The sequence below is a fragment of the Cavia porcellus genome, unplaced genomic scaffold (assembly GCF_034190915.1).
Source record: "Cavia porcellus strain 051 isolate PalLab524CR breed Dunkin Hartley unplaced genomic scaffold, mCavPor4.1 scaffold_42, whole genome shotgun sequence".
Taxonomy (NCBI): domain Eukaryota; kingdom Metazoa; phylum Chordata; class Mammalia; order Rodentia; family Caviidae; genus Cavia; species Cavia porcellus.
Window position 1 is genome coordinate 873859 of NW_026947525.1, and position 144179 is coordinate 1018037.

The window sequence follows — 144179 nt, forward strand, 5'->3', positions numbered from 1 at the left end:
AGATGTAAGTTAAGGACACAGAGTGGAAGAAATCATTACAATTTGATGTTAAGAAATAGAACTTAGCAATTAGACTGGCTACACAAGATTAAACTTAGAGAAGCATCACTGATGATTTGATACCTTTTGTGCTAGTTTTAAAGTGAAAAAAAATTGAAACTTGCATATAACTCAATGCTATGCCTTTCTTTAGTTTAGAAAAGAACTATGTTTATGTTCAAGACAGAAGAATTGTTTGGGAAGAAACTGTATGGTTCAAAGAGTTTTACATAAATTTTATATAAATCTATTCAAAACACACTTGCTAAACAACAGTGCTATGTTCTTTTATGGTATATTCTTTAAAACAAAAGATGTAATTCACAGGTAATTTTTAAGAATCTTATTATAAAGTATTTTTATTTTTAAAATAATCTTTTAAGTGTTATATAAACACATAAACAAAGGCTAATGTGGGGTATATTCACAGATTAATCCACATGTTCTCAAGTTAGCCCTACTTGAGGCTGCCTGTCACTACAGTGATGGTACTAACCAGTGTTTCTTGCTCCTCGCTCCAGTACAAACCATAACATACTTAACAGCAAAATGTCCTTTCCTGAAAAGTAACATCGAATAGCATTACTGCTATTGCTATTATATACCACCACCTCACTGACAGAATACTATCACAAAATTGAAAATATCATAAACCTGACTTCCTTAAATCAACTTCTATAAACATTCCAAATTTATAATTTGTGTTTTTTAAATGAACATGTGTCATCCAGTATATATTTTGTGTCCCCCTATACTCTCTAAAGTATCAAGATCCAAAATAATTCCATCAACATTCATTTCTAGTTGAAGATCAAGCTTTGAGTCCCTTTCCCTTGCAAGGTACAAAAAAAAAAAAAAAAACCTATCCTTTAAATAACTAAAATAACAAATCCAACTTGAGAAAGATGATGCCATCCAATTCCACTTTTCCATATAATATTTTTCTTAGCAAACTTAGAAGAGTAGTAATAAGCCCATGTAAAAACAGCTTACTCTGAAAAGCTGATGGATGACATGTATTAATGTGAACAAAGGAAATCTTCTGCACCAGCAGATATTCACTAGAAGCCACATATGAGTTCTACCATGACTAAACTAGTCTCAAGTTTTGAATTGGGGTTTTAATTGAGTCCCATTTTAAATTTTTTGTTTGCATCATATTTTAAAGACACTAAGTTTAAAGACACTTCAGTGTAGAGAAAAGCTGATTTAGATATTTAAAAATATATCAGGAGTAAACATCCACTACCCTGAAAACAGAACAGCTTCCACCTAAAATGTTAACTAATCAGGAAAATCTAACCAGTTATGGATCAGAAAATCTTAGTACCTACCCCCATATGTAATTGGACTATTTATATGGAGAATGTTAGTATAAATTTTAAGTTTAGGGTGCACTCTAATCTAAATTTAATCTGATTCTGCTTACAAAATTCGAGTTAAAATGTAGTGCTAAAGAAACAGTGACAGGTTACAGAGGGAAATGAAGCTTGGCAAAAACCTAAACTCTCAGATATAATCATCTGGAGAACAGCATCATTTTCAAAATTTCTGTCATAAAAAAACAGGTCTCAACCTTGTCCTCCCACACGGTTACAAAATATAAATAGCAAGGAAAGACAGCTAGCATCTGTTCTTGATTTAGTGGACATGCTTCTGCTTCTTACATACATCAACTTCATTAATTCATCCTGATTTCTGGGATGAAGTTCGCTACTTTTTGTGTGGGACACTTAATAGCACTTCTGGTTCTGTAGGGCTTTAAGATTTGTCAACAGTCCCACTATGGGTTCTATACAAAAAAGGAAGTAAAATCTGTGAAAGAGATGTCTGTACTACCATGTTCCACCACAGTACTACTCACAAGTAGCCAATATGCAGAACAATCTAAGAGCCTGCTGTTGCTGAAACTGTATCTATCTGAGAAGCTTAGAAGTTTAAATTATTCAACAAACAGCCAGAGGCCTTATTTTTTAAATAGACTCATCCTATGCAAGAGGAGGGCAAAGAGATTTTGTGAACAAAACCTACCCTGGGAATGGCAGGAGAGACCTGTGTATAATATAAGGCAGGAAAAGAAGCTTTTTCATCCCTTTTGCTCTTGCTGCATTGCTGTCTTCTGTCATCTTGAACTTTGCCTTACTGAATTGTTACCACCTTGCCTGGGAGCCAGCTGATTTTGGACTGAAACTTCCACAAACCGTGAGCTAAATAAACCTTTCCTTCCTTAATTTGGGGTGTTGGGTATTTTGTCTCAGCAACAAGAGAAAAGTAACCAAGGCAGTGTCCATCCACAGATGAATGTATTTCTAAATTTAGTGCAAGTGAACAATGAAATACTATGCTGGAAATCAGTCATAGGCAACAATGTGGATGAAATTAGACTATGTTCAGTTATATTAAATAAGTTAGGCAAAGAGTAACAAATACTGCACCATCTCATTTATATGTGTAACGAAAACCAATTCTGAGACATACAAGTGTAGAAAGGCAGTAGGTGGGAGTTAGATGTGAGGTAGATGAAGAATGTGGAGATATTAGGTAGTAGGTACAGTTACAGTAGAAAGAGTAAGCTCTCGTATTACATTTCACAGCATGGCAAATACAGTTAATGTTCTGAATATTTCAAAATAGCTGAAATAATGGATTTTAAATGTTCACACAGTAAAGAAATAATAGACATTTAAAATGCTACATATACTAATTAGTACATCAAATTTGAAGCCACTACTCTACAATGTACACTTGCATTGAAACACCACATTTTACCCTGTAAGTTTTAACAGTTTATATGAGCTAAGTTATTTAAAATTAAAACAAAATATATTTATTTTCATTTTTATGCCTTTAAGCCTAGACTAATAGAATTGTGCTAAAGTGAAATCTCAGGATAGATGAAAGTCTACCTGTCATTAGAGAATCTGAAAAAGGGCAGCTATTTTCTCTCCTGGCTTTTAGCAGCTCTAAAATAGGTACATGTTATAAAAGTACTATCCACTAAAAGGCCCCAGCCTTTTATTCTGGAGTGACTGATGGTAAGAATCACAGACAGAATTAATTCCAGCAGTGGTGGTAGGAGAAAAGGCTTCTTGGAGTGTTATCAGAATCTGGTGCTAAACTACTGTCCTTATGAGAAAAGCCCACTAGTGTACAATGATAATAGGCTTTACCTAACATATTAAAAAGATCAAAGAGTTTGTAAGTATGGAGTCAAATTATTTAGTAGGACATGTATGTTGCATAAAAAAAGACAAAGGTCAATGGACTTAAACTATAGATGTTAATTCTTTCCAGAAATGACATCTCCACTGAGGCAGACATGTTACTCAGAAACAACAGATGAATAAGGAGCTACCAGCTTGATAGCTGCTGGTCACCAAGGAAGATAGAACCTGAGCCTCTAGAGAGTGTCACACTGATAATGAGAGCATACACATTACTTCTGACTGAAACTCCCTGGCCAGACTAAGAATGCAACCTCATCCAACTACAGAGGCAGCCAGAAAATTCAATTCAATCTTGTATTTTGAAATAAGAAAGCAAGAAACATTGTACAAATAGAACTAATAACTGCCAATTTCTTTGACATTTTCTCTCTTTCTCTTTTCCAGCTCTGATAAGATTTCCTTGAAATTTTGAAACACAAATTGTTTTCCAGCATTTTCAGCTCAGTGAGGCCAAGAGCATGGTGACTCCATTTCCCTCCTCAACCACAAAGACTGGCCCACGTCTGATTAAGGGAGAAATTCTTAGTGCCACGCCACACACAGCCAGGAGACAGCCCACGGGCTATCTCTGCTCGTTAGCATCTTTCCAGCACTGCTTTTACTCTCATACTTTGCCCAGAATGCTAAGTCTGTTGCCATAACTTATGCTTCCAAGGAGTCCAAGATCCAGAGCAACAAAGCACATTTTAAAAATACTGAGAGAGTGGTTTGGACCACTGACATACTGAGCTAACAGAGATGAAAACAGCATTTTTATGGCATTTCTCTTGAAAAAAAAATCAAGAGAGGAAGAATATTCTGAACAGATCAAAGGTAGAGGATAAAACAGATACCCCTTCTCACCACCAAGAGATAAGAATGTATAGGCAAAGAGTATTTGTTACTCTTTGCCTAACTTATTTAATGTAACTGAACATAGTCTAATTTCATCCACATTGTTGCCTATGACTGATTTTCAGCATAGTATTTCATTGTTCACTTGCACTAAATTTAGAAATCCATTCATCTGTCGAGATAAGAATGTATAAGAGGCCATTACATTAGCTCTCTGGTTACTACTAGAATACTCTGAGGAAATTACTCTTGTTCCTCACAAAATAAACAGAGAACTGCATGTTCCAGGAAGGGACACGTGGTACAACTGCACTTAGTCTGCCTGGGTGGTCAGATTCGATGTGAGATGAGCTCCAGCAAAATCAGCTAGGAGCTCAGTAGGAAGACACTTCTGGAAGGGTCATACTCAGCATATGATCCTGTAATGTCCATTGACCTTATTCTAAATCACTGCAATTATTTGGCAGAGTGTCACTCATTGATAATGACAGTAATGTCCTAACTCATCCTTGTTTGTCAACTGCTGCCCTTTCCAACCACTGTTTGTCATCTTGCTGCAACAATAAACTTTTTTTTTTTTTTGGTACTGGAATCAAACTCATGACCTCACACTTGCCAAGCAGGCACTTTGCCACTAAGCTATACTCCTATCCCCTAGAATAATCACTTTAATAAATAAATTTGAGTTAATTCTTCTTTTCCCAAAAACATGACAATAGGCTTTTGCTTCGATCACAAATTCCTAAGGGTCTGGAATAAAAACAACCTACCCAACAATTACTATACCAAGTTACCAGATCTTAATCAAGCTTAAGATTTTCTCAGAAATCTTTGTTTTCTTATTCTAGTCTACCACAACTATTTTTAACTGGCATTTCTGACCCTAGTCTCCACAGCCTCTGGAAAAGGCATTATAAAATATGAATTACATTACATTCTTATTTTCTAAAATCTATTATTTTTTCTAATTAATTTTAACAATGGTTCTCCAAGACCCTTGTGTATCTAGAGAACACTGAAAATTAAATTTATAACCTTAAAAAATCCTTCTCATTTTGAATTTTAATTTATAGCTTTTAAATACATTCATAGAAAGAATCTAAAGTTTCCCTTTAACATGGAGGCCACAGCCTGCAAATCAGATAAAGTGAATTCTCAGACAGCCTGTCTCGGTCAGGAATCATGGGGCTGGGTGAAAATGATCTCAGTCACACAGTACTACAAATTCACCCACAAATGGCCACTAATTAAAGTATGAATCATGAAAACTAGCAAATATAAAGTCACATTGAAAAGATAAATTACAGAAAAGGGAGTATTAACCACTTATTTGGTGGGAAGGGATTTCAATACCAAATTATGTTATTCTCAGATAAACACCTGAAACTTCATTAATTTCATCACTTAGAAATAGATATGAACACCATAAACACAGGCCATTGAGTTTAGTCCAAATTTGAAATATTAAAACATTAATATTGATATAAAATGCAATATTAATATAAAGTATTAACATTTTAACTGGCAAAATGTACATAGGAATTATAGAAAATTCTATGTATTACTTAGTTCATTTAAAACGATTAATTCTGAAATAAATGAAACATTATATTTTGATTTCCTCTTTACAGTAATCATGTCTTTATCTAAAACTATCATGCACCAACATTAGATAAGCTGTTATTTAAAATTAATGAAGACATCTTATTAGAATATAAGGAATCCAAAAGCACAATATTATTGAAGCATGCTGACCAAAAAGGCTTCTCAGGATTCCCTCATTTTTCAATTGCTGTCCTATCTCCAATCCTTCTTGCCCCTCCATAAGAAAACTATACCAAATTAGTTGTACTTTCAAAGAATCACCAACCTCTTTCACTGTTAGTATTTCTTTGAATCATTCGCAAAAGTCCTTTTCTGCTGGCTCTCTGAACAATGAACTGGCTCTCATGAACAATGTCATCCAAGACTGCACACACATTATCTCCTGTAGAAAACTTCTGTGGACTCCTCCACACAGAAAGTAAGTCACCCTATACTTCTTCATCCTGTGCATATTCTTACAAGCAAATAATTAACATACTGCATTACAATAACTAGGCTATATATTTCTTCACTGTGTTCATGAAATTTGAACTTTTTAATTTAAAAGGCTATTTTCATGTATGAAGGTTTGAGTGTGCCGGACATAACTATATTTACTATATGATGCCATAGCAAGTCATCTCCAACTCCAGACCTTTACAACCTTTATTTCCTCCCTTTTTGGCCAGTTTAGATGCCCCAGTATGTAAAAGCTAATCATGACTTTCAACTTGACTGGTTTGAGAGATGTTTAGAACAGTACACTAGAACAAGAAGCCAAGCTCTCCCTGCAAGTCAGCACCATGTGCAGACCACTGCGGGAAAACCAGATGCCAGCCCTTTCCTGTGAGTCGGCACCATTTACAGAGCATGGGGGAAGGGAACAAGAAGCCAATAAGGAACCAAGCACTTCTTATGAGTCAGTGCCATATGTGGTCACTGCAGGGCGAACTAGATGCCAGCCCCTTCTGGTATGTGGGCAGGGAGACAAGAAGAGTCAATGTTTTCCCCTGCCCCTCCTTCATAAGCAACGTGCTGATCCAAAGAAATACAGGATGTGATGATAGCTACTGAGGTAAAATATAACTTAATGCTTGTAGTGTTCAGTATTTCACTGACTTGCAGGCCTAAAGCCAGTAATCTGATCATCTTTTCAGAAGATAACAATACACAATGTAGCATCTATGGGGCATCTCCTTCTGAAGGCAGTAGCCATGGCCAATTCCCTATTATCACTGTCAAAGTCCTGTATCATTTTCATTATTTTGTTTGGTTTTATCTTGTTTGATTTTATTGTATCTGATGGCATGGGCAGCTATCTCAACGATAACAAGACATATTATGGTAGCTATTTTGGATGTACTATTAGCTTGAAATACTTTATTGTGTTCATTGGTTTGTTTTCATTGGTTCTATTTTGTTTTTTTTTTTTGTTTGAGTATATCTGAAATTATAGGTAATTGTTTTGAAAACTCTAAGAGGCATTATGGTAACTGCTGTTGATTTCTTACTATCTTATTTTGAAATTGTATCCCTTACACTGTTTTGTTTTGATTGGCTTTATTCTGGTATATTTTCCTTGGTTTTGTTCCCTTTAAAATATAAATTATGAGAAAAAAAGAACAGTACACTTTCCAGTGATTGGGACCTGCATCTGGTACACGGCCTCCTGTCTATGGCTCTTCCCTCATTCTGTTTCCTGGCTGCCACAGAGGAAGCAGCCCTCTCCTGCCACACCCTTTCATCATGATGGTTCTGCTCTGCAAACAGTGGTCAACCATGGACTGAAACCTCTGAAACTGTAAACCAAAACTGTTGAGGTTTTTTTTTCCTTTAAACTGTGTCAAGCATTTCTTCCACTAACAGAAGAATGACAAATACATAGTATGCTCTTCTTTCTATGCTCTTATTTTATCTGCATTTCCTTCCAAATGATTTAAGCCCCGTCTGACTCAGTTTCCTCAGTTATAAAAGGGGACACAATAATGACATTTACCTCCTATCATGGAAAGGAGGAATTAGTGAGTGTATTCAATTTGGAAGAGCAGACTTCCTTTTCCCTTTCTGCCCTATTTAAATTTGGTAACACAAGGTCAGATTATTTCTCCTGGAAGCACAAACCAAGGCTCACTGTCTGGCTAATGTGTTCACAGTGCAATCCAGCTTGCCTGCCCTTCTAGCTTACATCTCATTCTTTTTTTTTTTTCTTTTTTTTATCGGTACTGGGGATCAAACTCACGACTGCCTCCTTGCAAGGTAGGCGTTTATGCCGCTGAGCTAAATCCCCAGCCCCCTAGCTCACATCTCTTTTCTTTCTTTTCCTTTTTTTTTTTTTTTTTTTTTTTTTTTTTTTTTTGACTCAAGAAGGAGGCAGAATGGCTTGATGTTTAATGCTAACATGAATCACAGCTTCTGGAATTCAATTAATGTTTGTTCAGTAAATGTGGAATGAATGATTAAATGATTTGATCAACAATGTGTGAAGATGTTCCGGCACTGCTGGGAAACCAAATGAAATAATGCAATTGTGAGGTACTTCACAATTTTCAAAACAGTTTGACAAAAAATATTCCAACGTGATTAAAATCCTGTAAAACAGAATAATTAAGGATTACCAGCATTTTACCAAGGTGGAAATGGTGGCTCCAAGAGACTAAAATATTTGCTCCAGGCCACAAAAAAATCAGAGTCAGTCTAATTAGTCTGTTTGTTTCCTGCCTGAGAAAAAGGTTATTTTTTTTCCTCTAAGCTTCTTCTTATGTTTTCCTATTATTTTAATGAATTAGTAGAATTTGGTTTATTACTGGCCTAAAAGATTTTGCTCAATACTATCCATTCATTAGTAAAAATACTGAGCAAAGCAACTTTGAAAATTGAGAGAATTACAGAGGTACTATTTGACTATTCTGTTTGGGGGGAAATTTGAGGCAGATGAAAGCTACTTGAAAGTACCGCATAGCTCACACAGTGATAAAGTTTAACAAAACAGTCCATCTGTACACTGTATTTCAATGTTCATTTCATAAAATTTACCTTTATCACAGACAGCATGACAGAGTTTATATAAGTACTGTGAGAAATAATTATTGACACTTATTTTTTAATATAATGAAATTTTGATATTTGTGCATAATTTCCCTGTAAAAATCATGCACTTTCACTTACAAATGACAGGACAAGATTTAGCCTATCACACTTGTTAGAGAAGTGAGATAATTAAATGACTTGTCATAAGCCAATAAACTGTTATTGGTAAAATGAACTGATTTCATTGATTTCAATGAAAATTCATTCTCTGTCACATATAAAGTGTAATATACATGTAAGTAAATTCATATAATTCAGTGTTCTTGTAGAGATTGTAAAATGCCAACAATGGCTAAGTGACTACTGTGAAGACATGTAATATTCCTTGGTCTCATTTTACTCAATTATAAATCACACTTATGCTAATCTCTGGCTTTCTATCTGTCTTTAAACTGTTAATATTATACACCAATTGTCCAAGTCACTCATTCAATAGCAAATACAAAGAAAGCACTATCTTACTGGAAAAGAGTTGAAACATCAATCATTAGCATCTTACCATGACAAAAGATCCAAAATAGTCAAAACTGTATCACATAAAGGTAAACGCAATTTATGTTCTAATAGTAAGTTTTTAAAATTAACACAGCATTGCTCAGAAAACTTTTCTAATAAAAATGTAAACTTTTTTACCGTTAAGACCTTTATTTACTATAGAATTTGGTACACACAACTAAGAATTTGAAGAATTAACAATTTGGTGTATATAATAATACACATATTAGAAACCATACATGAATATATTTTGGTGATATCAAAGCAAAGAAAGTTATAATAATTGAATAAAACAGTTTACAATTAGGTCAATATGATGTCAACACATAATTTGTATTAAAGATCAGTGTAACGGACTTTCAGTTTGTGGGTGAGTGGGTTCATTCTTTCTTTCTAGTATCTGAATTTTTCTCTTCCTCTTTATCATTATCATCTTTTTTGTTTTTTTAATTAACCTTGGAATCATGTACTTTAAATTTCATATTCTAGATAACACTTTTTAAAGAATAATTTTATTATCTTTGAGGCACTAATGAAACACATCTGTATGAAGCATCATCAAGAAAACCAGGTAATATGCTAATTTTATATTGGAAGTGGAAATAAATAACTAAGCTGTCAAATTCAAGGTCATGAGAAAAAAATCAATATGACTTTCATTAGGGCAACATGGAAGATGGGAAAGCAATACACACATTTTGCTCAACAAATGACTGATCTTCTGGATATTTATCAGTGAATCATCAATACATATCACTATAATTCTTTAATATTTTGGGGATTATAGTATAGTCCCCACAGAGTGGTGTCTCAGTAACAAAAATAAATTTCCCCTTCACGTCACTGAAATAATTAAAAATTTTTGAGATGACTAACAACCAACAAAGGATTACTTTTAAGGTAAATCAATATTTATTAAGTGCCTACTGTATACTTAATAACATTTTAAAAATTAGTAAATTTTCGAAATACAGTGGTACATCTGCGCTGTACCTAACAATGGTTATTTTTTCAAAGATACCCAAAGTGACTGAGAACTTCTGGCTATCAGGGTAGAGGACTTAGCATACCATTCAATACTATCAAGTCTTGACTCAAGCCAGGTCTTTTCCTGAATTTTCTGTCTCACTCCTTAGTCTCCACCTGTCCCAGCCATTTACCACTCTCTCCTCAACATTCTATCACAGGTTCTCCTGATGCCCTTGTGCTTCATTCTCCTCTGTCTGAAATGATTGTAACTACTTGTAGCCTAATGACAGACAGAGAGAGAGAGAGAGAGAGAGAGAGAGAGAGAGAGAGAGAGAGAGAGAGAGATCCCAAATACAGAACCAAGTATAGTATCTTTAATAAATGCTAGCTGTGTTAATAAATTGCAAGGTAAGAATCTAGCACTGATTCCCAAATCTATAGGTAACTTACTAATGTGTGACTTCACCAAATTACTCAAAGCATGTATGCCTTACACTTTTCAGTTGCTGAACTGGAATAATATGAACTAGTTCTTAATTTGGATATGAAATGTATACCAAGTGCTTCAAACATAGCAATAATCCCATTAAGGTGAGATACTGTATTATAGTGACTGTTGTGCATCCAGGCACTTCTATATATTTCCAACCTATGAATCTTCAAAAGTGAATAGTGTCCTTTTTGCAATTTTATACATTTTTAAAACAGGACAAAAATATTAGGTCATTATACAAGGAACTCCTAATAAGGCACAGAATTGGGACTCAATCCCAGGCCTACTTCACTATGCAGCTCTCAGATGACTTTAAAAATTAAAGAAATATTAGAAGATACAAATCAAAGGCTCACTGACCAAAATTTAACAATAAGATTTCTCTGCTTTATAAATCAGTACTTCCTCTGTGGAATCTAAGAAGAAATTTCTCCTTAATTCATCTTTAATCAATTAATACAGCTAGAAGGAAAAAAAATCAGGACTTTTAGGCTTTGAGTTATCTTTGGAAATTCAGAACAACCCTGACATCCCCAGTGTTTCATTAGAGTTTCTAATACGCAGAGTTGCATACCTTCCAAGTAATTCCTACTTCTAACTCTCCTTTTTCATTTTGTCTTTCATTCTATTTATTTTAAACAAAAAACACCAGCTTTTCCTTTATTCTGCAGCCATCTGTTTTAACTAGAAAAGGCCATGGGCAAAAGGCCTGGCACATTCTGTATCAGAGTCTCTATGTAATGAAAAGAATGCTTTTCTTTTACATTTTTCCTGCTTAATGCACTAGTATTCAAAGCCTGGTTCTATTCAAAATATATGTCTTTGGAAAATGACAGATTTTTAAATAGTCCTTATCCAAACAGGAACAGAGAATATCTACACAATTGTCCAGAGATTATTAAGGGAGATACATGTTTTCTAACATTTAAATAAGTATAGGTTAACATATAGTTTATAAATGATAGGTACATTCCAAGATCATTATGTTCTCCAACTGTTTCTATTCATGTTGTATTTCTGTTATTTTTGTTCTAGGAACATGAATCCCAAAAGAAAGTACAGTGGATTGAGCATGTATAATCTGAAAATCCAAAATCTGATCATTTTGAGGACAGACACAATATCACAAGTGGTAATCCCACATGCAATCTCATGTGATGTGACTCAGAATGCAAGAACTTAGAATACACTGCACAAAATTACCTTCAGGTTATGTATACAACATGGAGATAAAATATAAATGCATTTCATGTGCAAACTTAGATTCCAGTCTCGAAATATTCCATTATATATGAACACACATTCCAAAACCAATAAAAATCCAAAATCAAGAACGCTGTGGTGCAAAGCATTTCAGATAAAGATGCTTAACTTGTATTTAAGATTCCTTTCTCACACAACTTTGTAAAGAGGCACTTCAACTACTAGGAAAAACAATGCCATTAATTCTTAGATTGAATTAATTCCCTTAAGTTAGATTTCATTCATGACCTAAGTGATATTGAATGTACTCTTATTTTCCTAAATCCAGATAAACAATATAATATGTTCATTAAAAAAGACAAGCTAGATATCTATAATGCCTAAGATCTAAATTCTTCCTGAATTTTCTTGCCTTAATAAATTATCACAAACTGGTTGGTTTAGAATAACAGAAACTGATTTTTTCACAATTATAGATTCAAGAATTCTGAGCCAGAGCTGTTGCAGGACTTGGTTCTTGTGGAGGCTCTGATGGAGAGCCTCTCTTCTATCCTCAGATGGCCTACTGGCAATGTGGCATTTCTTGGTATGTAGTCACATTATTCCAATAAATGTCTTCATTTTCACCTAGCATTCTCCTTGTGTACATATGAGTGCCAAAAGTTCTTTTCATAAGGACATCAGACATACTGGATGAGGGAACCAACATTATTCCAGTATGACTAATATTTTCTAATTACATCTGCAATGACCTATAAATAAAGTCAGATTCTGAAGTACTGGGGATCAGTATATAATTTCAAAATTACACAACTCAACTGCTCGACAAATAAATGTTAAAATTGGGCCAAGTTATCTATTTTGCTGTGTCCCGATTTCCTAACCTATGAAATGAACATGAGTACTCACTTTAAAGACTTAGATTGAATAACTGAAATACTAACAATGGTGCCAACAAAAAGAAGCACTCAAAAGAAATCTTGGTTTATACTACTTCATGTGGGAAGTTATTTCTGTGAAAATGGCCCATAGGAAAAAAATCTCTTTATAATTTTTATTAGCAAAATATTGAAATTCTTAGAATTCAGGTTTCTTAAAATGCCAGTTACTATTTTAAAAATATAAATATTATAAGTATATTTGTTTTGTTCTACAGTTTAGTAATCTGCTTTGACAGCACAATAATTGTGTGTCAAAGTTAGGTCAATACCAAGCACAATATTTGGCAGTACAAGTTTTCTTTAATTAAGTAAGCACACAGAAATAACAGATTAATATTTAGAATGCACTGAAAGTTTTGAAACCACATAAACCAGTTCACTAAAAGTTACTTTTTCAAGAAAAATTAGGTGGTGTCTTTTCTATATTCTCTCTTCTTCTATGCTACAGAATAATAGCCTTATTATGACAAAAGACGTTTCAAACTGTACTTGCAGACAATCAAATGTATTTTATCCTTTTGAAAAGTTGGCTTCAAGATTTTATTGTATGTACTTCTACATTGCTAACATTCTATTGACATAGGAGCCAAAAATGATACCTCTCTCCTGAGCTCAACCAAGAATTCCTACACAGTCTTAAGCAGGCAAAATTATATTGCCTACTTCTTGTGTTTACTTATTTTTAAGATAATAAAATTCTGAAATAAGTTATCTGGTGATAAGTGATTAGATATATGCTGAGTTTGAGGCCACTGATTATCCATCCCACTAGAGATGGTATTTTTAAAGAATTACTTGACCCATACCAAGTCCAATCTTTGTAAAGTTGTTTGTCACAGGGCACTATCCTTCTTATACTTCTGAAGCCTATGACTTAATCAAGATCCATCATATTTCCTCTTGCAGAACAGATTTTCTGTTGATAAATATAAGGACAGTAAATGATTGAAATTAGTTCTGCCCAGTGAGATTAAGAATTAATTCCAGGGGCTATCCTGGTTCTCATACTTGCCAAAGGCAGTTCTCTGGAATTCTAGTTTTTGTGCTATCCAATTGTCTTATAAATGAATTTCTTTGTTGTTTAGGTTACATAGTTTCAATTTCTATTGTCCATAAAGAATTCAAATGGTTTGGGGTGGGACCTCCAACTAGGATTTCTTTTTCTTTTCTTTTTTTAGGAAAGAAGGAAGCTTACTGTTTGTGGAAGTTTCAGTCCATAATCAGTTGGCTCCAAGGCAGGTTGACTAGAACGTCTTAAACACTTACACCTAAACCATGTAGAGTGCTTATGAAAAATTAACAGAACTAAACATTATCTCAAATACACTAAATCCAAACAATTGGCCTACACCTCAAGGATCTGTCATTTAAACAATTTTAAAGCCATTTTTGTCCAAACTAAGACTTGTTAATTGCTATGCTAGTTTTATACTGGGCGAGGGGACCCAATGTAGAAGAGGATCAGGTTTGGTTCAAATGGTGAGGTTTCTCATTAGGTACCTAAATTAAAACAATGTTCATTAATCAAGGTGCCCTATGTAGTGCGTAGCTTTGAAATATCAAGATAAATGTGTAAAAACAAATAATGAATAAAGACATTGTAGACACTCAATGTCTACAATGCCACAAAACTATATGAATAAAATATATTAAAGTGGACCATACTCCTTACAATCATAATCAACAATTTTTAGTTTAAAATACAAAATGGACACATAATCTATGAAAAGCAATTCTTTATAATATTTTTCTAAACAAATATTTATTCCTTTAAAACAGGCTAGAATTACTTATTTTGAATAGTTTTGATGCTAGTAGATGTTTTAAGACATCAGTAGAGGAATAATTATTAAAATATTTGCATTTTAAAATTCTAGGATTTTCTTGAAATTCTTCCCATTTATAAATACACAATCCTAACAGGCTTACAAGTAGCTTTCTTTTTCCTTTGTGGTTACTACATTACCCTGTCACCTTGTCAACTATTTAATGTCCATATAAATTCCATTAGTAAAATAAGTACTGGAATTTATGCTCCTTCCTTACCTTGGGGAGGTGGGATCAAAAAAAGATAAAGTGTAGCTTTAGAATTAATATGTACATTTAAAATCATTTGGTCTTTTTCTTTATTTTTCCGAGTGTATCACACTCTCCATGACCCAGAGATACAGATTTATGAATGCCTTTAATGGGAGAGACTGCTGACTATAAAACGTATTCATGTTTTCCAGAGAAAAAGTCCTCCATAAAAACAAGACTGTATACCATCCCTTTATTTTTACGTTAGGACTGATTTAACATTGCTTCAAGCAATGTTAGATTTGGAAAGCATAATGCAATATCACCTTAACTGTAGTTGAATAAGTAAAAAGGTATGCATTCTTTATAGTTCAAGATAGCAATAAAGTGAGGTACACAGAATAACATGAACCCCTGCACTTACGTAAAAAAGCAATTTAACTTTTCTAGAGCAAATAGCAGTGTTTCAGAGTATGTATATGTTTGTGTGCACACATGTATGTAGACAGATGGTATGAGTTGAATACAAGCAACTGCTGAAAAGTTATAGAACTGCAGAAATAGCCAGAGAGGATATTTTTAAATTTTATAAATAATCAATAACTCACAATTGATATATGAGACTTACTTAATCTAAATTTCTATGCATGACACTCATTTATACTTATTTAATTAATTTAAATCTTCAAATAGTAAGTTTGAGAATAACAGGGTAGGCAGGAGCAGAAACTGCTTCCATGTTTACTTGACATGGAAAGATAGCGCTTCTTCTATGGGTGTCTTTACACTTTATTTTAAGGAGAAATACTCATTAACTGTAGAATAACAATATTTAAGATTATAGTAGTACCAAAAAACAGAACAAGCAACTAACTAGGTCTTTTTTTTTCTGAGTATAATGAGCTTACACACCAAATCAATCCAGCTAACACAATCATATAAGACAGGCTGCTTGTTCAGTGGTTGAGAACACAGATCTTAACAAAAATTAAACTGTCTAGAATTTCAATCTTCACTTTTCTGGTTCTGTGATTTGCTGATTCTCTATGCTCTAATTTCTTTAACTATAAAATAAGAATTATATCCAATTTTACTCCTTTTTTCTGTACCATGTGGAGGTTTACTCCCTTTTATGTAAGTCTGCCAAATACAAAATCAAGAATCTTTTTCTATCTCCATTAAATTTTAGAAAAGGTATCTCATAACTTAAGTGAAACTACTAAATGGTTTTCATGAATAAATGACAATTAGCTGTCCTTTAAGAAGTAAAATGTACTTTGTCAGGAAACCTGTTTTCTCTTTTACAACCATGATAGAGTTGGGCTGGGATAACTTTCAAGTTCCAAAACACAGCCAGTAAGAGTCTGGGTTTAGCACTTGTTGATGAGATGATATAAGCATATACTTACTGACCTGGTTTCCTTTCGCTCTGTGAATCTGCTGTGGAGCTGCCGTCCCACTAGGTAGATCCATGTTACCTGTTTAGAGAGGGTTGGAACTTCAGCTCAAGATGGGAACAGAATTCCTGAACCAGCTGCTAATGCTAAATGCTCTACAAAGACAGAGAAAGTCCTTATGGAACTTCACCTTGTGAAAGCTCCAATATAGTTAAGGGTTTTGTTGGGTTTGTGTGGAGGGTAATCAATGGACCTTTCTTCAGAGAATGTTTTCTTCTGTTTTCTATGGTACAGAGTATATATCAGATTGATGCAATTTTCGAGGTCAATATGGTGAGGACAAGAGTTAACATTACAGTCTCCAAAACATCCACAACTGGAATTATCATCGTCATTTTAAAACCCTCTCCGGAGCCATGCTAGTCCCCCAATCTCCATCAGATTGTTTGTTCTTTCATTGCTTACATGTATCACCTCTTATGTTCTTAATTACAAACCAAGGGCTTCCATTTACCTCACAAGGAATTTGGAAATTTCTACTGATGCACTTATCTTAATTCAAAATATTTTTTCTTCAAATAAAGGAAGATTTCTCGCTAAGACATTCCTATTTGAGTATATTTACTTTGATTCCAATTATTCCAGCTTATAAATAAGGCTGAAAAGAAAATCCCTGTATGTAAATCTTGGCCAATCTTTTTGTTGCCATTTCCTTTGAATTTATATAGTGAAAGTAACAGATCCAAGTGTAGGAACATTTTTCAACATTCTACTTAATCACTTTCTCTACACTTTACATTTTTTGAAAGAAATGTTTGCTATCAGGATATCCTCTGTGGCATAATGTATTAACCTGAAGCCATAACTTATCTAGAAAATACAATTAAAAGAATAAGCAAAAGTCCTTACACATTAAAAACTGCATAAAACTGACAGATTTATAATTTGATATGCAGAAGACCCTAAAACCAACCAAACAAAACTAACTGAGAAAAAAATTCAATAAAGATAAAACTGTAACTTTCATCTGAGTCCAGGAGTGCACACCTGTAATTCCAGCTACTAGCAGGCTGAGGAAGGAAGACTGCCTGGGCAACTATCCCAAAAGGAAAGTAAAAACAGATGCAGGTGTAGCTCAGGCATAGAGGCCTCCTAGGTGTGATGCCTGGTACTACAAAACAAAACAAAACAGAACAAAAGAAAAGTAAATTCTTCCTTTGATGTATTAAGTGCTGAAGAATGACATTTTCTTTCACCAGGAGATTGATCCTGAACTCTCAAATTTCAACCCAATTTCAACTATGTTCTAACTTTTTCTAGTTAGGATTTTTCTCAGAACTGGGAAATATTAATGACTGTACATATGGGGGTGTTTAAGATTCAACAACACCTGCAGTAAAGCCACTTGCATCCACTTTTATGTGGTCTTATTATCTGTGCTGATTGTTCCTCCGAGGCTTAAGCCTCTCTCTCCCCTTCTCTTTCTTCCACCTACAACTAGGCAGGTATTACCAATTCCTGCTCATGTCAATATCTGAGAAGTGGATTTGGATGATTTCGGTTTAAATTGCAAGGGAAGAAACACGATTTAAGACTGTGGTCCATTATTTACAATTCTACAACTGACCTCTTGTCAGGAAGCTTATGATTAGCGCACAAGCTGCTTTTACGTGATTTCTAAGTGGGTATTTTATTTTCTCATTTCCTATTCATCAATGTATTCATGACACTTCAGAACAAATCTCAGACAGGAAAGAATGCTGAAGAGAAAACACTAGGGTGGGCTGAACTGTATCTTGATATCCAAAAAACAATAAAAATAATTAAAAGTCAACTGGGAGAAATAGTTGGAATTAATGTGACATATGTAATTTGCATATTAATAATTTAACCTTATAAAAGTAAAACTGTGTTTCAATTTAAGAATAGTTGGCAGAGATAAATAAAAAGTCAATTCATGTAAAATATCCCGCACCTTTGAACTGGACTGGAATAAGTTCATACTTTAAATTAGAAGTGGAGAGCAACTAAACTGAAAAAGTTAATCTTAAATTTCAAATACGTCAGTAAAAATGTATGATAAAGTTGTATGTATGCAAACTGATTATTAATCAGTTTTACCAGGGGATTGCTAATTTTTCAATTAATTTTTAAAATTCCATCATTTGTTATCAAGAGACCTGTAATTATTATAACTATTTTAGAAAAACTACACTCTTTTTTATGGGAACAGAGAGGAACAAAAAATGTTGGACATTAAAATAGGAGTATTATTGTAATTCAGAAACTAGATTGATAGTTTTCAATGAATTCTGACATTCTAAATGTGTAAATTTAAATGTCAACAGCTAATCTTGGGTAATCTGCTATTTGAATTATCTGCTTAGAAATAATAAGTCCTGGCATGATTTTCACTTATATATGCTTTTAGAGGAACATTCTCAAATATAAAACACAAGGTCTTCCAAACTTTAACTTAACTAATTTCCAAAGACAAATATTAAAGAACACCAGTAATTTCCAAATTCTAAAACACTGTTAAAATCAAAATGTAACAAACTTGAGAAAGAGAAAATTACAACAAAGCAAGAATTTTACATGATAGGAGAAGACAAAAATGCAATGAAATATTTTAAATTATAGAAAAGTAAACCATAAGATTCTGTCAATTTTACAGTTACTTAAATATAAAAATACATTAATAGAGTAGGACATATATAACCTTTTAAAATACAATTTTCTGCTTTTATATTTTATATTTTTAAGGAGAACAATAAAACTTTCAATAAGAAGCCAAATCATAACACGTACTTACACATTCTATGCTCAGTGTAAAAATTGTTCATTTGGATTTTTGTCTTTAAATGTAGAATGTGCTAATGTTCCAATGCAGAAAAACTCATCAAATTTACTTAAAAATTGAGATCACCAGAGGAGTTACCCATCTTTATTCTCACAGTTTTCACATATACATGATAGTAAACCCTGATAAATATGAGACTCGTTGTAATTTCTCATGTGTAAATCAAGGTTATTTGTGAATTTTTAATATTTCATTTCATCTTTGCTATATTGCTGGTAGTGTCCTGACATTGGGTACATCTCTGCAATTTTGTAACACTGAGTGGGAATGAGGAAGATTTTATTTTATTGCTAGTAGTCACACAAAGTCATATCCAAACATGATTGAGATGAATACACTGAATATTTATTCTTAGTGCCTCTGTATTTTCTGAGATCCTTAGCAGCAGTACTTTTATAACTCTATACAGTTCAAATAATACTTTTTACATACATATTTTAATTATTTCATTGACACATAGTTCCATAAGCTAAATCTTAAAACTCTCAGAAGTTGAGAGGCAGTGGTTCACCTTTGTATTTCCTGTGCCCAGCCCAAGCAAGAAACATAATGGCAATATATTGCATTTATAAATGCAATATATAAATCAATGAATACATGAAATTGAACTAGTTGGAAAAGCCTGGAAAGTTTATAAAGAGACTGAGAACAAAAGTGTTGATTTCTAAAAAAACAAAATAAAAATGAATAAAAACTTCAGAGGTAAGCATATATTATAACGAAGACATATTTGAGAACCTGCAATAGTATCACATTGAAAAATTTATTTGATTTTAAAGCCTTGGTATCATTTTTAGGAAAAATATTGCTTAGCTCTAATTAATCTATTAAAATTTTAGAATGCTAATATATACAATAAATCCTTAAGTTTCTATATTTCTAGATACTAGGCATGTAGAAAAAATAAAAAATTGATTCATCCAACAATAGGTTTGTGCTTATGAACTAGCAAACATAATACAAGTTTTTCCATTTGCAATTTTTAATAAATAAATGACCAAATTAAAATGCTATTTTAATAAAGTATAGGATTTTAATAAAATATAGGAGCCGTATGTCCTCTAATCAACAAAATAAAGTTATTATAACACTATCAGACAATGTTACACTTTACGTGTGTTCTAGCATACTATAAAATAACATAATTGGAAGAGAGCAGCTTTTTAAAAGCCACATTAAAATAATGATGTATAATGACATTTCCAAATTTTCTTGATCTTTTTGTTCAGACAAAATTAAAGTCTCTTTCCAATCACTCCTTCATTAAAATGAGCATTAAAAATAGCAAAGGTGACAATTGCCTTCCTCCATGAAATGATCTAGTATTCTAAAACTTTTTTGGGTATTAAAATCTTGGTTGTTTCAATTTATTTTTCAGGCATTATACTGACAAATTATAGGCTGGTCCGAACAGAGGGAGCAAAACATTTCATTTCAGAAACTGATAGAATTGATTTATGATTTATGCACTGAAATATAACAGTTTCCTCATTTATTTGTTAACACATGTAATGACAAGCCCTACTAGTTATTTTCACTTGCATTCACCAGACAAATGATTTTATGTGTACTTTAATTTCAGAGAAAAATAAAATAAATTTTTAATATTGAAAAAGCTGATTCAACCAAGATTTTCTTCACTGGACATTTAGAGAAATCAAAGGGTCTTAATCATTTTATTCAATATATGTTATCAAAGAAAATCTTTAATCAACAGGCTCACTTTAAAAATACTACAAAAGGGGCTGGGGATTTAGCTCAGCGGCATAAGCACCTGCCTTGCAAGCAGGCGGTCATGAGTTCGATCCCTGGTACCGATAAAATGAAAAAGACAAAAAAAAAAAAAAAACACAAAAAAAAAAAAAACAAAAATACTACAAAAATGAAGCTTTTTCTCCACCTCTATTTTCTCTGATGTTTCATGTTTGCTGATACTTAGGCAATACATTATATTTAAAAATCCACTTATGTAACATGTCAATTCTCTGAATACCTCCGTTACTGGCCTCTATATAAGTGCTCTGAATATTTAACTGTAATTATTTTTAGCAATATTAAGTTCTCACAGCAATATTAAAATTGAAAATATTGGTCTCTACAAGAAAAACTAAGGTGTCTTTAAGATATAATTTAACTGAGTTTTGGAGGCAATTATGTTCAGATAATTATTTTGGAATACATGATAACAATGCATTTCTGTTTTCTAATTAGCAAAACGTTTCTCTTTATTAACTTGTTAAATTATATTTAATTGCTATTCCCACAGATAGGTATAATTTTATATATTGGTTTTAAATCCTGTGTCATTTTAATATTAACAATAAGTGATTTTCCTTATGCTAGATATTACACTCAATGTACTGTTAAAAGAATGTATACCCTTCTGCAATGCTCATGTACAAGATACAAGTATTAGTGTGTATCAGAATCATGTGAAAGAATATACTTATGCTATTGTTACTAAGAAATATCATAAATAAATTTTACACAAGTAATTGCATAAAGTGCCTACTTTTTGTTAGATCCAGATTACAATATTATCTAAATTATAATAAATAGGTAACACATTACATGGTTCTTTCTAAGGCCATAATATTATAATATTTCATACATCCCATGATCAAAACTTGTCCTTTTTATCTGAAATTTTTAAATGATTTTCAATTAATCCACCAAGTACAGATGGCCAGAAGGCCAACAACTAGAGGACTTGGAAAAGTAACTGTACAGATATGCTATTATGCAGAACAGGGATTGAAAGAACACTCTGATGTTCATGTAAAAACATAGTTTCACTGATGTCTGAAACTTAAACCTGTACCTTCAACATGAATATTAATTTTAAAAATTATTCTTTATTAAATCAACCATAGTAGGTCATTCTAATATCACTTCAACAAATGTTCACATCAGTCTACAGAAAATATGTGAAATATTTTTGTAGTAACAAATACTGTATGTTTTGAAAATGTATATTTGCTCACTATATTTTAACACAATTAAACAGACTATCTAATAAAGTTAATATAAGATTCTTATGAAGTCCTTATATACAAAAATGTAATAATATTTCTTTACTCCATTTTTTCTCAAGCAATCTCATTTACTGTAATAGCCTTCTTCTAAAAATCAAGTGCTGTAATCTAAGAGTAAATATCAATCACTTAAAGATATGAAACAGTAACAGAGAATCAAGACTAAAGAATGGCCTTAGAAAGATAACCATGATTGTAGCCTCAGTGGCCATTATGATAACCATGGAGTTTGTTTACATTTGGGTACTGATGACTTATTTTCTCAACTTTTGAATAAAAGATAATCCAAAATAATATATGATATTTTCAAATAAATGTTACACACAGTGTAACAGTGTTAACACATGTTATCATACAATAAACATGTTTTTAAAGATTTCTTGCTGATTATACATTTGATTTTTAGAAATTTTTACTGCCAGATCCAGAAACAGGCTGAAACCTCTGCACTGGATCATTCCAAGAGGACAAGTTCTCCTGGAATATTTATATATAGGAAGTACACTGCCTAGTACACAGCACAGTTCAGATATATATATATATATATATATATATATATATCTGTTTAAAAGAATGTTTCCATCTAAATATTTATCATAGAACTTGTACATATCATAACAATCCACGATTTTTATTGAAAAGGGATAATTATAAAAAAATTCTGGAACATTTTGAAACACAAAAGTGAGAAAATCTGTAGAGATAAGCTGGACATTTTTATACTTCTACATACTATTTTCATATAACTTTAGCAAAAGGCAACTCAGAGTAATGAGTAAATAACTTGTCAAGGAAGTTCAAACTGCGTAAAATTTAGTGCTGTGCAGTTAAAGTTCAAAAGTTTCTTTTCTTGCCTCAGTCCCCAAGAATACTACCTATCTTTAAATTTCATTAACTAGGTCTAAGATTTCCTAAAAACTTATTTTTTCTCTTTAAAAAAAAAAATCCAGAGAGAAAAGAAGACTAATGAAAAATATCTGAAAACATATTTTATATTTCATATTGTTTTGCTTACAATTTTTGTTTCCAATAAAATTAGTTTTTAACCGTGATGAGTCAAACTTGTATATTCTCAAACCCTCAAATGCTTACTGGTGTTCATCAGTTGAACCACCCTACTGGACTGCTAAACTATCTTCTAAAGATGTCCCTGTCTACTTGTGCAATCATTCACTCTGACAATAACTACATGACGAATCCCATGGTGCCAGAAAATATCAACAAATTGCACTTGAAGATCCAATAGAAGTGGACTTTGTTTCTTATGTTGTTTGAAATAGCTAAACTTTGCTGTTCTATGTTTTAAATGATAATCTACACTGAATAAAATGAGAGAGCAGCCCACCACACTTGTTACATTGGTATGCTTCCCTTATTTCTTTTCACACTGGTCAACTGTCAAAAATTACATAACATGCTTAAAGTAATGGAACACTTATTTGAGTTTCTTAAAAACAAAATTCAAAGAATATTCAATATCTACATTTATAGTGGTGCTTTGGTTTACGAACTTATGTTGTTCTATGATTTTATAAAAGATGGTCATGTTGTGTTTGTATGGGAAAGATGGTCATGATAGTGTTTGTCACCTGATGCACAGTTTGCAAATGTATAACATTTTGCCATGTGCTTTTCTTGGGAACCAAAGTATCACTGTAGAATCAATATAGTCCCATAAATTCTATCTATAAATATAGTGTAGGTCTATCTGCTATTTTTGCTGGCCGTCACAATGACTACTCTCCTAACTACAGAGGACTCTTCATCCTCCTCTTTCCCAATTATCTCTTTGCTTACCAGTCATGGTGTTCTTAAAATGTAAAATGGCTCATTTTACTCATTGATGGATATCTCCCAGCTCATATTTTCTTGGGATAATACTCAAGTCCTTAGTGGTTTTTTTCTCTCCCTCCCCTTCATAGAATCTGATTATTATCTTTCAAATCTCTCTTTCTGTAACTCTCTCTTTGCTTGGTAAATTCTACTTATCCTGGACCGAATCCTTAAAATACCTCAAGCTCATTTCTCCACTGCTCAGGGAGTTTCTCCTACTTTCAATGTGCATCTTTCTACTCCTCAGATTTATTTCTTTTCCCTAACAAAGAGGCAAAATATCATCCCAAAGCACACGCATTTCCAACTTTCCCATTCTGGTTTGCGGTGTCACTGCTCATCTACAGAATTTAAACAACCATTATAATTTTTTATTAATTTATTTTTTGTACTCCATAATGATACAAAACATGTCTGCCTGCATTACCACTTTTCCCTACCTAAATTTTACATTCATCAAAAAATAATGCAAGAGCAAATGCAACTTATTTTCAATTCAAGGTCTATTTAAACATTGACATCTATTGAAATCATAAGCTTAATAGATAGCTATAGATATATAAGAACTTTAATCTTTCTGTGGGTGTAGAATTTGATTACTAACAATGTACACTGAGCCAATTCAAACTATTTTGATTACTGAAATATATACATCAGTCTCCACCATGTTTATACCCCCAGTAAATGCTGAGTGAAGGGTACAAATAAGATACTTGCTAGGATTTGTTGACATATAGTGTGACTTATGCACTCAAAATCTATCTTGACTTAACGAGTTACCCATGTAATTAATTGTCTTCATACCGGGCATGGCAGCTCACGCCTGTAATCCCAGCACTCAGGAGGCTGTGGCAGCAGGATTGCTGTGAGTTGGAGACCAGCCCAGGCTACAAAGTAAGCTCAAGGCCAGCCTGAACTGCACAGGAGACCCTGCCTCAAAAAGACAAAAAAAAAAAAAAAAGTAATTGTCTTCATAAACATGGGTACACACTGAGAGACGCATCAACTGGGATAAACATATTTTTGCTAAAGCAGAGTAATTTTTTAATAAATGGACCTCTGGTGGCTACCAAACATTATAACATGTATATTCATAGTTGCCTTGCACATGAAGCAAGACTGTATTTCATATACCTCAGAAAGCAGTACAGAAATAAAATGTTCTAGATTTTGAGGAGATAAAATCTGAGTTTTAAATAAGTTAGACACCTAATTAATACTGTGTCTTTAAATATATGGAAAATTAAGGCAATAAGAAATATAAATACACATGCTTTCACTTAGAAAAATGATCTATGAAAAAATATTACTTTCTGATTGATTCGAGGTTCAGGTAATACAGTAAAATTGATTTATTTTGACTATACACACACAGCTTTACAGTCAGTTGGAAGATAAGAGATCCTTCCTATAGTCACATTACTCTTAGTATCATGTTAAAAGAACAAGTAGTTCAGTTTTTTATTCATTGTCTTATTTGACCCTGTCTCAATTATAAAAACTGGAATTAGAAGAAAGGGGTAAAGATGCCTAATATACTCTTTCTGCCATGATTTTACTTAATTTGGTAAAACTAAACACACAATACTAAAAATCTGTCACAGTTCTTAAAGAGACACATAACATAATTTTATCCACCATAAACAAATTTTAAAAGTAAACATTAGTAGAAACATGGAAAATGTCCTTGTGAAAATAATAATATTAGTGATATTTTTGTGCAAGAAATTTAACTTAAACATGACATTAATCTTTCAACATTGTATATATAAAATTTTATAATACCCCATGTTTCAGATGTACAAAAATTGATATTTTAAGTATTCATAAAATTGCAAATTTAAAAATATTCCTATAATGTTCATAAGAATAACACTAAAAGGTTGATACTTAATCATTTATGTGATGTCTTCAGTATTTAACACTTAACTACACTTATCAGGCACAATTTCTAACCACTATAATTTAGGCTGTAAGAAGCACTTTATAGTGAGGCCTTACTTGAAACATTATTTTTATAATGCAGGGGGGGACATAGCTCAGTGTGAAGGCCCTGGGGGTAGTGCAAACAAGAAATGAAGACAAACAAAAAATATACAAATAAAAATATGATTATATTTTCTCTACAATTTTGTTTTGCAGAACCCGAATATCAGAATTTAACCTTTAGTTATTTTTTATACAAGTGTACTCCTATGCAAAACTTATGTTTTCAGTATGTTAATACAAATTACAAACTTTAGTATATAGTATTTAACAATTCGGTTCAAGTAATGAAAAATCGTGCACTATTCATTCAACATGAACTTCAGCTACTTTATAAAAATAAACTATATATTTGATATTTGTTTTATGTAAAACATTATTAAATTACATGGAGAAATCATTAAAAGATAAATATTACCTGAGAAGTTAAAAATAGCATTAGTTGGCTTTTAAATTCAAAATAACTACCTGAGAAGTGATACTTTAATATTTCGATGGAATGACACTTGTGGAGACTCACATGTATGTTGTGTTCCTATTAATAAATCCAGTACCTAGAGTGGCTGTTCAAGCTTCACAGGTACTAAATATTTAGAAAAATTTTTACGTGGGAATAACTGTTAAGAACTTCTAGCAAACTTGATTATCAAACAATACAGCACTTTATCATTCATAATGATATAAAACTTAATAATCTAAATGTCAGACGTCTCAAGTATTAAAAGTTGCTTTCTCCCATAAAAAATAAAATAATTACATTATTTTAATAATGCTCTATTTTCTTTAACTACCTCTTCGATTATGAACACCAACTATCCTTGAAAACAAACAAGGGACATGGTATGAACATATATGGCACTATAGGAGTGTGACACTACGATGGTCATCTTATAAGATGTTTTAAAAATCATAAGGGTTATGAATGATTTCCAAATTCACACATGCATTTATAGGTGCATTCTGTCAGGTGCATAATAATTAGAAAAACATACTAATTGCATAAGTGAAAAATGAACAGCAATTCTGAATTCTACATAAAATATTAGAAAAAAATGATATGGTTGTACAGACACGAAAAAAAATCTATACTGTTTCGCTTTCCCTCTCTCAATCTTCTCCTGTTCCCATAAATACTACAGTATAGAATCCCAAGTAATCTGACCTCCACTTTTACATCTGCAAATTAATTCAAGGCCCTGAAACACATGAGCTGTATGTTAAATGGCAGCTCTAACTGACCACAGGTGTTTATATTTAAAGCCTTTAGAAAACCTCACAGACAGGGGTGGTCATCATAGCAGTGAGAGCACCCAACTAAGTACAGGTTGCAAAACTTTTTATGGTTGTTCCATACTTAATTTAATGAGATTTAGAATATAGAGGTGATGTTTTTGTAGATCTTTAAATATCCAAATACCCATGACAGAAATCCAAATCAATGTTTTATAAAGATTGTGTAAATAAAAGGAAAGAAAATACTCTTTAAGATTTTGTGTGTTTCATTCCCCTCACGCACTCCACCACTTTACTCAAGGAAACAAAGTCCTTAAAAATCTAACAGTGGTCTGCCTTTTTGACTAGGATATTCACAACTTGGAAAATTCACACTCAACATTTACCTACCTCCCTCTCTCACAAAACAGAAAATACAACACAGATCTGTGAGCATCTGGTCTAGGAATAATTTCAAAGCAATCTACATTCTGTGATCTAGAGTGGAAGGAAGGCTGAGTGAGAACAGGCAAGGGAGCCAGAGTCAGGCACCAGGCTGACAAACGCCCCAGGGTACAGCAAGAAGAATCTATCATCTTATCCAGTTGTGTGCAGCAGCCCAGAGGCAGGCATTTCCGTTAAGTGTGTGCCTTGGAGTCTGACCTCTGGCGGAGCCTGCGTAGGGGTCTGTCTGCCCTTTAGCCCGTGAAGGGACTCGCGTGCCGCTGATGCTTATGCACCCATTCAAAGAAATCTGTGCACACACGAATCATAGCTCCTAGGGCCGCCGTCCCGGACAGTGCAGACTGAGTGTTCAGGTCAAGGAACACATATAAGGTGAGCCCTGGAGAAGCTGACCCGAGACAAGCTGCCCGCAGCAGGCCGACAGTACACCAGCGAGCGAAGGATCGTCCTCCTCCCCCTCCCGCTTCTGACCCTGTCCCTTACCTTGGTTGTTGGAGAGGTGACTACAGTAGCCCGGCCAAGCTGTCCTCAGAGGCAAAAAGAACCCAAATTGCCAAAGAAATTCTCGGACTTCGCAGCCCCCCATGGCTCTCGCTGGCTCCTCTCTCCTTGTGTGAAAGAAGTGGAAGCGGAGAGGCCAGGTGTTGTGGGGAGGTTGGGGATCCTGGTCCACGTCTTCCTCTTATTCTTCTTTCTCCTCCTCCACCCGGCCTGCAGGGGTGTCCCGGGGCGCCCACCGCGCGAGGCCCCGGGAGCAGGGCACGAGGGTCCAGACTGCCCAGGTGCGGTGGCAGCCGCTTCGAAGCTGCAGCTGCCTGAGGCGCCGGGAACCTCCTGGAGGCTGGAGGCGAGGGGAAAGCACTCACCGCCCTGTCCCCCCCGCGCGAGGACTATTCACTCGGGTCCGGGAGAGCGCACGCGCAGGAGCGAGCTTGGGCTGTGGTGTGGGGGCGGGGCCGAGGGGGCGGGGGCGGCCGATTCTCGGCCGGGATGGGGGCGGGGCCGACCGGGTGGTCTGGCCAGATCGGGCCGCCCGAGCGCCTCTCTGGACTGAGGCGCGCTGTGCGGGGCGGCGCGGCACTGCAGCGGAGCAGAGGCGGGCAGCGAGAACTTTCCTCTGGCCGCTGGGAGGAGAGCCCGGCGGGGGCTGCGGCCGCGCGGGGCGGCAAAGGGTCCGAGGGAGCTGCGAGCTGAGTGCTCAGCCCTCGCCTGCGCGGCGTTGGCAGCGGCTTGCAAGGCGGGCACCTCGGACTCGGCTGCGCCCGCGCTGCACCCAGGCGGTGCGAGCGGCTCCCCGACGTCTCCGAGGCTGCGCTCAGTCCCTGAAGCACTTAGCCCCCATTTTGCAGCTGCAGCGCTGACCGTTTTAAGATGAGTCAGCTGCTGACCTTGACTCCCCCTCACTTCCCATTTCCGCGCTGGAAGAGGTGCTCTTTGAAACCACCCACCCCAAGTCCAGAGCTCTAGGCGCGCAGCTGGAGAGGGCTCCGGGAGTCCCCAGGGCCCAGGCTCTCGGGAGCGCAGGGCTGCAGAAGGGCGAGCGCAGCGCAGCTCTACCCGGTCTGGCGCTCTCCGGCTTGGCGGCGCGGCTTGTATCTCTGTTCAGCGCTGGAGGGGTTAGTGGACCGCAAAATTTTTTAAACAATATGAGTATTAAACAATATGAGTACAAAGCACCAAGAAACTTTTCTTTAAATTAGATTAAAAGAATATTATAACAGAAGAAAGAGGGGGAGAAACAGAAGAAAAAAGTTTTAAGTTCATTTCCAAAATTCATTATTATTTACAAACCATAGTACCATATCTGAAATATAAACACGTACTTCAAAATAACAGTAACAATTGACTAAAACTAAATTTCTCTCCTTCCCCCACTATAACTACAGTTCTTTTACTATTCACAATATTTTTTTTTAAATAAGCCAAGGTCAAGCTTGTCATATTAAGTATTTCTTGGATAGCTAGTTGGTAGTCATATGGTAAGGTTTTAAAGAAAAAAAAATCTCAATATAGAAACACATTTCATAGAAAAAGTTTAGAGATGTTTAAACAGTATCAATTATATATCTGAATGCAGTACGGTATCAATTATATATCTGTTTAATAAAACTCATCTCAAAATGTGAATTGGAATATAAAAATCATCACTTTTGACTATAACAAGATTATGTGAATTTGACATACTGTGTTTTCAAAACACGATTGCAAAAGGAATTACTATAACTATTTGAGCATTATTGTGTTATATTTGTTAAACTCTTCTTAGGAACACAATTGTCTTCCCATGAGGAAGAGTTAATGGTTAATTACCTTGTATGAAGAAGAGTTTGTTTCATGATGATTGCATGGTTATTTCATGCGAGCTAGAAACAACTGCAGTTTAAAGAAATATGCAACTTTTTTATTTTCTACCAGTGTTTATATATCTACTGACATGTGACACTTTCAAAATGATAAGCCAGTCAATGAACCAGATGCAATATCCATGTAGATTTATCTGCATTTGTCTGTTTGAATCATACCAATATTCAAAAAAGCAATCATGTATCATTTGTCACAGCTATATTGTTCAGAATTGTTTTGTATTCTTTCAGACCATTGTTTTTCTTGATAGATGTGGTCCGAATTCAATTAAGAAATGATTAAAATTTTTATTAAGTAAATGATATATATGACACAAATCTAATCTACAATTTCATTTACAGTAGAAATAACAGTATCCATACATCTGCGTATAAAATGCTGAAAAGAGGAAAGCCTAAGCCTGCAATTAATTTCTTTGAAGAAACAAAAGAATAATTATAATGTTTAATACTCAGCATGTTTCAAGGCTTGAGAAAACCCTAAGTATATTATTTTGGTAGAAGAGTAAATTAATCCATTTATAGAAGTGATTAGCATGCTCTGAGGTCAAGATAAGAGAAAGGAATACAAGGAATGTTGATCCTCAGGCATGTCAAAACATCAGATTAAAAGATTAGGTTCGTAGTTGAAACAATCCAAATTGCCTAAGCCTTTTTGGTTAATATAAAATTTAGAGACATACTGAGGACAATAATATATACATATAAATAAGTATGTGTGTATATATATATATATATATATATATATATATGAGTTTTATATGTTTCAGTATCTAAGCAGCTAACTTTCAAAATTCCGTGAAATAATGTATTGTTAATTTGAGGCTCTTTGGTTTCAGAAGATACAAAATGAAGAGGAGACACTCTTTGTTTATCTCAGAAATTTTTACACGTGTTACTTTTGGAAGAAAACACCTAAAATAATTCTGCGTATTTTATTTTAGTATATGAAAACTTAAAAATCTTGCACAAAAATGATGCAGCTTGAAATTACATAAGGCATATTACTCCTGATTCTATTGTGATAATTATATATTATTGCTGTCATATGATATATTAGAGTAAAAGAAAAAGTATATGGATATATGCATAATGCACCTATCATGTTTATAAAACATTTGTGTGCAGTTAAGTGAAAACATCCTTTTCAGTACTTTTCTAATTCAGTAACTATTTACCAAGCAAGATTTTCATGTACATTTATGCCACATACTATGCAGAAGTTACAAATATTATTTGCGTTTAGCTCTGATATCTCAGAGGTTTTATCATATTGCAGCGCACAGACACATGGATTGTATTATTCGAATAGAAATGATTCTGTATAGTGCCATCATGAAATTCCAAATTATTAGAGAAGAAGAAAGGAATCAGACTCTTTCCTTCTAAGGCCTGAATCTCTATAGTTACTGCTTTTGTCTGAAGTAAACATGCTTTTGGCATAGGTTGGAGAAGCTACCCTCTGAAGGTTTGTCTATGAACTTTTACAAATGTTAAATCCATGCTAAGGGCTATGCACAGTGTAGTTCAAACTTACATTTTTAGTGAAATTGACTTACATCAATGCATATCAGGTATCCTCAAAAAGTAATTTACCTACAAATACAAAACTTTTCAAAATATATTTAAATTTATTTATGAGTAGCATGTTATTTAGTATCTCTTTCATGTACCAGGATGGCCAACTGTATCAAATAACATTCTTTTCTTTGAATAATAATATCATTAAAGAACATTTTCTAAATATCAATGGAGTATTTTCTAAATAGCAAAGAAGGAAGATATCTTTACAATTTTTTGTATAGTGAAAGATTTCTTATTATTTCCATTATAACAAGTTTCACAGGATTATTGCTATTAATTTCTATTCAACTATTCAAAATAGACAGCTAATCAAAATATACCTTATATTTTATCTTGCATTTTTTCTACATTAAAATAATTTATACCTTATTTCATGAAAAGATAAGGTTAGATTTTTGAAGAACTCTTTGTTATGTCAAATACTTAAATGTTAAATTTATTAACTAATTATGTATTTGAATAAAATTATCATCTAAATATTCTAGTTATTGTGATACTGATAATGCAAGGTATTCTCTTTTGCTACACTAAATCTTTTATGATTTAAACATGCTAGATCTAGAGAAGGAATTCCGAATGCATCTTGTAAATTGGATTTCTTGAGTAAAATTCCTACTTAAAATATTTTAATGTAGTTTATAACAGGTACCTGGTTGTATTTTGGCTCTCACTTCTATATTTTTTACATATTAAATTTATAAATAAAACTATGAATCATGAGAGCCATTTTATTTTATATAAAGTGAACAACAAAAATACAATAAATCCTTGACATGTCCAGTGTGCCTTTGAAGTGAGGAGTTCTGTATCATTTTAATCATAGCATGTTTGCTTTTCTATGGCTATTAAAATGATTTTAAATATCATATTTATTAGACAACAAAAAATTTTGTGGGATTCACTTATACAAGTGCTCATTTGACAACTAGTATATGTTTTCTCATATGCTTCCCTAAATTTGATACAGACACAATTAAAAACTTAAAACATTCAAAAACAAGAAACATTTCTTTTGCATCTCTACCAGGTATTAAAAAATGAGTTATTTAAATAAAAATTGCATTTAATTTTTTGCTCAAGTTTATCATCTCTGTAAGTCTTTTCATAAAATATAATTTAATTCTTGGCCTATTCCAGCAACAAAAGTATCTAATTGTCTCTGTCAATCATTAAATACTTCTATTGAAAACATTTGAATCAATCTGTGAATGTAACTTTACAAATTACTATATGTAAATAATGTATGTTACATCTTGTGCCGAAGCTGAATTTATATGAAAATGATACTTTGCTCCTCAGAGAACTACAGTAAAGTTAGTATACTTTAAAGTTAGTATGAGAAGAGTTTTAAAACTCTATTGAAATTTATAGTATTTGGAATTGAATTATGACATCATTGTTATTTTCACAGTTGAAAATAAAATTTCCTAAATTTATGCAATAAAACATAATTGCATGATTGACTTAGGCTGCTACTAATTTAAGGTCAATGTCTATTCTATATTTATTTGAGCCTAATTATTTATACTCTGCCTCAAAAATATAAAAATATAATATACATATTTAGAATTTTTTAGTGTTTCTGCCCAATTCTAAATAATGGAATGTTTCTTGCTCATTGAGATTTTGTTCAGTTTTCAAATAAATATCACTGTAGTATTTATCCCAAACAAATGCTATATGCTAAGTTGATCAAATAATATTTTCTGTTATGTTAGAAATACATCTGAAGCTCTGTTAAATAGAGTCACCACCTATTTCAGACACCTTATGAAGATTTAAGTGTTTCTAGCATGACTCAGAAGCTGACTTTTTAGTTTTAGATTTGTTAGTTTGTTTGTTTTAGTTTTAAATGATATACCCATGTTTAGTAGTAGCAGCTGCCTTAGATTACACTGTCACCACTTTTCAATATTTCCACCTTGATAGCAGGGAAAGAAATTAAACTATTTTAAAACTATCAAGAATACATTGATCACAAATGTATGTAGTACCACTTTCTACAAGAACAGCTAATAATTTGGTTTTTGGTACTGGTGAATCAATCCAGCGCCTTTCCACTAAGTTACAAATTACCACCCTACTCTGTTTCTGAGTTGCCCAGGCTGGGCTGGAGCTTTCTACCTCCTGCCTCAGCCTCACAGCTCATTGAAATTACATGCATGAACCATCACACCCAGCTCAATACAGCTAAATTTTAATATAGAAAATCCATGACACAAAAATATTTAGCACAGCTGTGTTTATAGAGAACAAAAATAAAGCTCACTTCCTATGATAAGTCTGTTATTATGTGTATACACTGCCTTCAAAACTAGCCTGATACAATGTGCTTTTTGCATATTACACTGAGTTGATTAAAAGACAAGAAAAGTATTCACTGTGGTAGAAACTCAACAGTCTTTACAATCTTTAAATATTATTTTAATTATGAAAGACTTACCTAACATGACTAATTTTGAGCACTACCCATTTTTAAAATGCCTCAAGAGCCACTATAGTCCCTGGTCAGCACATTATGTCTACCTCACTGCCCCATGTCCACAAAATTACAGAGAAAGGAAAGACTCAGTAATAGTATATCGATTAGAAAATCAACTTCCTCTTGGGAGATTTGTAAGGAAGTAGAAAGATTTTTTTTATTTAGTTGCTAAATTTGTCTTAGTTTATTTGTCATTGTTGTCCTTTCACTTTTTTGACTTTTTGATTTACATAAGAAAACATTGTGAGGTTCACAGATATTTTAAAATAAATGAGGGCCAGAGAATCTGTTCACTATGGTTTCATATATATATATATATGTGTGTGTGTGTGTGTGTGTGTGTGTGTGTGTGTGTTTGTGTGTGTGTTCATGTGTGTGTGTATAGTCCTCATTTTTGTTACTTGATGGTTTCTTTCCATAGCTTTAATTTGTTGTAAGCAAAATGAAATCTAATAAACAACATTAAATCTAATAAAATTCATCTAAAGAAATCTTCAAAGGATAATAACAGTATTAATTTTATATTGATTGCAATTACATAGTATTTACTGTAACAGACACTGTTCCAAATACAAATATAATTTCCGGTACAAATTATAAATACTAATAACCAATATGAACTCATTTGATCCTTGAACAACATTCTGAAATATTTGCTATTATTATCTCCATTTAATAGATTAGAAAGTCGAAGCATAAAACTTGCCCACATTTTCCCAGAGTTGTTAGTAAAGCAGGGAAGTTAGAGTCCGAAGTGTGGCTCCAGGAGCCCTGCCTTTTATTGCTGTGCTACCTACTTTTTCCATGAATGCTCACCTGAGTTTATATAAACATGCACATATCTGTGTATTCATCTGAATGATTTATTGGCTCCATAAAATTAAGCTCAAATCATGAATTTTCATTGAAACCCTTCCTAGTTGTGACTAAGTGCCCATATCACCTCATTCTTCTTTCCCATTCTAATATTTACACATTTAGGACTCTTGCAGGATACACTATTTTCCCATAAAGTGTTACTCTGAAATGGCAGCTGTCACCAAAAGTATGAGCTCATCCTTATTCAGCTATCCTGTTTTATCCAGCATATGGATATTTTTCAAAGCACTGGATACTTGTGATGAATGAAACATACAAAAGCTTACTCTCATAGAACTTACAGGGTTAACATGTGTTTATCAAGTGACTTACGCTGCTCTAAGTGGAGCATCATGCTAGCTCACGTGTTATTCACAGTCATGTAGTTAGGTATTCTTTTTGTGCCTATTTTACCACTGACAAAGCCAAAGTGTACAGGTTACATATTAATATTAGGCAGTGCATTAGTCTTTAAAATTCAGAATGCATTGCCTACTATTTGTAATATTAACTAGGAAGTAATCAGAAGAAACTGTAGATTTGGGTGATAATTTTGGTGTGAAATGTACTGATTCCACCTAGAATGATGACAGAAATGGAGAGGTAGATAAATTTCCAGTGCATTTTGCTGATAGAAAGGATAGGACTTCATAATGATTTGGATAATGGTGGGTCATACTATGTATCCCTAATTATACAGATAACAATTTACATTTTCAAAAATGTACTCAAACCACAAATTACTGATGAAGATTTTGAAAAAAAAATTCTATCTTTTAAAAAATATCTTTCAGTAGAGAAAATCGTTTTGTCCATTTTCAAATCAGAATTCTGGAATTCCGTTCCAATTTTTTACTAAAAATCAGATCAGACTATTCAACCTCTTTAACTTTAAAACTACCAATATATTCTTTATTCTGAACCATGCATAATAAAGTTGACATCTCTAGAAAGAGTTACAATACAGTTTTAATTTTCATAAAAATTTAAAAAAATAACTCTTACACAAAGTAGTGACATAAGCATCATCAAACTGTTCTCCACATATTATTGCATTTATTTTAACCTATCACTAACTCTCTTACAGAAAGAATTATACTTTCCAAGACCTCATCAGTTTGTAATGTATTTATTAATGAGGTAAGTACTAAGTAATTTCCATTCAGTACACTGAAGACAGTAGTGAAAATAGGATATACAAAGTTTTGAGAAAAGTATAGCAAGAACAATATGAAAACATATTGTGTTGGAGACCACTATGAAGTGGCTCTGAACAGGATTTAAATTTTACTAACTAGCTTTCTATGTTTTTCTGTGAGTCGGTCCTAGGCCTAGGCCCCTTGCCTGGCAAGGGAGCCAATTCACAGTAAGTGAATCTCTGTGAATCACTGGTCATGGCTGAGGCCTGTAGTGGCCTGTGAGGCCAGAGATACCTCAAAGGGCAAGATAAGTCGACAGCTGTGGACACTTGGAGCCAACCCCAATTAACTAGGTAGAGACTACAGCTGCAAAGATTATGCCTATAGTATCACTTCTACCATGTCTTCATGATAAGACAGTGCTACTAAATTGACTTGATTCATGATGTGGAAATGTCCGTGAAGTGACTCCCAAGACCCTGCTCACTGCCTGAACTTTCCTCAGACTCTCTGCCTATTGTCCTTGGTCCTAATATAAGTGGACTGATTCAGAGAATCCTTTGTCTTAACCTTCGAAGTCTCAGCTTAATTAAAGGGTTTTGACCCTCCTGGAGCCCTAAAAATCAAACAATTTGTCTCTTTTTATTTAACCTCCACTGTACACTAGTTTGGGAGATCAGGGATCTAGGTCAGAACCTGATGATATTGAAATGCTAAGGAACCTTCTTGGGTGAGGGCAAAGCCCTAAGTATGAAGGAAGAGTCGAGATCAATTATGCCCAAAAATAAAACTAGGTAGCTTCTTTCAGAATTTAATAAGAAGCTAGAGTTGGAAAAGGAAAAGCATTTACAAGCAGTTGTACATTTAAATTAATAAATGTTTAATAATTTGAATGCTATTATTTATTTTAAATTGACTCTACACTCACAAGGTTACATGAGAATCCATTGTATGAAAGTGTTCATGATGTGCATGTTCAAATTCATACCCTACACTGGAGAATGTTTCCTTCCCCAGAGAAAAAAAATTCAAGGGCCAAAGCATGATGACACTGGTTTGTTATCCCAAGTCTCTGGGAATCTAGGCAAGAGGTTCACAAATTCAACTCTAGCTTGGATAGCTGAGTGACTTATGAGACTGTCTCAAAACAAGAAATAAAATATATATGCAAAAACTGGGGATGTAGCTTAGTGAAAAGAGCCTGGATTCAACCCACAGTGGGAATAACTTTTAAAGAACATAAGGAAGTCAAAATCAACTTATTTAGATGAAATCTCAGGAGTCATAAATTAATCACAATGGTTATTATGTTGCTTATTTTGTTCAGTCTTGCAAAAATCTATTCATATTTCTCTTACACTAATGGCCTGATTCTCTTAGTACTGTTAATTGTGCACTGTTGTTGCTTACTATGAGGAAAGAGATAAATCATACATCATCAGTTGAACATAAATTTCAGACAGAGAAGTCCTGAGTGAAGCTGTCTCTCTAATATTGAGTGGCTGATTTCCATCATTTTCATGGAAAGTTGTTATAATTTCTTTTTTTTTAAATGGAATTTCTTCTATTATCCCAGTAGTTTACTATTGAAACCTTTTGTCACCATCCAAATTATATCATGCCCTATGGGACAACAATAAATTATTCTAGATGATAACTGTCTCACATGTATTAGAGATATCAATTTGTATCCGAGTTGATGTAGGAAATGTAAAATGGGTCTTGATAAGTACTTGACAACACAGTTGAAGTTATGTTACCTATGTACTGCTTTTCAGAATTACAACCACATGGGTCTGACATTATCTTAGGGAGAAGTAGGACACTATTTCTCAGGTTGTAATTGACAGCAGTGGAAGCTTTAGTAGCTAGCCAAAATGATCTTAAAGTTATCACTTTCTGGGGATTCACTCAACTGTTTTGCAAAATGAAATTTTGCTGGTTTGCTGAAGTCATTTGATACTATAGTATTTTGAGTTTCATAATGCGCAGCAAGCCTGTATTAATATTATACTAATAAAATAGCACAATCAAGTGTTAACTAAATAGCCTAGTAAATTTTAATTGCAATAGTAATTTACATTTTAGAGTAGGTAAATTTGTTGTTGTTTAATAGATATTAGTATGAAGTGAAAATATTCACAGATATGTAACACTGCATGTGTCTTGAAGATACCTCAGAGAATTTTAACAGTACTGCTTGTGAAAAAACATTTTATTATAGAGAGGCATGTGGTTATTAAGAATAACTGATAAGACTCTAGGACTAAAATAATTCAAAACCATAACATATTGTCATTTTTATCAATGTTTGGAAAATGAAAGTATTCATATGGACAGTAGATATTACAAGATAACTGAGCAAAGGAACCATAAATATGTCTGAGGGTATTACTACTTGCTGGAGAACTGTGTGCAATATGATGGGATTATTCTTAAAAGATCTTTGAAACCAAAACTGTGATAAAACAACCCAAATATTCATTATATTATTTCTAACTTTATATCAGAGAAAGCATTCAAATAAACTTAGTAGAATGTGGTAATATAAATATATGAAAAATAATCTCATCTATCTGTTTTTAATATGTGTAATATATATATATATATTTGCTTAAATTTTTCAGGGAAATTTTACATCCACTAATAATTATCTTGCTAATCATTTTTTAATTTAAAATGATTGATCAAAAATGAAAGCAATAAAATAGTTTAAAATATAAGGACAAAAAAAGCACACATTACTGAATTGATTTCCACTCCTCTTTTTGTATAAAAGCAAAGATACTAAAATTCATTGAAACTAAACAATATATAATAGCTTAATTTATAAAATATAAAGGGTAAATTCAATTTCACTTGATTCTGTAGAAAGAAACTTGTGACTATCAGTGCTTGTAAGTCATAATTTTATTTACTTAAACATGTAAAAAATGAATATTTTGGTTTGATGATTCCCGTGTGAACTATATCCTTGCAGTGTGAGATGAGTTTCCAGATGTGTGACAACACTGGTAGACCTCTTTTGGTACACAGTGTAGCAAGTCAACTGTTTCCTCTTGTAATAATAAGCTCTTACTTTCAATATAAAGTGGAGTTTGAATCCTCATTCCCTTGAATCTAGACTGGTGTTGGTACTTTACCTACTAGAATGTAGTAGAAGTGATTATCTAGGACTCCAGTGGTCTTTTACTTTCTGCTTAGGCTTCTGGGGACACTTTGGATTCTGCTTCCTGGAACAAGGTCATTGTATACTATAAGAAGCCCAACACATATGTGAAAGTTACTGTTGTTGGTGGGTTTACAGCCCAACTGAATTCAGAACTAACAGCATCCAAGATTTAGCTATTATGAACTATGCTATTATAAACATGAGCATACTTTCAACAGATAAGGAAAATATAATATTTATAGATAATGGAGTCCTGCTTTGCTATAAAAAAGGATAAATGGCTGTACCTCAAGTCCACAATCTTAAGTGAAATACATTATGCACACAAATTTAAATATCACTTGACTATACTTGTGTGAGAAATCTGAAGAGTAAAGAACAGAGGAGACATATTAAGCAGTAGGAAAACTTGTTCATTTGGGAAGGAGAATACAACATAGGGGGAGTAGAAGGGAAGGATAGAAAAAGTGATTTAAGGAAAAAAAAAGAATTGAAAGAAAAACTTGGAAATAGAGCTTTTGTAACTGTGGAGAGAAAATGAAGAGGGAGAGGAGAGGAGAGCAAGCCTCCAAAAAATTAAGATGTGCTAAATACATGTACACATCCCCCACGATGAATGTAGTCATTATGTACTGTAAGCATACACTAATAAAAATATGACAAAAGAAAAAAGTACTAACAGCATTGACTGCAGGCAAGGTGAGTGAGCCATTTTGGTTGCTTTGTTGATCTGTTAGAAGTTTCCAGCTCCAGACACATGACAGATCCTGAGAACAAATTGCTAGTGAACCCCAATCATTCCGGTAGAACCCTAAATAACAAACTTAGTTTATTAAATTGAAAGATAAGATTTTGTTATGAATTACTATATTTTGGTACTTTGTCTCATGAAAGAACAGTTAGTAATGAGTATTGCTTGATATTCAAGGCCATGTGATTTTTTTTCAAACTAACAAAATGATAACTTGAAATAATCTTTTTGATTAAATACATGTGACATAGCAAGTTCAACACTAGTCAACTGTAAGCAGATTCTATTTCTTTTCTAACTGTTCACATCACAGACAAACACACAAATGTGTATGTCTTCAATTTGTGTGTATTTTAAATAAGAAAATAAACTTGTATTTGTTACCAAATAGTTTCTTCTCTTAAATCAAGTAACAGTACTGGCATAGATATTAGGATTGCTGGATTAGTGGTCTTAAAATATGGGTTTGCTTTAGGAAACATAGAAAAAGAGATAAAAGTACATCTCATTGTTTTGGAGTGTCTAAACCAATAGACTTGTTTATGCTTTACAGTTTAAAACACATCTATGACTTATGACTCTGAAGCAAAATACATGCTTTGATGCATTTTAAAATATTTTATTTTTATTCCTATGTTCATTTATAGCAGAAAAATACCAATTATATTTTCATTTTAAGGTAAGGTTTTCACAATGTCCTGTATTTCTACTTCTCTTTTCTTTTGATTTCTTTCTCTATTTCTCTTTCTTATTTGTCAACATATCTTTCTATTTTATTTTTAGATAGATAACATAAGTATGTCAGGTGCCCGAGTTTCTAATGTAAATTATGCAAGAAACTAGATGTGTAATCCTGGTCATATCATTTGTAATCTGAGGCCTAAATTAATTTGTACAAAACTTCAGGGGAATAAAACAGATTATCTTCTTAGCCTTCAGTGCTTTTATAACACACAATTTCAAAACATGTAAAACAAGGCAATTACAAGGTAGACCGCAGGAACTAATTTGGAGAAGAGGTAAAAATGTTCCATTCTGATAGTATGAATTACTCACTGAAATGATTTAAAGTCAGAATTAAAAGGCAAATTACTTTAGACAATCTAGTTCTCATAATACAATAAAAGAAAGCATATAATTTCTCTATGGAAATAAACTTCCATCTCTTCACAGACTTCATGGAGAATTAACATCATATCAGTATGTATAAAGGATATTAAATAAGATCAGTGAAAATATATTCAGTTACAATAATAAAAGAGAGCCTTCCCTACACTCCCTTAGGACCACAAATACACTATAACTCATGAATATACCAATTGCCATGTTTATATATTTTTAAATATGTGTGTCGATTAGTCAAATGAAACTGAAACTTCTTAGTGTTGCTGACTATGAACTTTTAAAATATTACTAGCTCTTACAAAGTGTATGAAGTATTATATTGGCACTCAATTAATATTTATAAAAGTCTGAGGTACAGAATCCATATTTTTTTTGTTTTAAAGAGGATAAAAACAAGGAAAATAAATCAGAATAAAACCAATGAAACAAACCAGTGTAAGTGATATAGGGCTTCAAAACAATGCAAAATCAATAATAGTTATCATGATGCCTATTGCTCCCCTCAAAATAGCTGCAGATACCATCAGACATTGTGAAAATCAAACAAAACAGAACAGAATAGAACCAACAAAAACAAAACAAGGAATGCAATAAAGGACTTCAAAACAACACAATAGTAAATCCAAATTGGCTACATAATATTCCTGCTGTCTTTGATATAGTTTTCTTGCCACCAGATATAACAAACTCAAACAAAACAGGAAAAACTCCTATCCAGCAAAACAATGAAAATGATACAGAACTTTAAAACAAGACAATAGGGAATTAACAATTGCTACCACCCTCAGAAGGAGATCCGCCCTGGATGCCACACTGTGTATCACCATCCTCTGAATAGATGATCAGACCACTGACCCTGTACCTTCAAGGTCCATGTGACACTAAAACATCCTGAGCATCAAATTACATTTCACCTCAATAACTATCATGGCAGCCTTTATTGCTTTGGATCAGCTGGTCACTTGGCAGTGGCAGAGAGGGAGGGATTGGCTCTTCTTGTTTGCCAATCCACGTCAGAAGGGACTTGGGTCTGCCTGTCCCCAAATCAGTGGTGGCTTGTGCGTGGCACTAGGTCTCAAGGAGGGCTTGCTTCCTGATGAGGCTTTGTTCTCTCCCTCCACAGTCCATGAATGGTGCTGACTCACAGTGAAAGTCTTGGGTCTGGCTCCAGAATCCATTTCCAGTTGAACGTTTCTTAAGTCATCACATAAATGATAACAACACTACATAATTATATTGTAGTTTTTGATAGAAAAATTTGGTAAACATGATAATACAATCAGATATGTAATCTTGACTGGGCCTAATTTAATAGGTGCATAGAGATTTTAGCATAACACAAAGAAGAAAAATTTCCTTCTAAGAGCATCTTCCCACTAATGAATATTTCATGTAAGTTTATGACAAGTACCATTTCTCAGTATATCTAATATTTTAATTGACACTAGTTATTGAAGTACTATATTTTACACTGTTGACTATAACTCTGACTCAAATTGGATACTTGGGTGAAATATATGTCATCTTTCATGATTTAAGCAGACTGGCATATATTCTCTCTTAAATGGAGAACCATATTAATCTTTGTCAAATTGGATCAAAAGCATTCTTGAAGGAGAATTCCTCTCATAAAATAGGTTAAAACTTCCCAGATATTGCTTAAGATAAGTTTGAATTAGAAGAAGAAAACTAAAAATGACTTCCTCAGTTGGCCACAGCTTATTAAACAGTGGCTTGTGAGGAAATCTATTTAAGATATGGCCCATGTGGCCCTGAGCTGCCACTCTTTCTCCTCCATCTCCCATCTCCACTCAGTGATAGACTGAGATGCAAGTGAAATATTAAACATTTTCTGTTTGAAAATCTTGGAAACTTTAAACATTTTGACCAGGATATTAATGAAACTATGTAAACATTCCAGATGGCGTTAATCCATCCTCTCAGATACCATTCCAGGAGAAATACTGTATAGCAATGTGAACTTCCAATTCTAGATTTCATATAGATGAAACATTGGCAGAATTTTGACACGTAAGTTTCTAAAATTTATTTTTGACCTTGCCATCGGTGTGCAGAGGAGCGGCTGGGTGGATCTGGGGCGCCTGCATCAGCCTCCCCGTGTGTCTGGAGGACTGTCAATATCTCAGCAAGCAGGGGAGGATCGCAGGTTCCAGAGGCACCACAGCCTGTGGTGAGTGCTCAGCGCACTCTGCCCAAAACCCAGACTGTTTGGGACCCTCCAGGCTTCCAGGTGCAGTGAAGGGGAGAGGTGGGTTGGAGGCATCTACATCTGCCTCTGCATCCCAGCTGTGCTTGGAGAGCTGTGGAGCTTCCAAAGAGCAGGTGAGCACAAAATGTCCCTGAGGCCCAGCTTATCTCGAACTTCAGAGTTCTGAACAGGCAGACGAGGGCCATTGGTTCTGCAGGCCCAGCGGCATGGGGTAACAGGGTGCCAGAGTCTCAGGAGCTGCATCATAGAAGAGTATTTCCAACAGAACCTGAGGAAGCTTTCAAATAACACTTGAAACACAGAAATATAGGAAAATGACAAAACGAAAGACCAAATTACAACCTCAAACCTCCAGCCCATCTCAAGAAACCCTAGGAGCAATGTATATAGAAGGAAATATATGCCATTCACCTCAAATGTCGGAAACAATAGCTACTGAAATTAACAAGCAACTTCAGGAAGATTTAAAGAAATTCAAACTTGAAATAATCTCCCAGGTAAAACAAGAAATGATAAAATAAATGAAAGAGATTCTGAATATATCTAAAGAAAACACAGATAAAAAATTGGAGGAACTAAACCAAAAGATAGATTCCCTATACGAGCAATATAAGAAACAAACAAAATACATAATGCAGATACACAGAGATATAAAGGAAATAAAAAAATCCACTGAAAGTTGTGAAAACCGCCTTAATAAAAGTGAAGATAGAATTTCAGACCTTGAAGACAGGATTGCAGCTAGTGAACAGGAAAGGAAAGATCTTTCAAAATTAACAAGGAATCAGGAAACAACAATTCAACAACTGCAAGACGATGCAAAGAAAAATAACATAAGAATGATAGGGATTAATGAAAAAGAAGCAGACAACATAAATAATGTCAAGAGGATATTTAGAGAAGTAATAGCTGAAAACTTCCCAAGCATGAGATCAGAACCGACATCAGGATTAGTGAAGCATATAGAAATCCAAATAGTCATAACCAAAATAAAACTATACCCAGACATATAATAATCACCATCCCAGAAATCCAACACAAAAATAGATTATTAAAAGCTGTAAGAGAAAAAAGACAGATCACTTATAAAGGAAAACCTATCAGAATCACAGTGGACTTCTCAGCACAAAAAATAAAGTCAAGAAGAGCATGGAGTGAAGTACTCCAGATCCTAAAGCAAAATGATTTCCAACCTAGACTGATGTATCTTACAAAATTATCATTCAAAATTGATGGTGAAATACAATACTTCCATGACAAAGAACAGCTGAAGAACTTCATGAACTCCAAACAAACCCTGCAAAAAATATTGAAAGACAGTTTAGATACACAAAGGAAAAGACCACAAAGCAAAGCAGATAATTAAACAGAACAGAAAGATAAAGACGAAACAGCAGAGAGATAACATGTCAACAATAAGCCAGCATTTAACAGTAATAACCATTGATATAAATGGTCTCCATGCACCAATCAAAAGAAATAGACTAGCAGAATGGATCAAGAAACAAAATCCAACCATATGCTGTTTACAGGAAACCCATCTAACTCAGAAGAATACTCACAGACTGAAAGTCAAAGGATGGGAAACAATACTTCATGCAGCAGGAATAAAAAAAAAGGCAGGAGTAGCCATTCTGTTTGCAGACAACGTGAACTTTAAACCAACAATGACCATAAAGGACAAAGAAGGTCACTACATACTCATAAGGGGAAAACTCCAAGAGGAAGAGATAACTATCTCAAATGTACATGCACCAAACTCCAGAGCACCCAGTTATATACAACAACTATTAACAGAAATGAAAACTCAAACTATCAGTAACACAATTTTAACAGGAGACCTTAATATGCCATTGACACCAAGGAACAGATCAACCAGACAGAAAATGAGCAAAGAAATAACAGAACTGAATCACACCTGCAAACAAATGGATTTGATAGACATATACAGAATGTTCCACCCAACAACATCAGAATACACATTCTTCTCAGCAGTACATGGATCATTCTCTAAAATAGATCATATATTAGCTCACAGAACATATTTAAACAAATGCAAAAGATTTGAAATCGTCCCTTGCATGTTATTGTATCATAGCGCTCTGAAATTACAAATTAATGATAAAAGATACTTCAAAAATCCTGCAAACACATGGAAACTAAATAACACACTCGAGTAATCAGTGGGTCCCAGAAGAAATTAAAGAAGAAATTAAAAAAATACTTAAAGAAAATGAAAATGCAGATACAACTTACTGGAATTTGTGGGATGCAATGAAATCCGTCCTCTGAGGAAAATTTATTGCACTGAGTTCCCACATCAGGAAAACAGAATGAATACAAATAAATAACTTGATGCTACACCTCAAAAAGCTAGAAAAAGAAGAGCAAGTCAAGTCCAAAGCCAAAAAAAGTGAGGAAATTATAAAAATCAGAGCAGAAATCAATGCAATAGAGATTAAGAAAACAATCCAAAGAATCAATGAATCAAAAAGTTGGTTCTTTGAAAGAATAAATAAAATCGATAAGCCCCTAGCCAACCTTTTTTTAAAATTTTTATTTAAAAGGAAAAAGAGAAAAACACAAAAGAAAACAAAACAGTGTAAGAGTACACATAATACAGAACTACAAAAAAAAAACAGTAAGAAATCACCTGTTAATAGATTACATATTATCATCTTAGAAATAGTTGCTCAAATCACAGTATCAAGAGTACAGGTTTTCAAAATGGATGTTGATGATCTTCTGTATTTCTATTGGGTCTGTAGTGATTTCACCTTTTTCATTTCTTATTGCATGAATTTGAGCTTTTTCTTCCCTTTTTTAATAAGGTTGATGCTCTGAAATTAGCAATTAGCCAACCTTATTAAAAAATGAAAGAAAAAGCTCAAATTCATGCAATAAGAAATGAAAAAGGTGAAATCACTACAGACCCAATAGAAATACAGAAGATCATCAACACCCATTTTGGAAACCTCTACTTTCAAAAGTTTGATAACACAGAAGAAATAGACAGATTCTTAGAACCATATGAAGTACCAAAGCTAGATCAGGAGGATGTAAAACTGTTGAATAACCCAATCTCTGTTAAAGAAATTGAAATATAATTAAGTCCTTACCCATCAAGAAGAGCCCAGGCCCAGATGGATTCACTGCAAAATTCTACAAGAAATACAAAGAAGACCTAATGCCAACACTCCCCAAACTCTTCAATAAAATTGAAAGGGAAGCAATCCTTCCTAAGTCATTCCTGGAAGCAAATATTACTCTAGTACCAAAACCTGAGAAAGACCCAACTAAAAAAGAGAACTATAGACCGATCTCCCTAATGAACACAGATGCAAAAATCCTCAATAAAATATTGGCAAATAGGATCCAGCAAATCATCAAGAAGATTATACACCATGATCAAGTGGGATTCATCCCAGGAATGCAAGGATGGTTCAACATACGCAAATCAATAAATGTAATCCACCATATCAATAAAGCCAAAAATAAGAATCACATGATCATCTCTATAGATGCAGAAAAAGCCTTCGATAAGGTCCAACATTTATTCATGATAAGAACTTTACAGAAAATTGGAATAGATGGTCTTTACCTCAATATAATAAAGGCCAGTTATGACAAACCAACAGCCAGTATCATACTAAATGGCCAAAAATTGAAAGCCTTTACTTTAAAATCAGGCACAAGACAAGGATGTCCTTTATCACCACTCCTATTTAATATAGTACTGCAAGTACTAGCCAGAGCAATTAGGCAAGAAAGAGAAATAAAAGGGGTAAAGATAGGAAAAAAAGAAGTTAAATTATCATTGCTTGCAGATGACATGATACTCTACATAGAAGACCCCCTAAACTCCATTGAAGACTCTTAGATATAATAAATAAATTCAGTAATGTGGCTGGATACAAAATCAATACTCAGCAATCAATAGCATTCCTATACATGAACAACAAAATCAGAGAGAGGGAAATAAGAGAAACTGCACTCTTCACATTAGCAAGCAAAAAAATGAAATATTTAGGAATTACTCTTACAAAAGAAGTGAAAGACTTACACAGTGAAAATTATAATACACTGAAAAAGGAAATTGAGGATGATCTCAGAAAATGGAAAGACATCCCTTGCTCATGGATAGGAAGAACAAACATTGTGAAGATGGCCATTCTCCCAAAACGGTTATACAGATTCAATGCAATCCCAATAGAAATACTGTCAACATACCTTATAGATCTAGAGAAATCACTCATAAATTTCATCTGGAATCAGAAGAGACCTAGAATAGCAAAGGCAATTCTAAGCAGCAAAGACAAAGCAGGAGGCATCACAATACCTGACTTGAAGTTATACTACAAAGCAACAGTAGTATAATCAACATGGTATTGGAATCAAAACAGAGCCGAAGATCAATGGAATAGATTAGAAGATACAACCACAACTACAAACACACTCAACCACCTTATCTTTGATAAAGGAGCCAAGCAGGTTCACTGGAAGAATGACAGTCTATTTAATAAGTGGTGCTGGAAAAACTGGCTCTCCATTTGCCAAAAACTAAAGCTAGACCCATGTCTATTACCATGTACTAAATTAAAATCTAAATGGGTCAAAGATCTGAATATTAAAACAGAAACACTAAATCTATTGGAAGACAAATTGGATTAAAACCTTGAAGACATAGAAGTAGGTAGAGAATTCATGAACAGATCTCAAACCACACGGGAAATACTTCCCAGAATCAATAGCTGGGACCACTTCTTATTAAATGTTTCTGCATGTCAAAAGAAATCTCCAGCATGGTAAAAAGAAAACCCACAAACTGGGAAAAGATTTTAGTGAACTCTCTCTCAGACAAGGGACTCTTGTCTAAAACATATAAAGAATTTAAAAAACTCAGACCCCAAAAATTCAAAGATCCAATCCAAAAATGGGCATCTGAGATGAATACGCACTTCTCAGGTGAAGAAATGCAAATGGCAAGTAAATACATGAAAAAATGTTCATCATCATTGGTCATTAGAGAAATGCAAATTAAAACCACACTGAGATACCATCTCACTCCTGAAAGAATGGCCAGGATTAAGAAAACCAACAACAATAAATGCTGGAGAGGCTGTGGGGAAAAAGTAACTCTACTGCACTGTTGGTGGGAGTGTAGACTGGTACAGCCTTTGTGGAGGTCTGTCTGGAGATTTCTCAAAACGTTGGGATTGGAAATCCCATTTATTCCAGCTATTCCACTTCTAGGCATATTCCCAGAAGAATTGAAAGCATCATACCACAGCGATATATGTGCACCTATGTTTATAGCAGCACAATTTATAATTGCCAGATCTTGGAAACAACCCAAATGTCCATCAACTGAGGAATGGATAAAAAAGCTGTGGTATTTCTATACAATGGAGTATTATTCAGCTATAAAGAAGGATCACATTTAGATATTTATCCATAAATGGGCGCAGCTTGAGACCATACTCATAAGTGAAATAAATCAATCTCGCATGTGTGAATACCGAATAGTTTCCCTAAAGTAAGTAATGATTCAAATATATAAAAATATATGGTAATCATGATTCCCCATTATGTGGCCTTGAAGCCTTATAAAGTTTTCACTTATTAATTGGAAAGGCTTTATTCTGGGCTTCTTGATATGGAAATATTTGAAGCTATAGTATATGAAGTTTTATTCAAATATTTCAAAGAAAAAGACAGACAATATGGTAACTACTATTAAGTCGGGTTATTTGGTGGTGAAGCACTAGGTTGCTGAAACAGTCATGCTTTGACCTGTATTGTTATATTGTTATGCCCTGTTTTATCTCAATCTCTCCTTTATTCTTTAAAAAAATTATTTAGTTATTTCTTATGTTTGTTTTAATTAAGGGGAAAAGTTTTAAAAATTAGCAGGATATATAATAGTAACTTTATTTGATTTTCTACTAACTTGTTTTGAAGTCTTGTAATACTCCCATGATCTTGTTTTGACTGATTAGACTCTGTTCCATTCTGGATGATAGTATCAAGTTTGAGGGTATAGGCAACTACTTTGAACGTAATAAGATTCACTAAGATGCCCATTCTGGTTTGACTATTGTCTCCTTTGGAAGTCCTGTAATGTTTACAATGCCTAAGTTTTATTGGTCTTGTTCTCTACTGTTTTGTTCAACTTTATAATATCTAATGAGATAGACAATTCTTTTTGAGGAAACAAGAGACATCGTTGATAACCATTGTTGATAACCTTGTACTCTGTTTTACATCATGTGCTATGTCTATCCTTGGTTTTGACTGACAACTTTGTTTTGCCATATTTCGCTTTATTCTCTCCCCACCCAAAAAAAGTAATTAGAACTAAGGAGTAATAAAACCCAAAATGTGTAAATTTTGCTGTAAAAGAGAGGGAAAAAAAAGAGCTCTAAAGGATACAACAGCAAGTGTGTTTAGGGGTGTTAAATAGCTGACCATATTAATGTTTTTGGTTGGATCATTGAACACAACTGTTTGCTGTCTCACTGTTTGAATGTCCACATTTTATTCTTTGATACTGTGATTTGAGCAACCATTTCTAAGACGATAATATGTAATCTATTAACTGGTGTTTTCTTACTGTTTTTTTTTTTTTTTTGTAGTTCTGTATTGCATGTACCATTACACCACTTTGTTTTGCTTTGTGTTTTTCTCTTTTTCCTTTTAAATAAAATTTTAAACAAAGAGGCCATTTATGTTAATGATTTTAAGTGTTATATATTAGTTTATTTGTGACATGTTATATTTCTGCTGTTGCATCTTTATCTTTCTGTTCTATTTAATTGTCTGCTTTGTTAAGTGGTTTTTTTCTTAAGTGTGTCTAGACTGTCTTTCAGTATTCTTTGCAGGATTGACTTGGTGATCATGAATTTCTTCAGCTGTTCTTTGTCATGAAAGTATCTTATTTCTCCATCAATTTTGAAGGAGAGTTTTTCAGGGTACATCAGTCTAGGTTGGAAATCATTTTCCTTTAGGGTCTGAAATACTTCACTCCATGCTCTTCTTGCCTTTATTGTTTGTGTTGAGAAGTCTGCTGTGATTATGATAGGTTTTCCTTTATAGGTGATCTGTCTTTTATCTCTGACAGCTTTTAATATTGTATTCTTTTGTTCGATTTCTAGGATGTTGATTATTATATATCTGGGTGTAGTTTTATTTTGGTTATGGCTATTTGGAGTTCTATATGCCTCATTGATCCTGATATCAGTTTCCAATTTCATGTTTGGGAAGTTTTCAGCAATTAAATCTCTAAATATCCTCTTGACATCCTTTGTATTGTCTCCTTCTTTTTCATTTATCCCTATCAACCTGATGTTGTTTTTCTTTGTGTCATCTTGTAGGTGTTGTATTGTTATTTTTTGATTTCTTGTTACTTTTAAAAGATCTTTCCTTTCTTGTTCACTGGCTGCAATCTTGTCTTCGAGGTCTGAAATTCTATCTTCACATTCATTCAGGTGGTTTTTACAACTTTCAATGTTGCTTTTGATTTCCTGTATATCTCTTTGCATTTCCTGTATATCTCTGTTTTATATATTCTGTTTGTTTCTTATATTGTTCATCCAGAGATACTATCCTTTTGTTTAGTTCATCCAATTTTTTAGCTGTGTCTTCTTTAGATATATTCAGCATCACTTTCATTTCTTTTATTATTTCTTCTTTTGCCTGATATATTATTTATATAATTCTTTGAATTCCTTCAAAGCTTCCCAGAGCTGCTTCTTTATTTCTGTTACTATTTTTTCAGGTATTTCAGGTATATGGCATGTATTTTCTTCTATGTACATGGCTTCTAGGCTTTCTTGGGGGGATGGGTTGGTGTTTGAGATTGCATTTTGGTCTTTCATTTTGTCATTTCCCTATATTACTGTGTTTCAAGTGTTGTTTCAGAGTTTCCCCTGGTTGTGTTGTAAATTGACTCTTATGTCCTGGGCTCTTGGAACTCCTCTTTTAGTAGCTCCCTCCTTGGCAGCAGAGTCCCTGGATTAAAAGAGGCTTGCCAGGCTCCTCTCAGGTAGACCTAAAGCTTCCTCAATTTGCAGTTTCAGGGCCAGACCGGAGTCACCTCCACTCAGCTGGATGTGAACCTTCCGGTCCCCAGAGGTGGTAGTATGGGCCCTGGGCAGGAGTGGCGGCAGCAGGGCTGGCCTCCCCTCAGCTGGATATGCACCTTCCGGTCCACAGCGGTGGTAGTTGGGCCCTGGGCAGGAGAGGTGGCAGCAGGGCTGGCCTCTGCTCAGCTGTATGTGCTCCTTCCAGTCCCCAGCGGTGGTAGTACGGGCCCTGAGTGGGAGAGGCGGCAGCAGGGCCCACCTCCGCTCCACTGGATGTGCACCTTCCAGTCCCCAGCGGTCCTAGTATGGGCCCCAGGCGAGAGAGGTGGCAGCAGGGCAGCCAATAAGTTTTTAACAACACTATGATGAGACTGGGTCTGCTGGTGTGGCTTGTAATCCTAGGAGTCTGGAAGGCTGAGTCAGGAGCATCAAAAATTCAAGGTGAGCCTCAGCAATTTAGCCATTTATAAAGGCCCTGGCTCAAAACAAGAAAAGTGTTACAAGGTGAAGACAAATAAGCCAATGCAAAGCTCTGTATTCAAATCCTAGAAATTGAACAACAACAACAACAAAAAAAAAAAAAAAAAAAAAAAAAAAAAAAAAAAAAAAAAAAAAAAAAAACAACTTTGCAACTGACACCAGGAGGGTAAATAAATTTTTACACTGACCTGGCCTTCTGGCAGGGAGTGTGCCCCAAGTAGCTTTAACCTTCCCACCTTTCTTGCAATTTGACTTCAAACAATCATCAAATTCCATGAGGGATCAAAGAAAAAGAGAATGTGCTTCAAAGACACCAAGCCTCAATCCTAGTGCAGAAGGCATTTGGAGTGATCTTCTGAAGTGCCTGCTGACCACAATTAGAAAAGCAGAGAATTTACTAAGAGTGTTAATGGGATTTTCAGTCCTACTCACTGTGAAAGAAGCTGCAGGGTAGCAAGGTGGCTTAACTAGAGTGATTCGTTCTACAAAGTGTCTGAAGACCAAAGTCAAACATTTTATTGCATGAATGCACAACATTGCTACCAATTGCCAACTCAGGATAATATACACTTGTAATCCCAGCACTCTGGGAGGGGGAGGAATGATGAGGAAAGGTTTAAGCCTAGCCTGGGACATTTAGAAAATTAGTGAGACCATGTCTTAAAATTTGTACCAAACCAAAGCTTTTACAAATGTATGAAAATACTGATCTTTAAGAAATCTCAGAGGTCACTGAACAAGGTACATTAATCACTATTAATCTATACTTATTTTATCTTTTTATAGACTTAAAAAGTGTATCTTTATATGATTCTTATTATTATTTCAAAATAAAAATAGTAATCCCTTGCTCAAATTCTGGTACTAAATATAAATTGAGGGCAGAAACAAAAACCAGAATGATCAAAATCTCTTCATACTGAACTACCCAAATCCTAAGAGGATATATTCAGCAGCATATCTGCAATCATCTAAATAAAAAGCCTTTAAAAATTGAAAGAGTACAAACACCAGGAAGCACATCAATGTCTCCATGATGGTAAACTTATGCTAGGTGTGCTGACTAAAGTACACATGCAAGAGAACCTCCAAAGATTTCTCACTAGAAAGTCTATTTTTGACTTTTCATTTTTTTGCTCTCTTTCTTCTTTCTTTTTTTCTTCAGACAGGATTTTGCTATGCAGTTCAGTCTGGCCTTGATCTTCCTTTGTGGCCCAGGATGACCTAAAACTCACCACAAACTTTCTGCCTCAGCCTTCGGAGTCCTGGAATGACAGGTGTGCAACAACATCCTTGATTGTGTTTTCCTCTTTAAATTTTCTCCAAAACAGAATTCGTCAAAGTTTTTGATATTCTCGAAGTTCATTAGGTTGGTTATACAAAACCAAATCAGAAAGTACTGAAAAGACCCTGAAGGACTTTCAAAATCCTCACCAACATATAACATAATATAACATAACAAACCATAATATAGTATAACATAATAACACAAAACAAAATAAAAAAGGAACCACATAACTCTCCTTAAAATATCTGCTTCCAAAAATATAGCAAGAATTTCTAAGTTATCCATACACCAGCAATACGATGCATTTTCTTTGAAATAAATGTTGGTATCCACTCAAATGCTTGTGTAAGAATGAGTGTGGCAGCATCCTTTTGAAGTCGGACCCAAAAACATAAACAATGGCCATCACAAGATGGGTGACAGGTGCATGTGCTTGGTTCAGCCACATAATAGTGGGTGGTGGCAGCACAAAGAGAGCCCTGCATGGAAACACTGCTTCAAGGAGACCAACCAAAGAGTATTACAACTGAAAAGGCTCAGCACCATCACCACTAGGAAAGGGAAACTACCCATCAGGGACACAAAGTCCATGGTCTGATTGGCATGGGAGGAAAGGAAGTGACAGCAGCAGCTAGGAGACAAGTTCCCCAGGAGTGATGCACATGTGTCCTTCATCAGTACGGAGTGATAATGTCACCTCCCCTTGTACTCACCACCTGCTGTCCCCGCTCTCAGGAGGTCAGAGTTTGGAGAACTACAGTGTATGGCTGAGTTGAACATCTAAGGATGAATAAATAATCATTCCTAAGCACGTGAGATTAAAGCTGGCTATGAATCCTCCTCCTGTGGATATATGGGGTTTATAACACGAGACTTTCACATTGTTTGGTAAAATTATTATGGGTATTCTGCTTCCTAATGAAACTGAAATAAAGCTAACATAAGCCCAGGAAAGGAAGTCATCCTAACATTTGACAAATCTATAACAGAAGACAATGAGTCTTTCATCCTCTGAGACAATGGACCCTTTGGATAGACATTTGTGTTTGGCACCCAGCCTGACACATCTGAAGCATCTACATGTTTGCTGCATTAAAATTTTCAAAGTGCAACAAAGTCTAAAAGTATACTCAGTTTTCTAGCATTCTAACTTGTTGTTTCTAAGGAGGGCATAGATTTGTTCCACAACAAAAAGAAAGGTGATATCACAGAAGAAGGCCAAACTGTGGACCCCAGTGCATGACCTCACTTCCTAGGTTCAAACAGAACTCTGAAGGCTCAGGTCACCAGGCACCTTGGTCTGGTGACAGTTGGTCTTTACAGACAGTTGGCTCAAGACAGTGAAGAGGGAGCAGGTTATGCTGCTTTCCAAGGACACGGGACCCCAGCCTCAGGATCCCGCATAGGTAGACCATGTGGGAATGGCTGAAAAAATGGTTCACTCATCCCAGAGCCTTCAGGATGATTGCGGGCAAATGCCAAATGACAAGGGCATTAAAGGACAGGGCTCACTGTCCCCAGCCTTCTGGCACCCAGAGTCAGGAGACAGACCAGGACAGGTGTTACTAGATTCAGCCATAAGCCACTCAGACTCACTGAGTCCAGCAGAGTAACATTAAGGCCTGACCACCACTGTGAATCCCCCTACACAATTCCTGCCCTAAGTCAAGTGTGAGTGGGTCTGACATGCCCTGAGGGCAGATACTCATGGGCAGGTGCAGGTCGGGGGGGATGCAAGCCTGGGCCACTGTCAGGTTGCCACCCAAGACCGGGCTGGCGGAGCAGAAGGGTAGCACCCCTGTTTAATCTACAGTCTCCATATTACTCTTCTGTCTTCCTGGGTAGAAATACGGGACAGAGCTGTCTGTCTTACAGAAATATAAGATTATCTGTGTTCACAAAGAAAAACCTGTGTTGTCTCAGAGCCTCAGAGCCTCTGGCTTCCTGCCAGAAGCTTTGCTCTGCCTCAGCAGAGTGGCATATAGGACACCAGTCTAAAGGCGGTCACAAAGCTATGTGTGCCTTGGCCTTGCAGCAGACTCTGGGACCCACAACAGGTGCTGGCTCAGGCACAAAGTGTGTGTACAGAAAGGACTATAGAGACTCTCAGATGACAGAGAGTATCTTTGGGTCAGTGCTACAGTGTACTTAACTTTGAGAATTTGCATGAAACTCTAGCCAGGGTTATTGACCCTGTGATTATCCATGGAAATTTTAAAAATGTTTTCTAAGGATAGTAGAAAAAGAAACCATTATGCACAGCTGTATTTCACTGCAGTACACTGACAGCTCTGAACCCAGCAGACAATGTCATGAGGCTGGTGATATGCACATCACCACCTCAATGAGGCCACAGTTTCTACAAATGCTGGAGATAAAAAATGGAAATACTTTAACAACAAAAACAGTTGAAATAAAATATCCTGAATATGCACTAAATATACCAAATATAAACTACGCATGGTGGCTCTTGTGTGGAGCACATTACTTGAGACACTAAGGAAGGAGACTTGTTTGAGACCACTCTAGGTTATAATGTGACCTCAAAGCCAGCCTGAACTTCATAGCAACATGCATCCTCAAAAAGATAAATACATCAAATCTAATGAACATAATAGTGTACTAGTGATGGCCTTGTGACATTAGCATCACTATCATATTTATACTGACCTGTAGTCTACTGGAAAAACTAAGTCACAGCTGACTTCACAATAAAATATCACACCATTTATCAAATGGAGTACCCTAGTGAGTATTTGTTGTTCGTAATTGGTATTTGGTGGTGATGGAGCAGTGCTTGCTGCTGCTCTCCACAGAAAAATGACTATTGCTGCAGTAACAGGAATCTGCATGAATCACTGCAATATGTCCTTAACACTTTGGGGAAGAGACCCACTAAAGGAAGCACTGCACTAATGAGAATTACTAATTTTAGTCTTTTGAAAACTTTAAAAACTGACTTCAGTAATAGTTGAACTACTTATCTACATTTCCACCAACAAGATTAAATAGTTCCTTTTCTCCTGTGGGCTTCTACATGTTCTTTAGATCTTATGGTGATTAGTTCTCTCTGCAATGAAATGATGTCCCTATTTGCATTTCTCTATTGTGCAAAGATGCTCAATTGTTCTCCAAGTATTTCTTGGCAATTTGTACATATTCTGAAAAATGTGCATTCCTTTCATGTTCCTATTGGTTTTGCATGTTAGCTGTCAGGGAGTAATAGGCAAACTTTCTCTCATTCTGTAGTTTATTTCTTCATCCTTTTGGTTTGATTTTTTGTGGCTTCTATGCTTATGCAGGAGGATTAAAATCTTACAAAGTCCTTTTTGCTTGTTTTGTCACCCTATCTTATTTTCTACACAAAACAACAGCAATAGCATTAAGAAAAAATGTTTTTAATACCTCTACATTCAGAACATGGAATGTCTGGCTCTTTCATGTTTCACTATGTTTTATTCCAGTAGAGGCATATTTGAGATTGCTGCACAAATTACCAAAAAAGTACACTTCCTGAGTAAAAGAAAAAATCACAATTTGCAGTTGTGATTCTTTTATCCTATCGTACATTTATATACTTGACCTCAACTTACTTGTTTTCTTAAACTTCCAGAGCAGGCATAAAAACAACTGTTTCACACTCTGCTAAACCATCTAGCAATTGCCTCCCAAAGTCAGCTTCAAAGCAATTATCCCATCTCATTCTCTCCTGATGCTTGAACTAAAGAAATCATCTTTAGCCTAATCTTTATAGGTAACTCCTTACCAATGCAATTATTTAAATACAAAATGATCAAAAATTGCATATTTTTTGTTGTTTTTATAAAATAACAAGAAATATAAAAGTGACAATTCTACTGTATTCAATACAAGAATGAATGGGTTAAATTGACAACTGCCCAAATGATACTCAGGATGGTCACTGCATAAACAAATGTGTTTCCCAAGTGATTTTCTGGGATAACTGCCAGGTGGCCAACTGATAAAAGGACAACTACTGATGTGCAATTGTGAGAATTAAAAATGTTGATGCTGGGTAAGAAAGGGAGGAGATCTAAAGCATTAAGCTACATCTGTAGAACTTGTAGATATATTTTGAGACAAGGTCACTCTAATTGTGTAGGTTAGACTCAACTTCCCCTTCCAGTAATTTAAGCCCACTGGATTAAGCTAGGATTACAAGCATGCATCAACAGGACCAGCAAGATTTACTTTCATGGTAAAATGAGAAAGTGCATGTACTCAGGATATATGTCTTATAGATTCAGTATTTTATTATTAGCTGTAATACAAATTCCAAATATTCCGATTGATGGTAAGCAGAAATGTGCTGCAGGGAATCTGGCCACATGCTGTAGTGCATAGAGGCTGACAATGTACTTCATAGTGTCTTTTACTTCGTGAAGTAAAAGGTTCTTCAGGTACAAAATAGATATAGTTTTAGTGATGATTACATAAGAGGTGAGTAATTTATTTTCCCAAGGATAATTGAGACTTGGGCAAGCTATTTTCACTGGATTAGGGGTATTTAATGCAATGTTCACTGGTGTTTTCATGACACCACAGTTTTTAACAATATAATTCCTAAGCAGATTTTGTATTCAACAACACTGCATTAAACACATTACAAATTACATGAATGTTAAAATGGAAGTGAAAACTACAGGCCACAGGAAACCAATTGGGACTCATGGCCCAGTGTATGTGTTTAAAGATAAACAGTACACACCACAAACATCATGCACTGGTCCTTATAAATAAAGTCATATGCCATTGTATAAATTCACAATTCAGTAAAGCAGAACACAATGTGAATCTTAATTTAGCAAATGTACTTTTTACTGTGTTGACAGCTCAAAATTTAGGTTTCCCTTCATGCCATTACTTCAGTATTTTAGGAAAAAACAGTAATAATTACAAAATATATAATGCATTCACAGCATCAAGGAATAAAATAAAGGCATTTGCACGATACATCCAATAACAACATTTTCCCTCAAAACAACTCCATATTTAAGAAAAATTGATTTCAAAGTATGGTTACTCATAAATCATGCCAAATTTTATAATTTCTGGAGATATTGATATATATGTTGTGATGTGCTATTGGAGACAAGTTATGATACTGTCAGTATGGCACAATCAGAAATTCACAGTAGTCTGGTTTACATTTGGTACATGTGGGGACACCTTACTATCAAATAAAGATGTAATATAAACATAACAAGTAAAATTATGATGGTTAGAGAAACAAAGGTTTACTTAAATGACCAATATTGGCTCCACTGAGAAATAAAATCAGGCAACATAATTTACATGGTATGATATCCAGTGATATTAGGAAATCAGCAGATGTCTTGTCACAACTTGGAAAACATAACATTCATTAATGTACAAGTTATGTGAAAAGAACACAACTTTGTCAAAAACACATACTCCAAGCCTCTACAAATGTATATCTTAATGCCAAATATTGCATTAACTTCAGAAACATCATTTATGAAAGAGAAAATGAAGCATGTGCATCAAAAGATTAAAACGCCATGTGAAAATTACAATTCCCAAAAAAATAAGAGACTAGACTAATATCACTCTGAACAGTGAATAATAGTATTGCTCAATTTTATATCATAATGCTACAGAATTAGCATTGGGTTTCTTAATGTCATTTCTTCAGAGTATCTGTTCATTACATTATGCATTATATTATTTGTTCAAATAAATAGGTTAGAAATGATTCCCATGTGTGAATCTCTATGTGTATATCTATCCTTTCTGTGTTATGGGGGAAAACAGATCAACATAATACAACAAAACAAATTCCTAGAAAATCATGATATGAAAGAGACATATAAGACCATAATATTAGGTGATATACAGTACTTACTATGCTTTCTCTTGTTATTTTCTATAGAATTGTCCACATCATCAGGGACTATATAATTAAGCATAACATTATATACCTATTTTTATAAAAACACAACTTTGAACATGTTGTAGGATGTGAAAGCAGTTAATAATCAAACCTGATGTAGCACCCGTGGTTTCCTGCCAGGACCAGCGAGTCAGGCCAAGGCACAGAATCCCATCCCAGTCTGCAGGAACTCCCTTCCTCACCTGGGGACCAGGTGGTTGCCCACTGGGACCAGTGAGTTGGGACCAGGGAGTCAGAACCAGGGAGTCGGGCCAAGGCACAGAATCCTTTCCCAGTCTGGAGTAACTCTCCTCCTCACCTGGGGATGAGCCCACAGATTCCTGCCAGGACCAGGGAGTGGGCCTGAGAAACAGATTCCAATTCCAGTCTGGGGAAACTCCCTACCTTGCCAGCAAGTTCAGCTGTGGCATGGAATCGTGTCCAAATCTGGGTGAACTCGCTTCCTCACTTGGAACAACACTTGAAGCTTGAAAATACAGCAAAATGACAAAATGAAAGACCAAAATGCAATTTCAAACATCTATCCCATCCCAAAAAAGCCTAGGAGCCATGTGCATAGAAGAAAACAAATTCTACATAACTGAAATACCTGAAATAATAGTAACTGAAATAAAGAAGCCACTTTGGGAAGCATTAAAGAAATTCAAACTAGAAATAATCTCATAGGTAAAAAAAGATATGTTAAAAGCAATGAAGGAGATTCTGAACATATATAAAGAAGACACAGTTAAAAAATTGGAGGAACTAAACAAAAGATAGAATCCCTGGATGAACTCTATAAGAAACAAACAATACATAAAGCAGATGCAAAGTGATATACAGGAAATCAAAAACTCCATTGAAAGTTGTAAAAACTGCCTCAATGAATATGAAGATAGAATCTCAGACCTTGAAGACAAGATTGCAGCCAGTGAACAGGAAAGGAAAGATCTTTTAAAAAACACAAGAAATCAAGAAATAACTATTCAACACCTGCAAGATGATGGAAAGCAGAACAACATAAGGTTGATAGGGATAAATGAAAAAGAAGGGGACAACATAAAGGATGTCAACAGGATATTTAGAGAAATAATAGCTGAAAATTTCCCAAACACGAGATTGGAAACTGATATCAAGATCAATGAAGCATATAGAACTCCAAATAGCCATAACCAAAATAAATCTACACTCAGGCATATAATAATGACCATCCCAGAAATTGAGCAAATGAATAGAATATTAAAAGCTGTCAGAGAGAAGAGACATATCACCTATAAAGGAAAGCATATCAGAATCACAGCAGACTTCTCAGCACAAACAATAAAGTCAAGAAGAGCATGCAGCAAAGTATTTCAGATGCTAAAGGAAAATGATTTCCAACCTAGACTGATGTACCCTGCAAAACTGTCCTTCAAAATCAATGGAGAAATAAGATACTTCTATGACAAAGAACAGCTGATCATGATCACCAAGCCAACCCTGCAAAGAATACTGAAAGACAGCCTAGATACATTTAGGAAAAAACCACTAAACAAAACAGACAGTTAAAAAGAGCAGAAAGATAAAGATGCAACAGCAGAAAGATAACATGTCAACAATAAACCAATATATAGCAGTTCTAACCATTAAGGTAAATGGTCTCAATGGACCAATTAGAAGAAACCGACTGGCAGAATGGATTAAGAAACAAAATCCAACCATATGCTGTCTACAAGAAACCTATCTAAACCCAAAAGGATATTCACAGACTGAAAGACAAGGATGGAAAACAATACTTCATGCAACAGGAGCAAAAACAAACAAACAAACAAACAGGGGGGTAGCTATTCTGTTTGCAGACAATGTGAACTTCAAGCCAATAATGATCAGAAGGGATAAAGAAGGTCACTACATACTGGTTAGGGGAAAACTCCAAGAGGAAGAGAAAACTATCTTAAATTTATATGCACCAAACTCCAGAGCACCCGGTTATATAAAACAAGAACTAACAAAATTGAAAAATGAAATTAGCATTAACACAATTCTAACAGGAGATCTTAACACACCATTGACACCGATGGACAGATCAACCAGACAGAACATGACAAAGAAATAAAAGAACTGAATCGCACCTGTGAACAAATGGACTTAATACACATATACAGAGTATTCCACCCAACAACAACAGCATACACATTCTTTTCAGTATTACATGGGTCATTCTCTAAAATAGACCATATATTAATTCACAGAGCATATTTAAATAAATGCAAAAGGGTTGAAATTATACCTTGCATGCTATCAGACCATACCGCTATGAAATTAGAAATTAATGATAAAAGATACTGCAAAAATCCCACAAACACATGGAAACTGAATAACACTCTTGAGTAATCAGTGAGTCACAGAGGAAATTAAAGAAGAAATTAAACAATACCTACAAACAAATGGAAACACAACTACAATGTACCACAATCAGTGTGATGCAATGAAAACTGTCCTCTGAGGAAAATTTATTGCACGAGTTCCCACATTAGGAAAACTGAATGAATACAAATAAATAACCTGATGTTATACCTCAAACATCTAGAAAAAGAAGAGCAAGTCAAGCCCAAAGCCAAAAGAAGAGAAGAAATTATAAAAATCAGAGCAGAAATCAATGCAATAGAGACTAAAAAAGCAATCCAAAAAAACAATGAATCAAAGACCTGGTTCTTTGAAAGAATAAATAAAATCAAAAAGCCCCTAGCCAACCTTATTTAAAAAATGGAAGAAAAAGTTCAAGTCCATGCAATAAGGAATAAAAGAGGTGAAATTACTACAGACCCTATGAAGATCATCAACACCTATTTCGAAAACCTCTACTCTCAAAGCTTTTATAACACAGAAGAAATAGACAGATTCCTAAAGCATATGACGTACCAAAGCAAGGTCATGAAGATGTAAAACTACTGAATAATCCAAATTCTATTAATGAAATTGAAAACGTAATAAAATCGTTACCTACGAAGAAGAGCCCAGGCCCAGACGGTTTCAGTGAAAAATTCTACAAGAAATACAAAGAAGACCTAGCTCGGGGCGGGGGATTTAGCTCACGGCATAAGCGCCTGTCTTGCAAGCAGGCAGTCGTGAGTTCGATCCCTGGTACTGATAAAAATGAAAAAGACAAAAAAAAAAAAAAAAAAAAGACCTAATGCCAACACTCCTCAAACTCTTCATTGAAATGGAAAGGGAAGCAATCCTTCATAAATTGTTCCTAGAAACAAATATTACTCTAGTACCAAAACCAGAGGAGGACCCAACTGAAAAGAGAACTACAGACCAATCTCCCTAATGAACAAAGATTCAAAAATCCTCAATAAAATATTGGCAAATAGGATGCAGCAAATCAACAAGAAGATCATATACCATGACCAAGTGGGATTCATCCCAGGCATGCAGAGATTATTTAATATATTTAAATCAATAAATGTAATACACTATATCAATAGAGCCAAAAGTTATAATCACATGATCATTACTAAAGATGCAGAAAAAGCTTTTGAGAAGGTCCAACATTCATTTATGATAAGAACCTTGCAGAAAATTAGAATAGATGGTCCTTACCTCAATATAATTAAGGCCGGCAATGACAAAACAACAGCCAGTACCATACTAAATGGTCAAAAATTGAAGGCTTTTACTTTAAAATCAGGCACAAGACAAGGATGTCACTTATCACAGCTCCTATTTAAATACTACTGGAAATACTGGGCAGAGCAATTAGAAAGCAGAGAGAAATAAAATACGTAAAGAGAGGAAAAGAAGAATTTAAATTATCATTATTTGCAGATCACATGATACTTTATATAGAAGATCCCCAAAGCTCCATTGAAAGACTCCTAGATATAATAAATAAATTCAGTAATGTACCTGGATACAGAATCAATACTCAAAAATCAATAGCATTCCTATAACCTAACCCTAACCCTAACCCTAACCCTAACCCAAAAATTTATACAGATGCAATGCAATCCCGATAAAAATAGCATCAACATACCTCATAGAACTTGAGAAATCACCCCTAAAATTCATCTGCAGTGAGAAGAAACCTAGAATAGCAAAGACAGTTAGAGGCAGCAAAAGCAAGGCAGGAGGTACCACAATCCCTGACTTGAAGTTATACTACAAAGCAACTGTAGTAAAATCAACATAGTACTGGAACCAAAACAGAGCTGAAGATCAGTGGAATAGATGAGAAGATACAACCACCACTACAAACACACCCAACTACCTTATCTTTGATAAAGGGGCCAAACATGTTCACTGGAAGAATGACATTCTCATTAAGAAATGGTGGTGAGAAACTGGCTCTCCATATGCCTAAAACTAAAACTAGACCCATGCCTATCACCATGTACTAAAATAAAATCTAAATGGATCAAAGATCTAAATATTAAAACAGAAACACTAAATCTATTGGAAGACAAATTGGGTAAAAACCTTGAAGACATAGGAGTAGGTAGAGAATTGAACAGGACTCAAACCGCATGGGAAATGTTTTCCAGAATCAATAATTGGGATCTCCTCTTAGTTCCTGCACATCAAAATAAATCTCCACTATAGTGAAAAGAAAACCCACAAACTGGGAAAAAAATCTTAGTGAACTGCCCCTCAGACAGAGGACTTCTGTCTAAAACATATAAAGAATTTAAAAAAATGAGACCACCAAAATTCAAAGATCAAATCCAAAAATGAGCATCTGAGATGAACAAACAATTTTGAGATGAAGAAATACAAATGAAAATAAATACATGAAAAAATGTTCACCATCAATGGTCATTAGAGAAATACAAATTAAAACCACACTGAGATTTTGTCTCACTCCTGAAAGAATGGCCAAGATCAAGAAAACCACCAACAACAAATGTTGGACATGCTGTTGGGACAAAGGAACTCTCCTGCACTGTTGGTGGGAGTGTAGACTGGTACAGCCATTGTGGAGGTCAGTCTGGAGATTTCTCAGAAAGCTGGGACTGGAAGCACCTTTTGACTCAGCTATTCTATTTCTAGGCATATTCACAGAACTGAAACCATCATTCCACAGTGATATATGTGCACCCATATTTATAGCAGCACAGTTTGTAATAGCCAGATCTTGGAAACAACCTAAGTGTACATCAACTGAGGAATGGATAAAAAAATTTATGGTGTTTTTATACAATGGAGTACTACTCAGCTATAAAGAATGATCACATTGACATATAAATAAATGGACGCAGACTGAGACCATACTCATAAGTGAAATAAATCAAACTCACATGTATAAATACCAAATATATTCCCTAGTATAAGAAATGATAATACACAGAAGTATGTGGCAATTGTGATACCCAATCATATTGGTTTGAATCCATATAATGTTTTCACTCATTAAGTGTAATGGTTTTACCCTGGGTTTTTCAATTTAATATTGGTGATAGTACAAATAGCTATTCTGAAGAAAATAACACATCATAAAAGCTATTGCTGATTTAATATCATCTTCTTTGGAATTCCCATCAAGCTGTTGTACATGTTTCCACTGGTTTTAACATGTTGTATCTTAATATATTTTACTGTGATAGTATAAATAAAAATTTTTACAGTCAAAGTGATAATATAGAAATTGTTGTTCATTTTCTGTTAACTGATTCTAAATACCCTGTAATTCTTTCATTCTCTTGAATGGCTTCACACTGTCTTGATGTGATTGATTCTATAGTATATGAAGTTATACTCAAATAATTCAAGGAAAGAGGCACTATGGTGACTACTATTATGTTAGATTACCTGGTGGTGGAACAAAATGATGCTTTAATTGTTCAGTTCTGACCTGTGTTGTTCTATTACAATGTCTCTTTTAGCTCGATCTCCACACTTTTTAAAAAAAATTATTCTATTTTTTTCAATTAAAATAAAACTAAATTAAAAAATAGCGGGATATATTATAGTAACTTTTTTGTTTTCCTATTAACCTGATTTTAACCCCAGTATTGCTCTCCCCATCTTGTTCTGCCTGATTTTACTATATTATATTTTGTTTTAATAGTATCAAGTTTGAGGGTATAGGCAACCACTTTGTAGGCAATAAGATTTACTATGTTGCCCATTATGGTTTGACTGTTATCTTCTTTTGAAATTCTGTAAGGTCTCCAGTGTAGATTTTATTGGTCTTGTTCTGTACTGTTTTGATCAATTCTATTATACCTGATGATAAAGGGAAATCTTTTTAAAAATAGCTAGAGGCACAGTGGTAACCATTTTTGATCACCTGATATTCTATTTTTGCATCAAGTACTATGCCCATCCTTATGTTCTAACCAACTCTGTTTTGTAAACTCACTTGAGGTTTTATTCTCCTCAAAAAAAGTAATAAGAACTATGGGAGTAAAAAAAAAAAAAAAAAAGTGTAATTGTTATTGTGAAGAAGAGAGGAAAGGAAGGTGGTCTAAGGGATATAAGTGCCTGTTTGAGTGTGTAGGAAGGAAAACCATATTACTGAGCTTTTTTTGGATCGTTGAACAGAACTGTCTGCAGTCTCGCTGTAGGAATGTTCACTTTATATGCTTTAATTTTATAATTTGGACAACTGTTTTTAAGAAGACAATATGTAACCTATTAACTAGTGATTTCTTACTGTATTTTTTTCTTTACATTCTGTATTATTTGTACCCTTTTACTGCTTTGTTTTTTTATGTTCTTTTTTTTTTCTCCTTAAATAAAAAAAATTAAACCTGGAATTTAACTGGGGATCAAACTGATGACCTCACACTTGCCAGGCAGGGGCTTAAGCCACGGAGCTAACTCCCCAGCCCTCCAATATATATCTTTCACATCTTATCATCTTCAGAGTAGTTGCCTCTACTATTGGACTTGATACCAGAAAGCATACCAAATGTGAATAAAATAAGTCAAGGCTAAATAACATTCAAACAAACCAGCTTCAAATAAGATCAGTCATAGTAAGACAATGTAAGTAATACAGGGTTTCAGTTTTAGTTAATAGGAAATTAAGGACAGTTACCATCATGGTATAACCTGGCATGATGTTATCTCTCTGTGCCCTCTGTGCCCTCAAATTTAATATGAGTAGACAGACCAGAACAAAATATAATCAAACTAAACAGAGCAACAGAACTACTGTAGCTTTTAAATCCTGATAAACTTTTAACAATGTCCTCTGCCTTCTTTTTTTAGGCAATTCCTCACCTTTCTCCTTCTCAGGATACTATTATTCACTGTTCTGAGTGATATTAGTTTAGTCTAGTATATTCAATTTCAGCATACATAAAAATAAAGACGTCTACTACGAAGAGAATGAGACACATTACGGTAATCATTATCAACTTCCCCAAAATCAGTCTTGAAGATCAAAAATGCCTGCATCATCCTGTAATTATTTGATTAGTTCTATAATGTTCAGTATATATTCAATGCATGTGAAGATGGGAACAACTATTCTGAAGAAAACTAGAGACAGTAAGATAGAAAATGAACATCTCAGTGGACTTGATGTGAAACCTGTGTTTCCTTAACTTGTTTCCTTATGAACTGTTCTGTTTTGTCATGTTAATCTTACCACCTTTAAGATAAAAAACAAGTTTGTAGAACAGATAAGCATATTAATAAGTTTTTTTTTGGATCACTGAGGTGAACTGTTTGCAGTGTAATTATTTGAATATCACTTTGTATGCTTTAATTTTGTAACTTGAACAATTACTTCTAAGATGACAATATGTAACTAATCAACTAGTGATTTCTTACTGTTTATTTTTCAGACCTTCTGTATTATTTCTACACTTTTTGGTTTTTTTCTTTAAATAAAAATAATTCACCAAAAATATAAAAACTAAGGTTTAAAGTCAAAATATTAAGTACATAGACACTATCCATACTTGGAAGTGAAAAGGCCATTTCAGTTTACCATGTTTAATTACAAGATGCCATGTTGAAGCACAAAGACACATTAAAAAATCTAAAGAGGTATAAGTGATTAACTGAAAACCGTACAAAATATGTACTTGAGTAGAGCTCCACTTCAGATTTGTCATTTTGGGAAATTTGTGAAGAAATATTGACATCAAACTTCTGTATTGATTATTTCTTCAGGTCTACTTGGAATTTTTAAAGTAAACTTAGATCTAAACTGTCTGAAGAGTGCTGCTTTTTCTATGTATTTAACAACAAACATGGATTGCCATATTTCTCACACTGTTAATACACATAGGATCCAGTGAGCTCTTTCAGATATGTAACAATGATCATGTGTGCTGAGAGTATTCCCATAACACATAGGATTTATCTCTTGTGTGAGCTTCTTCACGTATTTCACTTACAATCTGGCTGCTGAAAGTGTCTCCACTTGCTTACATAGCCAGTGGTTCTTCCCAGTGTGAATTCTTTCACATGTTTTGCAATGACTGTATGTGATAAAAGCTTTGCCACATTGTTATATACATAGGGTTTCTCACCAGACTGGAGTCATTGATGTATTTTACAAAATCCATGTGTGGTGAAAGCTTTCCCACATTCTTCACATACACAGGCTTCTCAACACTGTAAATTTTATAATGTATTGGACAATGAGCATTTCTGCTGAAACCTTTCCCACATTCCTCACATATATAAGTTTTCTGCCCAGTGTGAAGTTTTTCATGCATTATGCAATATGGACTTGTGCTCAAAAAATTCTCATGATGCTTATATACACTGGTTCTATCTTGAGTGTGAACTTTCATGTTGCTTACAATGTTCTTGTTGGGTAAATCTTTCCCACATTGCTTACATATATATGGTTTCTCCCCAGTGTGAATTCTTTCATGTTGCTTACAATTTTGATGTCGTGTAAAACCTTTCCCACATTCCTTACATACATAGGATTTCTCTCCAGTGTGAATTATTTCATGTTTCTTAAAATCTCCCCATGTGTTAAAAGCTTTCCCACATTGCTTACATACATAGGGTTTCTCTCCAGTGTGAATTCTTTCATCTATTTTACAATTTGCCCATGTGTTAAAAGCTTTCCCACATTGCTTACATACATATGGTTTCTCTCCAGTGTGAATGCTTTCATGTTGCTTATAAAATCCAGATTTGGTGAACCCTTTTCCACATTGCTGACATACATAGGGTTTCTCTCCATTGCAATATTTTTCATGGATCTGAACATTGTGGTGTGTTTCTGTTTCTTTCACATTCAAATTACTTTCAGCAGTACAAAGGAAAACTTCTTTACACTGATTCCAAGATGTATGTCCATAGGATTTCCCTAGCTTGTCATTTCTGTAAAAAAAAAAAATCACATATAGGATTGATAACCATATTACTAAGTTGAACAAAACTGTTTGCAGTCTCGCTGTTTGAATCCCCACTTCATAAGTGTCACTTTTGTATTTCATTAACTATTTCTATGAGCAGCATATGTAATCATTGTCTTTAGATTTCTTACTGTTTATTTTCACTTTGAAAGTGGTATTATTTACTTATTTTGTGTTTCTTTGTGTTTCCTTATATTAAATAAAAACAGAAAAATTCACAGTGAAATGGGTCTCAGTTTAATGACTGCATTAATGTCAAGTGCTGTTTTTAATGGCTGCTCAGAAATTCTCACCATGAAGCAACAGAATGGCCTTGTAAGATATGTTGAAAACAACCATTCCCAAAAGACTGGTACACATTTGGAAATCTTAGAATTTGGTACCTTTTGAAATGCAGAATATTTAGCTTCCCTTTCGGCATGGGTACATATGTGTATCACATACAGATCATTCTGAAATGTTTCCCCATCACAATCTCCCTTCTGTCCTTAACCTGTAGTTCCCTTTTCCATATGGTCAGTCTTACTTTTCTCTATTAACTCTCTTTCATTTCATTCCACAATTTATATTTTGGTTTCTCATCTAAAAGAAACCCTGTGACCTTTTAGGTTTTATAGCTGAGCTATTTCACTGAATTGATGGGAGAAAGACCCACCTATTTCTTATGGCAAATGACATTATATTATTTATTTTTTGAATTATATAACTCATTTTTTTTCTTTTCCATGCTGGGAATGAACAACAGGTATTAGCATAAATTCTATACCTTTTTAAATCTGTTTTAAGACATTTTCACTGATCATTAAGTTGTGAAGTTTGAACTTGAATTTGCCATTCTGTAAAATCTGATTCCTAGTGTGCTGGATTTACAAGAATGCACAATCACAGAGAGTCTATTATCATTTTCCTTCTCCACAAATCCAGTCATAAATAGCTAAGCTTCTTCAAGGCCTGATCTATTATAACTTGATCTGCTTTGTATATGAGCAAGCATGTATCAGTATTTTATGCGGATTTTGAATTTTTAAAAATATATCCAGGATAAGTATGAGGGGATCAATTTCTAGAGACAACTGCACACTGATATTTAGAATGAGTGCCCTTAACATTCCACCAGCCTTCTAAGAATTTTAGTCAGAATTGTTGATTCTTTAGAGCATGGCTTGGAAACACAAGAACTCCATTTTATTTCAAATTCTATTGCAATCTTAGCAATTTTTAGATAATGAATGTGTTGTATTCACATGTATATATCGGTAGAAAAACTGAAGGGAGAATGTCATAACTCAAAGTGTATGCCTTTTGTACACATCTATATGCAATGTCATACATTTTCATGATTTAATTCACTCATTATACATACCCTAGCTTATACATCTTTGGAGAATATTACTGACAATAAATTGAATGGTGCCTCATTTGTTTGGTGGTCATTTTTCTGCTGACTCACTAATTACTCAGGAACATTCCTTCTCCTTATGAGTGCGAATTACCTTAAGTATCTCCAGTAAATTTTGCATTCTTTTTCAGCTTCCTGGATATCCCCAAGTCCTCCTGAATTGTAGACATAGAAATACCAGTGCTCATTAGAATAATACATACAAATTAATAGATTTTGTTTAGAGCTATGATATAATATGTCGAGGTCTGACTGATTTTTAAAAATATTTTCACATTGTTTTTAATGAAACAGCACTGATGAGCAACAAACAACATTCTGACAGCATGAGTGACAAAAGTATTTTGTCCTTACCTATTGCAGTCATGTTCCTAAACATTTCGCCCATCACATCTCTGTAGAGGTTCTTTTGGGATGGACTCAGCAAAGTCCATTCCTCATTGCTGAAGTTCACGACCACATCCTCAAAGGTCACCACCTCCTAAAGGATCATACATATAGTTCTCACACGAAGGTTGAGACACCAGGTTTGGGATATCTTAAATTCTCTCCTATAAATCTGAATCAAAAGCAAAGTGTGGTGGTATATATCTATAATGCCAGCACTCAAAATGCTAAGGCAGGATGGTTTCAGTGAGGTCAGGGCAGTTCTATGCTCCATAGGATGTTCAAATCCAGCTGATATACATACAGAAAGCTTGTCTCAATAAAACAAAACAAAACTAAACAGTAAAACCAAACAAAACAGCTGAATGAAGACTGATTTCATCAAATTTAAATCCAGGTCTTAGTCATTAATTTTGTGAATATACACATTTTTGAAGACAGCAAATTTGATGATAGATTGCAACTCACTGCTAATGTAACGGTGAAATAGGAGCACTGATTCTTTTTTTTAACTAAATAATTTTTTAATGAATAAGGCAGAGATTGAGATAAAACAGGACATAACAATATAACAATACAAGTCAAAGCATGACTGTTTCAGCAACCTAGTGCTTCACCACCAAATAACCCGACTTGATAGTAGTTACCATAGTGTCTGTCTTTTTCCTTGAAATATTTGAATAAAACTTCATATACAATAGCTTCAAGTATTTCCATATCAAGAAGCCCAGAATAAAGCCTTTCCAATTACTAAGTGAAAACTTTATAAGGCTTCAAGGCCACATAATGGGGAATCATGATTACCACATATTTTTATATATTTGAATCATTATTTACATTAGGGAAACTATTCAGTATTCACACATGTGAGATTGATTTATTTCACTTACGAGTATGGTCTCAAGCTGTGCCCATTTATTGATAAATATCTCAATGTGATCCTTCTTTATAGCTGAATAATACTCCATTGCATAGAAATACCACAGCTTTTTTATCCATTCCTCAGTTGATGGACAGTTGGGTTGTTTCCAAGATCTGGCGATTACAAATTGTGCTGCCATAAACATAGGTGCACATATATCACTGTAGTATGATGCTTTCAGTTCTTCTGGAAATATGCCTAGAAGTGGAATAGCTGGAATAAATGGGACTTCCAATCCCAGCTTTTTGAGAAATGGCCAGACTGACCTCCACAAAGGCTGCACCAGTCTACACTCCCACCAACAGTGCAGGAGAGTTCCTTTTTCCCCACATCCTCTCCAGCATTTGTTGTTGTTGGTTTTCTTGATCCTGGCCATTCTTTCAGGAGTGAGATGGTATCTCAGTGTGGTTTTAATTTGCATTTCTCTAATGACCAATGATGATGAACATTTTTTCATGTATTTACTTGCCATTTGCATTTCTTCACCTGAGAAGTGCGTATTCATCTCAGATGCCCATTTTTGGATTGGATCTTTGAATTTTTGGGGTCTGAGTTTTTTAAATTCTTTATATGTTTTAGACAAGACTCCCTTGTCTGAGGGAGAGTTCACTAAAATCTTTTCCCAGTTTGTGGGTTTTCTTTTTACCATGCTGGAGATTTCTTTTGACATGCAGAAACTTTTTAATAAGAAGTGGTTCCAGCTATTGATTTTGGGAAGTATTTCCCATGCAGTTTGAGTCCTGTTCATGAATTCTCTGCCTACTTCTATGTCTTCAAGGTTTCTACCCAATTTGTCTTCCAATAGATTTGGTGTTTCTGTTTTAATATTCAGATCTTTGACCCATTTAGATTTTAATTTAGTACATGGTAATAGACATGGGTCTAGCTTTAGTTTTTGGCAAATGGAGAGCCAGTTTTTCTAGCACCACTTATTAAAGAGACTGTCATTCTTCCAGTGAACCTGCTTGGCTCCTTTATCAAAGATAAGGTGGTTGAGTGTGTTTGTAGTTGTGGTTGTATCTTCTAATCTATTCCATTGATCTTCGGCTCTGTTTTGATTCCAATACCATGTTGATTATACTACTGTTCCTTTGTAGTATAACTTCAAGTCAGGGATTGTGATGCTTCCTGCTCTTTGCTGCTTAGAATTGCCTTTGCTATTCTAGGTCTCTTTGGATTCCAGATGAAATTTAGGAGTGATTTCTCTAGATCTTCAAGGTATGTTGATGGTATTTTTATTGGGATTGCATTGAATCTGTATAACCGTTTTGGGAGAATGGCCATTTTCACAATGTTTGTTCTTCCTATCCATGAGCAAGGGATGTCTTTCCATTTTCTGAGATCATCCTCAATTTTTTTTTCAGTGTATTATAATTTTCACTGTATAAATCTTTCACTTCTTTTGTAACAGTAATTCCTAAATATTTCATTTTTTTGATTCCTAATGTGAAGAGTGTAGTTTCTCTTATTTCCCTCTCTGTGATTTTGTTGTTCGTGTATAGGAATGCTACTGATTTCTGAGTATTGATTTTGTATCCAGCCACATTACTGAATTCATTTATTGTATCTAAGATGCTTTCAATGGAGTTTAGAGGGTCTTCTATGTAGAGTATCATGTCATCTGCTTGTGCTGAGTCACTGCAATATTCTCTGTGTACTGTCTCTAAAGCAGAGCTCACAGTGAGAAGCCTGTCGGACCAGCATCCACAAAGCACAGAAGCAGATAAATATCCCATCAATCTAATGGGAAGCCAAACAAGAACCTCCCTTCCCTGGTAAGTGGTGATGATGTGGCAGACTGTGGCCTATCCAGGGGGCAAACCAGCAGCAGCTCCTGAGATCCATGCCATGCTGGAATTTAGGACACTTGGAAGGCAAGCCAGCACCACTTCTCCATGATAAGCGGTGACGGTCTGGCAGAATGAGGCCCTTCCAGGGGGAGAACCAGCAGCTGCGCCTGAGATCCACGCCGTGTGGGAACTTAGGACGCTGTGAAACCAAACAACCAGCCTGTCTCCCTACTAAGCAATAGTGAACCTACTGATGCATGGCCTAGAATCAAACATTCTACTTCCCTTCCCCTCTTCTCCTGTCACCCCGACTTTAGCAAATGGGAACCAGAAATCTGAGTGTCTCCTGGGAAGCAGACCATAACAAATACAGGGGACTTCCTTCTACTATCTCTTCGAAGGCAAATATTTTTATTACTGTTTTGCTCTATTCTGATTAATTGTATTGCTCTATTCAATATTCTGTTTTGATAAGTACTATAATGTTCTGTATTTCATCTCATTTTGATATACATGTTTGAAAGAACAACTATTATAAAGATAATAAAATATACTGTGAGACCTATTACTATTATCCCAGTAACCTGTTGTGAAGTTGTGTACCAATTTCACTATATGATCTTAGTTGGCCTTATTCTGCCTTGTTCTGTTGTATTTTATCACTTTCAAAATTTAAAAAAAGAAAAGAAAAATCTCATCAATCACTTTGATAGGCTACAGATAATGTCTCTTCAAATCTCATTCAGGCCAGTGAGTACTTTGTTCTTAATATACTTCGCAGCATTTTGAAACATGAATTTCGTTTCATAGAACAAAACATAAATAACATTCAATATGGTACACAAATAATACCTCAAATGTTAGTGGAAAACGCTGTTTTTAAAAAATAAGTATATAAAATGGAACCAGGCCCAAGCTCTAATTTATAGCTCACTGTCACCAAGCGATCACTTTCAATTCAGATATAAGGAATATATCTTGGGAGGCTGGTGAAGAAGTTCTTCCTTGAATTTGGGGTTATCCTAAGTTACAGAGCTGCCTAAAATAGAGAAACCCTGACTGAAACACCCCACAGACAAAGTGAAACTTGAAGAGAGAATGCATAAGACACCTTTGGTTTGTTTTTAAAAATTATAGCCATACAATATGGAAAAATTCCAACAATATTCAACACTTTCTGAGAAACAATGTGGATCTCTTCCATCCAACAAAGAAAACACTTTCATAGTTGGGTATTTAACTCAGTGGCATGAATGCCTGTCTGGAAAGCATAGGTCATGAGTTTGATCCTTGGTACAAAAAGAATCCAAATTTTACCTGCATGACACTGGGGCATAATTAGAGATAATCCAAATTAGATCTTAAGTATGGAACACAAAATTCATGGGTTGACAGGGATGTGAAATACTGATTGTTGCCAGAGCTGGTGTTGATCACCTCAATGAAACAATCAGAACCCAACTTTAACTTCACGCTTACCCTAAGAACTACCTGAATTTCAGTGAAGACCCTCTCTGTTGTATGTCCTGCTATAGGCTTCCTGAATCCTGTGAGGCACTTGCACATCCTTTCCACACTCCTCTGTTCCATCCTCAGCAGGAAACCCTTCATGCCTAACTATTGATATCACTGCAAAATTTCTGTTTAGAGCTTCTCCTTTACACCACTTAATAAAGTCCATTGCAGAGCATTTCCATATTTAAACTGTCCATGAACAACCAAGCCACTAAATCAGCTCTTAATTCACAGATGACGCACCTATTCGTTTCCATTCAGAAGGATATCACGTGTATATGTCCTTGCAAATGCCTAAATTTCAGCATTTTTCGATGAGAATTTAACAGATAGCCCTTTCTGGAATTTGTCCTTCAAAAAATTTTACCCTGTCCTTGATAACACTTTCATATTTGCTTTATTTTTCTCAGACTTTAAAACTATGGCTGTTCTCACAAACCTAGTCTGTGAGCAAGGGTGCCACCTAAATAATTAAAAATGTTTAGAAATTATTTTGCACTGATCTGTATAATACACAGGAGTTCACGAGTTGTTTGGCAAGCCTTTTTTCACTGAGGCACACTACTACACAACTCTGAATTCTCAGGACCTTTGCCACTACCTGTCATGAGGATGGAAATATGAGAACATACTATAAATTGAGGAGATCACTATAAATACAAAAAAGCCCAAGTTTAAGTTGAGCCATTGTGGCTATGAGGCCCTGCATTACAGAAATTAAGAAACTTTGGACATTCCAGATCTGCTACTCTGAGGAAAGAGAGCAGAGACCTAGCTCATTACTGCTCTTCAAGCTACAAAAAACATCATAGTCAGGGTCTTCCCAAGCTCCTTCCAATGCCTAAGATGGTAGAGTTACCAGGCCAGCAGTGAATTTCAAAGATGATACTTGAGTCTGTTGCTGTCATAGTGAAGCCAGGGTTCTGGGGACCCCAAATCACCCTTGTCAACAGCAAGAGGCAAAAGGGACAAGGAATGACCCATGGGCAATGCTGGAGGACCTCAGGAGCTGAAGCTAACTAAATACCTGAGCCTCCAGACACCACAACTACTCCTAAATACTTGTAACTGGTTTCACCCAACCCACCCTATCTCTGGGCTCCCATCCACAACCTCACCATTCCATGGCTCCAGGATCTCTCAGGTTCTTTGCTAATCAGGCCACATGACATCAAAAGTACTAAGTGAGATACAGCAAGTGTTTTGCTACCAGTATCATACTCAGAAAAGGTAAATCATGTTGAGACACTGGAAGAGACAAAAGTCACAGCAAGCAATGGCCTGAAAATTGGACAGTTCATATAGCCTGCCCCTTCATCACTGATTGACTCCTGCTCTACTGCCTTCCTTCTGAGTCAAGAATCAACAGGGAAAGGAACCCCTCCCTGCAAGAGAGGATCTCAAATGATAGACTGTAGTGCAGAGGCTTCTGGAGCTGCTGTTCTTCTACAGTGGTGATCTCAGCTCCACAGAGGAGTGTTTGTACTGAAGAGCTTTACCTCAGGCTTTTAATTTTCAAATCCATTTTATTTCAAGGAAAAAAGAAGACATCAACTAAAATTAAATTTCAAAACATGTCAATCAGGGGGCAACACTGGTATATACATTGCACACTGTAATCCCCAGATCATTCACCCAGAGCACAAGACATCTGTAATCAATTATCCAAACAGTACTGTTACAGGCACCTGAGTTATTTAAATAGTATTGGCATAAGGCAGGGCTAGGTCCTCCAAGGAGTCCATGCAGGAGACAAGATACCGTGCAAGTATGGGGAAGACTGACACCTCATGCTATGGGCCAAGTCTCAATACAAATGATAAGCAAATTCATCCATATCCTAAAGATTGATATTATAAATAGTCCCATAGCACTCTGAGGAGGTCAGGAGTCACCATTCAAAGAAAAGTATCCTTATCCTAAGGGCTGACATTTTAAATAGTTCCTATCATCCTGATGAACTCAGGAGTCACCCTCCCAAACCCCTAAGGGAAGAGACACAACTGCCTAAGAAAGCCTGCTTTCTATGTGACTCCCTTCCCCCTTTGTTCCCAATTTAATCAACTTTACATGAACTCATAATCTTATTGGCTACCATAGCTCTGTCCCATCTTATGCCCATCTGCATTGTGAGTTCTGATTTTTCCCCACCTTAAATTCATCTCACCACATGATTTTACTCTATGAAGTTCCCTAGAAAGACAGTGTTTGTCATCCCGCTAAGGACCGCTTCTCTCTCTCAGGTAGCTTTCTTTCTCTCAATAAGTATATTGTGCTCTTAATTTCTGTTGTTCATAAAATTCACTCTTTGACTTTAGAGAACACAAACTCATACCAGACATATTAGACCGGGAGATTCATTACTCTATAGCAATAACATTATAATTTTTTCTCTTTGCTGAAGTCAGATAAATCAGTAGTTGTTTGTATTCTACAATGTTGATCTCACTTTTCCAGGGATGCTTGCACTGAAGGGCTTTATCCCTGACTTTAACTGCTACTTTTGTTTTCTGAATGTGAAATGATATGTAATTTTGGTTATGGTATCTACAATGCATTAAGGAAATGACTAACAGTATTTCTTATGAATGGTTTACTACCCCCCATAGAGGAAGACAGGTGGCAAAAATTCGTTGTTTTGATTTCTTCCTTGAAAATGAAGGATGTACTTGAAAGAGTTTTGCCCTAGAAACAATTACAGAACCTCATGGTGGTAGTTCAAGGTGGAAGAAGGCAAAATCAGGGATGCTTACGCATATGGCCACTTCCTCTTTTTTCCTTGATTACAACTTCCTCTTTCTTTCCCAGGGCCCTAAAGAAAATTCCCCTCAGCTCCATGCATGACATCAATGTCCCCTCCAAGCACCACATTCACTCAAAACTCACATATACTCAAAAGTCATACAAATAGTATTGGGATTTTAGCAAAGGATGTCAATGTAGACAGAAATTGATATACAATCAGAGCGGAAATGCAACCTCAAAGAGTCCAATGCAAAAAACTAAATACAACAATCACTGCTACAGGCACAGCTGAAGAAAGCCGGACCTGAATGAGAAGATGCAGTGACCATGTCTACATGGTCCTGAAGAGAAAAACAAAAGCTTGAAATGCACTACAGTTACCATCACCTCCTCCAGGAAGTCCTGATAGGCACCAATTACCATACTCAATGACCAGAACAACTGGACTATTGTTCCCACAAAATGCCTTGGCTCTTTCCAGGTACATTTTCTGGCTGACTTGTTCCCCTGTTGAATAATATTAGTTAAGCTTATACGTTGAATGTAGTTGAGACCCACACTGTACCCACACTATGACTTTCCTGTATAAATGACCCCTGACAATAGGTCTGTGGCCAATAATCCAAAGACCACTCCTGAAAATTCAGGGCTATTCTTCTCTCTTTTTTTCTAAGAAAATTTTTGAAATTCTTTTGGTTTATGACTTCATTTCTCAATGTTGTGAGCCATTAAACTTGATGTATTTGATATCAAACAGGGCAGGATTATATTTCTTTTATCTCAATTTAAATATGAAATGTCTGCTAAAGGCATTGTTCTAAAGCTAGAATTTCAAGCTGCTTGTTTGCCCTGAGATTAACATTTCCATGAGCTTTTAGACTTCCTCATTCTAGTGAACTGCAAATGTATTGGAGGAAGGAGGTCACTGTTGTGCTGTAGCACAATAGGTGCCATTCCTAAGTCTGTTTGTCACTGCCTCCTGGATGGCACTACATGGCCTTCTTTCCTCTGCAACATCACTCAATAGTTCCCATTTTACATAACTCAAATTTCATTCAGCTCTATTATTGTTTGTTTTCAATAGTCTTTCTGTCTACTTGGTTGCTTTTTTTTTTCATTTTAGTTTTTTGATTTAAAGACATAGTCTTACTTTGGAGTTCTGGCCAGACTTGCACTCACTATGTAGGTTAGGCTGTCCTTGAATACATGGCCATTCTCCTGTTTCAGCCTCTTCATTGCTGGGGAAAAGAGGTGGGCATTATAACACATGGTGTTTGTCTTTTTTCTCCTCTCCTTTTCACTGCTATTCTTTCATTTCAGGGACACTGTCATTTAATCCTGAGGTTTGCTTGTGTCAGTAAGGTTTCTGCAGCTCGGGGTGATTTTGTGAACAATAATATAGGAAGCCAAGCAACCCAATTGAGAAATGTGGAATTTCATTAGCTGGTCTCAGGACCACTTTTATACAGAACCCCTACCCCCATTTCAGGATCTATATAAAAGGCTCTGAACTGGAAAATTACAGATGTTTTAAAAGATAGAATCACAAAATGATCCTGTTGGGAATCATTTAGCTAGAATCTTATAATAATTTTTGGATGACAACTGTATTCTGCTTCTTTTGTTGAGCAGGTTAATTTTTTTCTTTGGGTACAGCTCATTTTGCTTTTCTCCTGGGACTTCTACCCTGAGCGAGTTTCCATTTTTCTGAGTGAAATACAGGGCACTAGTTAAATGCAAAGCTCAAGATGGCATCTATTATGCCAACATTCAACACAGCTAAGTTATAAGCCTCAATATTTTCTAGGGTAAAAACACACATATCTATAATCCCAGCACTCAAGAGCCTGACACAGGAGTGCTGCTTTGAGGTTAGGGCAATTTTGCGCTCCATAAACTGTTCAAATCTAGCTGATATACATAGAGAAAACTTGTCTCAATAAAACAAAACTAAACTACACAAATAAAACCAAACAAAACAGCTTAATGGAGACTGATTTCTTCAAATCTTAATTTTGCATCTTGGGGATTAATTTTTGTATATACACATTTTTTGAGACACCAAATTTGATGCTATATTGCAACTCACAGCTAATGTAACAGCCAAATAGGAGCACTGATTCTTATGCTGAGTTACTTCAAGAGTCCCTGTGCACTGTCTCTAAAGCAGAGATCATAGTGAGAGCCTGCAGGACCAGCATCCATAAAGCACAGAGGCAGACAAATATCTCATGAATCACTTTGATGTACTAATAGTGATATCTCTTCAAATCTCATTTAGGCCACTAAGTCCTTTGTTCTTAATATACTTAAGCAGCATTTTGATATTTAAATTTTGTTTCATAGAACAAATCATAAATAACATCAAATATGATACATAAATAATAACTCAAATATTCATGGAAAGCTGCTATATGTAAAAAATGTATAAACAATGAAACCAGGTACAAGTTTCAAATTATAGCTCAGTGTCAGCAAGTGATCATTCTCCATTCAGATATAAGACATATATTTTGGGAGGCTGGTGCAGGAGAACTTCCTTGAGTTTGGGCCTAGCCTAAGTTACAGAGCTGCCTGAAATAGAGAAACCCTGACTGAGACACCCCACAGACAATGTGAAAATGACAATTGACTGCATATGACACCTTGGTTTGCTTTAAAATTATATCCATACAATATAGAAAAATTCCACAATATTCAACATTTTCTGAGGAACAATGTTGGTATCATACATAGTATACAGAAAACACTTTCAGAGCTGGGTATTTAGCTCAGCAGCATGAACACCTACCTAGGAAACTTGAGATCATGAGTTCGATCCCTGTTACAAAAAAAATTCAAATTTTACCTTCATGACACTGGGTCATAATTAGAGATAATCAAAATTAGATCTCAAGTGAAGAACACAGAATTCATGGGTTGACAAGGATGTGGAATACTGATTCTTACCAGAGCTGGTGTTATTCACCTCAAGGAAGAAATCATAAGCCAACTTTAACTTCATGCTTACCCTAAGAACTACTTGACTTTCAGGGAAGGCCCTCTCTGTTGTATGTCCTGCTATTGGCACTCTGCGTCCTGCCAGTCACTTCCACAACCTTTCCATTCTCCTCTGATCCATCCTAAGCAGAAAACCCTTCACGACAAAGCTATTGATATTCCTGCACAATTTCAATTTATGGCATCTCCTTTACACCACTTAGTAAAGTCTACTGCAGAGCATTTCCATATTTCAACAATGTATATGATCAACCAAGCTACTAAATCACCCCTTAATTCAGAGATGACAACCATATTCCTTTCCATTCAGAAGGACATCACTTGTATATGTTCATGCAAATGACTACATTTAGGCATTTTTCAGTGAGAATTTAACAGGCAGCCCTTTCTGGAATTTGTCTTAGCAAGCACACTTTACCCTGCCCTTGATGACACTTTTATGGCTGCTTCATTTTTCTCAAAATTTAAAACTCTATGGCTGTTCTCCCAAACATCATCTATGAACACATGTGTCACATCAAGTATGTTCAAAAATTCTTTGCATTGTTCTGTATAATACACAGCAGTTCATCCGGTGTTTGGGAAGCCTTCCTCCACTGAGGCACATCACTATACATCTTTGAACTCTCAGAACCTTTGCCTCCACCTTTCATGAGTATGGAAATATGAGAACATAGTATAAATTTAGGCAATCACAAAATACATAAATGCATAAGTTTAAGGAAAGCAGTTGTGGCTATGAGGTACTGCATCACAGACATTTACAAACTTCTGGATTCCAGATCTGTTGCTGACAGGAATGAGAGCAGAGACCTAGCTTATTACAGCTGCACCCAGCTTGAAACCACATCAGAATCAGGGTCTCCTCATGCCCCTTCCTGGGCCCAGACTGTTGGAGCAAGGGCAGCAGGCGATTTCAAAAATGGCATTGTGGCCTGGTGGTATCACAGTGGCAACAGCGTTCTAGGGACCCAGAACTGTCCTAGCCCCAGCGAGAGGTAAAAGGGACACAGGATGACTCACTGCTAGCACTAGAGCACCTCAGGGTCTGAGGCTAAGCACACAGGCTCTAGACAGCACAGCTGCTTCTCACCACTTTTTTTTTTTTTTTTTTTTTTGTCTTTTTCCTTTTTATCGGTACCAGGGATCGAACTTGTGACTGCTTGCTTTCTAGGCAGGCACTTATGCCGCTGAGCTAAACCCCCAGCCCCTCTCACCACTTCTAACTGGTCTCAACCGGATTCCACCCCATTTCACTGCTCCCATCCCATAACATCACCATTGCGTAGTCTGGAGGTCTCCCAGGTTCTTTCTAAGCAGTCCACAGTGAATAGAAGCAAAAAATAGTGGTCTAGCAAACATCTAGTGCTACCTTTTTTGCCCTGACCTTGCAATTGATGCCATGACACTGGAAGAGACTGCCTACCTTGGCCCGCCTGATTGGACAGTTCTTACAGCCAGCCTCTGCATCACTGATTGGCTCCTGCCCTCCTGCCTGCCTTCCGTACCAAGAATAATTACAGAAAAAATCCCCACCCAGTAACTGTGGACCCCCAATGAAAGATGGTGGAGGCTTCTGGACTGTCTTCTGGAATGTTGACCTCAGCTGGTCTGATGGGTATTTGCACTGAAAGTCTTTACCTCAGTCCTTGTTTTTTCTCCCAAACCCATTTTATTTGAAAGTTAAAAAGTAAAAAAAAATGTGGTCCAGGGATTTAGCTTAATCGCCTGCCAGGCGAGCTAGAGGTCCTGCATTCCATCCAAGATCTGACTACCACAAACTGTGCTGCTATAAACGTGGGTGCACATATATCACTGTGGTATGATGATTTTTATTCTTTTGGGTAGATACCCAGAGGTAGAATAGCTGAGTTGAGTGGGACCTGTAGACCTAGTTTGTGTGGAATCTCCACACTGATTTCCACAGTGGTTGCTTTACCACCAAGAATGGAGAAGGGTTCCTTTTCCCCCCACAACCTCTCCAGCATTCGTTATTGCTTGATTTCTTGACAGTAGGCAATTTTTCTGGGGCATGGTGACATATCAGTGTTATTTAATTTGCAATTGTTAAATGACGAGTGATGCAGAACATTTTATCACATATTTATTTGCTGTTTCTATTTCTTCATCTGAGAACTGTGTATTTCACCTCAGATGCACATTTTTGGATTGGGTCTTTAAATCTGGGAAGACTGAAATTTTTTAGTTTTCCGTGCTCTCAATAGTAATACTTTGTCTGAGGAACAGTTGGCAAACATTTTCTCCCACGTTGTGGGTTGTCTTTTCACTCTGATAGTGATTTCTCTTGCTGTTAAAAAGTTTTTCAGTAGGGTGAGATTCTTACATAATTGTCTTTGATTTTTGCTGTTCAATCCAAGTTTTCTTCATAAAGTCTTTGCTTACATCAATGTCTTCAAGAGTTTTACTTACTCTATCTTGCAGCAGATTTAATGTTTCTGTTTAATATAAGATCTTTGATCTATTCTGATCTTAGCTTAATACACGTTGAAAGATAATATTCAGAATGGATCGAGCCAGTTTTTCCAGCACCATTTATTAAAGAGGCTGCTTTTCTTCCAATAACTCTATTTGGCACCTTTGTCAAAGATAAGATGGTTTAGTGGTCTGGGGTTCTTTCTCCATCTTCTAATTTGTTCCTTTGATCTTTGGGTCTGGTTTTGTTTGTTTTGATTTTTGTCAGTACCACATCTTTTTTTTTAAATCACAATACCTTCAAGGTATAATTTCAAGTCAGGGATTTTGATGAACCCTATCTTTCCTTTGTTGCCCAGGATCACCTTTGCTACTCTAGGTCTCTTCTGGTTCCTGATGAATTTTCGGATTTATTTTGTGTAATTCTTTGAGATATGCTGTGGGGTTTTGATTGGGATTGTGCTGAATCTGTACAATAGCTTTGGAAGTATGGTCATTTTCACTATATTGAATTTCCCTACCCAAGACTATGGGATAGCTCTTCATTTTAGTATATCTTCTTCAATCTCCTTGTTGAGAGTACTGTAGTTTACACTGTAGAGGTCATTTACACCCTTTTTAGATTGATTCCTAAGTATTTCATATTGTTGAATGCTATTGTAAAAGTTATTGTTTCCTTGATTTCTCTTTCCATGAGTTTTTTATTCTTGTTTATGAAGTCTATTGATTGTTAAGTGTTGCCTTTGTAACCAGCTATATTACTGAATTTGCTTCTTAAACTAGAAGTCTTTTGGAGGAATTTTTAGGGTCTTCTAAGTAGAGTATCATATCTTCTGCAAATAATGATATTTTAAGATTTTCCTTTCCTATTTTTTCCCTTTTGTTTCTTTCTCTTGTCTAATTGCTCCAGCTGGGTTCCAGGACTATATTGAATAAGAATAGAGACAGTAGACATCCTTGTTTTGTTCCTGATTTTAGAGTGAAAGCTTTCAGTTTTTGTCCACTTAGTATGAGGTTGACTGTTGGTTTGTAATAAAAGGCTTTTATCAGATTCAGATAAAGATCATCTCTCCCAATTTTTGTAGGTTTTTTATTATGAATAGGTAATGGACTTTGTCAAAATGTTTTTCTGCATCTATTGAAATGATCAAATGATTTTTGCTTTTGGATTTGTCAATATGGTGTATTATATGCATGGATTTATGTATGTTGAACCACCCCTGCATCCCAGGGAGTAATTCCACTTGATCATGATGTAAAATCTTCTTGATGATATTCTGCAATCTGTTTGCCAGGATTTTTGCTTCAATGTTCACTAGGCAGAATGGTCTGTAATTCTCTTTCTTATTTGGATTGTTTTCTGGTTTTGGTATCAGGGTAATGCTTGCTTCCAGGAATGAATTGGGAAGTACAATTTCCCATTCGATTTCATTAAATTTTGAGAAGTGGTGGTGTTAGGTCTTCTCTAAATTTCTTATTTATCCCTGCCATTTCATGGCTACCCCTGCTTTCTTTCAAGGATCAGTGGACTCTTTCCATAATGGGCTGCAAATATTTTCAGGATTCAGGTTGAATCCTCCAGGAATAAAAAAATCCACTGATGTCATAAAATATTCTGAGAACAGGCCAGGGTAGGACACAACAGAACTGAGAGTCGGAAGTCTGTGTTAGAGGCAGCAGACTTCATTTTCATGATTTTCACTCATTTCTATTAATTTTCCACCTACAAACCCAGTATGTCAACACAAAAGGAGCACAGTTACCTTGTAAAGTGAAGACATTACATTTAAATCACAGTAATGGTCTGCAACTGAGTAAGGATGAAATAAAAGCAAGCATCAGTTCTCCAAGACAAGCTTGCTACTCATTCAGACTCATAAAAATGCTGAATTCTGAAAGTGATCATATTGCCAAGCATGGGGGGTGACAATTATTGCTGAAATGGAACCAAATTCCTAATCCAATTAAACATTTCCTTCTGGTGAGGCAGGGACACCCGAGGACTTCACACTATAAGTTCCCCTTGCCATATAGTTCCCTTGTCACTAATTGGCACTCAGCTCTTTGTTGTACTCTACTCAAAAAAAACAGAGCCCCATGATGAAAAAACGGGGCAAGACCCCAAGATGACAAATCGGGCAAGACATCTTTTTTAAAAGAAGTGCTTTTATTTTAGCTGGCCCAGCGACACAGTGCAGATGGAATTTGCAAAGCCATGCAACTGAGTTAGAGTTTTGACTGATTTTTATAGTTCATTTATGACTAGCTCATTGATCATTAAGTACATAGTGATGAGAAACAGAAATAAGGTGGGCCTTTGTTTCACTTTGCTTGAGGTCAGAGGCATTTCACAGTGGGTGGTTAGCCAATTCATAGCCCTTGGTCTGCCAATTCCAGGAACATTTGTCTCTCATAAAAGGAACAATGGTTGACACAGCATCATTTGTCTCTTAAAAGGGGAACAAAAGTTGACATAGCACACAGGTCACTAAGGTGGGGGGATGATGCATTACAGAACAGCAGAATGACGTGGTCAGTTAATTTATAGCTATGTGGTTGGTGCTTGGTTACTAGAGTAATGAGCTCAGTACAGAATGACAATGTTACTAATAACTATATTTTTAAGTACCTATTTATGTTAATTATCTTTTAATCAATTATTTTAATTTTTAGCATCTTAGTATAACATTCCCCACTGATTTTTGTCAGTGAACCAAATCATTGGCTCATGGAATTTTCAAGAAGTGCTATTTGTTCATAAACTTGTGTCCTTAAAACCATGAGTTTTATTGTTTGCACCTGGTCTTTGACATAATTTACTAATCTGTTTATAATGCAAGGTCCAATTGTTAAACAAGTAATTAAGATTAAGAGAGGTCTGGAGGCTGCTATGATTAACATTGTCAACCAGGGAGATAGAGAAAACCATTGCTCAAACCAATTCTATTCAGCTTGTGTGGCTTGTTCTTGATCCTGTAGCTGCCTTTTAAGGCTGGCCATACTTTGTCTGATAACCCCAGAATGATTGGCATACAAACAACAATTTTCTTCTACTGCCAGACAAAAGCCTCCTTCCTTTAGGAACAGGAGATCTAGACCCCACCAGTTTTGTAAAACCATCTCAGTCAGTGAACTTAAAAAATCGTCTAATTTGGAGACAGAGTCACTAAGGGCTGCTAAATCTCGGTCAATGAGTGCATATAAGTGTCTATAATTTTGGTCTTTTGACTATTAGGCTGGACACTCTTAAACCTATTGACCTTGTTATCTCAATTTTTAGTAATACAGGTAATAATACAGGATTTTTTTTGTTCTTACTGGACTCTTTAAGTCAAAGCTAGGGAACAAGTGACTCTTACCATTATCTCTAGAGTACCAATACACTGGGGAAAGATATTGACTAATATGTAAAGCTCAGGGCATTGGGTAAACAGGTGCTGCATGGAACAAGGAGTTATATTAGAAGTACAGGCAAACCAGGCTCCATTGGGAGCAACAAGGTGTTGATTAGCAGGATAGGAAAAAGTATAAATCAAAGCTGAAGAGGCAGGATTACAGAGTGCAGCATTAGGGGAAGTGTGCAAGGAGTAGGAGGCAGAGTAAACACAGATTCCTGGAGCACCCTGTACATTGTCCAGTGTGAGCAGGGGCTTAGTATCCCACCAACAAAGGTGTCATCTGTATGGGAATTTAAAAGTTGATTTGCCATAAGCAATGTCCAGAGGCAAGAAGGGGCTAGAGATGTCACAGAAATTGCAGAGGGCAAAAAGTTCTCAGGAGCAGGAAGTCTAGTGGAGGAGAACAGAAGATTGGGTCTCAAGAGGGAGGAAAAAGGTAAAGACCCCCTTTATTTTTCTGTCAAGGAGATACAAATTTACAACCCCAATAGCTACAAAAATATTTTGTCTCTACGGATTGTGAACACCTATGATCAGAGGCTGGCTGTTGGTTTTGGGGGCAAAGATACCAGCCAGTGCTCTGTAATTTCTTTTGAATACATAGGTCCTTGTAAGTCTCCATTAGCAACCAATCAGGCAGCATGACATGCAAACCCAACATTTTTTTTGTTTAATTTTTTCTAGGATGTCATCTAATAGGGAACATAAATCTATCTTAGTTATCTCATAGACAGTAGCATTGGCTACCAATAATTTACCAGTGAAATAGTAATTTTAAGTTTTAAACAGTGGGGTTACAACATATCTCCTTGGTTGTCCATGAGGAATAACACCTAAGAACAAGATTATCAGATACATTTCACAATCTTAAGCTTTAAAGAATCCTTGGAGGGAACAACAGTCCACTTATCTGTAGGTTGATCACTGTCAGAGGCCAGAACTGGCTTGAAGTGGCAATGATGAATTGAGGCAGGCTTTTTTGTGACTTTGACGGCTGTCAGAGTGCTGAGGACCATGGTGTAAGGGTCTTCTCACCATGGTTTGACTGACTCATGGTGATGTCTCTTGATGATAATGTCCTAGGTTTCACTGCAGGATATTTATCCTCAGGATGGGTTGTAGGCAGAGGTTGTTGTTCTCGGAATAACTGGTGGATGGAAGTCAGAGCTAGCTGAAGGGCCTGGAGGAACTTAACAAGATCTTGATTAGTCAGATCAGCTAATTTTTTTTTTTTTTAGAAATCTTAGGAATAAGAGGAGGAGGTCTCCCACATAGAACTTTAAAGGGGAAACAACTGTAACATATGGGGTACATTGTGCACACAAGAGGGCAAAAGGAAGTAGACTCACCCAGTTCTTGCCAGTTTTTAATGCCATCTTAGTTATTACCATTTTTAAAGTCTGGTTTATCCTTTTTACTTGTCCTGAACTTTAAGGCCAGTAAGCACAATGGAGTTTTTAATCAATCTGCAAAGCTTGGGTTAGTTTTTGAGTTATCTGGGCTATAAAAGCCAGGCCATTGTCAGACCCCATGGATAAAGGGAGGCCAAATTGGGAACACTGCTATCAGGGCTGACTCAAGACTTAGTAGGAAAAGCTATCTACCAGTACACATTCCCTTACAGTCCAGGCTTTTTAATTTTTGTGAATTCTATTCCTCAATGTTTTTCAGGCATAGTCCCATGATACCAAGTGGTTTTCATTTGTTGCAGTTGCTTAGGATTTACCAACTGGCAGTGAGGGCCTCTGAGGCTCACAGACTGAGTAAGCTTTGATAACTGAGGGATAAAGAAAAGGAACAGCTATTTTGGAGAAAATGACATCTTAATAGCTAATACTGATTTAGTATCATCTTGTTTTGAAGTCTCATCTAGCTTTTGTCCTTCTGTCTCCAATGGTCCAAATAGGTTGTATCTTACTGGATTTTATTATGTACGATAGTATAAGCAAAAACCTTTTAAAGACAAGGAGATTATACAGAAACCATTGTTCATTTTCTGTTAGTCGATTCTAAATACTCTGTAATGCTGTCATTCTCTTAAATGGTTTTACATTGTTTTGATATAGTTAATGCTACAGTATACGAAGTTGTACTCAAGGATTTCAAGGAAAGAGATAATATGGTAACTACTTTTAGGTCAGGATTATCTGGTGGTGAAACACTATTCTGCTTAAATGGTTACGTTTTGATCTGTGCTGTTTCGTTGTTATGCCCTCTTTTATCTCAATCTCCACTCCATTATTTACTTTTTTATTTTTATCCTTTTAATTAAAGGAAAAAAATAGCAGGATATATTATAGTAACCCACTTTGACTTTCCATTACCTCGATTTAAAGCCCTGTATTACTCTCACCATCTGGTTTTTAACTGATGTTCCCCCATTCTGTTTTGCTGGATAGTATCAGGTTCGAAAATTTAGGCATCAGCTCTGAAGATAATGAGATTCATTATAACGCCCATTCTCATTGACTTTTATCTATTTTTGAAGACCTACAATGTCTCCAATGTTTTGGTTTTGTCGGTTTTATTCTTTACAGTTTTGTTCAATTGTATTGTAACTAACAATATAGGCAATTCTATTAGAGATAGCCGGAGGCATTATGGTAACCATTGTTGATCACCTTGTATTATGTTTTCACATTATCTATTATGTCCACCCTTTTGACTTGACCGATTCTGTTCTGTTATGTCACATTTGGTTTTACTCTCTTCCAAAAAAGTAATAAGAACCATGGGAGCAATGAAACCCAAAATGTGTAATAGTCATTGTACAAAAGAGAGGAAAAGAAAGTGCTCTATACTATATAACTGCATGTATATTTAAGTGTATAAGATAGAAAATGATATCACAGAGTTTTATTGGATCATTGAACAGAACTGTTTGCAGTATCATTGATGGAATGTCCACTTTACAAGCTTTAATTTTGTGACTTGAACAATTATTTCTAAGATGACAATATGTAATCCATTAACTAGTAATTTCCTACTGTTCATTTTTTTCTGCAAATCTGTATAACTTGTACCCTTTCTCCGCTTTTTTTTCTTTTCTCCTTAAATAAAATTTAAAAAAAAAAAAAAAGAAATGATCTCAAAAAGAGCAGCGAGTTTTGATCCTCCCATGTGAGTGGACTGATGAGCTTGTTGGATGAGTTTTTATCTCAAGGCCTCGTGAAGGAGGATTCGATTATCAGGCAGTTGCTACCAGGCCCCAGGGATATCAGACTTTGCTTGGAGTTGAGCTGCCAAATGTAAATCTTTTTGAGTGCAAAAGGGCTCTGACAGAGTGGGTGGAATCAGTAGCAATGCCGGGATTGTCTCAATCCCCACTGACTTTGAGGCTGCTTTTTGGGTAGCTGCATCTATTAGATTATTTAATAGCAATATTCCTTGGCATCCAAATGGCAGCTAACAAATCCAAAACTTGGGGAGCATTTTTATCTTTTGGCTCCCTTAAGTCAATGAACCTCATTCCTGATAAATGGACCCATGAACATGGGCAGTAGCAATTGCGTATCTGCTATCAGTCTGACAACTTGAGGGCCTCAGTGAGGGCAATGAGTTCAGCCCATTGGGCTGATGTTTTTGGCTCTAAGATTTGTTCCCATAGAATCTGAGAGTCTGTGACAGTGGCTCCCACGACCTGCTTACCTTGATAGATGTGACTGCTTTCATCAGAGAAATATGATGGAACTCAGGACAGTGGCTCATCTGTCAAGTCTGGTCGAAGCCCCATGAAATGATCAGAGGGGCAAGGAGAGGTCATCATCAGGCAGCTGAGTATCTGGGTTTAAAGACACTGTCCCCTTGAAACTGATGGTAGTCAGATCTAGAAGTAATGCCTGATAGGCAGCCATCCATCCGGTGAAGCTTTGATGAGAGTCTCCAAGTGAATGTGAGGAGGTAATTAAAAGTTTTTGTCCAAATGTCACCTTTTGGGCCATTTTCACCAGGAGGACCACCAAGGCAATCATCTGCAGGCAAGGCAGACATTGGGCTGCCACATTATCAAGTCTCTTGGAAAGATCGGCAATAGGCTTTTGCCATGGTCCTAAACTCTGGGTCAGGACTCCTTTTGCTATCCCTTGTTTTTTATCAACATAGAGGGAAAGAGGTTTTTGCAACTTTGACAGAGCCAGAACTGGAGCGTCTGTTAAGGCTGATTTCAATTGCTGAAAAGCCTGGTCTCATGAGTCTGTAATCTAAAGCAGGCAATATTCTATGGCTCCTAGAAATTCTCATATTTGCTTTCTAGTCACAGGAACTGGAATCCATTCAATGGCTTGCACCAGCTGGAAGGAAAGAGTCAGTTTTAAGCAAACTCCAATAACTAACTGAGGGACATTTTTTTAAATCTCTCAAGCCTTTGCAATTTTTGCTTAATATCAGGTGCTGACAGTTACAAAGGTATTATTAATGGCCCTTGCCTTTTTAGGTGCTACCAGAGCTACAGGTGTACAAAAGTAATAGGCTTCTAGCAATCTCTCCAGAAACCCCGAGGGAGACTCATCATCTAATTGTCTCACCTCTGCTACCTTGGACAAATTGGTGGGTTTTCTGGCAGCCCTTAAAGGCTTCTGAGAACAATTGGTGATACTGAACGAGAGCCTTCTTACCTCTGGTTGTCTGATCAGGGGTGGGACAAAGGGAAAACACGGTTCTGGCATTCGGGATCAGAGGACAGGTTTTTATTTGGAATGCACACTGCTCTTTATCCCACAACATGAATGTTTTTTTTTCTCTCTCTCTCTCTTTTACTGTAAACAAAACCTGCAAAATCTTCTGGAAGTCATCCCAAGTGGGATGATGAATGGAGAAGACAAATTCCAAAAGAGGAATAAGGCCCTGAGGGTCCTTAGAAAAAAGGGGGGTGAGGAAGAGGAGTCCAGCAATTCTGAACACTGATGGCTTTTAATCCAGATGGGACTGAGAATTACAGTCCTATTTAATTTTTATTTTCATAGGCAAATATACTTTATGTATGGTCAACACTGACTTTTACCATTATATAAACTTGGGGTGACAAAGGGCTCCAATTTATCCTCCCCTTTTTAGAATATAATCTCATTTTAATGGAAACATTTTGTAGTAAAGATTACTGATCCAATACTGTCAAATTCTGAACACATTTGTTTTTCTGTTTTTCTGTTTCTGTTTATTACCCATCAATTACCTTTTTTCTAGCTTTTTAGACAACATTAAAACTTTTAACAAAATCCTTGAAGTGACTTTCTTAGTAGTCTAAAATATATTAAATGATTTTATGTCTTTTTACCACCTTAAAATGTTACACTTTAAAAACTGTAACTTTTTAAAATGGCTCAATAACAGTATGACCTGGCTTTATTTGGTAAAGCCAATATGATTTTAAAAACCATAAACATATATATGTATTGTTATTTACGTTTTAACTAGAAAAATACTTTTAAAGGTATGCCAAGGTTGTACATAATCAGTTGAGGACTAAAACATTAAACAAGGCACCACAAAAGACAAGACCAACATTAAAGACACAAACAAAGGATTTTCTGTCCATGGTTCGGTGACCTAAAGGGAAATAAATTTTCATTATGACCCTTAGGTCCAATAAGCCACATGGAACCTGCAACAGTAGTTTAAGAGAAAAAAGAAATCTAAATGTTAGTACTGAGGTAACAGATTCAAATGAACAAATGGCTCCACCGTAAAAATATACCAAGCACAAAACCAAGTGGATAAAAAAATCCCAAATCACAAATGGGCTAGAGTTTCTGTCCCGGAGGGTGTCCCGCTCCGGTGCAGAAGGAGCCAGCCAAGCTCCTCTGCAACTTCAAAGGTGCGCATTCAAATTACAAACAACAAAAGATCCAAATACTTACAGATGTTTTAAGCCAATCGATTGGTGAAAAAATGTGGGGAGGGGTCCCCATGTAATCCTGAACAAGCGCCCAAATGTTGTACTCTACTCAAAAGCAGGGCCCCATGATGAAAAAACAGGGCAAGACCCCAAGATGACAAACGGGGCAAGACATCTTTTTTAAAAGAAGCGCTTTTATTTTAGCTGGCCCAGCGACACAGTGCAGATGGAATTTGCAAAGCTGTGCAACTGAGTTAGAGTTTTGACTGATTTTTATAGTTCATTTATGATTAGCTCATTGATCATTAAGTACATAGTGATGAGAAACAGAAATAAGGTGGGCCTTTGTTCCCCTTTGCTTGAGGACACAGACATTTCACAGTGGGTGGTTAGCCAATTCATAGCGCTTGGTCTGCCAATTCCAGGAACATTTGTCTCTCATGAAGGGAACAGTGGTTGACACAGCATCATTTGTCTCTTAAAAGGGGAACAAAAGTTGACATAGCACACAGGTCACTAAGGTGGGGGGGGATGATGCATTAGAGAACAGCAGAATGACGTGGTCAGTTAATTTATAACTATGTGGTTGGTGCTTGCTTACTAGGACAATGAGCTCAGTAGAATGACAATATTACTAATAACTATCTTTTTAAGTAACTATTTATGTTAATTATCTTTCAATCAATTATTTTAATTTTTAGCATCTTAGTATAACACTCTTTAGGATTTTAATATTCCTAGAAGTCATATATTCCCTAAAGCCTGGTGATCCATTTGTTAACACCTTTTTGGCTTCAGAAATGTGTAGGATATTACTATGATTGCTTCTATATGTATAAACTGCAGCCATGTGTGTTGGAACTCATGAACCAAATCTGGTCCCTGGATCCTTCCTCTCAGGTTCTGAAACTGTTCTCTGGCTCCTTGACCTCATAGAAAAGTTACCTTTTCTTTTCACTATTTTCCAAGATATTTCTGCTTTGTAAACAGTCAAAACCAAACTTCCCTCATGGAAACAATGAGATAAAGAATATATTTATATTAAATTCTGTAAGTCAGGTATTTTGTACCTGTATAAAAGTAAAGAAATAAATATCTAATATAATTCAGCTAGCTGTATGTTCTGAATAATCTTCCAAATGCATCAACTCATTCTTCAACTAATTATGTAAATGAGTTTTTAATCTATGAAAACCTTAACAGTTTTTTAGCATTTACCTGTTTCAGTTTGACTCCAGCAATTCTTTGGAGATCAAAACCACGGGGCTGGAGGTTTAGCTCAGCGGCATAAGCACCTGCCTTGCAAACAGGCAGTTGTGAGTTTGATCCCCAGTATCGATAAAAAGGAAAAAGAAAAAAAAAACCACTTAATTTCCTGTACAATCCATTCTCTGCCACGTAGGCATAACTAGCATCTGGTGAGGAATTCATGGTTAAAACAAATGAAATGCTAGAAATACCGAGACTCATGTTACATAGTACTTAGCAAGTTGATAGAGGCCTCCTTTATTATCTACCAATTTCACTTATAACTACTGACTTAGAAAAGTTATTCAGAATACTCACAATGATGTAAAGAGGTGTATAATCATGCCTTCTGAGAAATCACTGTAATACCCCTCAATATGTTAATAACGTAGCATATGTTGATAAGTTAGCAATATATTTGTTGATAATAACACTTCCATCTACAGGTAAAGAAAATTTACATGCAACAAAATTTTCAGGAAACTTACAGTTATCCTATCTGGAAGTTAATTTTCTGTTGGGGCCTATGCCTAAATATCTAGCCCCCAAAATATGCACAGCAAAGGACCAAAAGAATGAGAAAAGTGGCATTATCTTGAGGGCAACAGGAAGAGTGAAATCTTCTTCAGAACTCATAACCCTGCTAACCAGCCAGCCACCTGTCACTAGGCAGCCCATATTTAATCAGGACAAGGAAGGAAGTCAGTGCACAATGGTAAAACCCTGAGCAGGGCCCTAGGAGAGGTTCAAGGAACCCACAGAGCAACAGATGATTCTAATTAAGAAAAACTATCCAGGAAGTCTCCAGGTCGCCTCAGCTGTGGCCTATCTTGTTCCTTGCGGTGTCTTCTCATTCTCAATTCAATAATGTCCAGGCCACACCACAGGCCTGCACAAGTATTCATCTTCAATCCTTTCCAACATCTCTCTCTCTTTTTTTGTTTTGTTGACTCCCATGATGTGTTGCCAGCTTATGGTGGGGAAGCATTGAGGAGAACTCCAATTTAAACTCATCATAGTCCATCAGTTCATAAGAGTAGTCATTTACAAGTATAGCCAGCAATTGTCAGAGGATGTTAGTAATCCTAGCTTCCCCCACAGCCAAGCTTTTACATTGCACTATATGTTCAGAGGCCAGATTTTTCTGCAGGATGCTCAAGGCCAAGCTAACATGAGACCTGCATTAACTACTGTCTTAGTTATTTTTTACTTGTTTCTGAGACAAAATACCTGAAGCCCAAGTTGAGAAATGAAAGGTTTATTTCTTCAGATTTGGAGGTTTCAGTCCACACTCAGTTGGCTCCAAGACAGGTGGGCATGGCTGGGCCGCAGTTCATGGCAGCTGCAAATAACAAGCAGGAGCCCACAAAAAGCAATACACACTTTCTTCCTGCCATTATAGTACATCCTGGCTCCACCCCTATGTGGGTGTAGCACTAACACCATCAAACCACGTTCTACACAATGAACCATCACAAATGCACAATGCAAACTCATGAAGCTGGGGGACACAGGCATAAACTATGACATTCCACCACTGGCCCCCAGGACTCATGCACATCCATTATACAAAAGACATTTAGTCCACTTCCAAGAGTTGTCAACGTTCTATGTTTCAGCATTGCTGAACAGTCCAATTCCCAAGTGTCCTCCAAGATTAAGGCAAACTCTTAAATGTAACTCCTGTACAAATGAAACAGTGTTAGACATTTCTCAAATGCAAAGGCACAAGGTAAACATTACCATTCCAAAAGTTACAAGGAGAATATAAAGCATTGGAAACAAAAGAAGTCCAGCAGGGTGTACATTAAGTCTTAGAATTCCATGTTCAGCATCAGAAGCAATCTGGTTACAAACTCCAAAAGGCTTGGGTAAATGCACCCCCATGGCACATCCAGCGATTTTACCTCCCACAGCTTTTTTCTTAAATCTTCTCTGCTCTTTTTGTAGCTTCCCTTGAATCATCCACATTCCTGCCTTTTCCAAACTTCTGAAGTGTCCACCACAACTTTGGCTTCACCCTTACTTCTTCACAAATTGCCCTCTCAGGGGCACACTTTTTGGCCTCCCAGGAACTTTGCAATTGAGGTGGATGCCATCTTGCCTCAGAATTTGTGCATTTTTTTTGCACCTAAAATCAGCACCTTGTGGATGCCACCAAGGCTTGCTGCTGGCTGGAGCAGTACCTAGGCTTTTCTGTCTTTTGGCTATACAGGTCAGTTGCCTGGATTGCAGGGCTTTGTGTACCTGATTGTGAGGAAAAGCTTCTCTAAGTTGCCACCATTCTGGAACCTCAAGTGGCCTCTGTCACCATTCTGGAACATGGCACTCTACAGCTTTTCCCTGTGAGCAAATTATTTCACTTTTGCACTGAGGTTGCACAGGGTGGGGACCCCCTTCCTATGATGCCCTGGGGCCATCTTTCTTATCTCTATGTTTCTCCTCAGGAATCAAAATCTCAACTCTGTCTTTGCAACCCACAGTCTTCCTCGAATTTTACTTCTGGCCAAACTCACAGCATTGTACACCATCCTGCTGATATCTTTGCTTTTCATATGCAACATAAATCTGGATAAAAGCCCTCAACATTAGCCACAACACAGCCTCAAGGTTTGATTGCTTTTTAATTTCTTTTTCAAGATCAATCAGTCAATTGCCCTTTGTCTCAGTCTCAGCAAAGTCTCTGGGCAGGAGCAAACCTTGAGGTTTGCAGACAAACATTCTGCCAAGCCATAACACACATCATGTGGAGTCCAACAACCAGTGCAGTCCTTCTTCCCAACAGAAACCTTGCAAGCCTGGTTTTTACCATCAGGCCATCTATCAGCCTTCTGGTCTCCTGAGCTCTGACCAGAATCCCCTCTACAGAGCAGCCTAAGCTGTTCCAGCTCTACCCATCCAGGCGACTTCCAAATCTTTCCAAACTCTGCCCACAAGCCATTTCCAAAGCCTCTCGAAAAACATGGTCAAGTATAGTCACAGCAAATGACCCCCTCCTAGGTACCAAATTCTGTCTTAATTACTTTTTACTTGTTGCTGAGACAAAATACTTGAGGCCCAATTTGAGAAAGGAAAGGTTTATTTCTTACAGTTTTGGCAGGTTTCAGTTCACACTCAGTTGGCTCCAAGGCAGGCAGGTATGGCTGGGCCACAGTACATGGAGGCTGCAAAGAGCAAGCAGGAACCAGCAAAAAGCAAGACACACCTTCTTCCTGCCATTGAATTACATCCTGGCTCCACCCCAATGTGTGTTTAGCACTGACACCATCAACCCAAGCACCAGACAATGAACCATCACAAATGCACAGTGCAAATGTATGAGGCCTGCGGGACACATGCTTAAACCATGACAACTACAGTCAGTTACTTACTTCCTATCAAGGTCACTTAGGTCTTCTCAGGAGTTATTTTAGAACCATGCATAACACCTCATGGCTCTTCTGTCAGTGTCAGCCACTTAGAAGAGTCACAATCATTGCTTGACCACATTGCTCTCTGTGAAAGTTTGGGAGATTTTTCTCCTGGTGACTCTTCTTAGGCACACCTTGCATTGAAGGTGACTTTCCTCTGTGGTCTCATCATCTTCTTGATGAGACAACCAGGGACTCACTGAATATTTTAGGATGATGCAATCAGAGGTTATTTTATATCCTGGGTCTCCACCACCCTTGAAGGGCTGGGGCCAAAATATTGGCTATCCATTTAGCCCTTCTCTTTCTCTAACTTTTGACTTCCAAACCTTAGCTGTCAAACATCCAAAAGAAGTTTTTGGTAAGAATAGAGTATATTAGAGGCAATAAGTTTAACATCACTATATTATCTAAACATGAAACAACTTAGAACATTAAATGAATCCTATTTTCTTCTATCCATGGACATTTTAGCATTTGAATACCTACAGTATTAACAGTTGCATATTTTACATAACATATCAGGAATCAGAACCATACTTAGTATTGCATCATGACAATCATGAGATTCTTGAAATAATCTAAATTCTTGTTTTGACATAAAATATCCCTTTTAGTCAATCAGCCTTATCTAATACACAAGAAGTTTTTTGTGTATTATTGAACAACTTATTGATCTTTAGTTGAATGTGTGAACAAGTCTTTGTTATCAGCAAAGGTGTGCACATGAGACAAAAATCTGTTACCATAAGAAATACCCACTTTAAAATCATGGAGTCTTATGCATCTGGAATTATGAATATATGCAATACACCATGTAGTTGATTACAATCAACTGTCATAACCATGTGAAACCTTTATACAGGCATCATCAAACCAAAAATATGTATTACTTTATTTGATAATGACCAATGTGAACATTTAGGAATACATTTCATAAATTTATTTGAGGTGTCTCTTATAATGCTCTGGAGATCATTGAGGTCTCTAATCAATGGACAAAAACTGGTTAAAAATGTTACCAGACAGCTGCTTTCTTATTTATCAATCAGAGCTTGGTCTACCAATCTCACTGCTAAGGGACTTTGTTTATTCATTTATCTTTTAAAATTTATTTTTATTTAAAGAAAGACAAAACAAAACAGAAAACAGGCATAAATAGTACATACATTCAAAGAAAAGAATAAACAGTAATAAATCACTAGTTTGTGTTTACATATTGTCCTCTTACAAATAATTGTTCAAGATACAAAAGTGGAACATATAAATGGGAATTCAAACAGGGAGACTGCAAATAGTTCTGTTCAACTATCTAATAAAAACTAAGTAATATGGTAATCAATCCTATACACTTAAACATGTATGTATTTATCCATATCTTCATTTATGTTGAGTTTAAACAAACCAAAGCAGATTCAAATCACTCTAATTGAAGATTAATAGTATTGCTTGATTTCACATCATGACACTATGGAATCAGCACTGGGTACTGTAGTCCCTTTTTTTCTCCTTCAAAGTATTTGTTCATTTCATCACGTGTCATAAGATCAGTTCTTGTAAATTGTTGATAGGTTTTATGGAAGCATGCATCTTAACATGGGTTACTACCCTTTCTATATTAGAGGGAGGAACAGAGCAAAGCAGGACAGAGCAAAACATAATCCTAGAGATACATAAAACTAAAAAGACATATAAAACTGCTGTACAAGGAGTTCTACCTTGGTTACTGTATTGTCTCTTGTTATCATCAAGAAAAATGGCTATATCATCAGATAAAGTATAATTGAATATATCAGTGCATAACAGTATTAACAGAAATAGAACTTTGTAGATAGTATAGAGCTACAAAAATAGATATTAATCAAATCAGAATGGGTATTAGAGTGAATGTTGCTATTTTCAGTATTGTTGTCTACACTCTGACAATACTATCAACCTAACGGTTTTGAATAAAATAGGCAATAACAAGAAGCAATCAAACAAATCAGATTTAAATAAAATCATTAATGATATAACAATATAAGTTATAGAGGGATCCAGTTTAAGTTAACAGGAAATTAAAGATGATTACTGTGCTATATCCTGATATTTTTGGGATAGCTGTCTGTGCCCTCAGATCTAGTGCTTGTATAAAAACTGGGATGGAATAAGTTCTATCTAAACAGAGTGGTACAAGTAATATGGGTTTTAATTCCTGATACACTTATAGCAATATCTTCTTCTGTCTTTTAAAGACTATTCTTCCCCTTTCACTCCCCCAGGGTGTACTGTGTATTTTTGGGTCTCCTCAACACCCTTGGTTTTATATTGTGGGGGGTAACCTGCTATTTATCTAAGTATTTATGAACTTTCTCACTACTGGACTTTAGAGGTGTGAACTTTCATGTGTCTTACAATTTCCATGTTGGGAAAAAGCTTTCCCACATTGCTGACATACATAGGGTTTCTCTCCAGTGTGAATTTTTTCATGTTCCTTACAATATGCACGTGTGATAAAAGCTTTACCACATTGCTTACATATATATGGTTTCTCTCCAGTGTGAATTCTTTCATGAATCTTACAGTATGCTCGTGTGTTAAAAGCCTTCCCACATTGCTTACATACATATGGTTTCTCTCCAGTGTGAATTCTTTCATGTTTCTTACAATGACCAGATTTGGTGAAACCTTTTCCACATTGCTGACATACATAGGGTTTCTCTCCGGTGTGAATTTTTTCATGAATCTTACAGTATGCTCGAGTGTTAAAAGCTTTCCCACATAGGTTACATACATATGGTTTCTTCCCAGTGTGATTTCTTTCATGTTGCTTACAATGACCAGATTTGGTGAAACCTTTTCCACATTGCTGATATACATAGGGTTTCTCTCCAGTGTGAATTCTTTCATGAACCTTACAATTTGCACGTCTGTTAAAAGCTTTCCCACATTGCTTACATACATATGGTTTCTCTGCAGTGTGAATTCTTTCATGTTGCTTACAATTTCCAGGTTGGAAGAAGCCTTTTCCACATTGCTTACATACATATGGTTTCTCTCCAGTGTGAACATTTTCATGTATTTGAAAATGAATTTTACTGCTAAAAGCTTTCCAATATTTCTTACATATATGCAATTTCTGCCCAGTGTGAAGTTTTTCACGAATTACACAATAAGTACGTGTGCTGAAAGCTTTCTCACAGTGCTTACATTTATAACGTTTTTCTCTGGAGTGAAGACTTTCATGTGCTTGACAATATGTACGTGTTGTAAAAGCTTTCCCACACTGATTACATCTGTAGGGTCTCTCTCCTCTGTGAATTCTTTCATGTTTCTTAAAAATTCCATGTGTGGTAAAACCTTTCCTGCATTGCTTGCATACATAGAGTTAACCTCCACTGCAATATTTTTCATGGATCTGAACATTGTGGTGTGTTTCTGTTTCTTTCACATTCACATTACCATCTGCAGTATGAAGGAATACTTCTTTACACTGATTCCAAGATGTATGTAAATAGGATTTCCCTAGCTTGTCATTTCTGTAAAGAAAAAAAAAATCACATACAGGATTTATAACCATATGACTAAGTTTTTGTTGGAGAGTTGAACAAAACTGTGTGCAGTCTCGCTGTTTGAGTCCCCACTTCGTATGTTTCACTTTTGTATTTCATTAACTATTTCTATGAGCACCATATGTAATCATTTGGTAATCTATCATGTAATCTTCTCTTAATATCTGTTGTTCCTAAAATTCATTCTTTGACTTTAGAGAACAAAAAACCTCATATCAGACATAGTAGACCGGGAGATTCATTCCAGTATATCAATATCAGTATAAATGTTTCTCTTTCTTGAAGTCAGAGAAGTCAGTAGTAGTTTGTATCACACATTGTTGATCTCACCTTGCCAGGAATACTTGCATTGAAGGCTTTTATCCCTGTCTTTAAGTGCTGCTTCTTTTTCTGAAAGTGAATCGATCCGTAATTTTGGTTATGGTATCAACAATGCATTAAGGAATTGACTCAAAATATTTCTTATGAATGGTTTACCACCAGCCATGGAGGAAGACAGATAGCAAAAATTCTTTGTTTTGATTTCTTCATTCAAACCAAAGGATGTACTTGAAAGAGCTTTGCCCTTCAAACAATTACAGAACCTCATGGTGGTAGTTCAAGATGGAAGAAGGTGAATCAGGGATGCTTGCTCATATGGCCACTTCCTCTTTTCTCCTTGATTACAACTTCCTCTTTCTTACCCAGGGGCCTAAAGAAAATTCCCATCAGCTCCTGGCATGACATCAATGTCCTCTCCAAGCACCACATCCAGTCAAAAGTCACATATACCCCATAACCCCATAGTCAGTCTGAAAAAAAAAAAAGCCAAACCCTTGGTGGCTGTGGGCTCCTCTCCACATTCTTTAAATAAAAGGCCACTTTTGCATTACTTATATTCTGCTTCTCTGTTGTGCTAATTTACCTCCTCAGTAACCTCAGTAAGCTAATCCACTTTAAACCTATCTCATCACATGATTTTATTTTGTAAAGTCTCTAGAAAAGACAGAGTCCTTTGCTACAGGCTCAGAATCCCTCCTGTTTTTCTCAGACAGAAGCTTTCCAATAAGATCTTTGGTGTAGTAAAGAAGACAATATAAAGTCAAAATGGCCTTTATTGTAAGAATATGGGGAGAACCTCATGACCACTGCGGGTCTGGCTTTTTCTTCTGGAAATATGTGGGCAGCATACATACAGTTTTTGAATTGGGTGGTGCTTAAAGGTGGCATTGCTGATATGTAAGTAGCTGATTGAGATTCTTTTCTGGCCACAGGTAGGTTGAATAGGGGAGAGGAAAGTGACTTCAAGGTAAAAGTCCCCTGGTTCTACCTCCCACCTCCAAAATATTCTATTTAGAGCAAAAAACTTTCACTTTGTTTCTTTCAATAAATATACTCTGCTCTTCAACACTGTTGTTCCTGAAATTCATTCTTGCATTTTATTTATTTTGTTGAACAGTTTTTGATGTATTTATTTTCTATTCTTCTGAGAAATGTCTATTCATTTCAATTGCCCATTTTTTTTTATTTAAAGAGAGAAGAAAAAAAAAGAAAGGACATAAAAAAAAACAATGCAGGAAAAGGGTGCAAATAATACTGTATTTGTAGAAAAAAATATATACAGTACAAAATCACCAGTTAACAGTTTACAAGTTATCTTCCCAGAAACAGTTGTCCATATCACTAAAGTAAAGCATATGAAGTGAACATTCATACAGTGGAATTGGAGACAGTTCCATTCAATGATGCAACAAAAGCTCAGTTATATGGTTTTCCGTCTTACACTCTCGAACATATCTGCAGTTATATCCCTTAGTCCACCTTACTTTCCTCTCTTTTTACAGTAACAATTAGACTTTTAGGGTTTTATTACTCTCATGGTTCTTATTACTTTTTTCAAGAGAATTAAAACAAATGTAACTAAGCAAAACAGAGTCAGAACAGAAGGGTGGGCATAGCACGTGGTGCAAAAATAGAACAGCATGTGATCAAAAGTGGTTACCATTGTGCCTCTTGCTATTTTCAAATTGAGTTTCAATAATAGAATTGATCAAAACAATATGGAACAAAACCAATAAAATCTACACTGAGGACCTTACAGGATTTAAAAAAAAAAAAAAAGGATGATTGTCAATCCATATTGGGCATCATAGTATATCTTATTGCCTTCAAAGTGATTGCCTATACCTTCAAACTTGATACTATCAAACAAAATAGAATATATAATAATCAGGCAGAACAAGATGGAGAGAGTAATACTGGGGTTCAAGACAGGTTAATAGGACAACAAAAAAGTTACTATAATATGTCATGTTGTTCTTTATTTTAGTTTTTCCTTAATTAAAAAAAAGAGAGAGAAAATAAATTAATTTAAAAATATGGGGAAGATTGAGATAAGAGAGGATATTGTAATAGAACAATGCAGGGCAGAACCGAGCAATTCAAGCATCATTGTGTTTCACCACCAGATAATCTAACATGATAGTAGTCACCACAGTGCCTCTTTCCTTAAATTATTTGAGTGTAACTTCGCATGCTATAATATCAAGCGTATCTAGACAGTGTGAAGCCTTTCAAGAGAATGCAATAATTACAGGGTATTTAGAACCTACTAATAGAAAACAAACAATAATTTCTATATTATCTATTTGCTTATAAAGAGTTTTGTTTATACTACAGCTTATAGTGAAATATAGTAAGATACAACATGTTAAAACCAATGGAAACAGATGTACTACAGCTTGATGGGACTTTAAAACAAGACAATATTAAATCAGCACTAGCTTTTATGTTGTGTTGCTTTCTTCAAAATAGCTATCTGTGCTCTCTAATTCTTGCATTTTAGACAACACAGACTCATACCAGACATAGAAGGTCAGGAATGTCATTCCACTATATCATGGTATGGTTGCCTGTATTTCTATCTAACTCAGCTGCCTGTAACTTTAAGAATTGTTTATCAATTTGACTTGGAGTAATTGTATCAAACAAAATGTTCTTAATGGATATAGGGAAATATATCATTAAGTTGAAAAAATGATTATCATAGTTTTTCTAGCTAGCATTAGCGTACATTTTAAACTTTCAAGTATGTGGGAAAACAAAAAATAGAAACAACTCAGAAAATAGCAACCTATAGGGGACAGTACATTATTTACTGTAAGTTCCATGTTATCTTCAGGTATTTCATAGGCCATAAAGAAACATTAAGCCTATTAATTAACAAGTATCAGTTCCAATAAATGTGCTCATAGCACTGCATCACTGACAACTGTGAATTTTTTTTTTGTATGAGGGATTGAACTCATGACCTTGTGCTCTCCAGGCAGCTCCTTGTATCACTGAATTCAATCCCCAGCCCCAACAACTTTAGATACTACATATGACTATTAACAATGTTTAATTTTCCATTGACATATTTAGTTATAAATTTTGTAAACCTACATTTTCACAAATGAAATTATTTTCTTTCTTTGCAATTTAAATTACTTTTGTTTATAGTTACTGGGGATCAAAATTACAACCTACCACTTTCCAGGCAGGTGTTTCTGCCAGCTGAGCTTAAATCCCTGGCCTGTGTTAATGAATATTTTTAAATGTATAAACATCACTTTATTCATTCAAATACTATTGTGATTTTAGCAAAGGATGTCAATGTAGACCAAAATTGATATACAATCAGAGAGGACCTGGAACCTCAGAGAGTCAATGCCTAGCTGATATACATAGAGAAAACCTGTCTCAATAAAACTAAACTAAACTAAACAAATAAAACCAAACAAAACAGAATGGAGACTGATTTCTTCAAATCTTAACTCCATATCTTGGGGATTAATTTTTTATATATACACATTTTTTGAGACAGCAAATTTGATGCTATATTGCAACTCACAGCTAATGTAACAGCCAAATAGGAGCACTGATTCTTATGCTGAGTCACTGGAAGAGTCCCTGTGCACTTTCTCTAATGCAGAGCTCCTGCTAGTCACCAATCAATGCTGACCTTTCTCTCACTGTGATTTACTACCCTGGGTCTTTCGTATCAGTACATCAGATTCTGTTTGGCCAAACATTCCTGGAGGAGACTGGATGCTATTGCTCTTTGACAGAAGAGAAAATCCTAGAGAAACAAACTCTACAGGGAAAATGTAGAGACCATTGTGTATGTATTCATCTTTTCATGTCAGAAAAAGTTTTCCATGATTTCAGTGATACAAAGGGAGCTACAAGTGTGAAAGAGGTCTCATGAGTCCATTTTGTGAGGGAAATGACAGATTTTTCTAACTCAAAGAGAATCACCAGACATGGCTAACAAGCACAGAAAACACTGAGCCTCCCAAACTTGACTCATGCAGACACACATCCCCATCCACTGGAACCTTTTAAGGCAGGTGCTGAGCAAAAATGGGGAGAACATGGGGGGCAGACAACAGTCCTGTCCTGCAACTCCAATCAGAGCTCTACACAGCCTTCCCTAGAACATCTAGGACGAAGAATAGAGTTTTCTGCCACACAGAATGCTGCAAAAATATTCAAGTGTTTGATTCACAGTCCTGTCTGAAGCAGGAAGGAACTGGGACCCCCCCCCCAGCCTCCATTTAGAGCATGCACAGGAGAGCTGTCCGGAGGATGCTGTTCACTGAAGCTGGGGGAAACCCTGAACTGGCCCCAGACCCACAGAGGTGCAGGGCTAAGGATGACAAACTCATGGCACAACAACTTTTCCCCAGGGCCAGCCAGTGCTCTGGGCATCTCCACTCCAATCCAGCGCCTCCCAAAGCCAGCAACAGCACTGGGAAAGGACATTTGGATGCCTGGGTGGCCAGTCAGGTGAGGGGCAGCCTGCCTGACACAGCTGTGCAAAGTGCGTCACTCTGGAGCTAAACCTCCAGCAGATCGCACTCATTGCCTTCATCAGGTCTGGCAGTAAGGACGTCACACAGAAGCACAGCAACACACTTTAACTTTATTCAAACTAAATCATTTAGCTTCCCTTCAAGAAATGACTGAAAATGCACAAGTCTGGAAAATCAAGGATGAGAACATTGCTATGATTTTGTATAAATAAACTGATCCTTTAAAAGACATGGTGGTAATGCCCATGGGTGGGTCTGCTATGGCAGAGATGTGGAATCACATGAATACAGGTTTTGTAACTGCAATAGAAAAATTGCAAATAAATGATGCATGCACATGACTTTCTGTTTGTATTGCACTGAAGGAAGGGGGATCCAGGCAGCACCTAGATTTACTGAGCTGCCTCAGTATACCCAGGGCACAATCCACCACATGATTCCATCACCCAATTGTGAAAGCTCAGCAACTTGGTTCCTGCTTGCTGCTGCTGTTGGTTGACAATTTTGAGGCGTTTCTATCTGGGCCAGCCATCTCTGCCTCTTTTAGCTTCTGTCCCCAGGGTGTAGATCAGGCTATGTGTTTACAAAAAGTTCCATCATGATTTCAGGACCAGTGGCAGCCTCTCATGTACTGGAAATAATTCTTCAAGTTTGGCCATAAGAAACCTGATACAATGTGCTTGAGAGGAAATGAGATTGTCTGATATAAATGCAGGAAACTCATTTTGTCTGTGCCAGACTCAGCTGCTACTGAAGCGCATATTTTTGAGGTAAAAAGATATGAGTTGGAGTGTTGGAAGGCACAGTAACATCCCCAAGTTCACTTTCTGGTTTGCTTCCCTCATTCTACTAAGCCGCAGAATGCATTCTGAGTATTCAGACACATAGGCATGAACTGCAGCAGAAATCTGTAAAAACTTCAGGTAAGGGGTGTGAAAAGACAAGGAAAGTTTTTGGCAAAATACACCTCTAAATATGTATTTAAAGCATCAAAGAAACCAAGAAGAAGACAAAGATGAAGGCAAAGAGGAAGAGGAAGAGGAAGAGGAAGGAGAAGGAGAAGGAGAAGGAGAAGAAGAAGAAGAAGAAGAAGAAGAAGAAGAAGAAGAAGAAGAAGAAGAAGATGAAGGAGAGGAAGAAGAAGAAGAAGAAGAAGAAGAAGAAGAAGAAGAAGAAGAAGAAGAAGAAGAAGAAGAAGAAGAAGAAGAAGGAGAGGAAGAAGAAGAAGAAGAAGATGATGATGATGAAGGAGAGGAAGAAGAAAAAGAAGAAGAAAAGAGAAGAAGGAAAAGAAAGAAAAACAAAAAGTAATGCCAATGTGTGGGGTTTTGTCTCCAATGCCTCAGCCTCATTTAGAAAGGAAAGGATCAAAGTATGCAGAATGGAAGGGTCACTGTGGAAAATGGACTTTGCACCAAGGCACTGATGGTGTGTCTGGCCCACTAAGAATGTCCAACACATGGCAGAGCCTGGAGCCTGGTGGAGGCTGAGGCCATGACCCAGGAGTTGAGGCCCCTGGGGCTGAGGTGGCAGAGTCGTTGCTGCACCCTCATGGCTCTGCCTTATTGGGCCTGCAGGGCTGCAGCATGGATGCAGTCATGGAAATGGGTGTAAGGCAGGAGGTGCTGGGCTCCTCTGCATGCTGCACACTCCCTGCTTGGCCTGAGCACAGGAAGATTCCAGTCTTGCTTGCTGGAAAAAGAGACTCTGAAGAAGATTCTGGGTGTCCTCGACCAGACACAGATGAACACAGTGACTTCTCAGGTAGGGAGGGCAGGACACCCACCAGAGCGGGATCTGCATGGCTTCATGTGTTGGGGGTTTAAAAGTTAGTCGTGAAGATGTGTTGCCTTTCTGAATAAAAAGACTCCTTATTTTATGTAACTATAAAGTGAAGCTTGAATGTTCTTCTATATGCGTATCCTACATTACATATAAAAGAATATTAAGTCATCCATTTCCAATCACCTATTCAAGAAAATACCAACTATTTATTCTTAAGTGAATTGGAGAGAAGTAATACTGAATGGAACACTATAAATAATGCAGTGGAACATAAAATGGAAAAGCCTCTAAGGCATCCCTCCCGGGATGAGAGGTCTGCCACTGACCAGCTCCTCTCTCCTGTCCTCAACTGCTGTGCAGGCCTGTGTCTCTTCACTGCTGGGTGGAGAGAGAGCCAGGACACAAGCTCTCTTCCATCTCAGGAAAGATCAGGGACATGGCCTAGGACATGGCCTTGTTTCAGCATTTTCAGTGGCTGTCATTTATAATTAACTCAGCAGCTGTGCTGTGGAACATTCATGGTTTCTAACTGTCCACACCTTAAATGATTAAGAAGAGAAAATGGTGTCAATCTCATTTTTATACTGACCCTTAGGAGTGGAATTTCCAGGTTAAATGTATATAAGATGAATTTGAGGGTAACAGATTTTTCACCTGAAGCCTCAACATAGAGTTAGAGCCTGGTAGAAGATGACTGAGTCTGCTCACATCTCTGTGGAGATCTGAAGTCAGAGAGATGGTCCAGGCAGAGGTGCAGGACACCATGGCTCCTAGCCGGAACGATGGCTAAAAATTGCCCAGGTCAAGGCTACCTCCTCCATCAGTTAGTTCTCAGGAAAGCACCACACACTGCACACTGGACAGGGGAGAGCTGGAATGGTTCCAGAGCTCCTTCCTACATGCTTGTCTTACTCAGGGGAGCTCTATATGAGAAGGCCAGTCTGTTACAGAGCCCAACATGACTGAATGTTTTCCACCCAGGTGCAGATCTGAACTGCCACATGTGGACTCACCGTAGCTATGGAGTAGGAGAGGTGTTTACAGGGAGCAGGTCGGGAGATGGGGACACTGCAGGCAGGTCAGGGTACAAAGCCTTAAATAAGAGACCAGGCCCTCACCAGCCCCAGTTTTCTCCAGCAGTAGCCAAACCCTGCAAGAGTGTTCATTAAAAACTGAGTAACTGAAAGGAGTTACTCCAAAATTACATATTATAGAGATAGTTTGAAGATACAAAAGTAAATGTTAGCATTCTTAAGTAAAATTACATGTGACCCTTAATGGATATGGGGTGAGCATTGATGTCCCAGAACCCCATGCATCAGAATGAAATAGTCTGTTGAACAGAGCAATAAGGAGCACAGGCAATGGGTAAACATCACAGCTGCTTAATAACAACAACAAAGAGCGGGTACAATAAGTGCACTGGTGAAATTTATCCAGTATATAATAAAGAATAAATACTGATCACTTTTCAATTCTTTCATCAAGTTGAAGGAAAAACCACCACCAACTTCTTTTAAGTGACAAGTCATCCTGAGAATGAAGCCAGACAATAATATGTTAAAAAAAAATGAAAACACTCTGATGACTAATATTCCTAACAAATATACACAAAAGTGTTCAGCTAAATGTTTGCCATGTTAACTCACTAGCATATTCAAAATTAACCAATGAAGATCAACACTGGGCTCAATCTCAGTAATGTAAGAATGGTCCATCTCACAAAAACTATTAAATGTCACTTACCACATTCACAGCGTAAAGTACAGCTAACCCCTGAAGAGATTTGGAAAAACAGCTTTGAGAACCACAAAAGTTCTTTCATGATAAAAATCATTCATAGACTACATATAGAAGGAATGGACCTCAGCACAGCACGACAAGCCCATCATTGACATGGTGCTCAGAGGCTGACAAGCTGCAAGCTTTGCTTCTAGGGTCAGGAAGAAGACAAGGCTTGCAACTCTTTTTAACATACAGTACTCAAAGTCCTGGCCATAAAACTTAATCCAGAAAGAGAAAGCAAAGCCTTCCAAATCAGAAAGGAAGAATTAAGTGTTGTCTCAGTTTTCCTGAGGGTGCAGCATTCTATATAAGAAATTTAAACTCCATTGACAACCTTACAGAACAAATTCATAAATGACTTAAATTGCAGGATACTTGAGCAACATGCCCTAATCAATTCATTACTATGTACTACAAACAAACTGTAGCCTCAAATACAAAGAACACAATTCATTTCACAAATCATCAAAAAGAACTAATGATTAGGTTAAATTTAAGCAAACTCACCTCTTCTTGGAAAATTGTAGAAATTAATTAAGTACAAGAGCACTAACAGAAGAAAAGCCATACTGTGATGAGGGATGGGAAGAATTCATGTTATAATGTACATGCTACCCAGAGCAACCAGGTGTTTCAGTGCCATTCCTGTCAAAGTATCAGTGCCATTTTCCTAGAAACATAAAAAAATATAAAAATTCACAAGGAAGTACAAAGAGTCATCCTATAGCCATAGAAAGAACATTAAAAGTAGAGGCATCAAAATACTAGTTTCCAGGTATTATAAAGTAAGAGTAGTCAAAAGGGTTTTACACTGGAAGAAAAGGACCACAGACTAAAACAGCTTGCCCAGATGCACACCAAGTGACAAAATCACTAGGAATTTTATTTTATTTCTTCTTTCCTTTCTTTTCCTTTCCTTTCCTTTCCTTTTCTTCCCTATTTTTTCATTTTCTTTTTATAGGAAGGGTCTCCCTGTGTCATTGTAGCCTGAGCTGAACTCAGAATATGTTGCAGGCTTGTCTGGAACTCCAGGAACCCTGCTCCCTCAGCCACTTGAGTACAGGCATTACAGGCATTTTCACCATTCCTTGCTCAGCCAATAAGTTTTTAACAACACCATGATGAGACTGGGTCTGGTGGTGTGGCTTGTAATCATAGCAGTCTGGAAGGCTGAGTCAGGAGAATCACAAATTCAAGGTGAGCCTCAGCAATTTAGCCATTTATTAAGGACCTGGCTCAAAACAAGAAAAGTGTTAAAAGGTGAAGACAAAGAAGCCAATGCAAAGCTCTGTATTCAAATCCTAGAAATTGAACAGCAACAACAACAACAACAAAAAATCTTGCAACTGACACCAGGAGGGAAAATAAATTTTTACACTGGCCTGGCCTTCTGGAGGGGAGTATGCCCCAAGTAGCTTTAACCTTCCCACCTTTCTTGCGATTTGACTTCAAACAATCATCAAATTCCATGAGGGATCAAAGAAAAAGAGAATGTGCTTCAAAGACATCAAGCCTCAATCCTAGTTCAGAAGGCATTTGGAGTGATCTTCTGAAGTGCCTGCTGACCACAGTTAGAAAAGCAGAGAATCTACTGACAGTGTTAATGGGATTTTCAGTCCTACTCACTGTGAAAGAAGCTGTAGGCCTGGAAAGTGGCGGAAAGCTTAACTAGAGTGACTCCATCTACAAAGTGTCTCAAGACCAAAGCCAAATTTTTACTGCATGAATACACAACACTGCTACCAATTGCCAACTCAGGATAATATACACCTGTAATCCCAGCACTCTGGGAGAGGGAGGAATGATGAGGAAAGGTTTAAGCCTAGCCTGGGACATAGCATTCCTATACACTAACAACAAAGTCACACAGACAGAAATAAGAGAGGCCACACCCTTCACACTAGCAACCAAGAAAATGAAATATTTAGGAATTACTCTCACGAAAGAAGTGAAAGACCTATACAGGGAAAATTATAACACACTGAAAAATGAAATTGAAGATGATCTCAGAAAATGGAAAGACATCCCTTGCTCATGGATAGGAAGAATAAATGTTGTGAAAATGGCCATTCTCCAAAATTTTTATACAGATGCAATGCAATCCCGATAAAAATACCATCATCATACCTCATAGAACTTGAGAAATCACCCCTAAAATTCATCTGGAATGAGAAGAAACCTAGAATAGCAAGGACAGTTAGAAGCAGCAAAAGCAAGGCAGGAGGTACCACAATCCCTGACTTGAAGTTATACTACAAAGCAACTGTAGTACAATCAACATGGTACTGGAACCAAACGGAGCCTAAGCTCAGAGGACTAGATGAGAAGATACAACCACCACTACAAACACACTCAATTACATTATCTTTGATAAATGGGCCAAACATGTTCACTGGAAGAATGACATTCTGTTTAATAAATGGTGGTGAAAAATTGGCTCTCCATATGCCTAAAACTAAAACTATACCCATGCCTATCACCATGTACTAAAATAAAATCTAAATGTATCAAAGATCTAAATATTAAAAAATAAACACTAAATCTATTGGAAGACAAATTGGGTAAAACCTTGAAGACAAAGAGTAGGTAGAGAATTGATGAACAGGACACAAACCACATGGGAAATGTTTCCCAGAATCAATAATTGGGATCACCTCTTATTAAAAAGTTTCTGCACATCAAAAGAAATCTCCAGTATAGTGAAAAGAAAACCCACAAACTGGGAAAATGTCTTAGTGAACTGCCCCTCAGACAGAGGACTTCTGTCTAAAATATATAAAGCATTTTAAAAAATGAGACCACCAAAATTCAGAGACCCAATCTAAAAATGAGCATATGAGATGAATAAACAATTTAGAGATGAAGAAATACAAATGACAAATAAATACATGAAAAAATGTTCACCATCAATTGTCATTAAAGAAATGCAAATTAAAACCACACTGAGATTTCATCTCACTCCTGAAACAATGGCCAAGATCAAGAAAACCACCAACAACAAATATTGGAGATGCTGTTGGGAAAAAGGAACTCTTCTTCACTGTTTGTGGGAATGTAGACTGGTGCAACCATTGTGGAGATCAGTCTGGAGATTTCTCAGAAAGCTGGGACTGGAAGCACCTTTTGACCCAGCTATTCTACTTCTAGGCATATTCACAGAAGACCTGAAAGCATCATTCCTCAGTGATATATGTGCACCCATTTTTATAGCAGCACAGTTTGTAATAGCCAGACCTTGGAAACAACCTAAGTGTCCATCAACTGAGGAATGGATAAAAAATTTATGGTGTTTTTATACAATGGAGTACTACTCAGCTATGAAGATTGATCACATTGACATATAAATAAATGTGCGCAGCTTGACACCATATTCATAAGTGAAATAAATCAAACTCACATGTACAAATACCAAATATATTCCCTAGTATAAGAAATGATAACACATAGAAGTATGTGGTAATCATGATACCGAATCATATTGGTTTGAATCCATATAATGTTTTCACTCATTAAGTGCAATGGTTTTACCCTGAGTTTTTCAATTTTAGTATTGGTGATAGTACGAATAGCTATTCTGAAGAAAATAACACATCATAAAAGCTAGTGCTGATTTAATATCATCTTCTTTGGAACTCCCATCAAGCTGTTGTACATGTTTCCACTGGTTTTAACATGTTATATCTTAATATATTTTACTGTATGTGATAGTATAAATAAAATTTTTCACAGGCGAAGAGATAATATAGTAATTGTTGTTCATTTTCTGTTAACTGGCTCTAAATACCCTGTAATTCTTTCATTCTCTTGAATGGCTTCACAATGTCTTGATATGATTGATTCTATATTATACGAAATTATACTTAATTCAAGGAAAGAGGCACTATGGTGACTAATATTATGTTAGATTATCTGTTGGTGAAACAAAATCATGCTTTAATTGTTCAGTTCTGACCTGTGTTGTTCTATTACAATGTCTTTTATCCCTATCTCCACCCTTTTTAAAAAAATATTCTATTTGTTCTTATTTTTTTCAATTAAAGGAAAAGTAATTAAAAAATAGCGGGATATATTTTAGTAACTTTTTTGTTTTCCTATTAACCTGATTTTAACCCCAGTATTGCTCTCCCCATCTTGTTCTGCCTGATTTTACTATATTCTACTTTGTTTGATAGTACCAAGTTTGAGGGAATAGGCAACCATTTTGTAGGCAATAAAATTTACTATGATGCCCATTATGGTTTGACTATGATCTTCTTTTGAAATCCTGTAAGGTCTCCAGTGTAGATTTTATTGGTCTTGTTCTTTACTGTTTTGATCAATTCTATTATACCTGATGATATAGCAACTCTTTTTAAAAATAGCAAGAGGCACAATGGTAACCATTTTTGATCACCTGATAATCTATTTTTGCATCAAGTACTATGAACATCCTTATGTTCTAACCAACTCTGTTTTGTTAACTCACTTGAGGTTTTATTCTCTTCAAAAAGAGTAATAAGAACTATGGGAGTAAAAAAAACCCAAAAGTGTAATTGTTATTCTGAAGAAGAGAGGAAAGGAAGGTGGTCTAAGACATATAAGTGACTTTTTGAGTGTGTAGGGAGGAAAACCATATTACTGAGCTTTGTTGGATCATTGAAAGGAACTGTCTGCAATCTCACTGTAGGAATGTTCACTTTATGTGCTTTAATTTTATAATTTAGACCACTGTTTCTAAGAAGACAATATGTAACCTATTAACTAGTGATTTCTTACTGTATTTTTTTCTTGAAATTCTGTATGATTTGTACCCTTTACTGCTTTGTTTTTTTATGTTCTTTTTTTCTCTTTAAATAAAAAAAATTAAACCTGGAATTTATATCTTGTATTTATTTTTTGGTACTGGGGATCAAACTCATGACCTCACACTTGCCAGGCAGGGGCTTAAGCCACTGAGCTAAATCCCCAGCCCCCCAATATATATCTTTCACATCTTATCATCTTCAGAGAATTGGCCTCTACTCTTGGACTTGATACCAGCAAGCATACCAAATGTGAATAAAATCAGTCAAGGCCAAATAACATTCAAACAAACCAGCTTCCAATAAGATCAGTCATAGTATGACAATGTAAGTAATACAGGGTTTCAGTTTTAGTTAATAGGAAATTAAGGACAGTTACCATCTTGGTATATCCTGCTATTTTTGGGTTAACTCTCTGTGCCCTCAAATCTAATATGAGTAGACAGACCAGAACAAAATATAATCAAAATAAACAGGGCAACAGAACTACTGTAGCTTTTAAATCCTGATACACTTTTAACAATGTCCTCTGCCTTCCTTTTTTAGGCAATTCCTCACCTTTCTCCTTCTCAGGATACTATTATTCACTGTTCAGATTGATAGTAGTTTAGTCTCAGTTTCAGCATACATAAAAATAAAAATAAAAATATCTACTATGAAGAGAATGAGACACATTATGGTAAACATTATCAACTTCACCAAAATCAGTCTTGAGGATCAAAAAAGCCTGCATCATCCTGTAATTATTTGATTAGTTCTATAATGTTAAGTATATATTCAATGCTTGTGAAGATGGGAACAACTATTTGGAAGAAAACTAGAGACAGTAAGATAGCTGTAGATAACTGTTTCTTTTTCTTCTTTGCTTAGAACAGATTTTTAAAATAGCCATGGATAATCAGAGGGTCAGTAATCCTGGCTAGAGTTTCATGCAAATGCTGACAGTTAAGTACATTATAGCACTGACCCGAAGATACTCTCTGTCTTCTGAGAGTCTCTATAAGTCCTTTCTGTACACACACTTTGTGCCTGAGTCAGCACCTGTTGTGGGTCCCAGAGTCTGCTGCAAGGCCATGGAACACATAGCTTTGTGACCGCCTCTAGACCGGTATCCTATATGCCACTCTGCTGAGGCAGAGCACAGCTTCTGGCTGGAATCCAGAAGCTCTGAGACAACACAGGTTTTACTTTGTGAACACAGATAATCTTATATTTCTGTAAGACAGACAGCTCTGTCCCATATTTCTACTGAGGAAGACAGAAGTGGAATCTGGAGTCTTTGGATTAAACAGGGGTGCTGCCCTTATGCTCTGCCAGCCCATTCTTGGGTGGGAACCTAACAGTGGCCCAGGCTTGCATCCTCCCAGCACCTGCACTTGCCCATGAGTATCTGCCTTCAGGGCATGTCAGACCCAGTCACACTTGACTTAGGTCAGGAATTGTGTAGGGGGATTCACAGTGGTAGTCAGGCCATAATGTTACTCTGCTGGACTCAGTGAGTCTGAGTGGCTTGTGGCTGAGTCTAGTGACACCTGTCTTGGTCTCTCTCCTGCCTTTGGGTGCCAGAAGGCTGGGGACAGTGAGCCATGTCCTTTGATGCCCTTTTCATTTGGCATTTGCCCGCAATCATCCTGAAGGCTCTGGGATGAGTGAACCATTTTTTCAGCCATTCCCACATTGTCTACCTATGTGGCATTCTGAGGCTGGGGTCTGATGTCCTGGGAAAGCAGCATAACCTGCTCCCTGTTCACTGTCTTGAGCCAACTGTCTGTAAAGACCAACTGTCACCAGACCAAGGTGCCTGGTGACCTGAGCCTTCAGAGTTCTGTTTGGACCTATCGCCAAGGAAGTGAGGTCATGCACTGGGGTCCACAGTTTGGCCTTCCTCTGTGATATCACCTTTCTTTTTCTTGTGGAACAAATCTATGTCCTCCTTACAAACAACAAGTTAAAATGCTAGAAATCTGAGTATACTTTTAGACTTTGTTGCACTTTGAAGATTTTAATGCAGCAAACATATAGATGCTTCAGATGTGTCAGGCTGGGTGCCAAACACAAATGTCCATCCAATGGGTCCATTATCTTGAAGGATGAAAGCCACATTGTCTTCTGTTAAAGATTTGTCAAATGTTAGGAAGACTTGCTTTCTTGGGCTTATCTTACTTTCATTTCAGTTCCATTAGGAAGCAGAATACCCATAATAATTTTACCAAACAATGTGAAGGTCTCATGTTATAAACCCCATATATCCAGGGGAGGAGGATTCATAGCCAGTTTTACTCTCACGTGCTGAAGAATGATTATTTATTCATCCTTAGATGTTCAACTCAGCTATACACTGTAGTGCTCCAAACTCTGACCTCCAGGGAGGGGGGACAGCAGGTGGTGAGTACAAGGCAAGGCGACATCATCACCCCATACTGATGAAGTCCTATGTTTCACTGCAGTACACTGACAGCTCTGAACCCAGCAGACAATGTCATGAGGCTGGTGATATGCACATCACCACCTCAATAAGGCCAAAGTTTCTACAAATGCCGGAGGTAAAATATGGAAATACTTTAACAACAAAAACAGTTGAAATAAAATATCCTGAATATGCACTTAATATACCAAACATAAACTAGGCCTGGTGGCTCTTGTGTGGAGCCCAGTACTTGAGACACTAAGGAAGGAGAATTGTTTGAGACCACTCTGGTTTCTAATGTGACCTCAAAGCCAGCCTGAACTTCATAGCAATATGCTTCCTCAAAAAGATAAATACATCAAATCTAATGAACGTAATAGTGTACTAGTGATGGACTTGTGACATTAGCATCACTATCATATTTATACTGACCTGTAGTCTACTGGAAAACCTAAGTCACAGCCGACTTCACAATAAAATATCACATCCTTTATCAAATGGAGTACACTAGTGAGGATTTGTTGTTCGTCATTGGTATTTGGTGGTGATGGAGCAGTGCTTCCTGCTGCTCTCCACAGAAAAATGACTATTGCTGCAGTACCAGGAATCCGCATTCATCACTGCAATATGTCCTTAACTCTTTGGGGAAGAGACCCACTAAAGGAAGCACTGCACTAATGAGAACTACTGATTTTAGTCTTTTGAATACTTTAAAAACTGACTTCAGTAATAGTTGAACTACTTACCTACATTTCAACCAACAAGATTAAATAGTTCCTTTTCTCCTGTAGTCTCCTGAATGTTCTTTAGATCTTATGGTGATTTGTTTTCTCTTCAATGACATGATGTCCCTATTTGCATTTCTCTATTGTGCAAAAATGCTCAATAGTTATTCAAGTATTTCTTGGCAATTTGTACATATTCTGAAAAATGTGCATTCGTTTCATGTTCCTATTGGTTTTACATGTTAGCTGTCAGGGTGTAATAGGCAAAATTTCTCTCCTTCTGTAGTTTATTTCTTCATCCTTTTGGTTTGACTCTTTTGTGGCTTCTTTGTTTATGCAGGAGGATTAAAATCTTACAAAGTCCTTTTTGCTTGTTTTGTCACCCTATCTTATTTTCTACACAAAACAGCAGCAATAGTATTAATAAATGTTTTTTATTACCTCTACATTCAGAACACGGAATGTCTGGCTCTTTCGTGTTTCACTATGTATTGCTCCAATAGAGGCATATTTGAGACTGCTGCACAAATTACCAAAAAAAAAGTACACTTCCTGAGTAAAGAAAAATCACAATTTGCAGTAATGATTCTTTTATCCTATCGTACATTTATATTCTTGACCTTAATCTACTTGTTTCCTTAAACTTCAAATGCAGGCATAAAAACAACTGCTTCACACTCTGCTAAACCATCTAGCAATTGCCTCCCATAGTCAGCTTCAAAGCCATTATTATCTCATCTCATTCTCTCCTGATGCTTGAACTAAAGAAATCATCTTTAGCCTAATCTTTATAGGTAACTCCTTACCAATGCAATTATATAAATACAAAATGATCAAAAATTGCATACTTTTTGTTAGTTTTTTTAAATAACAAGGAATATAAAAGTGACAATTCTACTGTATTCAATACAAGAATGAATGGGTTAAATTGACAACTGTCAAAATGATGCTCAGGATGGTCACTGCATAAACAAATGTGTTTCCCAAGTGATTCTCTGGGATAACTGCTAGTTGGCCAACTGATAAAAGGACAACTACTGATGTGCAATTGTGAGTATTAAAAAATGTTGATGTGGGGCTGGGGATTTAGCTCAGTGGTAAAAGCACCTGCCTTGCAAGCCAGCAGTCGTGAGTTCAATCCCTGGTACCGAAAAAAGACCAAAAGAAAAAATGTTGATGCTGGGGAAGAAAGGGAGGAGATCTACAGCATTAAGCAACATCTGCAGAACTTGAAGATATATTTTGAGACAAGGTCACTCTAATTGTGTAGGTTAGACTCAATTTCCTCTTCCATTAATTTAAGCCCACTGATGTGCTAGAATTACAAGCATGCATAAACAGGACCAGCAAGATTTACTTCCATGGTAAAATGAGAAAGTACATGTACTCAGGATATATGTCTTATAGATTCACTATTCCGTTATTAGCTGTAATACAAACTCCAAATATTCCCATTGCTGGTAAGCAGAAATATGCTGCAGGAGATCTGGCCACATGCTGTAGTGCATAGAGGCTGACAATGTACTTCACAGTGTCTTTTACTTTGTGAAGTATATCAGGTTCTTCAGGTACAAAATAGATATAGTTTTAGTGGTGATTACATAAGAGGTGAGTAATTTATTTTCTCACGGATAATCAAGACTTGGGCAAGCCATCTTCACTGGATTAGGGGTATTGAATGCAATGTTCACTTGTGTTTTCATAACACCACTGTTTTTCACAACATAATTCCTAAGCAGATTTTGTATTCAACAACACGGCATTAAACACTTTGCAAATTACATGAATGTTAAAATGAGTGTGAAAACCACAGGCCACAGGAAACCAACTGGGACTCATGGCCCAGTGTATGTGTTTAAAGATAATTAGTACACACCACAAACATCATTCACTGGTCCTTATAAATAAAGTGATATGCCATTATATAAATTCACAATTCAGTAAAACAGAACATAATCTATATCTTAATTTAGCAGATTTACTTTATACTGTGTTGACTGCCAAAAATTTAGGTTCCTTTTCATGTCATTACTTCAGTATTTTAGGAAAAAACAGTAATAATTACAAAATATATAATTCATTCACAGCATCAAGGACTAAAATAAAGGCATTTTCATGATACATCCAATAACATTTTCCCCCAAAACAACTCCACATTTAAGAAAAATTGATTTCAAAGTATGGTTACTCATAAATCATGCCAAATTTTATAATTTCTGGAGATATTGATATATATATATTGTGATGTGCTATTGGAGACAAGTTATGATTCTGTCAGTATGGCACAATCAGAAATTCACAGTAGTAAGTTTTACATTTGGTACATGTGGGGAAACCTTACTAGCAAATAAAGATGTAATATAAACATAACAAGTAAAATTCTGATGGTTAGAAAAACAAAGGTTTACTTAAATGACAAATATTGGCTCCACTGAGAAACAAAATCAGGCAACATAATGTACCTGGTATGATATCCAGTGATGTTAGGAAATCAGCAGATGTCTTGTCACAACTTGGAAAACATAACATTTGTTAATGCACAAGTTATGTGAAAAGAACACAACTTTGTCAAAAACACATACTCCAAGCCTCTACAAATGTATATCTTAATTCCAAATATTGCCTCAACTTCAGAAACATCATTTATGAAAGAGAAAATGAAGCATGTGCATAAAAAGATTAAAACAATGCCATGTTAAAATTACAATTCCCAAAAAAATAAGAGACTAGACTAATATCACTCTGAACAGTGAATAATTGTATTGCTCAATTTCATATCATAATGCTACAGAATTAGCTTTGGGTTTCTTATTGTCACTTCTTCAGAGTATCTATTCATCACGTTATGCATTATATTATTTGTTCAAAACATAGGTTAGAAATTCTTCCGATGTGTGAGTCTATATGTATATGTCTATCCTTTCTGTGTTATGGGGGAAAACAGATCAAAATAAGACAACCAAAATATTCCTAGAAAATCATGATATGAAAGAGACATATAAGTCCATAATATTACTTGATATACAGTACTTACTATTCTTTCTCCAGAAATTGTAATTTTCAATAGAATTGTCCACTTCATCAGGGACTATACAATTAAGCATAACATTATATAGCTACTTTTATGAAAACATAAATTTGAAGACGTTGTAGGATGTGAAGCAGTTAATAATCAAACCTGATGTAGAACCTGTGGTTTCCTGCCAGGACCAGCAATTCAGGCTAAGGGAAGGAATATCATCCCAGTCTGGAGGAACTCCCTTCCTCAACTGGGAACCTGCCCGTGGTTGCCCACGGGACCAGTGATTTGGAACCAGTGAGTCTGAAGCAGGGAGTTGGGCCAAGGCACAGAATCCTTTCCTAGTTTGGGGTAACTCTCTCCCTCACCTGGGGACCAGCCCACGGATTCCTGCTGGGACCAGAGAGTGGGGCCGAGGAACAGATTCCAAATCCAGTCTGGGGGAACTCTCTACGTTGCCACCAAGTTCGGTCAAGGCATGGAATCCCGTCCCAATCTAGGGAACTTACTCCCTCACTTGGAAAAACACTTGAAGCTTGAAAATACAGCAAAATGGCAAAATGAAAGACCAAAATGCTATCTCAAACATTCATCACATCCCCAAGAAGCCTAGGAGCCATGTGCATAGAAGAAAACACATTCCACTGAAATCCCTGAAATAATGGTAACTGAAATAAACAAGCAACTTTGGGAAGCATTAAAGAAATTCAAACTAGAAATAATTTCGTAGGTAAAAAAAGAATGTTAAAAGACATGAAGGAGATTCTAAACATATCTAAAGAAGACACAGTTAAAAAATTGGAGGAACTAAACAAAAAGATAGAATCCCTGGATGAACTCTATAAGAAACAAACAGAATACATAAAGCAGATGCAAAGTGATACACAGGAAATCAAAAACTCCATTGAAAGTTGTAAAAACTGCCTCAATGTATATGAAGATAGAATCTCAGACCTCGAAGACAAGATTGCAGCCAGGGAACAGGAATGGAAAGATCTTTTAAAAATAACAAGAAATCAGGAAATAAGTATTCAACACCTGCAAGATTATGCAAAGCAGAACAATATAAGTTTGATAGGAATAAATGAAAAAGAAGGGGACATCGTAAAGGATGTCAAGAGGATATATAGAGAAGTAATAGCTGAAAATTTCCCGAACACAAGATTGGAAACTGATATCAAGATCAATGAAGCATATAGAAATCCAAATAGCCATAACCAAAATAAATCTACACCCAGACATATAATAATGAGGATCCCAGAAACTGAGCAAAAGAATAGAATATTAAAAGCTGTCAGAGAGAAGAGACAGATCACCTATAAAGGAAAACTTATCAGAATCACAGCAGACTTCTCAGCACAAACAATAAAGTCAAGAAGAGCAGGCAGTGAAGTATTTCAGATCCTAAAGGAAAATGATTTCCAACCTAGACTGATGTACCCTGCAAAACTGTACTTCAAAATCAATGGAGAAATAAGATACTTCTATGACAAAGAAAAGCTGAAAAACTTCATGATCACCAAACCAACCCTGCAAAGAATACTGAAAGAGAGCCTAGATACATTTAGGAAAAAACCTCTAAACAAAACAAACAGAGTGCTGGAGATTTAGCTCAGCGGCATAAGTGCCTGCCTTGCAAGCAGGCAGTCATGAGTTCGATCCCTGGTACCGATAAAAACAAAAACAAAAACAAAAAACAAAAAACAAAAAACAAAAAACAAACAAAAACAGAAACAAAACAGACAGTTAAAAAGAGCATAAAGATAAAGATGCAACAGCAGAAAGATAACATGTCAACAATAGACCAATATGTAACAGTTCTAACCATTAATGTAAATGGTCTCAATGGACCAATAAAAGAAACCGACTGGCAGAATGGATTAAGAAACAAAATCCAACCATATGCAATCTACAAGAAACCCATCTAAACCCAAAAGAATACTCACAGACTGAAAGTCAAAGGATGGAAAGCAATATTTAATGCAACAGGAACCAAAAACAAAACAAAACAACAACAACAACAAAAAAACAGAGGTAGCTATTCTGTTGCAGACTATGTGAACTTCAAGCCAATAATGATCAGAAGGGATAAAGAAGGTCACTAAATCATGGTTAGGGGAAAGATCCAAGAGGAAGAGAAAACTATCTTAAATTTATATGCACCAAACTCCAGAGCACTTAATTATATAAAACAAGTACTAACAAAAATGAAAAATCAAATTAGCAGTAACACAATTCTAACAGATCTTAACACACTACTGACACCAATGGACAGATCAACCAGACAGAAAATGAGCAAAGAAATAAAAGAACGGAATCACATCTGTGAATAAATAGACTTAATAGACATATACAGAGTATGCCACCCAACAACAACAGAATACACATTCTTCTCAGTATTACATGAGTCATTCTCTAAAATAGACCATATATTAATTCACAGAGCATATTTAAATAAATGCAAAAGGGTTTTGAAATTATCCCTTGCATGCTATCAGACCATACCATTATGAAATTAGAAATTAATGATAAAAGATACTGCAAAAATCCCACAAACACATGGAAACTGAATAACACTCTTGAGTAATCAGTTAGTCACAGAGGAAATTAAAGAAGAAATTAAACAATACCTACAAACAAATGGAAACACAAATACAACATACCAGAATCTGTGTGATGCAATGAAAGCTGTCCTCTGAGGAAAATTTATTGCACGAGTTCCCACATTACGAAAACAGAATGAATAGAAATAAATAACCTGATGTTATACCTCAAACACCTAGAAAAAGAAGAGCAAGTCAAGCCCAAAGCCAAAAGAAAAGAAGAAATTATGAAAATCAGAGCAGAAATCAATGAAATAGAGACTAAAAAAAAATCCAAAAAATCAATGAATCAAAGACATGGTTCTGTGAAAGAATAAATAAAATTGAAAAGCCCCTAGCCAACCTTATTTTAAAAATGGAAGAAAAATTTCAAATTCATGCAATAAGGAATAAAAGAGGTGAAATTACTACAGACCCTATTGAAATACAGAAGATCATCAACACCTATTTCAAAAACCTCTACTCTCAAAGGTTTTATAACACAGAGGAAATAGACAGATTCCTAAAGCATATGAAGTACCAAAGCTAGGTCATGAAGATGTACAACTACTGAATAACCCAATTTCTATTAATGAAATTGAAAATGAAATTAAATCTTTACCTAGAAAGAAGAGCCCAGGCCCAGATGGATTCTCTGAAGAATTCTACAAGAAATAAAAAGAAGACCTAATGCCAACACTACTCAAAATCTTCAATGAAATTGAAAGGGAAGCAATCCTTCCTAAATCGTTCCTAGAAGCAAATATTACTCTAGTACCAAAACCAGAGAAGGACTCAAAAGAAAAAGAGAACTACAGCGCAATTACCCTAATAAACACAGATGCATAAACCCTCAATAAAAAATTGGCAAACAGGATATAGCAAATCATCAAGATCATACACCACAACCAAGTGGGAATCATCCCAGGCATGCAGGGATGGTTAAAATATGTAAATCAATAAATGTAATGCACTTTATCAATAGAGCCAAAAGTAAGAATCACACGATCATTTCTATAGATGCAGAAAAAATTTTTGATAAGGTCCAACATCATTTATGATAAGAACCTTACAGAAAATTAGAATAGATGGTCTTTACCTCAATGTAATTAAGGCTGCCTATGACAAACCAACAGTCAATATCATACTAAATGGTGAAAAATTGAAGGCCTTTACTTTAAAATCAGGCACAATACAAGGATGTCCCTTATCACAATGCCTATTTAATATAGTACTGGAAATACTGGCCAGAGCAATTAGACAAGAGAGAGAAATAAAAGGCATAAATATAGGAAAAGAAGAAGTTAAATTATCATTATTTGCAGATGACATGATACTCTACATAGAAGATCCCCAAAACTCCATTGAAAGACTCCTAGATATAATACATAAATTCAGTAATGTAGCTGGATACAGAATCAATACTCAAAAATCAATACATTCCTATACACTAACAGCAAAATCACAGAGAGAGAAATAAGAGAGACCACACCCTTCACACTAGCAATCAAAATAAATGAAATATTAAGGAATTATTCTCATGAAAGAATTAAAAGGCGTATACAGGGAAAATTATAACACCCTGAAAGATGTAACTGAAGATGATCTCAGAAAATGGAAAGACATTCCTTGCTCATGGATAGGAAGAATAAATATTGTGAAAATGGCCATTCTCCCAAAAATTTTATACAGACTCAATGCAATCCTGATTTAAAAAAAAAGCCATCAACATACCTCTTTGAACTCGAGAAATCACCCCTAAAATTCATCTTGGGTGAGAAACCTAGAATAGCAAGGACAGATAAAAGTAGCAAAGACAAGCCAGGAGGTATCACAATCCCTGACTTGAAGTTATAATACAAAGCAACTGTAGTAAAATCAACATGGTATTGGAACAAAACAGAGCCAAAGATCAGTGGAATGGTTTAGAAGATACAACAAAAACTACAAACACACTCAACCACCTTATCTTTGATAAAGAGGCCAACCATGTTCACTGGAAGACAGTCTCTTCAATAAATAGTGGTGAAAAACTGGCTCTCCATATGCTGAAAAGTAAAAGTAAGAACCATGCCTATCACTATGTACTAAAATAAAATCTAAATGTTTCAAAAATCTAAATATTAAACAGAAACACTAAATCTCTTGGAAGACAAATTGGGAAAAAACCTTGAAGACATAGTAGTAGGTAGAGAATTCACCAACAGGACTCAAACCAAATGGGAAATACTTCCCAGAGTCAATAATTGGGATGGCCTCTTAGTAAAAAATTTCTGCACATCAAAAGAAATCTCCAGCATAGTGAATAAAAGACCCACAAACTGGGAAAAAAAGTCTTAGTGAACTGCCCCTCAGACAAAGGACTTCTGTCTAAAACATGTAAAGAATTAAAAGAAAATAAGACCTCCAAAATTTAAAGACCCAATCCAAAAATGGGCATCTGAGATGAATGAACAATTTTCAGATGAGGAAATACAAATGGCAAATAAATACATGAAAAAATGTTCACCATCAATGGTCATTAGAGAAATGCAAATTAAAACCACACTGAGATTTCATCTCATTCCTGAAAGAATGGCCAAGATCAAGAAAACCAACAACAACAAATGCTGGAGAGGCTGTGGGGTAAAAGGAACTCTCCTGCACTGTGCGTGGGAGTGTAGACTAATGCAACCATTGTCGAGGTCAGTCTGGAGATTATTCAGAAAGCTGGGACTGGAAGTACTTTTTGAACCAGCTATTCCATTTCTAAGCATATTCCCAGAAGACCTAAAAGCATCATACCACAGTGATATATGTACACTCATGTTTATATCAGCACAATTTTTAATAGCCAGATCTTGGAAACAACCTAAGTGTCCATCAACTGAAAAATGGATTAAAAGTTGTGGTATTTTATACAGTGGAGTACTACTCAGCTATAAAGAATGATCACATTGAGATATAAATAAATGGACGCAGCTTGAGACCATACTCATAGGTGAAATAAAGCAAAGTCACATGTATAAATACCGAATATTTTCCTTAATGTAATAAGTCATAAGAATACATAGAAGTATGTGGTAATCATGATTCCCAATCATATTGGTTTGAATCCATATAATGTTTTCACTCATTAAGTGCAATGGTTTTAACGTGGGTTGTTCAATTTTAGTATCAGTGATAGTACAAATAGCTATTCTGAAGAAAACAACACATCATAAAAGCTAGTGCTGATTTAATATCATCTTGTTTTGAAGTCCCATCAAGCTGTTGTACATCTGTTTCTACTGGTTTTAACATGTTGTATCTTACTATATTTTACTAGATCTGATAGTATAAACAAAATTTTATGGGCAAAGAAATAATATACAAACCATTGTTCATTTTCTGTTAACTGGTTCTAAATACCTTGTAATTCTTTCATTCTCTTGAATGGCTTCACACTGTATTAATATGCTTGATGCTACAGTGTACGAAGTTATACTCAATTCAAGGAAAGAGGCACTATGGTGACTAATATTATGTTAGATTATTTGGGGCTGAAACACAATAATGCTTAAATTGTTCAGTTCTGACCTGTGTTGTTCTATCACAATGTCCTCTTTTATCTCAATCTCCACTCTTTTTCAAATATTAATCTGTTTACTTAACTTTTTTCAATTAAGGGAAAACTAAATTTAAAAAATTGTGGGATATATTATAGTAACTTTTTTTGTTTTCCTATTAATCTGTTTTGAACCCCACTATTGCTCTCCCCATCTTTTTCTGTCTTATTTTACTGTATTCTGTATTGTTTGATAGTATCAAGTTTGAGGGTATAAGCAACCAATTTGAAGGCAATCAGATTTACTATCATGCCCATTATGGTTTGACTATTATCTTCTTTTGAAATCCTGTAAGTTCTCCAGTGTAGGTTTTATTGGTCTTGTTCTGCACCATTTTGATCAATTCTATTATACCTGATGAGATAGGCAACTCTTCTTAAAAATAGCAAGAGGCACAATGGTAACCATTTTTCATCACCTGATATTCTATTTTTGCATCGTGTACTATGCCTATCCTTCAGTTCTAACTGAATCTGTTTTGTTTAGTCATGTTAGGTTTTATTCTCTTCAAAAAAAAAGTAATTAGAACTGTGGGAGTAAAAAACACAAAAAGTGTAATTTTTATTGTAAAAAAGAGAGGAAAGGAAGGTGGTATCAGGGATATAACTGCATGTTTGTGTGTGTAGGATGGAAAGCCATATTACTGAGCTTTTGTTGGATCATTGAATGGAACTGTCTGCAATCTCACTGTATGAATGTCCACTTTATATGCTTTTTTTATTTAAGTAGAAAAGAAAAAAAAACAGTGAAGGGGAACAAGTTATACAGATTTACAGAAGAAAAAAATGCGCAGTAGGAAATCACTAGTTAAGGGATTACATATTGCCATCTTAGAAATAATTTTTCAAGTCACAAAATTAAAGCTTGTAGAGTGGACATTCCAACAATGATACTGCAAACAGTTCTGTTCAATGATCCAATAAAACTCTGGGATATCATTGTCTATCTTATACACTTAAATATACATGCAGTTATATAGTTTAGAGCACTTTCTTTTCCTCTCTTTTGTACAATGACTATTACACATTTTGGGTTTCATTGCTCCCACGGTTCTTATTGCTTTTTTGGAAGAGAGTAAAACCAAATGTGACATAACAGAACAGAATCGGTCAAGTCAAAAGGGTGGACATAATAGATAATATAAAAACATAATACAAGGTGATCAACAATCTTTACCATAATGCCTCCCGCTATCTCTAATAGAATTGCCTATATCATTAGTTGTAATACAATTGAACAAAACAGTAAAGAACAAAACCGACAAAACCAAAACATTGGAGACATTGTAGGTCTTCAAAAGTAGACAAAAGTCAACGAGAATGGGCGTTATAATGAATCTCATTATCTTTACAGCTGATGCCTAAACTTTCGAACCTGATACTATTCAGCAAAACAGAATAGAGGAACCTCAGTCAAAAACAAGATGGTGAGAGTAATACAGGGCTTCAAATCGAGATAATAGAAAGTCAAAGTGGGTTACTATATTATATCCTGCTATTTTTTCCCTTTAATTAAATGGATAAAAATAAAAAAGTAAATAATGGAGTGGAGATTGAGAAAAAAGAGGGCATAACAGCGAAACAGGGCAAATCAAAACATAACCATTTAAGCAGAATAGTGTTTCACCACCAGATAATTCCAACCCAAAAGTAATTACCATATTGACTCTTTACTTGAAGTCCTTGAGTACAACTTCATATACTGTAGCATTAAGTATATCAAAACAATGTAAAACCATTTAAGAGAATGCCAGCATTATAGAGTATTTAGAATCGACTAACAGAAAATGAACAATGGTTTCTGTATAATCTCCTTGTCTTTAAAAGGTTTTTGCTTATACTATCGTACATAATAAAATCCAATAAGATACAACTTGTTTAGACCATTGGAGACAGAAGAACAAAAGCTAGATAAGACTTCAAAACAAGATGGTACTAAATCAGTATTACCTATTAGGATGTCATTTTCTCCAAAATAGCTGTTCCTATTATCCAATCTTCTCTGTCTCATTTCTGTTGAGCTCTTTTTCTGTCAGTAGCGATCAGTTTGTCTTCTTCATTTTGTTCTCTGCTCCATTCATTGTGGCCTCCCCGCCACTATTTCTGGGTTCTTTGTATTTTTCTTTTTTTAGAATATCCTGCAATACTTTCTGTAGGGTTAAATTGGTGGTTGCAAATTCCCCCAGTTCCTCTTTATCCTGGAAGCACTTCGTTTTTCCATCAATTTCCAGGGACAGTTGTGCAGGATATCTCAATCTTGGCTGGAAATTATTATCTTTCAAAGCTTGAATTATTTCCCCCCATGCTCTTCGTGATTTGATGGTTTGTGCAGAGAAATCTGCTGTAATTCTGATGGGTGTTCCCTTGTAAGTGGTCTGTTTCTTGTCTCTAACAGCTTTTAATATTCTGTTCTTGTATTGAATTTCTGGAATTTTTATTATTATATGCCTGGGTGTTTCTCTGTTAGGGTTTTAGGTAGCTGGGGTCCTGTATGCCTCATACATCTGAGTATCTTTACCTTTTGCTAAATTAGGAAAATTCTCCTGGATTATTTCTGTGAGTAGCTTTTGTAGTTCACTTGTTTGTGTCCCTACTTCTTTTTTTATGTTCTTAATCCTTAAGTTATGGCTCCTCTTATCATCTTCTTGTCTTTGTATTATTGCTGTTTGTTTCTTTGTTATTTTTAAGAAGTTTTTCATTTCATTCTCCCATATTACAAGTCTGGCCTCCAGTTCAGATAGTCTGTCCTTAGTTTCTTTCAAGCTGTTATGCCAGTCTTGGATTGACTTCTTAATTTCTTGATAGTCCCTTTGAACCTGCTTCACATATTCAATGCTTTCTCTGTTTTCTCCATCAAGCAATTCTCCCCTCTTTTTCTGTTCTTCCATTCCACCATCTGTTTTTTCCTGGGTGGTGGTTAGCATTTCTCTATCTATTCTGCATACTTCTAGTTTCAGGTCGTTAATAACTTCACTCCTGAATTGGTCTATGAGGCTCTCTATATGGTGCTTAATGTATATTGGTGCGGTGTCCACTATTGCCTGTTTCTCAGAATTGGGGGCTGAGGAGCCTTTCTTGTTGCTTCCCTTCCCCATATTTTCTGTTCTTTATAAAATGCAAGCTTACATAGGAGGCCTGGCTTCCCTGCCTGTCAGCCACAGCCTGATCAAATTGTCCTGGCTAGGTTTTTCCGCCCACCACTGCGCACCAGGGAGCTGCGGAGGAGGCAGCCTATGCGGGAGTCAGTTGCCCCTCCAGGCCACCGTCAGGCTCTGGGATCTGGGTTAGGCCAGACTACCAAGTCCGCCCACAGCGTTGTTGCCAGGCACTTTTCACCAATCCCGTCCGAGAGGGGAATGTGTGGCTGGAGTCGCCACCGCGCCCTGCTCTTACAGGACTGCCCGAGCCCAGAAAGTCCTCCGCTGGAGTCAAACTGTGGTAGGGGGTCAGTTTCTCTCACTCACCTCGCCACCAGTCAGTTTTCGTGTACGCCTCCTTGTCCGTCCTGTCTTCGACTCCGTTTGCAGACTCCCATTCCCAGAGCTTCTGCTCATCTCTCCTTGCCGAGCCGCAGTGGAGGCAACCAGCTGCCAGGCGGCGGGAAACCCAAATCGCGGTTTCCAATGGCGCGGGGTCGAGCCTCCACACTGAGTCCTTTCTGTTCCTATTTTAGCGCCAGGACTGTATTCTAAGTTGGTTTCTCTCAGCCCAGTTCGTTCCTGAGTCAGCAGAGCATATCTCTACCGGTTCATGTCTCCTTAGTCCGCATCATTCCTGGCCTCTGAGCCGAGCCTTTCAGAGAGCCTCCAGTAGTTGCTGTTGTCTGTCCGCCATGTTCTCAACTTTATATGCTTTAATTGTATAATTTGGACAACTGTTTCTAAGATGAAAATATGTAACCTATTAACTAGTGATTTCTTATTGTACTATTTCTCTTGAAATTCTGTATTATTTATACATGTTTTCTGCTTTGTTTTTTATTTCCTTTCTTTTTTCTCTTTAAATATAAACATAATCAAGACTGGAATGGATATCTTTTATTAATTTATATTTGTTACTGGAGATAAAACTCATGACCTCACATTTGCCAGGTAGGTTCTTAACCCACTGAGCTAAATCCCCAGCCCCCCAAAGTACATCTTTTACATCCTGTCACCTTCAGATTAGTTGGCTCTACTCTTGAACTTGATACCAGCAAGCATACCAAATGTGAATAAAATCAGTCAAGGCCAAATAACATTCAAACAAACCAGCTTCAAAGATCAGTCATAGAAGACAATGTAAGTAATACAGAGTTTCAGTTTAAGTTAACAGGTAATTAAGGATAGTTACCATGGTATAACCTGCTATTTTCAGGTTATCTCTCTGTGCCCTCAAATCTAATATGAGTAGACAGACCAGAACAAAATATAATCAAACTAACCAGAGCAATAAGACTACTGTAGCTTTTACATCCTGATACACTTTTAACAATGCCGTCTGCCTTCTTTTTTAAGGCAATTCCTCACCTTTCTCCTTCTCAGGATACTATTATTCACTGTTCAGAGTGATATTAGTCTAGTCTCTTATGTTCAATTTCAGCATACATAAAGATAAAGACAGCTACTATGAAGAGAATGAGAGACATTATGGTAGTCATTATCGATTTCCCCAAAATCTGTCTTGAAGATCAAAAAAGCCTGCATCATCCTGTAATTATTTGATTAGTTCTATAATATTCAGTATATATTCAATGCATTCTAAATGGGAACAACTATTTGGAAGAAAACTAGAGACAGTAAGATAGACAGTGAACATCTCCAGGGAACGTGCTTTGAAATCTGTGTTTCCTTAACTTGTTTTCTTATGAACTGTTCTGCTCTGTTTTATCATGTTTAATCTTACCCTTCTTAAGAAAAGAAAAAAAAACAAGTTTGTAGGACAGTAAGCATATTAATAAGTCTTTGTTGGATCATTGAGGTGAACTGTTCGCAGTGTCATTGTTTGAATAGCACTTTGTATGCTTTAATTTGTAACTTGAACAACTACTTCTAAGATGAAAATATGTAACTAATCAACTAGTGATTTCTTATTTTTCTGAAATTCTGTATTATTTCTACATTTTTTCTGCTTTTTTTCTTTAAATAAACATTACAATTTACGACAAAATATAAAAATTCAATTTTAAAGACAAAATATTAAGTACATAGACACTATCCATACTTGAAAGTTAACAGCCCATTTCAGTTTACCATGCTTAATTACAAGATGCCATGTTGAAGCACAAAGACATTTTAAAAAATCTAAAGAGGTACAAGTGGTTAACTGAAAACCATACAACATGTGCACTTGAGTAGAGCTCCACCTCAGATTTGTCATTTCTGGAAAATTTGTGAAGAAATATTGACATCAAACTTCTGTATTGGTTATCTCTTAATGTCTCCTTGGGATTTTTAAAGTAAACTTAGATTTAAATTGTCTGAAGACTGATGCTTTTTCTATGTATTTAACAACAAACATGGATTGCCATATTTCTCACATTGTTAATACACATAGGATCTCTGCCCAGTGAGCTCTTTCAGATAGGTAACAATGATCATGTATGCTGAGAGTATTCCCATAGCACATAGGATTTATCTCTTGTGTGAGTTTCTTCATGTATTTCACTTACAATCTGGCTGCTAAAAGTGTCTCCAGTTGCTTACATAGCCAGTGGTTCTTCCCAATGTGAATTCTTTCATGTGTTTTGCAATGACTGTATGTGGTAAAACCTCTGCCACATTGTTATATACATAGGGTTTCTCACCAGTGTGAAGTCATTGATGTATTTTACAGTATCCATGTGTGGTGAAAGCTTTCCCACATTCTTCACATACACAGGCTTTCTCAACAGTGTAAATTTTATAATGAATTGGACAATGAGCATTTCTGCTGATACCTTTCGCACATTCCTTACCTATATAAGTTTTCTGCCCAGTGTGAAGTTTTTCACGCATTATGCGATAAGTATGTGTGCTCAAACCATTCTCATGATGCTTATATACACTGGTTTTATCTTGAGTGTGAACTTTCATGTTGTTTACAATGTCCATATAAGGTAAAAACGTTCCCACATTGCTTATACATATGGTTTCTCTCCAGTGTGAACTGTTTCATGTTGTTTACAATTTTCAGAATTGGTAAAATATTTTCCACATTGCTTACATATATAAGGTTTCTCTCCCGTGTGAATTCTTTCATGTTTCTTACAATCTCCCCGTGTGTTAAAAGCTTTCCCACATTGCTTACATACATATGGTTTCTCGCCAGTGTGATTTCTTTCATGTTGCTTACAATGTCCAGAGATGGTAAAACCTTTCCCACATTGCTTACATACATAGGGTTTCTCTCCCAGTGTGAATTCTTTCATGTTTCTTAAAATCTCCCCGTGTGGTAAAAGCACATTGCTTATGTACATAGGGTTTTTCTCCAGTGTGAATACTTTCATGTTTTTTACAATCTGCCTGTGTGTTAAAAGCTTTCCCACATTGCTTACATACATATGGTTTCACTCCAGTGTGAATTCTTACATGAACCTTACAATATGCACGTGCGTTAAAAGCTTTCCCACATTGCTCACATACATATGGTTTCTCTTGAGTGTGAATTCTTTCATGTTGCTTACAATGTCCAGATGTGGTGAAACCTTTTCCACATTGCTGACATACATAGGATTTCTCTCCACTGCAATATTTTTTATGGATCTGAACATTGTGGTGTGTTTCTGCTTCTTTCACATTCACATTACCTTCTGCAGTACCAAGGAATACTTCTTTACACTGACTCCAAGATGTATGTCCATAGGGTTTCTCTAGCTTTTCATTTCTGTAAAGAAAAATATCACATATTGGATTGATAACCTTATTACTTAGTTTTTATTGAAGAGTTGAACAAAACTGTTTGCAGTCTCTCTGTTTGAATCCCCACTTCATATGTTTCACTTTTGTATTTCATTAACTATTTCTATGAGCAGCATATGTAATCATTGTCTTTAGATTTCTTACTGTTTATTTTCACTTTGAAAGTGGTATTATTTACTTATTTTGTGTTTCTTTGTGTTTCCTTATATTAAATAAAAACAGAAAAATTCACAGTGAAATGGGTCTCAGTTTAATGACTGCATTAATGTCAAGTGCTGTTTTTAATGGCTGCTCAGAAATTCTCACCATGAAGCAACAGAATGGCCTTGTAAGATATGTTGAAAACAACCATTCCCAAAAGACTGGTACACATTTGGAAATCTTAGAATTTGGTACCTTTTGAAATGCAGAATATTTAGCTTCACTTTGGGCATGGGTATATATGTGTATCACATAGAGATCATTGTGATATGATTCCCCATCACAATCTCCCTTCTGTCCTTAACCTATAGTTCCCTTTTCCATATGGTTCATCTTACTTTTCTCTATTAACTCTCTTTCATTTCATTCCACAATTCATATTTTGGTTTCGCATCTAAAAGAAACCCTGTGACCTTTTAGGTTTTATAACTGAGCTATTTCACCGAATTGATGGGAGAAAGCCCCATCAATTTCTTATGGCAAGTGACATTATATTATTTATTTTTTGACATTATTTAACACATTTTTTTTCTTTTCCATGCTGGGAATGAACAACAGCTATTAGCATAAAATCTATAGCTTTTTAAAATCTGTTTTAAGAGATTTTCACTGATTATTAAGCTGTGAAATTTGAACTTGAATTTGCCATTCTGCAAAATCTGATTCCTAGTGTGCTGGATTTACAAGAATGCACAACCACAGAGGGTCTATTAACATTTTCCCTCTCCACAAATCCAGTGATAGATAGCTAAGATTCTTCAAGGCCTGATCTATTATAACTTGATCTGCTTTGTATATGATTAAGCATGTATCAGTATTTTATGCAGATTTTGAATTTTTAAAAACTTATCCAGAACAAGTGTGGTGGGATCAACTTCTAGAGATAACTGCATACTTTTATTCAGAATGAATGCACTTAACATTCTGCCAGCCTACTTAGAATTTTAATCAGAGTGGCTGATTCTCTAGAGCATGGCTTGGAAACACAAGCAGTCTGTTTTATTTCAAATTCTATTGCAAACAGCAATTTTTAGATAATGAATGTGTTATATTCAAATGTATACATGGGTAGAAAAACTGAAGGGAGAATGTCATAACTCAAAGTGTGTGCCTTTTGTACACATCTATATGCAATGATATACATTTTCATGATTTAATTCACTCATTGTACATACCGTAGCTTATACACCTTGGGAGAATATTACTGGCAGTAAATTGAATGGTACCTCATTTCTTTAGTGGTCACTTTTCTTCTTCTTTCTTCACTAATAACTCAGGAATATTCCTTCTCCTTGTGAGTGCAACTTACCTTAAGTATCTCCAGTAAATCTTGCATTGTTTTTCAGCTTCCTGGATATCCCCAAGTCCTCCTGAATTGTAGACATAGAAATACCAGCGCTCATTAGAATAATACATACAAATTAATAGATTTTGTTTAGATTTATGATATAATGTGTTCAGGTCTGAGCTATTTTTAAAAATATATTCACATTGATTTTAATGAAACAGCACTGATGAGCGACACACAACATTCTGACAGCATGAGTGACAAAAGTATTTCATTCTTACCTATTGCAGCCATGTTCCTAAAGGTTTCACCCATCACATCTCTGTAGAGGTTCTTTTGGGATGGACTCAGCAAAGTCCACTCCTCATTGCTGAAGTTCACAACCACATCCTCAAGGGTCACCACCTCCTAAAGGATCATACATATATTTCTCACATGAAGGTTGAGACACCAGGTTTGTGATATCTTAAATTATCTCCTACAAATCTGAATCAAAAGCAAAGTGTGGTGGTATATATCTATAATGCCAGCACTCAAAAGGCTGAGGCAGGATGGTTTCAGTGAGTTCAGGGCAATTCTAGGCTTCATAGGGTGTTGAAATCCAGCGGGTATACATACAGAAAGCTTGTTTCAATAAAACAAAACAAAATTAAACAAATACAACCAAACAAAACAGCTGAATGAAGACTGATTTATTCAAATTTAAATCCATGTCTTGGTCATTAATTTTGTGAATATACACATTTTTGAAGACAGCAAATTTGATGATAGATTGTAACTCACTGCTAATGTAACAGTGAAATAGGAGCACTGATTCTTGTGCTGAGTCACTGTAATATTCCCTGTGTACTGTCTCTAATGCAGAGCTCACAGTGAGAAGCCTGCAGGACCAGCATCCACAAAGCACAGAGTTAGATAAATATCCCATCAATCAACTAGGAAGCCAAGCAAGCACCTCCCTTCCCTAGTAAGTGGTGGCAATGTGGCAGACTGTGGCCCATCCAGGGTGCAAACCAGCAGCAGCTCCTGAGATCCATGCAACGTTGGAATTTAGGACACTTGGAAGGCAAGCAAGCACCACTTCTCCCTGGTAACTGGTGGCAGTCTGGCAGATTGTGGCCCTTCCAGGGGGAGGACCAGCAGCAAGTCCTGAGCTCCACACCATGTGGGAACTTAGGGCACTGTGAAACCAAACAACCAGCCTGTCTCCCTACTAAGCATTAGTGAACCTACTGGATGCACGGCCTAGAATCAAACATCCCACTTCCCTACCCCTCTTCTCCTGTCACCCCCCACCCCATTAGCAAATGGGAACCAGAAATCTGAGCATCTCCTGGGAAGCTGAACATAACAAATAAGGGGGACTTATTTCTACTATTTCTTTGAAGGCAAATATTTTTATTACTGTTTTGGTCTATTCTGATTAATGGTATTGCTCTATTCAATATTCTGTTTTGATAAGTACTATAATGTTCTGTATTTCATCTCATTTTGATATATGTGTTTGAAAGAACAACTATTATAAAGATAATAAAACATACTGTGATACCTATTACTGTTATCCCAGTAACCTGTTGTGAAGTTGTGTACCAATTTCACTGTACAATCATAGTTGGCCTTATTCTGTGTTGTTCTGTTGCATTTTACCACTTTCAAAATTTAAAAAAAGAAAAAAAATCTCATCAATCACTTTGATAGGCTGCAGATAATGTCTCTTCAAATCTCATTCAGGCCAGTGAGTACTTTGTTCTTAATATACTTCAGCAGCATTTTGAAACATGAATTTGGTTTCATAGAACAAAACATAAATAACACCCAATATGGTACACAAATAATAACTCAAATGTTAGTGGAAAATGCTGTTTTTAAAAAATAAGTATATAAAATGGAACCAGGCCCAAGCTGTAATTTATAGCTCACTGTCACGAAGCGATCACTTTCAATTCAGATATAAGAAATGTATCTTGGGAGGCTGGTGAAGGAGTTCTTCCTTGAATTTGGGGCTATCCTAAGTTACAGAGCTGTGTAAAATAGAGAAACCCTGACTGAGACACTCCACAGACAAAGTGAAAGCATAAGAGAACTTTGGTTTGTTTTTAAAAATTATAACCATATAATATGCAAAAATTCCAACAATATTCAACACTTTCTGAGATACAATGTGGATATTTTCCATGCAACAAAGAAAACACTTTCATAGTTGGGTATTTATCTCAGTGGCATGAACACCTGCCTGGAAAGCATAGGTCATGAGTTCGATCCTTGGTACAAAAAAAATCCAAATTTTACCTTCATGACACTGGGGCATAATTAGAGATAATCCAAATTAGATCTCAAGTATGGAACACAAAATTCATGGATTGATAGGGATGTGAAATACTGATTGTTGCCAGAGCTTGTGTTGATCACCTCAAGGAAGCAATGAGAACTCAACTTTAACTTCACACTTACTCTAAGAACAACCTGACTTTCAGTGAAGACCCTCTTTGTTGTATGTCCTGCTATAGGCTTCCTGCATCCTGTCAGTCACTTGCACATCCTTTCCACACTCCTCTGATCCATCCTAAGCAGAAAACTCTTCATGCCTAACTATTGATATCACTGCAAAATTTCTGTTTAGAGCTTCTCCTTTACACCACTTAATAAAGTCCATTGCAGAGCATTTCCATATTTAAACTGTCTATGACCAAACAAGCCACTAAATCAGCTCTTAATTCAGAGATGACACGCCTATTCCTTTCCATTCAGAAGGATATCACGTGTATATGTCCATGCAAATGCCTAAATTTCAGCATTTTTCGATGAGAATTTAACAGGTAGCCCTTTCTGGAATTTGTCCTTCACAAATTTTTACCCTATCCTTGATAACACTTTCATATTTGCTTCATTTTTGTCAGACTTCAAAACTCTATGGCTGTTTTCACAAACCTAGTCTGTGAGCAAGGATGCCACCTAAATAATTAAGTATGCTCAGAAATTATTTTGCACTGATCTGTATAATACACAGTTCATGATTTGTTTGGGAAGCCTTTCTCCACTGAGGCACACTACTACACATCTATGAATTCTCAGGACCTTTGTCACTACCTGTCATGAGGATGGAAATATGAGAACATACTATAAATTGAGAAGATCACTATAAATACAAAAAAGCCCAAGTTTAAGTTGAGTCATTGTGGCTATGAGGCCCTGCATTACAGTCATTAATAAACTTTGGACTTTCCAGATCTGCTACTCTGAGGAAAGAGAGCATAGACCTAGCTCATTACTGCTCTACAAGCTACAAAAAGCATCATAGTCAGGGTCTTTCCAAGCTCCTTCCAATGCCTAAGATTGTGGAGTTACCAGGCCAGCAGTGAATTTCAAAGATGATACTTGAGTCTACTGCTGTCATAGTGAAGCTAGGATTCTGGGGACCCCAAATCACCCTTGCCAACAGCAAGAGGCAAAAGGGACAGTGAATGACCCAAGGGCAATGCTGGAGGACCTCAGGAGCTGAAGCTAACTAAATACTTGAGGCTCCAGACACCACAACTACTCCTAAATATTTCTAACTGGTTTCACCGAATCCACCCTATCTCTGGGCTCCCATGCACAACCTCACCATTCCATGGCTCCAGGGTCTCTCAGGTTCTTTGCTAATCAGGCCACAGGACATCAAAAGTACTACATGAGATCCAGCAAGCATTTTGCTACCACTATTGCACTCAGAACAGGTAAATCATGCTGAGACATGGGAAGAGACAGAAGTCACAGCCAGCAATGGTCCACCAGATTGGACAGTTCATATAGCCTGCCCCTTCATCACTGATTGACTCCTGCTCTACTGCCCTCTTTCTGAGTCAAGAATAAACAGAGAAAGGAACTCCTCCCTGCAAGAGAGGATCCCAAATGGTAGACTGTAGTGCAGAGGCTTCTGGAGCTGCCATTCTTCTACAGTGGTGAACTCAGCTCGACAGAGGAGTGTTTGTATTAAAGAGCTTTACCTCACGCTTTTAACTTTCAAATCCATTTTATTTCAAGGAAAAAACAACACATCAACTAAAATTAAATTTCAAAATATGTGAATCAGGGGGCAACACTGGTATATACATTGCGCATTGTCATCCCAGATCATTCACCCAGAGCCCAACACATCTGTAATCAATTTTCCAAACAGTACTGTTACAGGCACCTGAGTTATTTAAATACTATTGGCATGAGACAGAGGTAGGTCCCCCAAGGAGCCCATTCAGGAGACCAGATAGCTTGCAACTATGGGCAAGACTGACACCTCATGCTATGGGTCAAGGCTGAAGACAAAGGATAAGCAAATTCCTCCATATCCTAAGGATTGATATTCTAAATAGCTCCCTAGAACTCTGAGGAAGTCAGGAGTCACCATTCAAAGAAATGTATATTTATCCTAAAGACTGACATTCTAAATAGTTCCTCCCATCCTGATGACCTCAGTAGTTACCTTCCAAACCCCTAAGGGAAGTCACTGCTGCCTAAGAATGCCTGCTTTCTATGTGACTCCCTTCCCCCTTTGTTTCCAATTTAATCAACTTTACATGAACTTATTGGCTACCATAGCTCTGTCCCATTTATGCCCTTCTGCATTGTGAGTTCCTAGTTTTCCCTACCTTAAACTCATTTCACCACATGATTTTACTCTATAAAGGTCCCTAGAAAGGACAGTGTTTGGCAACCTGCAAAGGACTCCATCTCTCTCTCAGGCAGCTTTTTTTTCTCTCAATAAGTATATTCTTCTCTTAATCTCTGCTGTTCCTAAAATTCATTCTTTGACCTTAGAGAACAAAAAACTCATATAAGACATAGTAGACCAGGAGATTCATTCCGCTATAGCAATATTAGTATAAAGTTTTCTCTTTCTTGAAGTCAGAGAAAACAGTAGTAGTTTGTATTACACAATGTTGAACTCACCTTGGCAGGAATACTTGCATTGAAGGCCTTTACCCCTGCCTTTAAGTGCTGCTTCTTTTTCTGATCTGTGATTTGGTCACAGTATCTACAATGCATTAAGGAAATGACTCAAAATATTTCTTATGAATGGTTTACTACCAGCTGTGGAGGAAGACAGATAGCAAAAATTCTTTGTTTTCATTTCTTCCTTCAAACCGAAGGATGTACTTCAAAGAGTTTTGCCCTAGAAACAATTACAGGACCTCATGGTGGTAGTTCAAGGTGGAAGAAGGTGAAACCAGGGATACTTACTCATATGGCCACTTCCTCTTTTTTCCTTGATTACAACTTCCTTTTTCTTTCCCAGGGGCCTAAAGAAAATTCCCATCAGCTACTTGCAAGACCTCAATGTCCCCTCCAAGCACCACATCCAAAAGTCACAAATACCCCATAACCCCATAGTCAGTCAGAAAAAAAAAAAAAAAAAAAAGCTAAATTCTTGGTGGCTGTGGGCTCCTCTCCACATTCTTTAAATAAATACCAGTTTTACATTTCTTATATTCTGCTTCTCTACTGTGCTAATTTACCTTCTCAGTAATCTCAGTAATCTAAACCACTTTAAACCTATCTCACCACATGATTTTATTCTATGAAGTCCCTAAAAAGACAAAGTCCTTTGCTAAAGGCTCAGAACCCACACTGTTTCTCTCAAACAGAAGCTTTGTGATAGGATTTTTGGTATAGTAAAGAAGAGACTATAAAGTCAAGGTGGCCTTTATTCTTAGAACGTGAAGAGAACCCCATGACCACTGGGGATCTGGCTTTTTCTTCTGGAAATATGTGGGGGCATACATATAGTTTTTGACTTGGGGGGTGCTTAAAGGTGGCATTGCTGATATGCAAGTAGCTGATTGAGATTCTTTTCTGGCCAAGGGTAGGTTGAATAGGGGAGAGGAAAGTGACTTCCAGGTAAAAGTCCCCTGGTTCCACCTCCCTCTTCCAAAATGTCCTATTTAGAGCCAAATACTTTCACTTTCTTTCTCTCAGTAAATATATTCTGCTCTTCAACTCTGTTGTTCCTAAAATTCTTTCTTGCACCTTGGAGAACACAAACTCATACCAGACATAGAAGGTCAGAAATTTCATTCCACTTTATCACGGTATGGCTGCATGTGTTTCTAACTCAGCTGCCTGTAACTTTAAGAATTGTTTATCAATTTGACTTGGAGTAATTGTAGCAAATAAAATGTTCTTAATGGATATAGGGAAATATATCATTAAATTGAAAAAATGATTATCACAGTTTTTCTAGCTAGCATCAGCCAACATTATCAACTTTCAAGTATCTGGGAAAACAAAAAATAAAAACAACTCAGAAAATAGCAACCTATAGGGGACAGGACATCATTCACTGTAATTGTCATGCTATCTGCAGGTATTTCGCAGACCACAAAAGAAACATTGAGCCTATTAATTAACTAGTATCAGTTTCAATAAATGTGCTCACAGCACTGCATCGTTGACAACTGTGAATTTTTTTTTGTATGAGGGATTGAACTCATGACCTTGTTCTCTCCATTCAGCTCCTGGTATCACTGAGCTCAATCCCCAGCTCCAACAAATTTAGATACTAAATATGACTACTAACAATGTTTAATTTGCCATTGACATATTTAGTTATAAATTTTGTAAATTTACATTTTCACAAATGAAATTATTTTCTTTCCTTGAAGTTTAAATTACTTTTGTTTACAGGTAATAGGGATCAAAGTTACAACCTAGCACTTCCAGGCAGGTATTTCTGCCTGCTGAGCTAAATCCCTGGCCTGTACTAATGAATATTTTTAAATGTATAAACATCACTTTATTCATTCAAATACTATTGTGATTTTAGCAAAGGATGTCCATGTAGACAGAAATTGATATACAATCAGAGAGAAACTGGAACCTCAAAGAGTCAATGTAAAAAACTAAATACAACAATCACTGCTACAGGCACAGCTGAAGAAAGCCAGACCTGAAGGAGAAGATGCAGTGACCATGTCTACATACTCCTGAAGAGAAAAACAACAGCTTGAAATGTACTACAGTTACCACCACCTCCTCCAGGAAGTTCAGATAGGCATCAATTACTATACTCAATGACCAGAACTGGACTATTGTTCCCACAAAATGCCTTGGCTCTTTCCACATACCTTTTCTGGCTGATTTGTTCCCCTGCTGAATAATATTAGTTAAGAAGCTATAAGCTTATAGTTTGATTGTAGTCTGAGACCCACACTGTATCCACATTGTGACTTTCCTGTATAAATGACCTCTGTCAATAGGTCTGTGGCCAAAAAACCGAAGACCACTCCTTAAAATTCAGGGCTATTCTTCTCTCTTTTTTCTAAGAAAATTTTTGAACTTCTTTTGGTTTGTGACTTCCTTTCCCAATGCTGTGAGCCATTAAACTTTGTGCATTTGACATCAAACAGGGCAGAATTATATTTCTCTTATTTCAATTTAAATATGAAATGTCTGCTAAAGGCCATGTTACAAAGCCTGGATTTCAAGCTCCTTGTTTGCCATGAGCTTAACATTTCCATGAACTTTGAGAAGTCCTCAGTCTAGTGAAGTGCAAATGCATTGGAGGAAGGAGGTCACAGTTGTGCTGTAGCACAATAGGTGCCATTCCGAAGTCTGTGTTTGTAACTGTCTCTTGGATGCTACTACATGGCATTCCTTCCTCGGCGTCATCATTCAATAACTCCCATTTTGCATAAGTCAACTTTCACTCAGCTCTATTATTTTTTTTTTTATTTAAGAGGAAAAAGAGAAAATCACAAAACAAACCAAAGCGGCGTAAGGGTACACACAATACAGAACTACAAAACAAAACAAAACAAAACAAAACAAAACAAAACAAAACAAAACAAACTCAGCTCTATTATTGTTTTTTTTTTTAATAGTCTTTCTGTTTCCTTGGTTGTTTATTTTTTTCATTTTAGTTTTTTGATTTAAAGACATAATCTCACTTTGGAGTTCCAGCCAGCCTTGCACTCACTATGTAGGTTAGGCTGTCCTTGAATACATGGCTATTCTCCTGTTTCAGCTTTTTGATTGCTTGGTAAAAGAGGTGGCATTATAGCACATGGTGTTTGTCTTTTTTCTCCTCTCCTTTTCACAATTATTCTTTCATTTCAGTGGCACTGTCATTTAACGCTGGTGTTTGCTTGTGTCAGTAAAAGTTTCTGCAGCTTGAGTTGAGTTTGTGAACAACAACATAGGGAGCCAAGCAACCCAATTGAGAAATGTGGAATTTCATTAGCTGGTCTCAGGACCACTTGTATACAGAACTCCTACCCCCATTTCAAGATCTAAACAACACGCTTTGAACTGGAAAGTCAGAGATGTTTTAAAAGATAGAATCACAAAAAGAACTGTTGGAAACCATTTAACTAGAATCTTATAATAATATTTGGATGACAACTGTATTCTGCCTCTTTTGTTGAGCAGGTTAAATTTTTTCTTTGTGTACAGCTCATTTTGCTTTTCTCCTGGGACTTCTACCCTGAGTGAGTTTCCATTTTTCTGGGTGAAATACAGGGCACTAGTTAAATGCAAAGCTCAAGATGGCATCTATTATGACAAGCTACAACACAGCTAAGTTACAAGCCTCAATATTTTCTAGGGTAAAAACACACATATCTATAATCCCAGCACTCAAGACGCTGACACAGGAGTGCTGCTTTGAGATTAGGGCAATTCTGCGCTCCATAAGGGGTTCAAACCTAGCTGATATACATAGAGAAAACAAAACCAAACAAAACAGACTGATTTCTTCAAATCTTAGTTCCTTATCTTGGGGATTAATTTTTTGTATATACACATTTTTTGAGACAGCAAATTTGATGCTATATTGCAACTCACCGCTAATGTAACAGACACATAGGAGCATTGATTCTTGTGCTGCGTCACTGCAAGAGTCGCTGTGCACTGTCTCTAATGCAGAGCTCATAGTGAGAGCCTGCAAGACCAGCATCCATAAAGCACAGAGGCAGACAAGTATCTCATCAATCACTTTGATGTACTACAAATGATATCTCTTCAAATCTCAGTTAGGCCACTGAGTCCTTTGTTCTTAATATACTTAAGCATCATTTTGATATTTGAATTTGGTTTCACAGAACAAAACATAAATAACATCAAATATGGTACATAAATAATAACTCAAATGTTCATGGAAATCTGCTGTATGTAAAAAACTTATAAACAATGAAACCAGGTGCAAGCTTCAAATTATAGCTCAGTGTCAACAAGTGATCACTTTCCATTCAGATATAAGAAATACATCTTGGGAGGCTGATGCAGGAGAACTGCCTTGAGTTTGGGGCTAGCCTAAGTTATAGAGCTGTCTGAAATAGAGAAACCCTGACTGAGACACCTGACAGACAATGTGAAACTTGAAAAGTGACTGCATAAGACACCTTTGGTTTGCTTCAAAAAATTATACCCATACAATATAGAAAAATTCCAAAATATTCAACATTTTCTGAGGAACAAGGTTGATATCATCCATAATATACAGAAAGCACTTTCAGAGCTGGGTATTTAGCTCAGCAGCATAAAAGCCTAACTGGCAAGCTTGAGATCATGAGTTCGATCCTTGGTACAAAAAAAAACATTCAAATTTCACTTTCATGATACTGGGTCATAGAGCTAGTCAAAACTAGATCTCAAGTGGAGAACACAGAATTCATGGGTTGACCGGGATGTGGAATACTGATTGTTACCAGAGCATTGTTACTCACCTCAAGGAAGATATCATAAGACAACTTTAACTTCATGCTTACCCTAAGAACTACCTGACTTTCAGTGAAGACCCTCTCTGTTGTATGTCCTCCTATTTGCACACTGTGTCCTGCTGGTCACTTCCACATCCTTTCCATGCTTGTCTGATCTACCCTAAGCCGGAAACCCTTCATGCCTAAACTATTGATATCCCTGCACAATTTCAATTTAGGGCATCTCCTTTACAGGAATTAGTAAAGTCCATTACAGAGCATTTCCATATTTAAACAATGTATATGATCAACCAAGCTATTAAATCAGCTCTTAATTCAAAGATGACACCCGTATTCCTTTCCATTCAGAAAGATATCACTTGTATATGTTCATGCAAATGACTACATTTAGGCATTTTTCAGTGAGAATTTCACAGGCAGCCCTTTCTGGAATTTGTCCTTAGCAAGCACACTTTATCCTGCCCTTGATGACACTTTTATATCTGCTTCATTTTTCTCAAAATTCAAACCTCTAT